General features: G+C 35.0%; 6 protein-coding genes, 3 long non-coding RNA genes and 1 other non-coding gene across 10 annotated transcripts; 5 read left to right on the top strand and 5 right to left on the bottom strand.

The window, feature by feature from the left end:
- Window positions 1-2841: 2841 nt before the first annotated feature.
- On the top strand, window positions 2842-2924 carry TRNAL-UAA (transfer RNA leucine (anticodon UAA)). The gene has a single exon. It is a non-coding gene; the product is annotated as a tRNA-Leu (tRNA).
- Window positions 2925-4741: 1817 nt separating this feature from the next.
- KEA5 (K+ efflux antiporter 5) lies at window positions 4742-17203 on the bottom strand. The gene is made up of 20 exons (XM_085718636.1): window positions 16772-17203; window positions 13819-13862; window positions 13063-13130; window positions 12865-12949; window positions 12709-12770; window positions 11547-11622; window positions 11308-11382; window positions 10674-10745; window positions 10461-10544; window positions 10306-10374; window positions 10127-10204; window positions 9924-10012; window positions 8845-8941; window positions 8715-8768; window positions 8122-8217; window positions 7312-7500; window positions 7140-7217; window positions 5901-5945; window positions 5728-5823; window positions 4742-5256 (listed from the first exon to the last, which is right to left on the bottom strand). The coding sequence occupies exons 1-20, from the start codon at window positions 16995-16997 to the stop codon at window positions 5218-5220; spliced, it is 1722 nt and encodes a 573-aa protein (XP_085574762.1). The 5' UTR covers window positions 16998-17203; the 3' UTR covers window positions 4742-5217.
- A 15478-nt stretch (window positions 17204-32681) lies between these two features.
- Window positions 32682-35323, top strand: NEET (2 iron, 2 sulfur cluster binding protein). The gene is made up of 2 exons (XM_085718635.1): window positions 32682-33069; window positions 35116-35323. Exons 1-2 carry the CDS (start codon window positions 32813-32815, stop codon window positions 35213-35215), a joined length of 357 nt encoding a protein of 118 aa, XP_085574761.1. The 5' UTR covers window positions 32682-32812; the 3' UTR covers window positions 35216-35323.
- Window positions 35324-38731: 3408 nt separating this feature from the next.
- On the bottom strand, window positions 38732-42577 carry LOC146916607 (uncharacterized). The gene is made up of 3 exons (XR_015013954.1): window positions 42132-42577; window positions 41670-41722; window positions 38732-39544 (listed from the first exon to the last, which is right to left on the bottom strand). It is a non-coding gene; the product is annotated as an uncharacterized LOC146916607 (long non-coding RNA).
- A 2193-nt stretch (window positions 42578-44770) lies between these two features.
- Window positions 44771-47291, top strand: LOC146916606 (embryo-specific protein ATS3B-like). Its single transcript, XM_085718634.1, has 3 exons — window positions 44771-44978; window positions 45156-45269; window positions 46724-47291. The coding sequence occupies exons 1-3, from the start codon at window positions 44853-44855 to the stop codon at window positions 47066-47068; spliced, it is 585 nt and encodes a 194-aa protein (XP_085574760.1). The 5' UTR covers window positions 44771-44852; the 3' UTR covers window positions 47069-47291.
- A 3870-nt stretch (window positions 47292-51161) lies between these two features.
- LOC146916605 (DEAD-box ATP-dependent RNA helicase 7-like) lies at window positions 51162-57279 on the top strand. The gene is made up of 14 exons (XM_085718633.1): window positions 51162-51728; window positions 53275-53409; window positions 53497-53637; window positions 53753-53864; window positions 54640-54710; window positions 54812-54966; window positions 55061-55172; window positions 55374-55475; window positions 55565-55625; window positions 55747-55915; window positions 55996-56092; window positions 56212-56306; window positions 56450-56583; window positions 56736-57279. The coding sequence occupies exons 1-14, from the start codon at window positions 51279-51281 to the stop codon at window positions 56936-56938; spliced, it is 2037 nt and encodes a 678-aa protein (XP_085574759.1). The 5' UTR covers window positions 51162-51278; the 3' UTR covers window positions 56939-57279.
- A 3011-nt stretch (window positions 57280-60290) lies between these two features.
- Window positions 60291-61303, bottom strand: LOC146916604 (uncharacterized). The gene is made up of 2 exons (XR_015013953.1): window positions 60783-61303; window positions 60291-60584 (listed from the first exon to the last, which is right to left on the bottom strand). It is a non-coding gene; the product is annotated as an uncharacterized LOC146916604 (long non-coding RNA).
- Window positions 61304-73067: 11764 nt separating this feature from the next.
- On the bottom strand, window positions 73068-112298 carry LOC146916601 (inactive poly [ADP-ribose] polymerase RCD1-like). The gene is made up of 4 exons (XM_085717068.1): window positions 112067-112298; window positions 111698-111877; window positions 73540-73635; window positions 73068-73341 (listed from the first exon to the last, which is right to left on the bottom strand). The coding sequence occupies exons 2-4, from the start codon at window positions 111869-111871 to the stop codon at window positions 73306-73308; spliced, it is 306 nt and encodes a 101-aa protein (XP_085573194.1). The 5' UTR covers window positions 111872-111877; window positions 112067-112298; the 3' UTR covers window positions 73068-73305.
- On the bottom strand, window positions 82708-85575 carry LOC146916603 (S-adenosyl-methionine 4-1-methyl-2-pyrrolidinyl-3-oxobutanic acid methyltransferase-like). The gene is made up of 4 exons (XM_085718632.1): window positions 85308-85575; window positions 84372-84776; window positions 83845-84099; window positions 82708-83131 (listed from the first exon to the last, which is right to left on the bottom strand). Exons 1-4 carry the CDS (start codon window positions 85383-85385, stop codon window positions 82781-82783), a joined length of 1089 nt encoding a protein of 362 aa, XP_085574758.1. The 5' UTR covers window positions 85386-85575; the 3' UTR covers window positions 82708-82780.
- LOC146916602 (uncharacterized) lies at window positions 86086-88868 on the top strand. The gene is made up of 2 exons (XR_015013952.1): window positions 86086-86223; window positions 87998-88868. It is a non-coding gene; the product is annotated as an uncharacterized LOC146916602 (long non-coding RNA).
- Window positions 112299-120177: the final 7879 nt, after the last annotated feature.

Genomic DNA, 120177 nt, shown 5'->3' with positions numbered 1-120177 from the left:
ATGAATTGATGAAATTATTTATTAAGTTGTAGCACATTAGTCAAAATAATTTAGTAACTTATGGTATTAGCTAGTAAAAGGCACACATGGTCTTGACCCAAAAAAAAAAGGCACACATGGTGATCTAGTGGCTTAGAAAAGTTTAAGTACCATATTAAATTCATGTATTTTTTTTTTTTTAGCAAAAACTTCATGTATTTTATGACAAGGTAGAAATGAAATTGCTAAAAAAAAAAAAAATAAGGTAGAAATGAAATCAGAAAAACAACAGGATGAAAATATTTAAACTTATTCATACCACTACATTATCTACCTTTTAGCAAGTGTATTAATTTGTATCGAAGTAATAATTCAATTCGTATCCACATTGACTATTATAATATATTCGTAACAATTTCATTAATATTCAAAATGTATTTAAATGAGAGGTGATTAAGGCAGTTGGTTTGGTTGCAATTTTTAAATAAATAGCAGAAAGTAAATTGTTTTTGTAAGAAATTTAAGATAAAGGATCAGGTCTTTCGAATTATCTGTTCATCACTCATTGGTAATCTACACATAAACCGTATAATTGCTCCTCTAGTTTACGACAATTAACAAAATAGCTCAGGTTAATCCCTTGACTCAGAACCCTCTTTTCCAATTATAATTCCTTAATCCCTTAGGTGAACCTATAATCATCAAAGATTTTAATGTCCTTTAATTTTAGAATTACAACTTAACAACTATTTATCCCTAGATTGTCCGTTAAGTTGAACAACATAAATAGATCAAGTTATAAACTGGTGTCAGCAGTCATATACTCTTTAAGTTCAATTTATATTGGGTCAGAATCATAAAAGCATTAGGCAAAAAATTTACTTAATAAACTAGAATTGAAATATATTGATATAGAGTTGCAAATTACATAGCCAACAAGCTAGAACATAATCATCTATGACCTAATCACAATGGATTTAGTTACTCATAGCTAAAGCATAAACAAATAATATCACTGAAGGATTCATTTCATAAATTGGATTACTGACAATGAGTTTTGATGGTCTCACACTGGTTATCCAGATCTCCAACTCCAAAAATGTCTTTTTCTCTCCAAAAATTCGAACCCTTGTCTCAGAAACACGCATGACTTATATAGGTTTCAATTTTGTATCGCTAAAACTGTGTCACGAGTCTTAAAATTGTGGCCCAATTTCTCAAAGAATTCAAATTCAAATCGGCGCTCCTCCAAAATCTTCTCCCAATTATAGCAAATCATGGCACGACTTTTGTCGAATGAAACTCCTAGATTTGGCAACAAAATTGTACCCCAATGATACAAAATCGTGGCACGATTTCCAATTCCTTGTTTCCTGTTTTTCTATCTTTTTCCAACTTCAGGACCATGCAAATTCATTTATTATACCATACTAAAAATACATGAAAATAACCACTAAACTCATATATGACCTTGTGTCATCACAACCTAAAACTTGCATCGTTATTTGTTCTCAAAGAACAAATTTAAAAATGAAATTTAATAGTAAAATAACACTTACGTCACCAAAGGTCATCTCAAAAGTTCATCTCTGCAGTTAGCAACTAATGAGCTAACTTGCTTGGATACACATTCATTCCACAACTTCTCGCAACATAATTGAGTATTAGAAAGGTTCACACACTCAACATGCAAAAATACTATATTACCACAACTTAAAAAGTCTCTAAGCATCAATCAAAGTCAATATCACAATGTACACTTTTAAGGACTTTTTTTATTATAACGGGGTTTAAGTTAAAGGTGGGATAATCTAGAAAGTAGGTTTAAAAGAAAACACCATGGAGTTAGGAAAATCCTACTGGTCTAAACAAGAAGATTCCCACAACCTATAATGAATTTAAGGTACTAGAGAACTGAATTTACATGACTATGATTGTAACAAAATTTTATTTTATTTTTTGAGCTGGTATTTTTGATAAATTAGCTTCTTTTTTTTTAACTTCTCTTGAGGACAAGCAATGATCTCTCTATTCTCTAGTACCTCTACCCTAAACTTATATTTTTGCTAGTTCCAAGAGCAACCCTAAACTTAAACATTTTACATATTCAAACATACACAAAGCCTAACTCCAAAATAACATTTGGGTTAACAATTCTAAGGTCTCTAGACTTGTAATATGGTTTATCACCGAAACAAGGGGTCTAACTTACAGGCTCAACTTAGCCAAAAAAAAAAAAAGGATAATTCAATAACAACAGGTTTGGCTTCAAAGGTTCAAGGTACAAGCAATTTGTCTCCGTGTGCACATAATAGTTAGCTTATGTTAGAGAATATTTAGCTTTTGTTAGGCTTGGTCCTTTTCTTTTTTGTTCTTGTTTGTTTTTTTATTTGCAGTCTCCTTTTCCTTTGTAACCAAAAAAGGGGTCAAATTGACCAGTTTTAAAGTTATAGATCAAAATGAACTATTACTATAAATTAATGAACCAAATTGACAAATTTTAAAATAATGGGACTAAACTGGACTTTTAAAATAACGTAAGATATCAAAGTGGTATTTAAGTCAATTTTTCTTTTACGAAAACTTATGATTTTCACCTGGTATATCGTATAAATGATATAATAATTTTGTTTATTCAAAAATAAAAGTTATGTTAATCATTTTTAATAAATTTAATAAATATTTTCAGATTTAAAAAAAACAACAAAAAATTAAATAAGTCCACAAAAGTATAAAAATGTATACTTAATCTATTTTGGGTAAATTAAAATGTGTACTCAATTACTTAAACAGAAAAAATGTCGTATAGTTAACCACAAATGGCCGCTAAATAACAAACTACACATGACTATAACAACTCAAGCAGGCTTGCCCGAGTGGTCTAAGGGGGTAGACTTAAGACCTACTGCACTGAGTGCGCGTGGGTTCAAACCCCACAGCCTGCAATAAATTTTTTTTATTTTTTAAGTTTTAAAATTAATTTATGGACTAACTATACATGAATTTATATGTAACTAACCCGTGCATTATTTTTAAAATTGAAATTTGAAGCTCTCTTCCTTTTCATTTTTGTTTCATCTTCTTCACAAATCACTCACTATAGAGAAAGAAAGGTTAGAAAGAGGAAGTTGAAAAACAAAATTGAAGTGGTTAAACTTTGTATAGAAGTAGTTTGTAAAAGCATATAAAAGCATTGAGACGCTTTCTCGATCACTTGCCTTCTCTTCTCACCGGCGCTCTTCTCTGCTGCCTCATCACTTGTTGTCTCCTTCACTCATCCCTCCTCGAAGTTTTCAAACACAATGTGGAAGAGGTCGATAACTCTGTCGATGTAGAATGGATGGCATATTTGTGAGCATTTCGCCATTTGCGTTATTTGAACATTGCTTAGTGTTATCGAATCAATTCTTGTTCTCTTTGGCCTATTTCAGGAATGAATAGCCTTAAAGAGTTGGATCTATCTAGATGCTCCAAAGTTAATGATGCTGGAATTAATCATATCATTTCTAATTCCTAATTTGGGTAAGTTATGCACATTTCCAAAACCAGCGTTACTGCAAAAGGAGTCAAGCTTCTTGTCTCTCTTTAGCACTTTTTTCTTCTTGATTTACCCGTCGATGATGCATCTTTAGCTTCGTTACAGGTACTTGAAAAATTAACACATTGAAATTTAACATCTAAATCTTGATTGGACGAGCATGACAAAATTGCAATGCCTCAACATGAGTAATTGCACTATTCGACTGTCAATGCCTATAGAAATTTCAAAAGTACATTAACAAACCGGAGTCTTTAATCCTAACAATTAAACTAAATTCTTCTTCATATGATCAATGGTCAAAAATAATAAAAGATCCACAATCTTTAATTTTTCATCCATCTTCGGAAAAAAAAAATTGTTGTTATTGTTCGGTCCTTTCGACTATTATTTTTTTTAATGGCATTTCAACTATTGATGTCACTATACTTTATCCAATTCCAAGTATTTATATCCTCCAAGTTCTAAAGCCAAAATATCGGTTTTCAATCTCTTCCATAAAATAAGAGCTTTATTTTATATTTCTCTTCCTTTTTGCTAACTTGTGAGTTGGAGTTTTGATTTAGTGAGGTGGTAAATGATACAATAATTTGCAGCAGTATTATGAAAAGTTTAAACCAAGCAAGCCAAGCAGAAGAAAAACTGTATGTGAATTCGTCAAATTGAACCGATAATATCATTTGTCAAATATTGTTTTTAATTGAAAGTCAATTTTAAATATCAAAAAAGATTACAGCTTCGCTCCTTTTAAATAATAACACTTTCTAAGATTATTTTGTACATACCAAAAAATCAATAAATTATGTTAATTTGAGAAAATTATTTCTCTTTTTCATGAATATCTTAAATTATTTATAATCTCGTTATATAATATGAAGTAGTCAAAGATCACGTAAAAAAAAAAAAAAACAGATAATTTGGATAAAACAAATTTTTTTGTCAAGTAGAAATTCACCTCTCGAGGTAAATAAGTGGGATGTCCGAGGCTCAACCCCAGCCCCAACAACGGAGAGAGTTTCTTCATTTTGCAATAGTGATCTCAAGACTATATATTTGTTGTATTAGGTTAGGAACCATTCGACAATAATCAATCAATCACTTCACTATTTATGGATATAAGATTGATTATTACACATGTTAAGAGTGTTTCAATAAGAACAGATGGAGTAAAATCCCCACATTGATCATTACACATTTACACTTGAATGGTATTGCAAACATCACTAATTTAAAATACTGGTACAGCAGCATATTTATTCATCAAGATCTGTATCCAAATGCTCCATATCTCCATATATGTTACAGTACAATCTAAGGTAAGGTGAATGTTCAAACAAAAGTTAGAGCGAATTCCATTCAAAAATTTCGCAATCATTTCATCCAATAGCAACTTTATAGTAGCAGATACAAGCTAACCAGTGATGTGATTAGATCAGCGTTAGCAACAAGACAGGCGTGTAATATCCTTCCTATATACATTGCTTGCTAAAAGAATACAAAAATCATATGCTTATTATGTACATTCATGAGATCTTCTATTGACTTTCAACGTAAGTGACTATAATGACTGTTTCTTCCGAAACTCATCATTGAACTTGCAACAACAGAAACAATAAAGAAGAAACTTTGATTCCATTGGCCACTGAAATGTATATAATTGCTTGCACTATTCTGTTTGATGTCATAAAAAAGTTGGAAACTCACAACATTCTGTTTGCCTCAATCATCAAAGATTTGCCCTGTTAAGAGTAAAAGGTGGGTAATGTTGTTATACTGTCTATGATTTTGGTACATAGAAATGACATATATCAAGGAGTATTTAACAATTTAGTACCGACACTTCATATTGAATATTGAAGATGTGTCCGGTATCCAACACGTGTCGGTGACACCAACACACATGGTTATCGAATCGTTACCAATGTCATGTTTGGTGTCTGTTGAAGATGTGTCCGGTATACAGAAGATGTGTCCGGTATCCAACATGTGTTGGTGACACCGATACATGTGGTTATTGAATCGTCACCAATGTCGTGTTTGGTGTTTGTGTCCGTGTTTCATAGGTATTTAATGTATGAAACATCATGTATAACAACATATTTCTTGAAATGGAATGTACCAGCCACCAACATAGGAAAAGCAAAGGGGACAAAATCAAGCTGAACATGATAGAAGTTACTTGCAATGACATGTGAGAGAGAGAGAGAGACCTCATTTTGTGTGCCATTTTCTGAAGGGAACCAGTGCATGAGAACACCCAGATTCATGACAGCTGGTATCAATTTAAACAAAAGCGGCGTTGTGACCTGTTGGAAATCATCAAATTTATGGTTAAACAATAGGAATGAAGGAAAGTATGGACACACCTATGATTGAAACTTACCAGACTGAGAGCCGTCGTCCCTAGAAGGAGAAGATACATTTTCCCCTAAAATATTGTAAGTAACGGTTAGCATGAGAAAATGACAATTCATATCACAAAAGAAAGGATAAAGGCAACAAATGTAGAGATAACAGATCATCTATACATCTGTACTAAGGCTTGTGAGTATATTTTACTTGTAATTCTGCCCAGTAAGAAGAAAATTCAGTTACAGGGAATTAATGTAATGTCCCAGAAATATAGTGTGGTCTTCATTTTTTAGGGTCTTTGCAGGACAAAGATCAAACCACTTTCCTACTACTGTCTATATTCAAATAAATACATACACATGACAAATTGCATTAGTTACTCCTTCCCTCTTTCCCTATAGCCTTCATTATTTTCCAAAACGTGTAAACTTTATTCCAGACAGACAAACCCTCTTTCTGCTGATGTACCTTGTACTGCAGATCCATTTGGTAAACAAAAAACCATCATCTACTTTACCATCTACTCTAACTACGGAAGCAGCTTTTGTCTGTGAGGTGTAGTATTCAAGGATGACACTGGAAGAGGTAAGATAAAATCAACTTCCAATATGAAGTTATTGGAAGAGTTCAATACTTTACATTTGCCAGTTTCCTTATTACATCCATCAACCAGCTCTACAGGGAATAAATCTGCTTATTGACAGAATAATTAAAACAGTCTCAGGTTTCTTTAAATACTTGTCGTCCAATGAAATTGATCATATATTTTGGGTATTGTTGACTGTCTCCGATGATCAATGAACATATTTTTTGGTGCAAAACACTGAGGAGGTCTCCTTTCATGGATTTAGCAAGGGATCACCCTTGCCGTTTGCCAATGCCACCAGAGATTGACTTGACTCAACTCTAAAACATTAGATCTATGGTCATCCCACTTCTATGGTCCTCATTCGGGACATTCATTTCCTATGTTAAGTCTTATCCACCCAAATTCTAATAGCTCTTAACTATTGTCAGATCAGATTGCACAAGCCCACAAATCTTTATATACAGGCAAACTAGATGAAAATTAAATGCTTAATTTGAAAGATCGGATGTATCATACTGCATGCACATAAATCATCTACGGAAAGCTATTCAGTAACAATTTACCACATAAGGTCGCCAAACAAAAATAAACAGAAATAACAAAATCTAACTAAGCAGCAGGAAAATCTGTAATGTCAAACTTAATGGAGCAGAGGAAGAGAGGGGGAGAGAGAAAAAAAACCTCAACAAGATGAAGATTTGAAGCACGACTCAGCAGAACAAAAGCAAATTCTCCAATTTGAGCAAGTGAGATACCAACCTAAGTTATCATGGAGACAGGTAGTGTTAACATACGAAAGCCAGTACAGTTAACCGATATAATATACAATCGAACATGTTGGCTATATACTTACAATAAATGCTGTCTTAAGACTGTACCCAAAGGCCTTTGTAACTATAGCAACAACAGCAGTCTTAACAACAACAACCAAAATAACAGATGCAAGCAAGATATCCACATGGTTCCAAAGGAACTGCACATGTATAAGCATTCCAATACTTGAGAGGAAGAGAGCTGCAAAAAGGTTACGAATCGGTTCCACCTGTAGTAGACAAGTACAAATGTATTTTGTTAGGTGGAAATCTTCTAATCTTATTACAAGCAAAATGTAGTTAATAATATTTCAGAAGCACTAAATTATCCAAAAACAAGTCATAAATACTTTTTTCATGGGGCAAAAAACGAATGGAGCAAAAAGGAAGTACAATAACGAGGAGGATGAGGAATCCTTCAAAACAAATCTATGAAAGGGGAAAAAGGTAAATAAAGAATCAATGAATCTGTCTTATCCATCTTCATTTTAAGATACCAACTCCCTTAAAGCTGCTATGAGCAGAATATCGATAATGTCCAATAGAGACATCACAAAACATTTTACAAGCAAATTGCAACAGGTTGCTATAAAATGTGTAACAAAGAATGCATATCATAAACACAAATGGTTAATTGAAAATTAATAGTTAATAATTAATTAATCAATGTCGCATAAATAGAAAACATAAAAGAGTAAATTAAATTTCAGTGAAGTACGTATCTAGGGATTCCAAGATAAACGTGTGTTAAAACAACAGAATATAGAAAAACATTATGAAAGCTGTGTATGCAAGAAAAATATGTTTCATGACTCTGATAAAAGTTGAAAATAATCAACCATGAACAGTACCTGGTCCAAAGTATGTTGAGCAAAGTCTGTTGTAGAAATCATAACACCAGCCATAAATGAACCCAGCTCAAGACTAAGACCAAGCTTGTCACTGCACTGGAAAGCGATTTTAAAACGTTAACAAAAAGTGCATCATCACAAGTAATTAACTCCAATAAACCCATATATTATGACCCGTGTTACACACGACCATTGAGTTCCAAATCACTTTTCTGAAAATACAGAATGGACTTCCCCTGCCATGTTCTATGCATATACTAATAAAGTTCTTTTCAAGTAAAAAAAAGGTAACAAGACCATTGAGTTCTAAATTACTTAGGTAAAAACGCAGGATGGCCACCCCCACCCAAAGTAACAAGACCATTGAGTTCTAAATTATTATACATATACTAAAAATGTTCTTTTCAAATATCATAAGTGCCCTACAAAATAAATTGCAATATGGAATTGCAAACAGATCTTATAACATGAACGCACAACTTCTATGAATAAAAGATGCTGCACTTATTAACATGAACGCACAACTTCTATGAATAAAAGATGCTGCAGAATGATAAGGAGTCACAAACAGCAATGAACATAAGTTTTCTTACCCATGCAGATAACAAGCAGAAAGCAACAGCAGCTAGCTGGTAAAGTTCATTTGTCTGGAGAATGGAAAGAAAAATTAACTCATGAACTGTCAAATTGTTAATATTTCTATCGAATATGCTTTAACCTAACCTGAGATGAGAGCCGCATCATTAGTTTGAGAAAGCGAGGAACAAACGACCAAGACAGTACAGATGTAGCAGTGAGATACAAGGACAATACTAGCAACCTGAGATTAAAAACTGTTAGCATGTAATAAAATATCATATAATATCTTTATATTATATTAGAATATCTCAAAAAGGGATGTTGTTTATTGTTTTGTAGTAATTCAATATCAAGTTATTAATATTATCAATCGTATTTCTTCTTATTCTTCTCCTTCTTTTATCTAAAAACCATAACTTCAATATAGCATCAAACTCTAGTTCAATCTATGGGCCTATCCATGTGCAGTACTCATATAAATATATTGTTAAGAGTCCCACATTAGATGAGATAAGGTCTTAACATGGGTTTATAATCGCCTTAGAAACCGGTTTTGTAAGGATGAGTTAGGCCTAATATAAAACTTAATAGATATTATAGGATATTTTATTATATTCCAACAAAAACAAATTTGATCATATATCAATGACATGTTAAATTTAGGGAAATTATACTTGGAAGTTGGAACTCTCCCCTATTTCCCACAGAAAAGCCTACATTCATTCAAACTAGTCACATAGAGGCCATATGCAAACTTTTGTTCATTTTCTTCTTATAAAATCCAACACGATACATCAAGTTTCCCAGTGCTTTGCTTTCTAATATTAACATGCACATTTGTGCCGGAGCTTACCTACAAACTATGTCTCTCCCGCAAGTATGTTTTTACCTAGTTTAGCAGACAAAACTCAATATTTCTTGTTAAGTTCCATGTATTTTAGGCCAAAGTTAAGTTCAATATTTCTTCATAATGTGCAGTGTTACTAGGATTTTTTATTTAATGTACTGCTAAAGTTAATTTGGACAAAAATATTAGAAAGGTAAAGTGTACCGTTAAATTGTAGTCAAGCTCGGATGAAAGCAGAAAGTTGTAAAAGTATATAACATTACAAGATTCAATTGGCTTATATCAAGTGAACACTTGTTTTATTAATCATTAAGCAAAAGGGAGTTTATCAAATTACGCAAAATTTAAGACATAAAATCCAGATGGACAGACTTACAGTTTTCCCATTGAAATAATCCCTTGTAAAAGACCACTGTTACCACCCAAGACAGGGAGCAAAGCAAATAGTAAACCCACTGCACAGTCCTGATATAAAGGTCATAGAAGAAAGAATGGTATTAAAAATTAGATGAAAACTTCAGAGTACATTACTTCATGATATCTTAACAAGTTTAATATTCAACTCAACAGGAAAGATACCTGAAAAATAAGAGTGCCAATTGTAACTTGAACATGAAGAGCATTATTAGTATTCCGCTCCACCAAAAACTTTACCACCTGTAAAAAGGTGAAAGTAAATAATGAATCAGTTTTGGAATCTGTTGCACTATCAATAACAATATATATTTTAAGTTTCAGGAAATGGGGTGAAGGCATACCACTGCTGTTGATGACATTGACAGAAAGGAACCAACAAAAACACCCTCAGACAATTTTCCTCCACATAACTGTAAAGCAAATTTCCAAAAATTTAGTATCCACTACAACACAATCGTATTGAAGACCATGTCATTAGCCACAGTCAGCCCCATACCATGGCAAGAATTCCGCAGAGGAACATGAATATTACAATTTGAAGCAGCCCTCCAAGAACAGCAACAGGCCCCACAGCTTTTAACTAGATGGATAAAGATTTTAAAACAGATTCATATTAAAAAATGGAAATGGAGAGAAAATAATTTATCAATCTGCCTCCACAAATGTGTGAAATAGTAAAAGAAGTTTTGGCAAGTCAGGAATAGCAAACCTTTGCCAAGGAAAACTCCAGCCCCAGAGCAAACAGAAGAAATACTACCCCAAATTGTGCGACCGTCTCCACCTGTAGAAAAATGATACCAAAAAAATGGTTAACATGATTAACACCACGACAATAATTACAACTCATATTGAACTTCAAAGTTCAAAAACCCAATGGAAATATTATTATTCTTGATTGTTTCTTTAATTGACGAGTAGTTATTCATGGACTACCAGAAGTTATTCTATAGGAAAACTCCAGTTACACGATGCAGTGCTTATTAATGATACCAAAACTCCTAACCTATATACACCTTGCTGGTTAAAAATCTGAGTAAACTAACAGCTCAGTTCCTTAGTAAGAAATATTTAACTCCTAATGGATGGAGAACCATTTAATGCTGGAGGAAACTAGTGATGATCATCATTACAAATGGTACTCATATGGACTATGTAGTATGTAGGAATCTTCAAAGAAAAATATATAATAAAATAAAATTTTAAAAAATAAATAAATTAAACGTAATCTACAAACACAACAGTAAGTGAGGCCACAAAATTGAAGAAATTAGAGTAGGCACTCTTAAAATTGATCAAAGCTTGCTTCAGCCAGAAATGACAGTGAATCACACAAAGCAACATACCTGAACCATTTCACTAATGAATTTCAAACCCCCTGGTCCAATAAGGGAGCCTGCAAGAAGATAGCCCACAATAACCTACATATAATAAAATAAATAAATAGATGTAATCCAACATTCTGCTTAGGTCACTTGACACTAGGATCACCTCAAAAAGATCACATCATATAACTAAAATAGAATTCAAAGACGGAAACCAACTAGGAAATTATATAAAGCAGGAAGGAATAGTAACTACAGACCGGTTGCCCCAAACAGGAAAAGACAATTCCACCGATGGCGGCAGAAACGATGATGACCACCAAATCTGATATTAGCCTGCACGAATGCGAAATTACTAAATTGTTATTAAATCTCTTGAGTAAATTGCACAGACTGCAACGACAGAAATATCAAAAATACAGAACAAGACATTAACATCTAACAATAACAAATGCATTATGCTCATAATAAATTTGGCAAAAAGGAGTTGTTCAAAATATAAATAAATCCATCATCATGTGATACCTAGAAATTAAAGAAAACTATTCTCTCATTTATTCTTCCAACTGAAGAGCAAAAAAGAAAAATAGAGAGAAACACGACTATTTGATGATTCACTCGACTAACAGTCTACACAACATCATGTTAAAATATTCCACAATCCACAAATATAGATTCACAAAACAAAGCATATGCTGTCCAAGTTTACAGCTTGTGGATCGGAGCAGAGGAACTCAAAACTGGGATCATCGGGTGCGGGATGGTCCATATTTGAATTATTTGGGCAAAAAGATAAAAGCACAAACAGGGAACCTGGTGCACAGAACAGGTGAAAAAGAAAAAACGAATAAATGAAAGAACCTTTGTTCTGTGACTCTGTCTGCACAGAACAGAGGAGGAAGAGTGACCAGAAAAAAAATGCAAAAAGAAGAAAGAATACCCTTAACACTGGTGGGTGGGAGGTGGGACGATGGCACAGGCTGTGGTCACTTTGCAACACAAATAAAAAGAGGATAATGTGCAGATAAAGCAAACAACGTGAAGAGAAGAGGGGAAAAAAGGGTTTTTACTGTTCTAAAATGCCTATGTAACAACTCTAATTTAAGGGTATTTCCCTACTTTACGGTTATTTCAGGATTTTCAAACCCTCCACATTGTAGCACCCTTCTAGCAGTGCACAAATGACAAAACATACAAAACCAAAAAGCCACGGCCGCACCTCCATTCTGGTCTGCACCGTCGCATATGGAAGGCAGCTAGCCACTGTTCTACTACACCCTCATCCCCACCACAATCTAGCGCTATTGACAAAGTTTAAAGCAATATGTAAAACAATTTATTATTCATCAATTAGTCAACCAAGTTGATGAACTATTCCCTGAATAGTAATTAAAAAGTTAAAAATCAAAGATAGATATCAACCTCAAATCGACTTGAAGCACGGGATATTTGGATTTCTTGTTTGACATCACAAAGACATTGTCCTGCCAAGCAATAGCATATATAAGTAAGAATGATCAAATATAAAAAGATGTATTTAACATCATAGTAGAGAACAAAAATCACTTTTAAGCACACCTTTTTGTCAATCAAGGTTGTCACATCATCAGAATCCTCGTTTTCCAAAGAGAACACGTCTTGAAGCTGAAATGATCTTGTGCCACTGAGGAAAATAATTATTTAAAAATAATTAAAGTTATGGCACATGAATAAAGTTACATCTGAGTATCCATTATAAGAAGTAACCAAGAAATTACAGCAAACATATGGTCATACTTTCCCTCACGCGTATCATTTCTCTTAGCTTTATCATGAGTAATTTTAGCTACAGTCTCCAATACTCCCTGCAATAGAATACCAGGGTGTCAACTCATCTTTGCCTCTTAAAAAATTATGAGAATAATGTTTACATGCAAACCCGCTTAACTAGGGGAAAATGGTAAGATCTCATAACATACTCAGCATATCTTAGACTAATTTTTTACTACCTTATTTTATTATTTGTCCCTTGTTTTGTTTTATTATACGTGTAGCACTACACTTGTACTGAAGCTAATTATTAGTATAAATAGGACTACTGGGTTACTATCTTTTTTATTTTATCATCATACATCATAACAAGATATTCTTATTCTTTTGTATTGCTTCACTTTCTATTCCTCTTTTCCTACAATAACATTATAATTTCTATAGAAAGAAGCCGAGAAGTTGTAGTTAATCCCACAATAGGCAAAAGTTTGATGGTTATTACTTTAAAAATAAGTAGCTCAAAAAACATTGGAATTGTGCATACACCTAATATACCAGAGGAATAGAAAATAAGATGAAAAGCTCATATTTTAACGCTAATAGATACTAAGAAAGAAAAAGAAAAAAACCAATGATTCTTTAATTGAAGAACAGGAGATAATTAAACGTATCGATTAAGATTTGAGTTTGAGGGGCGGGGAGGCATATCCCAAACACAAATTTGGTTCATTTAAAATATATTATATGAATTTCAAATTGACAGGTATGTAGTATCAGACCTACCTGCTGATCAGCCACAGTGCTATTGAAGCTGTTTTTATCAGGCTCTGTTAAAGAAGAAAACAAGCAATGAGAATAGTTTCCAAACTAAATATAACAAACATATAAGCTAAATGATTCACTTTTTGAATGCTGACAACTGAATGTAAAGTTTTATCTCACATGTCACTCTCAAAAGTAGCTAATATTTTCAACAACAAAAAAGAGAAGAGAGTAACATTAAGACTATGCAATAGTAAAGTACAATAACTATTATATAAAGGGAAATGTTATATAGATAAGGACAGATCACATCCATGCCATGCCAATGTATACAACCATGACATGTACACTTACAAATACATAAAACATCTTTATTTAAAAATAGAAAGGCATGGATTCATAAGCCCTGTGTCATTAAGAGGTAAGGCAACGAGGGAGAAATGCAAATTATGCACATTCTTGGGGCTCTCCAGCGGAAATCGGACCTAATTCCCATGCATTGTATATTCATTGGGGCTACCTTATGCCCAAGAAAGATAAGAAACAAAATGAGGCAGCAAGCTGAAGTGTAGATGCAAACTATCAAGCAATGACATCGGCTACTTGTGGGCTCATCTGACTCAAATAGATACTTCAGGAGCTTGGATTTTGGAAGGTGACACAAATGACACCCATCTATATAAATCGAGCTACATTATGTATTTCCCTTATATCTAGTATTTCATGTGAGGACTAAGCAAACAGTTGTCATTTTGTTATATATAGAATATATATTATATAAAGACATCGTTATTAGTATTGCTAACTCAAATGATTAATTGGACGATGTTTTCACTACTTGGTATTCTCTTTCGCAATAGACTACAAAACTAACTTGGGATCCTAATTAAGCACATACACACCTACAAAGTTGTTAAAATTTTGGCTATTAATTAAAAAAAAAAAAATCATGTTCCTAACCTTGCACTTTAAAACCTCAATTTCAAGAACTCAAACTGCATTTTCTAAATAGCACCAACACTTGGCAGTGTCTGATACAAAACGATGCCAATGACAAGACACCGACACATGTGGTTACATTCAATCACATTTACTCCCTCCAGTCTTAAATATAAACAGAAAGATATTAGACCAAATACATGTACCTTTTTGCTTATACTTAACACAAGATGGAGTATTAAAATATCACCAAAGTTTACATGTGTGTTAGTGTCATTGTCGTGTTTAGTATCTGAGCCAATCCTTCATAGCCCATTTATCATTGCATATTCAATCCAACTAAACACATCTATAGTACTCCAAAACTTCCCAACTAAGCGAAACCACTGCATCAATCCATTTTCTCATTTAAAAATAAAACAATAGAGTCGCAAACTTTACTACCCTATAAAACTATAATCTCAAAAAAAAAAAAAAAAAAAAAACAAAAAACAAAAACTACAACGCAACCATCAATTTGCTAAAACATTAATTATTGATTGAATAATCACGTTCATAATCTTTCAATTTTACACCATTAATTTTAAGAACATGAATCTCGTTTTCTAAGTAGCACCAACATTTCAGTTTGAAGGCATGTCTGCTGTCCGATACGTGTCAGTGTCACTGAAACGACACTGACACGTGTAGCAAAATTCAATCACTTCCATTTTTTCTAGTTTCTTAAACTATTACTGGCATCTACGTGTGGTATCTACTATTACTGGCATCTATGTGTGGTATCTACGTGTCAGAGTTGTGTCTAGTATCCGTGTTTCTGCTTTGTAGCCAGTTTTCAAATGCATATTCAATCCAACAAAACCCACATCTATATCGCCCCAGAACAAAAACGACGCAATAAAGAAGTCGCAAACTATATCTACCCTATGAAATTGTCATATCCAAAACCAAACAAAACAAAAAAAGAAAACTAAAATGCAAAATTAAATATAATAAGTCCCTGAACTACATAAAATTCATCAATTTAGTCTGAAAGTATAAAAGAATCTGTCAATTTAGTCTCTAACATCTTAATAGCAAAGACAAAATTGACAGAATCTATATACTTCATGGACTACAACAACAATTATGAAGCCTTATCCCACTAAGAGGGGTCGGCTACATGGATCGAATTACGCCATAATGTTCTATCATAAACCATATTTTGGTCAAACTCATCAGTCTTAAAGTCTTTCCTAATAGTTTCTCTTATAGTTTTTCTAGGTTTTCTTCTGCCTCTAGGAATATATACTTCATGGACTACCTATTATATTTACATAGTTTAGGGACTAATTTGAAGTGAGAGTGATAGTTTAGGGACAATTGGCCAATTTAGATTAACAGCTTATTTGCAGCTTAGAGCACAAGTGCTTATCAGAATATGCACTTATATGTAAGCTTGCATAAGCTATTTTTACAGCAAAAGAGAAAATAACATGAAATTGTCTTTAATAGTGCTATAAAAAAAAAATTAAAATACTATAAGTTGTTTTATCAGCCATATTGAAGAACTTACGAAAATAAGTTGAAAAAAGCTTATGAAAATTGTCATAAGCTATTTTCATAAATTTTCCCAAACAGTCGCACAAAACTTACGCTACAAGATAAGCTCAAATAGGCTAATCCAAACAGACCCTAAAATGATTGTCTATTCCAGCTAAACCATTGTATCAAACCATTTTCAGAAGTGGCAATAAAAAAGCCGCAAACTCTACCTACCCAATGAAACTATGATCTCAAAAAACCAAACCAAACCAAAACCAAAAATTCAAAATTAGAAAAACGAAGATAATAAGCGATTAAGCTATTAATTATGTGCAATTATGTGTGTCGGTGTCATGTCAGACACTCCTTCAACCAGAAGTCTCGGTGCTACGAAGTTTACAATAAAAAAAAAAGTCGTAAACTTCACCTAACTTATGAAACTATGATCTCAAAAAACCCAAACAAAACCAAAATACAAAATCAAAAAAATGAAAAAGAAAAAAAATCAAACCTTCAGGTTGATCATTTTCAGAAAACTCTTTCTCAAGAACACGATCGAACATTTTAGCCAAAGAACCATCATTAGATTCAGGAGAAGTAGAATTAAGCATGTTACCATAAAACCTATCACGCGTTTCCTTATCGGATCTACCAGAAGAACAAACCCTAGCACAACAGATCACGATCACGCAACAACACCATAATCCAAAGGCACTCCATTTCTTCTTCGGTGCCATTGTTCTGTTGTGTGAGTTTTTAGGGTTTAGGGTTAAATTTGGGAAATTGATTTGGGGAAAAACATGAACGTGAATTGAAATGAAAATTGATATGAATTATGAAATGAAATGGTTTGTTTGGATTTGAGATTTTCTGTTTTGTGCTGGTTATGGTGGTTTTTCTAGTTTCTAGTTAGTTGTTGTGTGTGTAAAGAGACTTTGTAAATAGAAAAATGGGTACTTTTTTCATATATATTTATATTTATATATGAATTTAATTAGAGAAGAAAAATAGTTTTGGGTTTTTTTTGTAAGTTTGTGAACATTATTTTCTTTATTTTTCAATATTTTAATTTTTAAATTTTTTAAAAATAAGATTATTTTTTTAGTTTAATGGTGGTGCCCAAAATAATTTTGCACACACAACCAATTAAAGACATTTCAAATTGCCACGTAAATTAGAAATATTAATTGATGTGGCGATTCTAAATGTTTTGATTGATTGTGTATGCAAAATTATTTTGAACCGTCAACCGACCACCATTTTTTTTTGACAAAAATAAACGATATTCATTCATTCAAATTGATAGAGTACATCGATACAATACAAATCCAAATTCGCTAAAAACAAAAAGGATGAATCTGTGAACAAACTCACAGCATCCATGTTAATAGCAGGCAAAATATCTATGCCTACAAATATGACTATATTTATGTCTCCATAATACTCATGTCTCTGGATCTGCAACGTTGACGCCGCCAAAGTCATTGTCATTGATCGGATCTGCACTTGCTCAAAGTTAATCTTTCAACCTGAATCAAATAAAACACCGCACTAAGACGGGAAATCAAAAACACACCGCACAAAGACGGAAAATCAAAACAAACAGAGTCGTTCAAAGACGACGAAATCACAAAAACAAACGAAAGAAAAAATATGTGAAATCACTTATTCAATTAGGATAGTAGGAAAAACAATTCGGATGAGTGATTTTTGGGTCAAAATTGACCCTAAATCACCCCTCTAAAAAGAAGAAGAAAGGGGTGACGGCTAGGGTTTGAGAAGGAGAGAAGAGAGAGGGTTTTTTTCAATCAACCGACCACCATTAAACACTTAATTTTTTGTGTGGTGAAATAAGATTTAATTGACATGGACGACGGTGTAAAAATATGGTGACAAGGGATTACAACCGTAAGATAAATAGAAATGTTTTAATATAAAAATTAGAAATGTTTGACTTTTTGTTGTGATAATTACCGCACATGGAAATTAAACTCAAAATATTATTATGTGTAATAAATATTTTTCGACGGCTTCGATGATTGAAGTTAAGAATCGGTATGATGAAGAGATGGATCTCTCAAAAAAAAAAGAGATGGATGATACCACAATAGATCGTGAAAAATTCAATTTGATAAATTGGATGATTTAAGTTTGTATTATTTCTTAATAAAATTTGACTTTTTTTCATTCATAAAATGAATTACAATGTTTCAATCGCATTTTCAAATCAAAACTTAAAAGAAAGCAAATAAATGTCATTTATGTCTTTTAATTAATTTCTTTATACAATTATTCTAATTCTAGAATAATGATAAGATAAAAATTAAAATATTCTTCTTTTTTTCCAAAATCAAAATTAAAATATTCTTATCAATATCCCTAGTAAATTTTCATCAAAGCCTCTAATTAATAACAAAAATTCAATAATTAAAACATTATAACTATCATAAGAGATAAGTAAAGTCTGAGTCAAAATTATTTCAGACTTTACTTATTTCCGATTGACCTCTAAATTATCATGGTTTCTTCCCTCTGAGAGTTGGACGGTTAACCATAAAAAAGATAGAACCAAAATTGTTTACGCCTATGACTACCTCAATTTTTTCCCAACTCTACACATCCTCAGCTAGCATTTGGTTGCTCCAATTTCTTACCTTATCCACGACCTTTGAGGGAAGTGTGTTGGCGACATGGTGACAATGACACATTATGCTAAATGTTGATGGTAGTGCCTTAACGAACCCAAGGGTTAATAGGATTTACTCTTTGTTGGAAAATATATTTAAAGAAAGTCATATGTATTTTGATTCCCTCCATGTTGTTCAATTAGTGGTAAAGGAAACACGAAGGTTCCATCATTATGCCAACCTCTAGGAGATCATTTGAAATTATTTGGTTAAGGATTGAGATATATCATGTCACCACATTCTTACAGAAGAAAATTCTTTTGCAAATATTATTGTCAAGTTGAGAGCTAATCATATGGGATCTCTCGTTGAGTAGTTATCTTGTCTATCTTTGGCCCTGTCAGCAGATGTTGTAGGAACATCTTCATAGGATGTAGTTTCTCTTTTGGTTTTTTTTTATTTCTTTTCTTTTATTTGTAACCAAAAAGGGTTTACGTGACTTCCTTACCAATATTTCAATTGTCGGCATTTGAACTACAAAGCCAAAATTGGATTGATATTCGAATGGAAGAAGATTTTTTTTTTTAAGAAGCTAAAATTGAATTATATAACCAAACAACTTTATTTTTCCCGCATAATTAAGGAGTGCTAGAGAGAAGTAAAGAAAAAGTGCAGTTACGTCAACAAATGAAAAAAAAACATTATAAAAGAATGCTAAAAAAATCTTTATTCTTGAAGATTCATTCAAAAAAAAAATCTTTATTCTTGAAGATTCTAACATTTCTTTCTTTCCATGAAATTCAAACAGTGGAACACCAAATCAAATGAAGTATATCAGTTTGTATTTTCAGAAACCCCTCAAAACACTAAACTGAGATAAGTGATTCGGGATACGGTAACGAGCATCCATGTCAATGTCTAGTCAAATCATAAACATCGATCCAAATATGACGAAACCAGTCGGAATGAGGAAAAAGATGAGCCGCGTCCTCCATGTGACCACAACCTCCCACGCAAGACTGAACAATAGCTGAAATCACCGCCCTCTTGAACAAATTGTTTTTCCTTAGAAGGCGATTGCGAAGTAAACAACACCACACAAAAAGATTAACATTAGGAGGAACATCTCAAAGCCAAATTATATGATTGTCATGTGCAATGTTTTTGTTGATTTGTTGATGGTAAAAAGATCATGATTGTAATGGAAGAAGAATTTTAAGATAATATAATGGACCAAAATGAATAAAATGTTCGTTTTTTAATGCATTATTTGTAACTTTATTTCTACATGTTTAGTGAATTGATATGCTCACAACATTTGTTAGACGAAATATGAATTATTTTATCCAATCGCTCTTTGTTGTAATTGTTGTTTTTGTTCTTTACAGAAAATGCATTTAAAAACTATGCAGTAATTGTCTCAAAAGCACAGCTCAAGAGTGATAAAAGGTTGTAGGAGCATTCGATATATTCAAACATGTATTTCCCATTTCCCATCATTTAATTTGTACAAGTTTCACTAGGTTCTATAGAAATAAAAAAAAAAAATTGTGCAATAGCTATGCACTAAATGACTAACTATATACAAAAATTATTAGATGTTAAATTAAACTTTCTCCAGTCACATTTATAAATGAAAACCACCATTTTAGATTTATTGAATAATTAATGTATTTGATCAATATATAGACTAAATATATTAGTTATTCAATAAATCTAAAAAGTTGTATTTTGCTTATAAATGTGACCGGAGGAAGTATTTTTTTTGCAATAGTGTGTAATCTCATAATTTTTTCGAAAATATATGATTACATACATCTAGGTAGGGCTGACAATGAACCAAACAAACTCGATTAAAGTTCGTAATTCGATTTGACAATTGATTTGTCGAACTTGGTTCATGAACCAAATGAGCCGAATTTGAGCTGAAAATTAAGTTCGTCAACTAATTGAGCTGAACTTGAGATATATGTAGTTCGACTCGTTTGGTTCACGAGATGACTCGACATATATATATATATATATATATATATATATATATATATATATATATATATATATATATGTATGTATAACACTTAAAAAAATATTTTAAATTTTATAGATAAATGATCATATATATAATATTTTAAAAACTAAGACAAACACTTAGCAATAATAGGATAAAAATGAGCTACATTAAAATTGATAGACAACGCCATGCACAATGTTGTTGTAGTTTTTAAGGATTTCAAAACTAAAATAGTCCTGCATAGGAACATGCATGAAAAATGGAGGATATGATTATCGATAATAGAGAAACATATGACACAAGAAAGCAAAATTGGATTTGGTGGTTGCATACCGGTGTTAATTTCTATGTGTAATAATAGTCTTGTCCAGTCCATTAAAAACTGGTATAAATTCCAATATAATTTATACGTAAAAAATTTCAATTTTTTTGACTTTTGAGTTACGTGGTTCAAGTGGCTTTACTTATTTTTATATCTAAAATTATGTGCTTTGAACAAACGAATTGAACCTAATGAGCTGAACCAAACTGTTCGTGAACTTTAAACGAGCCAAACTCGAGCTGAAAAAAAATTCGTGTCAAGCTCGAACCGAGGTTCGGACCAAGGCAATTCTTAACGAGTCGAGCTCAGACAAGTTCGATTCGACTCGGCTCATTTCCAGCCCTACATCTAGGTATAAACTTTTTACACTGTGAGTAACTAATATCCCTCTTCCTCTATTCTTTTTTATTTATCAGATTTATAAAAAAAAAATGTGTTCATTAAATTTCAAATATGTTTCTCGATATATATATGATAATATATGAGTAGTTGAAACTTATAAGTTGGATGTCTCATTCCTTCAAACAACTCCTTTGTACAAAAGAGAAATCATCTTTACATTTTGCAAAGCTTATTATATTGGACTCTCAAACCTCACCATTCCCTTTTCCAATTTCTTAAGTTGTGTATGAAGGAAGAAAAGTATGCGGTTTGCCTTTCAATCAAAAATACATTTGGTAGTTGTGTCTAGTTTCTTTCTTACTTTTGGACAGTTATCAATTTCTATGACATTGAATATTATTAGTTAGTTCTGCAACTAACGTGATGCTTTTTTGCTTTTGACAAATTGGATTTACACATATCTTTATCAGGCTTCATAATTCATATATAACTTTCCATTAATTTGATCACACTAACCTTCCCACTTGGTAGTTAAAAAATTCAATCAATGTTTAATGAACAACGGTGTAAAGTTAACTAACAACTAATTTTTTTAGTGTGTATTCTGTTCTCTTTCAACTATGCTTTTGCTAAAAAAATAAACGGAAATGCAAACAAGTATTTTAAAGACATTTGATTAGAAATTTAAAATAAAAATTTTATTTTGAGATTATGTATTACATGAAACATCAAAAAGCAAAACGTTATCGATCCTTTCTATTTTTAAATCTTTAACAAGTATCCTTTGTTAACAAGACTCAAAGATTTTTTTGTTAACAAGTATCCTTTGTTAACAAGACTCAAAGATAAATACATCAAATAAAACAATTAGACAAAGTGTTTCGTAAGTTTGATTTCATCTGATCTTTCTATTCGTTAGCGATCTAAATTCTGTTGTGTAATCTTATGTAGGTTGGAAGAATGCATGCGACTGTTAGGAGAACTTTAGTGCTAAAGTTCAAGTCAATGGTGAAAGATACTGATGTAACATCAAATGTGGTTTATCGAGAAGTGTTTCGTAACATATCATAAATTGTGTTGTTGTATTATTTATCTGAATTAAAATCCTTCACATGGTATGATTAATGTAAAGACTTATTATATGACTTATTTCATTGACATCTTATAAAAGTTTTTAAATTTACTTGCAATATGACCCGTGCTTCAACACAAGTCGGCGTTCTAGTCTTATTTTCTTTCCACATGCCTATTGCTTCTTTAAGGTCTCATAGTTGACAAAAGAAAAGTTCAACTTCCAAGGTATATTGTGACATTATTTTTGCTGACAAGTACATATTAATTGTGTAATGTATGAATATATTCATATTGATAATATTTTTATCTCTAGCATAACATCATACAAATTGGATAGTGCAGTTGGTAAATTCAGTCATAAATAAATATGCCGACCACGTGACCGCATATAGGACCAACACAATAGTTCGACCATCAATGCCCTGGTTTTAGGGTAGACACACACCTAACTCGACTAATACTCCTCTTTATAGTTCATTGTACTTGATCAAGTTCTGGCCAAGGTAGCTTTATGATAGTGGAGCACGACGATACAAGAGTCTTCAACGAGGGTGATATTTGCAAATACTTCAACTCTCAAGTCGGGTTTAGAGAGGCGAGTGAGAGATGATAAAATGAACATGCATCTAAGTTTCTCCAAAAAGGAGAGATCCTTTTATAATAGGGATATAGTTCATTTTTTTTTTGAAACGGCAAAAAATTATTACCAACAAGCCCGTGCAAGGCGCACTAACAAGCTTGGGTGGAGAAAAAAATACAAAGAAGGGAAAATCGGTTGCCATACATAATGCGGCTCGAACAAAAACCCCTATAAAAAACCACCCCTATACAAAGGAACGAACCTTCAAACATAAACACCCTAAAGCAAGAAACCGTAAGTGAGGCCGACATATACATGTGAGATATCAGAAGCATATCCCTGCCTCACCACGAAACCACCAAAACATGCCCATGAGCAACAAAAGGCAGCAACCAACCAAGCTACAAGTCGCACCCGTCGAAATAGATAAGGCTACTACCGGCCAGCAGCACAGAAAACACAAGCAGCCGCTGCACCAGCTTCTGCGAGCAGCAAGCACGGCAGACATGGCAGCAGACAACACCAAGACGGACAGCAAGAAAACCAGAAACCAACCAGTCATGCTGCTGCTAGCCGAAACACCAAAAACCCCCCAGCTTGCAAAATCACACCCGAGTGCAAACCCTCCGAAGACCCCAAAGAGGATTCCAACTCCATTCAAAAAATTGGCACACCGGAATATTCATCCTACTCAACAACCATCTCCAAGCCAAAACTTTAGCATCCTCCACCAACTTATCCACCTTAAAATTTAAATCATTAAAAATTTTATCGTTCCTGGCTTTCCACAAGACCCAAACGGTAGTCAACCAAATCAACCCCAAGCCCTTCCTAACATTCTTATTTGTTTCCCCCACAAACCAACACTCCCAATGGATGAAGAGATTGGGAGGGATGATGAATACGCGTTCTAACCACCACATCAACTTATTCCACACCGCCTAAGCCACATCACAGTGAAGGAAAAGATGGAGAACATTTTCTTCCCTTCTATTACATAACACACATGATAAAGGCACATCCGGGGGTAACACATTTCTCAAAGCAAGATTTGTTTTGGTCGGAACACGATTAAGAAAGACCTTCCAAGCGAAAGCCACCACCTTGGAGGGCGCCGAAACCTTCCACAACAAATCAAAGACCCTCTTCTCTTCCTCCCTCCATAACACCTCACCAAGAACTAACCCCTCCAACCTCATATATGCCGATTTCACCGTAAACACCCCGGTCTCCTCAAGATTCCACCTCCACACATCGGGTAGATTTGACAACCTCACCACTTCCAAATCCTCCTTAAGGCTAACAAGAACCTCCTCTTCCCACATAAAGAGATGCCTTCTCCAAGTGAAATTCCAAATCATACCTATATCCGACACCTCCCCCACCTCCCCCACCAACGCCTCCTTTTGAGTCGAAATCAAATAAAGCCTTGGATATTTTATACGGAAACACCTATCCCCACACCACTTATCATTCCAAAAGCTTGATGATAACCCATTACCCACCTTCCGGTCCACTTTCGAATTAAACCAATTAGCCTCACCAAAATCTCCAAGCTTAAGGATCTCCTTCCACCAATAAGATGCTAATCTCACATCCCCACTTCCGCCTCCCACCAACAAACTCCCCACATTGAGACCATATCTAGCCTTCAAAACATCTTTCCAAAGAGCCATATCCCCATCTAGCAACCTTCATCGCCACTTAGCTAAGAGACTAATATTCATGACCCGAATATCTTTCACCCCCAACCCTCCATTTGATTTGGATTGACACACAGTCTCCCATTTAACCCAACTAATCTTCTTGTCCCCTCCCACTCCACCCCACAAAAATTCCCGTTGAATGCCCACTAACCTCATCCATACTTGTACCGAAAGCTTCAAGAAAGACAAATAGAAGATAGGAATAACATTTAGCACCGCATTCAAAAGAACAATTCTCCCACCAAAACTAATATAGTTATGACCCCACGTATTCAACTTTCCGCTAAGCTTCTCCACCAACGGCTCCCACGTAGACATACTACGCAAATTAGCACCCACCGGAAGGCCCAAATAATTAAAAGGGACACTCCCTTGGCTACAATTCAAAAAATTACACGCCATCTCCATAAATTCATTATCCACATTAACACCTATCAACGAGCTCTTGAAAAAATTAATCTTGAGGCCGGAGACCATCTCAAAGCCTCTAAGAAGAGACTTGATAGCCCAAAGGTTATCAACCGTTGGCTTGCCTATACACAAAGTATCATCGACATATTGCAAATGCGACACCACCAAACCACTATCACCAAAAGTGAAGCCCTCAAATAGATTACGATCCACCGCATTTCTCATCAAACCACTAAAACCTTCCGCCACTAAAAGGAACAAAAAAGGTGCAAGTGGATCCCCTTGTTTAAGGCCACGATGAATACGAATCTCCTCCGTCGGACTACCGTTAACAAGAACGGACATACTCCCACCAAAAACACAAACCTTCATCCACGCCACCCACTTGTCACACATACCCACCCTAAACATCATATACTCTAAAAAGCTCCAATCCACCGAATCATAGGCCTTCTCAAAATCCACCTTAAAAATAAGGCACTCTTTTTTAGCCTTTTTCGCAAAATCAACAATTTCGTTCACCACCAAAACCTCATCCACCAAGTGTCTACCTTTAAGAAATGCCGATTGCGAAGAAGAAATAATAGAGTTCATGATACCCGCAAGTCTTCTCGCCAACACCTTAGCTAGTAATTTATACAAACTTCCTAGCAAGGATATTGGTCTAAAATCTTTCAACTCCAACGGAGAGGAAACTTTAGGAATCAAAGTCACAAAAAACGACAACATACTTTTAGGCAACACTTCATTAGCATGGAATTGGTCAAACATAATTCTCACCTCGTCTTTGATCAAATACCAAAATTCCTTAACAAAGGCGAAATTGTAACCATCCGGGCCCGGACTTTTACCTCCATCACTCTCCCGCACAACCTCCTCAATCTCCATCGAAGAAAAAGGTGCTACCAAAAGCCTATTCTCCCCTTCGGTTAAACTCTTAAATGCAACATCATCCAACCTCGGTCTCTCCCACCTATCCTCCGCAAAATGATTAGTAAAATAAGTTACCACTTTTCGACGGACCTCAAACGGAGTTTCACCCACCCATCATTCTCCTTAAGGGCTTTGATCGAGTTCCTACTTTTTCTCAATTTAATGCACTTATGAAAAAATTTAGAGTTAGCATCACCCTCTTTAAACCACCACGATCTCGACCTTTGCGCAAACAAAGCATCCTTTGCCTTAAGGAGTCTCCAAAGCTCTTCAAACAACTCCTTCCGAAGGCCAACATCCCTCTCCGTCAACGTACCTACCTCCCCTTTTTCGTCAAGCTTCTTGATATCCTCCACTAACCTCAACAACCTATCTTCCATACCACCGTACACCCCTTTACTCCACTCCTTAAGTGTGACTTTAAGACCCTTCAATTTTTCTTTTAAAACAAAACTCATCCAACCGGTGACATTTTGATTCCTCCAAGCCTCCTCAACCACCCCTTTAAAATCCCTATTTTCGAGCCAAAAATTGTTAAAGCGAAAAGGTGTTGGCCCCCAATCCCACCCTCCATTTTTAAGTACCAAAGGGCAATGATCGGAAACATCTCTCGGCAACACCCAAAGAGCATACTCCCCCTACACTTGACCCCACTCCTCCGAAACAAGAATTCTATCAATCCTACTCATAGATCTCCCATTGGGATGGTACCAAGTAAAGCGGCGACCCAAAACATTTAGATCCTCCAACTCCATATCCCCCAAGAAAGAATTATACAAGAACATCTCCAAAACTTGCGTCGAAGTAGCCCTCACATTAACCCCTCTCCTTTCATCTCTTCTCTTCACCACATTGAAATCGCCAAGGATACACCAAACTCCACCTCCCCTATCGTTCCGCTCCCTTATAAGATTCTCCCATAAACGTTTCGTAGCCGGTAAATCACATTTTGAATAAACATTAATAATCATACATTTAACCTTGTCAACCCCCCATTCCAAGATAGCCCCCACATACCCTTCACCTTGAAAGGAGGATACCAAAGTCGCACAAGATTTCCTCCAAATAGAGATAATACCACCACTACTACCTTCCGAAGGTCTAAACAACCAATCACAATCTTCACTTCCCAAAATAGAAAAACATAAAGAAGGAGTTACATCTTCTAGTTTCGTCTCTTGTAACGCCAAAAAATAAATTTTGTTTTGCCTCACAAGTTCTCGAATCTTATTCTTCTTGATTCTACCACCCAACCCCTGCACATTAAACGTTGAAACAATCATAAAACCACCTCTTTAACCTCCCTACTAGTCTTAACCTTCAAAGCCTTATCTTCAAGGTCGACAAGCTTATCAATAATGCCACCTTCCTTCATGGTATAAGAAACCCCCGCCTCCTTTTGAGTAACAAGAACTTTCTTTGCACACTTTGAGTTGCTTCCCTCTACCACACTCCCTCCGCAAATGAGAGTCTTGACTCACCTCACCATTATTACCAAAGACACGCCTAACACCGGAACCATAATAACCTCTAGCATCCCAAGATCGTGCTTGTCCACCTCCTCTACCCACACCATCCTCCTCACTCCAATCCCCCTCCCTTTCTGCCGGATGTCACACCGTCCTTCTATGAGACGAACAAACATTATATCTTCTTTTATCGTCTTTCGACCTTTTAGAACTTCCTCCCAATTGGGCTTCTTGATCCGCCCCCGAATGTTTCTTAGCCAAAGACAAGGACTTTTTCTTATTTCTGTTTCTCAACTTCAACACCCTTTGGTCATCACCCACGAGCTCCTCAATAGAATCACTAAATTCCGAAATATCGGATTCATCCGAAAGAAATCTAATGTGATGGTTAACCGGCGTTCTGTTCCACCCTTGGCACGCTGGGATAAAAGGACCAGCATCGTCACCATGATGTGCCTCCTGCAAAATCACCCTGCTGACTTCAGCTTGATCCCCAGGAAAAAAGGGCGGGGAAGGATCCTCAAAGTGATTCTGCACCCCCTGTTCCACTGTGCGCAGGCTGTACCTCTCCAGAAAAGTGGGCTTTAAAAGCTGAAGGCCCAAAAGAATTTGAAGATCCACAAATCTGTTCCGGCTGGCCCACAGAACCAGAAGGGGGCCCCCTGCTGACTTCACTGGCGCGTTGGAGAGCTCCACCTCCAAGGGAGCTGGCGCGTGGGAGACCCCACCCATGTTGACATTCACTTCAACCGATGTGCCCACCCGCTTGTCCCATTCAGACCTGATGCAAACTTCAATTTCCTCTTTCCTGTAGTCAACTTCCCTACCACAAGCCTCCACATGTACACACAAAATTGGATCTTGCAAAATATGTTTCCCTTTTAAGGATCCACTATAGTGTGAAACCTCAAAAGTGTCACCCTACACTTCTCTTTCTGCATCTGAACCCTGACCAGTCTGCTTCAAGGAGTGACCTGAAGAAGACCGTTGATGAAAAGAAGCCCCTTCCCTAAGAATAGGCTCATCATCTGACTGACACCCTAGCTCCAACCCCACCAACTCTCCCTCACGAGAACCGACAGAGGATGTCTCCTCACCGCCCACCTCAGAATGTTCCGGCAGCCTTCTTCTACCACCACCCTCCTCCACCACCCACAATCCATAATCGACACCCATAACATTCAGATTCACCTGATCATTAATAACCCCTTTCCTCTTGGAAGAGACTTGAATCCTGGCCACATCCAGCCTTCTTCTAGTAATGGTATCATCATCAAAGTCTAAGAGCTCCCCAAACACGGAGCCAACCTTTTTGAACAGTGGTTCATCCCAAACATGAAGAGGAATGCCATGAATGTGCAACCACACCACCCTACAGTCTGCAACCATCTGAGGATTCCATCTACTAACCTTACAGAACATTGAGTCCCACCATTCTAAATGACCATTTCTCAGCGGATCAATATCCTTCAGCCCCTCAAGATGCATCAACACCTTCTTGTCCCCCATCTGAGTAACTTTAACACCTTGAATGCCCTCCATTACCAACGCTTGTTTGACCTCCACCGCATCCATTTGATGAGCCAGGTCTCCCACAACAGCCCAACTGAGATACTCCAGCATCTCCTCAGAAGGGAGGATATCCAAGCAAGGAACCACCCCTTGTAGCGGCGGGAAATCATCCTTCTCCAACGTCAAAGCGTTTTTGAAAGATTTTCCTGGTATGGTAGTAACTCCAAGGTCTTCCTCCACTTCCAAAACTCTCCTTTCCTCCCTTTCCTTCTGCTCCTCCCTACCAAAGCGAGCACGGTTGACCTTCAGCCGGATATCCCTTAACCACACCTCCCTCAGCCGCTCTTCTAGATCCTCCAGCAACCTCACATCTATAAATTTCACAAAACCAAACTTCCTCCCCCACCTGTCCAACTTCTTAGGAACGAATACCTCCACCACATGCCCATAACACGCAAGCAGCTTCCACAGCTCCGAATGTTTCGTATCGTCCGGGAACTTGGTGAAGAAAAACGAGATAAAGTTGTTGTCGAGATACTTGAAGCTGACCCTCCGCCCTGTAGCCACCGTCCCTGAAACTACCGACGCCTTACCATTTGAAACATCCCTCACATTTGTTCCAGTGGACCCATTCCCACCCACAGTTTCTCTCTCTAGTTTCTCACTCATAATTGTTCCCGATAAACGTCTGAAAATAAAAAATAGGGGATATAGTTCATAAGTTTTGGCAGGGAAATCATTTAGACAATTGCATAATCTTTTGATAAAAATCACACGGTCACTATCATTCATTGATCACGGATGTTTTTTATCCGTGATCAACAAGTGATAGTGACGTTGTGATCTTGATCAGAAGATTACGATCACACGAGGAGGGGAAAAGTGTATTTGTGCTGACATAGCAACATATTACACATAAATTCTATTTGCTAAAGTGACAGATAATTGATAAATTAGTTGATAGCATATGAATTTAAAAATAATTGAATTTGTAATGTTTGATAAAATTAACAACTAAATTGTTTCTCAAATAAAAAATGAATAGAACTAGACTCGTGATAAAATTAACAACCGAATTGTTTCTCAAATAAAAAATGAATTATTAGATAAATATGAAATGACATAAAATGATACTTAATTAATAGTAGTTATTTCTTTGATTTAACAAATAAAGGTAAAATTTGCCAAAAATTAATAAACTATAAACTTAGACGTAAAAACTTATCATGAAGGTAATGAGTGTGTTGATTGGTTGGTTAAATTTGATGTAAAGAATGTCAACATCATGAAGTTGTAACATTTTTATCCTATAAAGTTGAATCTTGTCTTATTGGACGCTCCAAAGTGTTTAAGCAACGGGTTGCTTAATTTTTGTTTTTTCACTGTATTTTCTTTCCCCTCATATAAAAACATAATAGCTTATAAAAAACATTTGAAGCTAGTAAAAAACTAGGCAATCTCACAAGAAAAAAGTGTCACCAAACAAATATATTTTCAATATATGATTTATAAGGTATAAACTATCCATTACAAACTCTACAGTTGGTCTTACCAACAAGCTGATATACCCCATTGTAGAACAAAACTTTTTTTTTTTTTACTAATAAGCTAAATTGTAGAATAATACTTAACTATACTCCATGACATTTTGATGGATCCAATCTATCTAATCCCATACAAATTTCGTGACTTGTATCGTTTGACTCAACTTGATGATGGGATGATTAAACCATGAAATGAAGTATCTTTTCTCCATACTACAAAAAAAAATTGTTTTAGTAAATATTCAATTCAATTTTACATTCTATTTTGCTTTTTCTTTGAATATATCAAATAGTAGGTTATGTTTGATTATGTTTTTACAAGAATTGATTTTGTAAAATTGATTATAACTAAAAATGAGTAGCGGTAAAGTGATTTATATTTGAATATTTAAGTAACAATGAGTTGAATTATAAAGTTGAGTGATCTCTCTTAACCTAGAGACAATCAATGACGCACTCCACCATCCAAAATCTCTTATGATGTAGCATCGTAGGTGGTGGTGCACTCACCCTTTGCGGTAGAACCACCTTACTACCACATAATGGGATAGGTTAACTATTAAGGGTTCGTACCAACGCCGCCGCCACGGTTGACAACTGACATTAGCTTCTAGATTCAGGCTCATTTGTCTCGTCTCTGTCTGAAGTTGTTGTTCTGGTATCATCTCTGGGTTCGTCGATCTAGATGTTTTCAAAATCCGTTTTCGAATGGGTCGGTTGCTTTCGCCATTTGGCAGCTAGGATTAAGGCAGAGCGTCGTCGTTTCCGTGGTTCGGTTTGCTTCCTTTGTTTCTGTTCTCTTCAGGATATTTATGGGTGTTGGTTACGACAATATAGCTTTGTAGCGTTGGTTGAAACATTGATTAGCGGTTGCTAGACTTCGTTCTTGTATCCCTATTGCATGGCTCAGTTTTAAGGTTTGTCTCCTGTGAGTCAATGCCGCTTTAATATATGTATCGATTTTCGTGATTGATTTCGAAGTGGTTTGACAAAGGGTTAGAGTCTATAAGGGGGCGTCAACCTCTTTGTGACGTTTTATATTCTATTTGATGTCATTTTACTTTGAATTTAGCAAAATCAAAAATTGGTCTGTTAGAGGGTGCTTTTGTTTATCATAAAAAGAGAGTTTATTTGTTTCAACTTTAAGGAAAAACAATAGATTTTTCGTTAAAAGAATCTAGAGATTTGTAGAGAAAAAAAAGTTGAAGTTTTTTTTGTTTATTTACTATCCATAAAAATCACTTTTAAAAAAAAAAAAGTTTTAACTCGAATATGCGTTGTCTCCTTGTGTTTGAAAAAAAATAGATTTTGTCATCAAAATAGATTTTTTTATAAAATAATTTTTAAAAAATCCTAAATAAACAATTTAAAATAACAAAAGTGATTTTTTTTAAATAAATAAATAATTCTTTTTTAGAAAAAATCTGAAACAATCGTGCCAAAATCAATCATAAAATCTATTTTGTTGATTGTTTTTCTTCATTGTTAATTGTTTATGACATTTGAAAAACAGCATCTTAAAATGAGATCAAACACAGAACAACACACTAATTAGTACTCTCTCCGTCCCACAATAGATGATCCATTTAAAAATGTGCAATTTTGACCGAACTTACTTTAACCATATTTTTCTACTAATATACAATAATAAATAATATCATATAAGATGTCGTTAGATTCATCTCGATAAGTATTTTCAAAATATCAAATTTTCATAATTTTTTCTAATATATTATTCAAGATATTTAAGCTCAAAATTATGCATTGACATGCGTAATAAGGTCAATTGTGTCAAGTATTATGGGACGGTGGGAGTAACGTTTAAGCATGGTCCCCTAATGAATTTTTTCCACAAGAAAAGCTAATGACATGTCAATATTGTCTCCATTCAAAGAGGAGTGTGCTATCCACAAGTTCAGGGACACATGTAACATTTCAATCTTTTATTATCCATCTACCTTATTGCAAAGTTCAAAACTTGTGAAACCAAAGAGAAGATAAACACACAAAATTCATACTCAATGGCATCTGTTTTAAGCCAAGTTGGTGTAGTTTTGTGCCAAAAGCCATGTTTAAGTGAGAGAAAAAAGGGAATTATAGGTACCAATTTCAACACTAGTTCCTTTGGTATTGGTAGGAAAGCAAGAAGTGTGGTGGTGGTGAAAGCAGAGACAGGGGGTGTGGGTAGCATAAATCCAGATATAAGGAAGAGTGAAGAAAAGGTTGTTGATGCTGTTGTGCTCAGTGAAGTCTCCAAGGCTGTTACACCTTATTGCAGGTATGGTTCAGTTTTTTATGTTTTTCATTTATTTATGGTTAAGTGTATCATTGTGGCTCTTAATTTATGTGATTTTAGTATGTTAAATTTTTTAAATCTTGATCCATTATTGAAATTTGATTATTGGTTAATTTATGTGGTTTTAGTGTTAGTGAAGCTATCCTACATAGTTTATTGAATTTAGTTGAAAACAACTTATGTACAAGTCGTAGTTGTTTTCATAAGTTCTCTCAAATAGTTTCACAAGTGGCTATGTCGCAAAAAGAACTAATCAAAAATCAATAGCTAGCGTTGATATTATTAATAGTTGAGATCGAAATTATGAAACTCTAGTTTGTTATATTAGCATTTGCTTGATATTAGATGAATGATTCTGGTTTCTTTCAAGCTTGAAAACTAGTTAAGAATATACATTTCATGTCAAACTATGATTGATTGATTACATCTGTTTCTGGAAGTGGTTCAAAAAAAATGTCATTTGTGATGTTAATTTCGTTTCAGCTATTTTATCACAAATTACCAATGTTTGGTTAAATTGTATTAGTTGAATGCAAATCTCTTGTTCCACATAAAAATCCTGCCTATGCTTTGTTATACATTGTCGGTTCCAAGCTCAAGTAAAAGAAGAGGGTTGTGTTAGGTCTCGACAACCAACATAAGATTTTGTCGAATTTTTATGATGTGGATCAAATACGAGCCGATCCCACTTAGTAGGATAAGGATTGGTTGTTGTTGGTAGATTCCACATAAAGAATTTGGTACTTATTAATGGAAAGTTTCTTTATCATATGCTTCTATAATATATGCTTCTATAATATATGTCAGTGGATGTAGTTCTAAATTGTATCCTTATTATAATTACTCAAGAAACCATGTTCTTCATGTTTTGAAGTTATGATCTAAGCTAGGGGTGTGCATAGAAACTGGATCAGCTGACCCAAACTGAAAATATGGTGAACCAAATTAGAAAAGCCCAGATTAAAACGGGTCGGTTAAAACTGGATCATTTTAAACCAGATTAAAACGGATCGGTTACCCATTAAAACGGGTCGGTTACCCATTTCAGATCTGAAAACACATTTCAGATCTAAACCCTTCTCGCGTGAACCTTTCTCACAGCCATCGTGAACCTTTCTCAGCCACCGTGAACTCTTCTCAACCACCGTGAACCTTCCCTGAATACCCAAATCCGGGAAAATCAAAACGTCACCGTCGGAGAATACATCTTCCTCACTCGCTTCACACACAGTGATTTTCGTCTACAAAATTCAAATCAAACAAAATCAGTTTTAATGTCAGTATCGAAATTGACAGAAAGAGAGAGAGAAAGAAACGAACCTTGAGACGTGTCGGCGACGAGTTTGGGAAGAGGATGGTCGTCGGAAGCTTCGACGCGTGGTGGCCAGGAGAGGTGGTTTTTGTAGTAGAGGAAAACGTGACGGTCGTAGGAGTCGACGGTGCCGGCGAGTTTACCTGTGTCGGTGGAAGAGGTATCAGAATTATACCAAACTGATTTAGCTCTTTTTACCTGAGTGTTGGTGTTACTCTCAGTGTTGTTTTCCCTTTTTGGCTTATCACTGTCCTCATTACTGTAAAAAGAGCTAAAACATCATTGAATAGAAGAGAAGAGAGAGCGGTTGAAATTGTTTTTGGTAAGTTGAAATGAAAATGAAATGAAAGGGTAAAAAAAAAACGGTTCAGGTGAAAAAATCAGGTTCAGGTAAAAAATCCAGTTCAGGACAAAAACTGGTTCAGGACAAAAACCGGTTCAGGTAGCATGAACCGGTTCTGAACTGGACTGAACTGTATCGAACCGGTTTTAAAAAAATCCATTTATTTTGTGAAAGTAGTTTTTTGATCCAAATTGTATCCATAAATCTAGTTTGGTTCAGTTTGGATAAACCATTTGCACACCCCTAAGCAACAGTTAACGATGACATGAAAGGCAACATTTATATTCTTATTGCAATATTCTTGAATTTTAGTTTTCATGTTTAAATTCCAAAACAAATTGTAATCTTTCTGGTTTTGGATGCTTTGATACAGATGCTGGAGATCAGGAACTTTTCCTCTATGTGATGGAAGCCATGTAAAGCACAACAAAGCCACCGGAGATAATGTTGGGCCTCTTCTTTTGAAAAAATAGAGTTCATAATTTTTACTTGTGTTATGAGAGAAATTAAATTTTCAGAGGTTGTTAATGTATCAGACACAACATTTTAATGTTGGAAATAAAATGTGACTTATTTTTCAATTCATCTTAAGTTGGTTTGACTTATTTATGAATTATTGAATTAAGGTTAACTGCTAAGTGAAATATTCATGTGAAATTAAAGTTTGAAATCAAGAGACAAATGATTTCCTTTGGATCTTTAATTTCATACTTTTGAGACTTTTTGACAAAATTTGTGAATTGTATGAGTTAGAGATTGAGTAAGTTAATTAGAGAGAGTGAGTTAGTTATTCAAGCTGTTGATTAGAGATTATATGACTTTCATGCAATGAAAATGATTAAATCAGACTTTTTTTTTTTTCACCAGTTATGGTTATAGTTGTTGTAAAACGTCACATTTTACTTCGATTATACCTTTTCGTAAAGGGACGAGGATTGGAAGGAAATATATTAATTGAGTGAGTTGGGAGAAGGTGTGCTTTCGAAAAGAAGAAAGAAGACTTAATAGTTAAAAATTTGCAGTTATTCAATTTATCGCTATCGAGCAGTTATGGTTATGAAGATGCATTTCGAAGAAAGTTACAATTTGGTATGGCTTGGTAAAATATAGATACGGTCCAATTTCAGAAAATTTGCTTTATACGGATGTTTAGTATACGAAAAGGTTAGACTCACTATGGTTGCGTGATCTATGCTCAATTGGTAAGGTGTGTGAAGTGGAACCAGATTGAGTTAGACACGTGGTTGGAAACGGTGACACCACTATATTCTGAAAAGATTTATGGTTTTGGGGTCAATCAATTTGCGACCAACTTTCGGTTCTTTTAAACCTGGCTGTGGATAAAGACTCAACTGTTACACACAAAATGTCACATCCTTCTATATCGCAGAACTGGAGGGGTGTTGACTTTGAAAATTGTCTTGTAAAGAGGATGCTCGTGTGTCTGCTCTAATTGATGTTGTATCTGTCGTTCATTTGCACACTGGGATGACTAGTGCGATTAAGTGGCTGCTGGACAAGTGCAATGGTTTCAAGGTGAAAATCGTTTATTTTTAAGGAAGAAGAAGTGTTGTTATGATTTGCTATTCAGCCTGCATTTTTCTACAGTAGCAGATGTAAATTTTCAGTCTGAAGTAAGGCGGATATCGGATACTTTTGTGCCGTTGAAAATTGTTTTGTTCGAATGGAAATTATTGCAGGATATACATTCAATCCGGATTGAACTTTGGAGGAGAGACGTCACTAGGGACGTTCATCAACAATGTTTTATCTTATGTTTTGATGAGATAGAATTGGCAAGTCATTTGTTTGTAAATTACAGAAAAACTTGACAAATTTGTGAACTAATTTTTAAATGGCTGGATTGGAGAGCAGATAGTTGGAGTAATGTGTTAGTTCATAATTTTCTATTGTTTAATTCGCTTTGCAAAGGAAAGAAGGGAAGAAAATCGTCTCATTTAATTTGGATTTAATGGCTTTGTGTATTTGGTTCGAACGAAACGATATTCTATTTAATGGAAAATCCCCAAAATTCCAAAGGTGGTATATTTTATTAAGCAGTTGTCATGGTCTGGGTTTATTATCAGATAGGGTAGAAATAAGAATTCTCAAATCCGTGGACGAATCCATTTCCTTGTTTGAACTATGCAGTGTTGAGATAGTGAGGTGCATGAGCTTGGAATTGACAGGAGAAGTGGATACATTATGTTATTGTTTTACAGAGAAAGATCTTTATTGAATTTCAATCTATAACTTAAGGCAGCTTCTGGTAGTTTCTCATGCGTTCTACGAATTCCAGATTTTATAATACGAACAACGTTAAACACCATCCAAAACATGTTTAAACACCTTCACAAACCATCCATGTTCTCGGATTTTATAATATGAATAAGGTGTGCGAGAAGAAAGAAGGATGAGAATAGAGATAACCATAATTTAATAAATGGCAGTCAACTTATTAGTTTCATACTAGTGACTTGTCATCATGATCGATTCTTTCTAGTGAGGTAGTAACTTTGCTTATGTATGGATAGCCGGATCTGATGGAGTTGCTTATGTATGGATACCAGACATTCAAAAGATGGAGTACTCTCACCATTAAAACTCATGTCAAATGAATGATAACCTTTTAGCTGACGCGCTGAAGCTCGTCCTTAGGGATGGTGGATCCGAGGGAGCGGAAGATGTTGTCGAACTCGGTGACAGAGATCTTGCTGTCGCCGTTGGAGTTAGGGATGGCAATGGGCACCCAATGGATAGGGTACTATAGTACCCTTCCCCATACCCGCGTTTGTAAAAAATGTCTGTACCCGAGCCCGTACCCTCGTGGGTAACGACTTTAGTGCCCTTCCCCATACCCTATGGGCACCTAAGTGTCCATACTCGGACCCATTACCCGCACTTTAATTATAAAAAGACAATAAAAAATATCACAATTGAAATAAAACTATGATCTAATTTTTTTAAAGTAATTCATAAAATAGTAGAAGTAAAACAACATCCAAAATATTCATCGAAAATTAAAATAAAAACATCCAAAATACATATAAAAAAGTGCATGCTAAAATAAACATCAAATTGATTTAAATCATAAATTTGTAGCTCGTGAGTTTATGAAGGCAAGAATGAAACGATTACCGTATTAGTTTTTAGGTTTTGGTTTATACTTAAATAACTAAATAAATAAATAACTGTACACATAAAATAAATAAAATATTTATTATATTATATAAATATGTATATGCGGGTTGTGAGGCTGGGTAGTATAGTGCCCTTACCTGCATCCATACCCATCTAAATTTGCGGGTAATTACCCAGACCCAAGCCCATACCCATAAAAGCAAGGTTTTACCCTACCCGTTGCGGGTATTTTTTGCGGGTGTCCATCGGGCCTTGGTACAATTGCCATCCCTAGTTGGAGTCAAAGCGGGTCAAAGACTGTCTTCAATTCGTCCATGTCACCAAGGTAAACAGAGGATTTGGTGGTGGTAGTTTCAGTGTTTGGATTGGTTGCCATTGTTAGCGTTTGAGAGAGAAAAAGGAGGAATTGAATAACATAAAACGAAAAGCGTATGAATGGTGGTGAATAAAGAAATGGTGGTCTTTATGGTTGTTTTGAAGAGAGAAAAAGTGGTTTCTGATGAGGGAAGAAGAGGGAAGAAGGCCAGGGTATTTCATGCATTTCACATGTGTCTTGGGTCATAAAGGACAAAAAAGTCATTTGACTTGTGTTATGCTGATGTGTCCTAAATCATATCCGGTCACCACATGCCAAATAAGCGCCATGTGGCTAATTATCCTCCACCTCACCAAAAAACCGTAATTAGGACTAAATTTTAAATGATTAATAATTGCAGTGGCAAAATGGGAGGATTAATAAGTACAGGGACTAAAATTCAACTAAAGCCTATTTGCAAGGACTATAGACATATCTAAGCCAATAAAAAATTATAGAGATGATGTATATAGTATTAACTTTGAATTCAAAGTAAGTTTGACAATGTAAGTACCCGGTAAAAATTTAACGAGTGGTATAACAATTCCTATTATACCATTCCTATTTGTTACATATCAATATAATTCAATAACTATGTTCGTGTATATCGACATATGTATTTGAACTCTTTAACTATTTGACATCCTTAGACCCATTTTAAAGATCTAATAATAATACAAGAAATCGAAATCAAGAAAGAGAAATTTCTCCATGTTGATTGGAGGTGCAGGATCAAGCTTTGTCTGCGATGGAAGTGTTAATCTTATGTTCTCAATCATAACATGATTAATCTTACAGGTCAGATAATAATGTGTCTCTTATTATAACTATGTTTCTCTCTTTTTGAACACAATGAAAACTTTACAATATTCGTAACTATTAATAATTAAGGTACATGATGAAAAAGACTAATAATCAAGACAATTCAATGCAACTCTGATAGTGTTCACTACTGAAGTAACAATAGATTCATTTTCTACAAAGATGGTTTGGTTTATCCATTTGAGATGTTTTTTTTTAAGTAGGTCACCAAAGAAAATTATTATAGGTCTTCAATTTTTTTTTTTTTGAGAGAATGGTCTTCAAGTTTAAAAACCAAAATTCCTCAAAAAAAAGTTTAAAAACCAAAAGAAAATCGAAAAACACAAGAGTAACAAATTCAAAGTTGAAGGCCAAATTTCAAGGGAAAGTTTTCCGGCTGAAATATTAGCATTTAGTTTTATGATTGATGCACAAGATATGACAGCATGAGTCCCATGATGAAAAGCAACCATAGTATTCAATCAATTCAAATCCTTGCGTTTTTCTGCAGAGAAAAATAAATATAAAATAATTAATTAAATCCTTAAGCTTAATTACTAATTTTTACAAAAAATATATTTCTAAGATTTCTCATATTTGGGATCATATAGTGAATTCATTCTACAGATGAAAAATAAATTTGTATTTAATATAATGAAATTAGGTTTAAATATGTAAATGGTCCTTGTAAGTTCGCGCATTTTTGGTTTTCGTCCCTGTAAGTTTTTTTGTTCTAAAACAAACCCTGTAATTTCATAACCTTTTGGAAAAGGTCCTTGCCGTCAGCTTCCGTCAACAAAAACGCCATGGTGGCTAACGGAGCACACGTGGCAGGTCATGAGTTGGCAAATTTGATGAGATGGCATGAGAGATGATTAGTTGTGTGAAGACAGGGACTAAAATCAAAAAAATAAATGGGCACAGGGATGAAATTAAAAAACGAAAACATCAAAATTTGAATTTAAAACCAAACTTTCAGTCTTCTTCTTCCTCTCAAATATCAGTCTTCTTCTTCCTCTCATACTTTCCCCAATCCCTCCCATACCTTGCGCCCTTGAACCAAAAACCATCTCTTTCAACAATGTCTTCTAATCCCATTACTCAATCATCAACTCCTACCGACACATTACTCGGACCTTCTTCAACATAAGTGCTCCCCCCATTACTTGCTTCAACTCCACAAGCATCAACGGTCTCTACTGTTCTAAACGGTAATTGGTAAAATTTGAAAGCTGATCCAAAAGAAAGCAACTGAATTGACGGTGGTTATATGTAGCTTTCACGTAAAAAAAAATTGCATCTATGGAGTTGTGCAATGAATAATTGTTGGGTAGCGCTCATGCTAGACAATCATAATCGATTACAATTAGCATTATAGATTGAATCAACAAACTCAATCAAATGTGATACTCACGTTATTACTGTCAGTAAGTTCAAACACAAAGTTTCGATACCATCATCAACCTCCCTGACCCTGTCCACTGTGGCTACTTGTTTCTCTTTAATAACCTACTGGAAAGAAGCAGTTAGTTGTGAAATAGTTTAATGTTTACGCTTAAAATCATTATTCAAAATCATAAATGTACTGCAATTTTCAATTATGGATTCTCTTGTTGGATTTTCTTCCTCCTTAACGATGAACTGGTGGTTCTCTTGTTGAGAGTTCTAAGGCAGGATTGATTTGTGGAAATATATCTTATATGGATTGTTCATTCAATTTGGTTTGATAAATTTAAAAGGCAGCACAAGCTAAATATGTATGAAATAATGTAAAAATGTCATAGTTGTTCATTTTTTAAAATAACACAAATAGCATTGTTGTTAAAGATGAAGAAAAAACAGAGGTTGGGGATGAAGAAGAAGAAAATTTTAAATTTTAAATTTTGATATTTACGTTTTTTCAATTTCATCCCTCTGCAATTTTGCGTTTTTGGTTTTGGTCCCTCAAATCTAGTCATTTATCATTTATCAGTACACATAAGCGTGTTTTGCCATGTCAGCGATTGCCACGTGTGACTCTGTTTGCCAGCAACGCGTTTTTGTAACAGAAGTTAATGTTAGGGACTAAAACCAACAGGTTAACAACTTACAGGGTCTGTTTTAGAACAAAAAAACTTACAGGGACGAAAACCAAAAACACGCGAACTTACAGGGACCTTTTACATATTTAAGCCATGAAATTATTATCAAAATGTGACCATGTTTTTATTATTATAAATTTATGATTAAATATCATGACATTACATTGGTTGGCAAGGGTTTTCGTTGTCTTGATGTAGTATGAAGTTGTCTATGTTGCCATAATAATCGGTAAATAAACATGTTAGAAACCGCTTAAAAAAGACTAAGAGTAATGATTTATATTGGTAAGTAACTAAGTAGCATGTTCTATAAAATAAATATAATAACAATTACAAACATGAAACAAGTAATGGAAATATATTCTATGAGGAGAAAAAAATTGTAAATTCAATTGTGAATTATTTTTTTAATTAAATTGATAAGAAAAAGAGACAAATTTAATCTTTTATGATTCAGATCTAAGAAAAAATGTTTATAGTTTATGAATAATGTAAAACATTTTGATACTAAGAAAGGAATATAAATCAAAATGACAATTGATTGCGTACCTTTGGTATTTTGATTTGTTATATGAGGAGAAAAGGAATGAATATAAGAACAACTGCAAAAATGAAACAAGTAATGAAAATATATTATATGAGGAGAAAAAAAATTGTAATTTCAATTGAGAAATTGTTATTTTCTATATTAAATTGAAAGTTAAAATTTGATTTAGTTATATAGTGATAGCTAATGGCAATAAAATTAGGATGGTAAGAAAAAGAGACAAATTTAATCTTTTATGATTCAGATCTAAGAAAAAAATGTGTTTATAGAGTATGAATATTGTAAATCATTTTGATATTAAAGAAGAAATAATATATATATATATATATATATATACATATATATACATATATATATATACATATATATACATATATATATATATATATATACATATATATATATATATATATACACATATATCAAAAAATGAATATCAATCAAAATAACAATCGATTACATACCTTTGGTAATTCGTTGATTTGATTTGTTATTTGTGATTTTTTAATAATAACATCGTCATCTTCATCTTCTCCTTCATCATCGTCCAACTTTATTAAAATCACACGAGATCGGTATGTCATACTTGCTCGATAAAAAATCAAACACATAACATATCTAATCAAGATATTAGATCTAGAATATTTCATGTCTGATGCACCCTTGTGAAATTAAATTTGATTAATATAAGATCTAATTGGTACAACTCGATAACCTAGTTTTAATATGAACTTGTCAGGGAAATTCACAGTCACAATGAGATGTTGCAAAAATTTATAAAGCTCATAGAATAACTAAGATCAAAAGAAAGGATAAATAAATTATGTGAAAAAGAAACAATAAAAGAGAAGGTTAACTAGAGAGAGGGGAAGACCTGGATAGAAGAAGTAATGATGAAGGAGAAGCAACCACTTCTTTAAATAATGAGTAAAAACTAGGGTTAGGAACTACGTGCTTCGACCCATAAAAATTGGGTTGGACTATTATAAAAGTATAAAATATAACTATTACTTTTCCCACATTATGTGTGAGACACACACCCTATTTTTCCCCGTAAAATACCATTTGCTCGAATTATTGAATCTGAGCTCATATAGAGGAATTTTTGGATTATACATTTGATGGGATAAAACCGCAAGTGCACGATTTACCGAAGTAGTAATAAAAGAGTATCGTTCCGACATGAAGTTATGAATTCAATTAACTTTCAATAAGGATTAGAATAGAGTTTTGAGTTATAAAGTTTGGATTTTTAATTAAGAGAGAAATAACAATAATAATAAAAAGTTGCCTTGAGATTATTGGTTCATCATAATAACAAACCCTTCACAACCAAAACCTTAAACCTAGAACTTTATGTTAGACCTAATTTCTAAAGACAAGTTTCTCTTTAGCCTATCACTTCTTCTTTTGGTTTCAGTGAGTGTGTTCCTCTAGCAATCACGCCTATTTCGCTGGTTTGATTGCTATTAGAATCCTTGAAGTTCGAAACTTTATATGTCTCAAGGGTTGCAAAGACTATTTCGCTGCCTTTGCAATCCTTGTAAATTCACTTGTTCCAATATCAAAACTTCCACTTTCGCTTGATGAATTGATATTTGAGATGATGAATTAACAATTACTAACCCTCCACTTTCGCTTCTACAGTTTGGTAATTGTTAATTCATTGTGAAAACGGTGAATTTAGATTAGAAATTAGGGTTACATAAAATTAAGGTTTAAAGCTTGGTTTGATTAGGATTATGTCATTAGACTTATCCAACAATCCCAAGACAAGAAGAGTCTACTCACCCACGTTCATTGTACATAAAAGTAAATAACAATAAAAATAAAGGTGAACTTTTATTCCAAGAACAAAAATGAATTGTTGTGATAGATAACTACTCTATTTATAGTCTATAACGACTTAAAACCTAAGCAATTGCGTTGAATTAAAGTAGGGATTTAATTTAATGATATGTAATGAGTTGTAATGTGTTGTTTAATTATGGACACTATGTAAAGTTTTGATGAATTTCAAACTTTCGTGTACTTTGAACCAAATGTCGGTTTGATTTAATTATGGTCAATTGTAAAAGATAATGTATTTTTGTTGTTTAGGACTGGGTACAAATGTTGTATGACTAATATAGCCTTTGGAAATGCTCTGGATGAATTACAGGTAAAAACTGACCGAAATTGGCTTGGTTGAAGTATGCAGAACCCACTGTCTGCATAATTACCGGCTGCAGTTTACATTTTATTCGGCAGTTAAGTGCCGAGGAAAAACAAAACCGACGGCAGTTAACTGCCGAGAGGCATTGCCGTCTTTTATATGTGTGTTTCAACCTTATGATATGTGTGAACAGCAATGTTTTTTATCTTTCTCATGTGTCCTACAAAACTCTAAAAATATCTTTGGATTTTAAAATTTTATAATTCGAAATGAGATTTTATCTCTATTTATTTCTTCAGCTTTGCTATATATCCCGAAGGATATTATAGCGAGAGATTCCCGAAAAGCAGTCCATCCAATTAAAAGTGCTGCTGGCCCGCAAAACATGGGTGGGTGGGGTTTTTATTTTTTTATTTTTTTATTAAGCAGTCAAGTAAAACTGAAATCCAATGGTGCTTATTTTGCCAACACATTCGGGTCTGTTCACGAATTTGCATATCGGGACGTTTAGCATTTTTGTTATTTCTTTGTTCCATTTAAATTATATCATCTTAGAAAACAAACACTTTAGATCGTATAATCCAAACAACCTCAATGTTAAAATAAAATTTTAATTTTTTGTATGATTTTTTGACACGAGAAAGTCGAAAATGTGTAAGAGGTATTCAAAATACGTCAAATTTTATAACTAGATACAAACGTTCAATTAGGCTTTAAATTTTCCGTCTGATATCAGTAAAGTTCAATTTAATAATCAAACTCGTGTACCACAAGGAAATGTACAGCAAGTAAAAAATAAACCCGTGCACCACACACCTGTGCAATATAGAAATCTAGACAAGGACATGCTACATCATACTAACCCTTATTTCGTTAGTTGGTTGTTTTTTTCTAAACCTACCCTAAATACCTGTGATGCATATAAATACCTTATTCTAGTGACTTTGCTAGTTCCAAAATATTTCAAGTACCTTGACCCTAGTTTCAAACCTACCCCATTTTTAGCTAAGGTTTTTCTATAAGAAAAAAAATGGTGAAAATGGTTCTTCTTTTGTTCTTCTTTGCCACTGCACTTACCTTCTCAGTTTCTGAGTCCAAATCTGATGTTTCTTTGCAACCTCATGCTTTGGAGTCCTTTGATGTTGGTTATATCCAGGTACTTTTCATTTAATTAATTAACTAACTTTTCTTGTGGAAAAAAAAATCATAACCCTTTGTTTGGTTTTTTCTGATTTTTTTTTCAAAGTTTTGTTAATTAATTCATGTTGGAGCTGTTTTTGTGTTGTGATGTGAAGACCAATGTTTTGTTTTTGTTTTTTTGTTTGTTTAATAGATGAAAGGTGCAGAAAACTGCTCTTATTTGGTGATGATAACAACAAGCTGTTCTTCTCCCAAGTTTACTACTGATAAAATCAGTATTGCTTTTGGAGATGCTAGTGGAAACCAGGTTTTGCCTTTACTCTTTTATTTATTTATTTACTTTTTTTATTTAATATATTTTAATAATAAAATTAGTTGAAAATTGAGTTTGGAAATGTTCAAGGGTTTTTTAGGACACCTTTCTTACATTATAAAATGATGATAGTAGTTTTTTAATTTCCAAGACCTATAAATCTAGATAAATAAATGACCTTCAAATTTATGTAAAATATTTTTTATTTTATTTTATTGAATTAGTGATATAGAATGAAACACTATATTTCTTCCTCCGTCCTAAAATATAAGCAAAAAATGGTCACAAAAATTAATATATTTGGTTCAAAATTTGTATCAAATACATCAACTCAACTTATGTTAACTCATTTTTGCTTATATTTTGGGACATAGAAAATAAGTATTTTTTGTTGGATAGATTTTATAAAATAAATGTTATTTTCTTTTGCCGACAAAAAAGGGGACAACCCCAAACAAAGAGATCAGCGAAATAATAAAAGCCTCAAGGAAACATGGTATAGCGTAAATAAATTTGAATACAATTTCTGAACATAAGTTATTTGTGAGAACTCAATGGACTTAAGTTGCTACTAATCAATTTGTCTCCGTGAGCTTAGCTCGGTAAGGACAATGCATAATATATGCAAGGTCCAGGGTTCGAATCCAGGGTTCGAACCCCATACACTACCAAAAAAAAAAAAAAATTTTATTAACGCATCATAAAAAAGTTATAAATTTGTCCCGTGAGCATAGTTCAGTTGGCAGAGTTATATACAAGGGTTGAGGTTCGAACTCAGGCACCCTACTTATTCACCTTAAAATGTGAATTCTATCCGCTAAGCTAGTTGATAAAAAACAAAGTTATAAATTTGTTCACACACTTTATGTAGTAGTATTAGGCAAAAGTCTAAGTTTTGAAAATCAGACTTTATGTAGTATTAGGCAAAAGTCTAAGTTTTGAAAATCAAACCAAACCGGACAGTTCAATCGGTTGAATTGTTGATTAGTGTTGTCTATGATTTGGCTATTTGTGCAGTTCAATCACATTTTCGTCCTAGTTCGAGCGTTTTAAAGTAATTGAATTGAACCATGAATCAAGGTCTTGCAGTTGGATGTCTAGTTGAGTTTTATAAAAAAATTGTTGCTGTATATGTTAATATATCTAATTAAACACGAGAGTCGAGAGTGGTTTGTTGCTCATGCAGTATCTCTCAATCCGAGGGATTAGTCTTTTGCACGAAGATATGCAGGTCATACAAAAAAATATAGCTAATTAAGGAAGCTTAATTTAAAACTTTTTAATGCAGTGTTTAGTTTGACGTCTAGGAGATATGACACGCGTTCTACAGCCCCTCCAACGTGAAAAAACAAAAGCTACTATTTGTAGCCTCTCTTTAGACGCGTGTTTGCTATGCCTCTATCGCCAATACAAACACTCGCTAAGTAATTTTTGTTGTTGTTTATCAGGTATATGCAGCAAGACTAGACGATCCAAAATCAGGAACATTCGGGCAATGTTCATCAGACTCATTTCAAATAGACGGTCCATGTGCATCTCCAATTTGCTATGCCTATCTATATAGATCAGGTTCAACAGATAACAAGGGTTGGAAGCCTGAAAGTGTGAAAATCTATGGATACAATTCAGATGCTGTTACATTTACTTTCAACTCCTCCATCCCTAGTGACACATGGTATGGGTATAATTATTGCGACGCTCCAACTCCTCCTTCATCTTCCATTCAGCTATCTATTCAGAAATGGATTTTGTTTGTAATGGTTTTAGGATCTGTTTTTAGTGTTTGGATGTAAGTTATGTTGTGCTATATGCAGTTGTTGCCACGAAACTTAATTATTAGCAGTACTTTTTTATGCTGAAATAGGGATATGAGAACTTCTATCTGGTGCATGTTCTATATCTCCTTTTATATGAGATATGTCGTGCATAAGTGTCTTTTATTATGTAGTGCATAAACATTATGGTATCCTTTTGTCAAAAATAAAAACATTATGGTATCCTAGAGTTTTATTAGATGATATATCCAACCTAACGTTCAATCTTTTAATGATGTCATTTTATTATATTTAATTATTTTAAAAAATGTTGTAAACAAATTGTTATAAAAAAGTAAATTCCAATTATGAGTAATTTTCCTCTAATTTTTTTTTATAAATAATTTAGCGTACGATACAGGTATGCAACAAAACTATGGAGTACAAAATAAATCTCCTATTTACTTATACTGGCGGTTGGTTCATTATAGTTTTTTTTTTTTTTTTTAGGGATGGTTCATTATAGTTGTAGAAATAAATGTTCAACCACTTAATGAATGAATTTGATAAATCTTTCAACCACAAAATCTTTCAATATCTCCCTTTATTGTGACACGTTAGAAAAAAAAAAATGTCCTAGTGAGTCTAACTTAGGGGGTGTATTGGATTAGGATTCTAAGAGATTTTAAAAGACTTTTTTATCATGAAAAAATCTTGTGGTATTCAATGAAGACTCTTTACAACTTAAAAAAGTCTTCTATTCAATCAAGATTCTTTGTCATTTAAACAAAGTCTTGTGGTATTCAATCAAGACTCTTCATCACTTAAAAAAAATCTTGTGGTATTCAAAATCATTCAAATTTCGAAAGATTGTTTAATAAATTGGATTTTGATGGATTTTGTGGGATTTTTCAGTGAAATTTTAGTATGAAAAAGTCTTTTATGAAAACATGAGATTTCTTAAGATTGATTTTCCTGTTGAGATACAATATCTCTCCTCCCTTGTCTCTCCCTCTCTTCCCTCCTTCCTCTCTCTCTCTCTCTCTCTCTCTCTCTCTCTCTCTCTCTCTCTCTCTCTCCTCCCATCTCTCTCACTCTCGCTTACTCTCTCTTTTCCCTCATCTCTGTCTGTCTCTCTCTCTCTCTCTCTCTCACTTTCTCTTCCCTCTCTCAATCCTCTCTCTCTATCTCTCTCATAAAAAAAGTAAAAAAAAAAAGTTTGTATTGAGAATTGTGTAAAAAAGAGTGTGTTTGATCATTTTTTTAAGGGTAGTGTTAACTTGTGCCCTCAGGGCACATGTTAAGAAACCCAAAATAAGAAATATTCTCTAGACTTTTGTGCATTCAATTCATTAAAAAGTTAAAAATTAAATACAATGCACACATTTCAAAAAATAATTTCTATATTTAAATCATTAACTTGTGCCTTAAGGGCACAAGTTAACATTTCCCTTTTTTTAATGAGTCTTTAAAATTCATAAAATCTTTTATAAAGTATGATTGCACCCTTTCACAAATTGGGGTCATTCTCTCTCTTTTTCGCGTTTTATGACGAGGGTGACCCTACTGTCAACTTCACCCCTTATGTTGGGGGTGACATGAAGGTCTTTCTTCTAGTTTGATAGTGCTACAATATGGAGGGCTGGATAAAGACCTTATTTCATATCTTTCACCCTCGATGGAAAATCCATAAGGGAACTCGTCATCAAAGACTTTTTTCTTTTGTGCAACCTACCATGTTCTTTGATCCTTTTGAGTTCTCTATAGAAAACTTTTGACATCGTTACATGGTGGTTAAGTAGTCTACGACCGCTGCTCGAGAAACCATATGCAAGCATGCTTATGAGGCTGCGATCGGACTTGAGGGTGGCGAGGCTCTAGAGTGTTTGCTTTAAAGATGTGAGGTGCCACAATTTCAATATGGGGTGCACATATTAACTCCCTCACAGGCACATGCTTAAGCATCGAGCCCAATTACTGCTCAAAATCTCAATGAACATGATCGATTATGTTTGAAACATTTGAAATAGTAAAAAAAGTAGATTTTATTTAACCATTAAGTTTTACTAAAAACCAAAACTAACAAATAATATACTGATGTAATGTGCTGTATTTATAAAAAAGTATTAATATTTATATATGTAGTTTGATTTGGTTCGGTTTTGAAAAACTAAACCAAAATCTGATTTAATTAGAGTGGTTGTTAAAAAAAGCATATCCAAGCAATATTGGTTTTGTGCGATTTAGAGTTTTTTGGATTAGTTTGCGGTTTTAGTTCGGATAAGTTTGGATGTGAACATCCATAATCTCAACCATTGTTTCAAGACAAGACAAATTAAATTACACATTCGTTAACTCAATATTAAACAAACTCATTAACTAATCTAGATCAGACAATTGAGATCAGTAACTAATCTGTACACAACCAAAAGAGACGATTAGAATGGGTTCTACGACGCTACTGTGGTGGTTGAAGATGGTTTTTGATCGTGCTTCACTAATGTGGGGTGGTCTACCTGTAAATAGGGCTGGACAAGGACCCGTGGCCCGGCCCAACCCGAAAAAACCGAAAAAAAAACCGAGCTGAGTGGGTTAAATCGGGTCTGCGGGTCAAACGGGTCACAAATACGGGTACACAAGGGTATCAGTGGGCAGTGGTGGGTAAAGGAGCTTCACCCGCGGGTACCCGAACCCGCCCGACATTAGACTACACAGTACTGATAGTAGGTGCCAGCTAGTGACAATAAGTTTCAAGGAAGGCATTGAGAACACGCCAGCCTACAAACAAAAGTCATTTTCAATGTAAACTGTACTTTTTGTCAATTAATTTTCTCTGCTTTATTTATTCCAAGATTTATCTTTTTTGCTAGCTTTTCAATTTCTCTCTCACCCACACCCCCACAAACACATAGCATTGCTAAGTTCATTGTTGAACCTTCAATATTCTTTCTCTTGTTTTACTGTTATTTTCTTTTCCAATTACCAATTTTGTCTTAATTTAATCTTTTTCGTTCAGATCAAAATCTTCACCTTTCTAATTTCTTTCATTATCAATTATCAAATCTTCACCTTTCTAATTTCTGTCATCAAAGGTTGTGTTTCATTCCAGTTTCATTTGAAATAAAAGTTTGAGAATGATATAGATCTGAGGTATTCTGATGCATATATGGGATATACAAAGATCTGAATACAAACTCTTCTCGTCTTTTTAATTTTTCTCTGTTTTCTTTCACTTTTGTTTTGATATTTTTGCTGATGTTTAACAACAGACCCGCATGAATCCGACCACAAACACCCGCAACCCGCAAGACCCGAACCCGTTCTACCCGTATGCTAAAATGGGCATAGATGGGTACCTCTTTACCACCCGCGGGTTGGGACGGATCGTGGGTTTGAGCCCGAACCCGTCCGAACCCGCCCGATGCCCAGCCCTACCTGTAAAGACACTCCAACGTTAAAGGCAACAAGGTTTCAAGATGTTTTGAGGCTTATCTTGGAATGATTAATGTGTACCTATTCTTGCAGTGGATTGCTCTATTTATATATTCCTAGGTGGCACATAAGTTTGAGTGTTTGGACGGTTATACTCTTATTTCGTAAAGGCCTGGCTGAGCGCTTGATTGTTTGGAGGGCTCAAGTTGCCTTTGAATGCCTTATTTGATGTTTCACATTTCTTTGCTAATACAAGTGATTTTCGAATGCATTTAAGCGCCTTATTGAAACTTAGCTACGTCAATGGACTTTAGATCCAAGGATTAGTCCTTCGCCCAATCCAAAACAGCAACCATGTGACACAATTACAACAATATATTTTGTCAAAGATGTGAAACACCATTGTTTCAATGTGGGGTGCAAGTAACAACTCCCTCACAAGCACATGCTTAAATATTGAGCCCAATTCAAGCCCAAAATCTCTTATCAATAAAACCCAATATTTTAACTCTTAAAATAAAATAAAAAACAACTAGAAAAATATCTCTGCCTCGTGTCATAAACAGAACCATAAAAGCGAGACACTAAAACAAATCAAACGGCCATCATCAAAATCAAAATAGGGTTACGCAATCCAACGATCAAAAACAAATCTCAAAAACCTATAAATACCCAAAACCCTTAACTTCATCGTCCTCTTACCTCTCTTTGCTTCAGCTGTGAAATTCACAGCCACCGAAGCAAGAGAAAAAAAAACCCTCAAAACTCCAATACCAAAACGCACCGTTTCGTTCCTTCACTGTTTCATTCTTCTGCCATGCCTTCACTATCTATCACAAACGACACCGTTTCAATGGAAAGCCCTAAATCAAAGTCATCAAAAAAGAAAAAGCTTCTCCAAAACGACGTCGTTTCAGAGGTCGACGCCGTTTCGGCGAAGAAAAAGGAGAGTTCGAAGAAAAGGAAGAAAAGTTCAGATGATGATGAAGAAACAAAGAGTGATATAAGCTCTGAAGAAGGTTCTAGGAAAGTGAAGAAGGAGAAAAAGAAGAAGAAAGCGAAGGTTGAAGAAGATGAAGAAATTGTTGAAGAAGAGGTTGTTGTGAAGAAAGATGATCCGAATGCGGTTTCGAATTTTAGGATTTCGGAACCGTTGAGGATGAAATTGAAGGAAAATAAGATTGAAGCTTTGTTTCCGATTCAAGCTATGACTTTTAATACTATTCTTGATGGGTCTGATTTGGTTGGTCGTGCTCGTACTGGACAGGTTTGTGTTTGTTTTTGGTTTAATTTGTGATTTTTTGGTTTTTGAAGTGATTATGTGATTTAATATGTTTTTAGGGTTTAATGATGTTGTGTGTTGGTTGATTTTGTTAATTGGTTTAATTTGTGATTTTCTTGTTACGTTAAGAAATTTTTCAGTAATGATATGATTTGATATATTTTTAGGGTTTATGGATCTTGGATTATAAGATATTATATATTTTTAGGGTTTATTGATGTTGTGTGTTGGTTGATATTGTTAATGTTATTTGGTTTAATTTGTGATTTTCTGGTTAGGTTAAGAATTTTTATGTAATTAAGTGATTTTGTATGTTTTTAGGGTTTATGGATATTGAATTTAGAGGATTATATGATGTTGAAATGTGGCCATATTATGAGCTTGTTTGGTTTAAGTTGTGATTTTCTGCTTAGAATATGATTTTGTAGAGATTTAATGTGTTAAGGGTCTGATTTATGAGATCAATGGGCATACTCTGACGGTGTAAATTACGCTGTTGCCCAATAAGAATCATCAATTTGACATGTCATATAAATAATTTTAGAATGTCTTTATGATTTGGTGGAATACAAGATGCAGATTGGATTTCGGTGTAAAACTATTTTACACTGTTGGTGCATCTTCTATTTGATTTCTCTCAATATTTTGGTTCTTTTTGGTTTTTGGTTGTATTTGTGATTTTTTGTTAGGTTAAGAGTTTCTATGTAATTAAGTGATTTTGTATGTTTTTAGGGTTTATGGGTGGTGGATTTAGGAGATTATCTGATGTTGAAATCTGGCAATGTTATGAACTTGTTTGTTGTAGATTATTTGTGAGAGAAATCATTTTGTGGTTTTGATTGTGTTCAAGTTTTTTCAATTAATCAGTATCTAAAAAATATGGTTTTGCATTAAAATAAAATGTATCGTAGCTTTTGAAAAAATATGTGATTTTTGTGAGTGTGGTAGATAAGAGCGGAGATTCAATCAAATTGATTTGTTACTATTATAAACAAACATAATGTGTTGTAGCTTTTGAAAAAAAAAAAATGCGATTTTTGCGAGTGTGGTTGATAAGTGCGGAGATTCAATCAAATTGATTTGTTACTATATAAACAAACATAGATAGCCCTTGCTTCAAATTAAATTTTGAAAAATAGTGTCTATATTAATTTGTGATAACTGCTTTTATTTTAGTTTGAATTGTCAACTTAAGAATCCATGGATGACTTGTGAGGGGAACTTTGATATTTGAGGGACTAATTTTGTAGTAATTCTTTTGGAAAACTAATATGGTGGTGACAAGTTAATGTTCAGAAGACAAAAATAACAGCGTATCTAGATTTAAAATATTTTTTAACAAATAAAATGTGATATGTGCACTAAAGTGTATAGTTTAATCTCTAGTAAATGAAAATGTGATTGTGACCTTTAATTTAGTTGGTTTGAAAGTTGTTCAAAACCTGATTTTCAAGTGAAGTAAAATTGTACTGCTATTGACTTATCTGGATTTGTTGATTTATCTCTATATTTTGCTTGTGTGAAAATGCAGGGTAAAACTCTGGCATTTGTGTTGCCCATATTAGAATCATTGACAAATGGTCCAGCTAAATCAGTTAGAAAGATGGGCTATGGGAGAGTCCCAAGTGTTATCGTGCTTCTACCTACAAGGGAATTGGCCAATCAGGTATAGTACATCCAAGCCAATGTGTCAGTTTCTTAGTTTTCCATATCATTCATATATACTTATCTATTGTGGTTTGTTGTGTGTTAGGTGTATGCTGACTTCGAACTTTATGGTTCGTCCTTGGGATTGTCTGCTTGTGCTGTATATGGTGGAGCTCCATATGGCGCTCAGGAGACCAAACTTAGAAGGGGTGTTGATATAGTTATTGGAACACCAGGGCGTATTAAGGTAATTACTATTTATTGTAGTTATAGTGTTTTGTTACATGCGACTAGTTTTTTTATATCATGGACAGAATGTTAACTATAGATAGAAGCTTAACTGTAAGTGATTTGTTTTATAGGATCATATCGAGAGGGGGAATATTGACCTGAGCCACCTAAAGTTCCGTGTCCTTGACGAGGCAGATGAGATGTTGAGGATGGGTTTTGTTGATGATGTTGAACTCATTCTAGGTATTTGATTTGTGTTTGTCAGAATGTAAATTTGGCTTGTTTTATGCTTATTCATGTGATCTAAAATCTAAATAAGGTTATGGTTATCCGACTGTGATGTTGTCTACTGTGCAACTTCAATAATACTCTTGTTTTTTCTTCTTTATTTTGCATTGGATTAACATGTTGCTCATTGTCAGTTGTCCGTCTAGCTCATTCTTATTTCCCACAAATCATGGGAAATACTGCAATTGAATTTAACCAAGGGGAATTTGGATAGAATAAGTTAGCACTTATTACATCATATAAGAGATTTCTAGATAAATTGTGTAAACAAATTAAGCTTTTATAAAATATTATTATATCCTATATGGGGCATTTGTAAGCCCTTTATATAAATGAGTTAAGCTTTTATAAAATATTATTATATCCTATATGGGGCATTTGTAAGCCCTTTATATAAATGAGTAAATGAAATTAAACTCCACATAAGCCATACACGTAGGTTCTTTATATATGCTCTCATCTTGAAGAGCTTATGACATTCGGCTGAAAACAGCTTATCAGAGTATGCTAATATATTTTTACTAGTTATTTCAAATTCTGTTTTATGATAAATCTAAGCAAGCCCTTCCAAGTCCCTTTTCAAACTTAGCTAACATTCCCTTGAAATGATTTCTCATATTTCCTACCGTGTGGAACTGTCTCCTTCACATCACTCCATTTATGTTTGTTCTACTCTTCGGTTTGCACTATATTTTTGGTGTTACAATGGGTTCATATTTGATTTTTGCAGGTAAGGTACAAGATGTTACCAAAGTTCAGACACTTCTTTTCAGTGCTACTTTGCCTAGCTGGGTTAAGCAAGTATGTGTCTATGTGAATCTTGTTCAAAATTGTTTGTGTCTGTCTATTGGTTGTTATTTATTTGAAACCTGTTCCCTTATCTAGAAATTTTCTGTTGCCAGATTTCTACAAAATTTCTGAAAGCAGATAAGAAAACTGCAGATCTTGTTGGAAATGAGAAAATGAAAGCCAGCACCAATGTTAGGCATATTATCCTTCCATGTAATAGTACTGCTAGGGCACAGCTTATCCCTGATATCATTCGCTGTTATAGCAGGTGATTTTTAAATATTCATTTTGTGACATAATACTTTATAAATGATGATTTTAGAAACCTCAAAGTTTATATGTTGGCATGTGGGCTGTTTCAGTGGAGGCCGAACAATTATATTTGCGGAGAAAAAGGAGTCTGCTTCTGAGCTTGCTGGATTGTTGCCTGGAGCAAGAGCTCTCCATGGTGATATACAGCAGTCACAACGTGAGGTGAGCTATGAATTGATATGATTCTTTATTCCGGTTATCTTCATTGTATGAATGTTCAAGGGGAGGTCAGTCTGTAAAATTATTTTTGACTAATGTGTTTGATTATTATAAATTAAAATTGGTAGCCATAGCAATATAGTTTGTGTATGCCTGTCATTATTACTCTATTGTTTTCTCTGAACTGTTTCCTGTGACTTTCAGATTACATTGAAAGGTTTTAGATCTGGGAAATTCATGACATTGGTTGCCACCAATGTTGCGGCCAGAGGTCTTGACATCAATGATGTTCAGTTGATTATCCAGGTACAGTTGTTCATATATTATATATATATTACAATAAACCATTTGTTATATTTCCTTTTATCTGATATTCTGAATCAAATTTGTTTCAGTGTGAGCCTCCACGGGATGTAGAAGCATATATACATCGATCTGGGCGGACAGGAAGAGCTGGTATATCTGATATTCTGAATCAAATTTGTTCTATTTTGATATTCTTGTTAAAGTTTTGGCTTATAGTTTTTTTAAAATGAAATTTTTTGGTTTATATAGTTGCTTTGGTTTTTTTCCTTAGGCAACACCGGAGTTGCTGTGATGCTTTATGATCCCAGAAGGTCGAATATAGCTAAAATAGAAAGAGAAGCAGGTATAAAATTTGAACATGTATCTGCTCCTCAGCCTGATGAAATTGCCAAAGCTATGGGTGGGGATGCTGCTGAAATGATTACCGAAGTGTCTGACAGGTATGCATGTGATATTGTATGTTCATTATCTTACGCTGTTTAACTATATCATCTGCTGTTAACACATGTCACGTATGCAGCGTGATTCCTGCATTCAAATCTGCTGCTGAGGAACTTTTGAACAACTCTGGTTTAACAGCTGTTGAGTTGCTCGCAAAAGCTCTTGCAAAAGCTGTTGTAAGTACAACTCCCTTCCATTTTTTTGTCCTTTTAAAATTGATTTCCTTGATGTTTCAAGACGAATATTATCTTCTTCATCATTATGTTCCTCTGATATGGGAAAATGTTATCTCCAGGGTTATACTGAGGTAAAGAATAGATCCCTACTGACTTCGATGGAGGGTTATGTTACATTAATTCTTGAGGGAGGAAAACCTATGTTCACCCCATCGTAAGAACTTGTCTATATTTAATTAGGCATATGTTTGTTTGTTGGCAACTTTTTTTTAATTCTTCTAAACTATGTTTTCAACATCACAAGTGTGTTTTTCCCATGTTTGGTTGTTTGATTTATGCTTTTGTTGGTTATGTCAGCTTTGCATTTGGAACCCTAAGGAGATTCGTACCTGAGGATAAGGTTGACGCAGTGCAAGGTCTTGCTCTTACTGCAGATGGACAGGGTGCTGTTTTTGATGTACCAGCCAAGGACTTGGATATATTTCTCTCAAGTAAAATTTCACCTCATTGCTGATTAGAATTTTGAATATAATGGAATATTACTAGCATTTACGTTATTTCTGTTTTTCACACCTTTTCCTTCACATGCTAGTATATCTTCAATCTTGGTCATTTTTTAATTTTGATTTTTTTCACTTTCCAGGTCAAAAGAATGCGGTTAATGTAAGCCTAAAGGTTGCTAAAGAATTGCCTAGTTTGCAACAAAGAGAGGAATCAAGTGGGCGCAGATTTGGTGGTGGTCGTGGATTTTCAGGTGGAAGAGGCGGAGGAGGCTATAGGTTTGGCGGAAGAGGTGGTGGAGGAAGAGGTTATGGTGGTGGCAGAGGAGGGGGAAACAGATGGTAAGAAGGAAAATTGCATACACAAAGATGCTGAGCACTGAAGTTTAGTGTTATGTTATTGTAATTCACCTTACCACATGGATGCAAATTACCCTTAGGAATGTTTTTACCATATCCCACCCCCTTACAATTTTGATGACTGTTTGAACATTGAACCCTATATACGAGGGTATATTTTTTCCCTCTATTATTTATCATTTATGTTATGTGTTATCTCATCAATTTGAATTTTTACTGGAAATTGTAAGAATTAGGTTTGCTGTTTTTTTAGAAATGATTTTTGAGTGTATTGCTGACAATGACAATGGAGAAGATATATATTCTATCATTTTATAATTTTCTGAATTTTTATTCTTTACACTGTTGCCATATATAGTTTACAACCATAATACCGTAGGTACCCACTTGTTCAAATCATACAAATGATGCTACCTAAAGAAAATCACATACATTATACATAAATCATCCCTAGACCCTTCTTTCCTCTACGAATGTATAACCTTCGGATGCAACAGCCCCATAAACATATTTACTCTAAACAAATTAAAAAATGTAAGTTGCAAGGATGAAAAGTTGAAAAATACTTTGTAGAACAAAATACTCACTTTGCATGTGATAATAAGGGTAATTTGAGCAAACAGTTGTGCCTATGTGGAATCCAAATCAAAGAAAATCGGTTTTTTGAATCCCATTGAAAAGATTTGATATATCTTCTTTCACTTTTTATTTCATGACCAAATTCAAATGTATACAGGTACGTGCTTCTTTCAATTGTCTAAATCGTGAACCACATAACTACGGATACTCATCACGTGGGAACACATCTATTATCTACAAAAGTACAATTTTGCGTGGCAACACATCATGTTTTAACTCTTTTGTGTGTTTTGTAACAACAAATCATATTTCAGAGAAAGAAAATACTTGTCAAAAGATTGAGATGATTTTGTAACAATTTTTCTCTCTCTCTTTTATACAGTTATATCTAAACAAACTAAATTATTTTTTTTAAAAAAGTATGGTAATCGATTACCACTGCTAAAAACTCGAAAATTAGCTTTTAAATGATGGGAAACGGATGCATACTCTTGGTAGTTGGTAATCGTATACTACTCAATTTTCCATACGAAGACGAGCCTAATAAGCATTGCATTGACACGAGTGTTGGTTTATTACTTCAAACGAATGTTGGGTAAAGTATGATATGAACTATGTTATATTTCAAACAACGATATATTCGAACAATAATATATCCTAAGAATCACGGGTGGCCCTGAGGACGGGAGGGGTGACAGGCCAGGGCACTATTGGTTTAGGGGCATCAAAGTTATTATTTTTATTTAGTAGTTAGTACTACATGGATATGTTTCTTTTGAGCAATGATATTTGAACAACCATTTGCTAACAACTTTTATGACAAACTTTTTTTCTCTCTTTTTATTGGATAAAAACAATGGAGAGAGAAAAAGGAAGAGAGAGTAAGAATATAATGTGAGTATGAGAGAGAAAGTTGTTTTTTTATAAATGATTTTTTAGTGTATTTCTGACAATGACAATGAAGAAGATACATATTCTATCATCTATAATTTTCTGAACTTTCATTCTTTACACTGTTAACATATATAGTTACGACCAAAATACCGTAGGACCCACTTGTTCAAATCATTCAAATGATGCTACCAAAAGAAAATCACATATCATGCATTATACATATGATAGATAAATCATCCCTAGATCCTCTCCTCTACGAGTGTATACCCTTCGGATGCAACAGCCCCATAAACATATTTAAACTAAACAAAATTTAGAATTCAAAATGTAAGTTGCAAGGATGAACAGTTGAAAAATACTTTTGTAGAACAAAATATTCACTTTGCATGTGATAATAAGGGTAGATAAATTTGAGCAAATTTTAACCTTTTTGTAGAATTCCATGTTGATTTTGTTCCTTCACTAAATTCTCTATTGCGTCGTTACAACCACTAAAATCCTTGAGTTTGACCCTCTTGAAACTCTGTCACAGTGTTCAAAATCGATGATGAACTGGACCAATCCATAAAATTGTTATTTGCAGCATTTAAATTTTGAACATTCTGCTTCTCCTCTTGTTGGCGATGACGCGCCGTTCTTAACGAGATGACACGCCGCAATATGAAGCAATAGTCGTCAACTTGTGGAAGTGATTCAAGAACGTCGTCGAGGTGAGATGATGAAGAAGTCGATAAATCGTCGTTGGATTGAGTGTATTCTCTGCTTAAAACGACGTCGTTTGGAATATGTTTTTTGCACTTGAGCTTTTCTTGTAGATATGACTTAGGGTTTTAGTGTTTTTGTTGTTGTTGTTGGCGTTGTTATTCAGCTGAGTTGTTAACACCGCCAGTTGTGCAGTCAAAGCATTGAGGGCCGCTGTTAAAGCCACAATTTTTGTCACCAGTTGATCTCCCATAACTGATCACGCCAGGAAGAGAATAGGAGAAACCTGCTCTGATATCAACTGACGCAGTCGGAAGCGTAGGCTAGTAAGCGCTAAACCTGGATTGAAAAGAAACAAGTTTGCAAGCGACAAACCTGTGAAAATAGGGATCCGAAATCCACCAAAAATTGAGAAAACTCTCTAAAATATTATTGAATGAATAAAAGCTTTTCTCTTAGGCTACAACTGTTAAACTTAAATAGGGAAATAACAAAACCCTAATAAGCCGATCAAAACAAACTAGAAAACAAAATAGAAAAATAATAAAATTTAGCCGAAATAATAAAATACTATGAAAACCCTCCTACATCAAGTTATATAAAAACAATCCATATGATGAGTTACATGTCACATGGATGAAACAAAATTTAAAATAAACAAGTGACAAACAGATTGTAAATTTTTATTTTTCTCAACCAAAAAAAAAAAAACACTAAAGACTAAATTTAACAATAAATGTCATCATGAGGACCAATGTTTAAATTGAGTCTTATAAAGATGATTATATTAGAGGACCACCAATGCTAATGATTTATGATCAAACCGTAGAAATCAAAATAATGACAATGAGAACAATCAATATTCTCAAGGCAATTTTTGTTTTTGAATGAGCAATGTTATCATTAATAAGTGAAGAGTCATAGCAAAAGTTGTGAGAAGGCCCAAGACATCCAAGTACAGTGTTCCATACACATTATGTCGGTGAATTAAGTAACTAGGAAACAACCCAGTATTGACTCAGCCAAAGCTTACCCAATAATTGTACGGAACATCACTCGTGAATGTTTCATCAAGAAATAAAAAATTCAACAATGTTTATCATTGGCTCCAACAAACAAGCGTGAATTGTACAAATCACCATAAAGTGAAAATAAAATAAGAATTATCCAATTAATGTCATTTATTACAAAATATGAAAGTTCATAGTACATCTAATCACCAAACATTTCAAAATAAATCCTTAAGTTCCAATAGCAAGCATGCACTAAAGTTCCAGATCGAAACAATAAATTAGGATGATAAAATGAAATTAAAGAAAAAATGCATTTCCCCTAGGAGCAAACAATATCACAACTTTATGTTGGAAATAGTGTTCCAAGTGAAAGATCTCTGCATCCTCATTTCAAAGTTTCACTTATGCTCAATGTTTGAGTCGTTTGACCGACAATGATGTTCCCTGCAAGAAGCCAGATAAACATTAAAAGGCATAATCAAATTGCAAGAGATAGTTCATATGATTCCACAAAACAAAAGTTAAGCATATGATATGTAACTGCAACTTCAAGTGATTTTGATGGGAGGTATAAACATAACATAGAAAAATGTATCATACTTACAAACCAAATTAAACTTTTAGAATAAATAAATTTGGTACCTTGATTGAATATTATCCTTAGCAAATCTCATTATATCGTCTCCAACAATCAAACTCAACTTCCCAATGAAATCATCACGTGAAATCTTCTTTGACTACGCAAGCACGACATGAAACATTAGAGATGCTTTATTATTTAAGACACATCCATTAATTTGAGCTACTTTACATACCATAAATCTTAATATATAATACGAAGGTTCACAATGCATGCCTAATATGAAAACCCTAATTCAAATCTCACAATTACCTTTGTGTCCCCCACTTTAATTAACCCTAATCCTGCCTTTTTTGAGAGGTTTAAAAAATCTTTCTGAAAAATGTCTGGGAGTTGAACTCGCAACCCATTGCCTCCATCCAAACACTTTGACCACTTGACCAGTAGTTGTTTTAGTGTTATAATATCGCTTCCACTAATGCATATCCTATACCAAACAGACATTTTAAAAGGCAATTAATCTCTTTTCCTCTCCTTCCTGACTTTAATGTTATACGATTCTGAAGTAATGTTCTTCCCTTATTCATGCGATCTCAACCCAGAAATCAGCCATTTCCATCCCTTTCTTCCCCCTTTTCCTTCGATTTCTCCGCAAAAAATGATTCTGATGCATATTTCGTCAATGATAACTTATTAATGGTATGATCACTAAACTAATTTTGATATCAATGCTATTTTATTATTTTATTCATTTTGATTTTCTGGATAGTGATTAGGGTTTCAAAATTTGGGGATTTTATGATTTTTCAATTCAATTAAGATTGTTTCTCAATCCTTGAATTTTCAAATATACAGTCTTCACATTTTCTGATATAGGTTAGGATTGGCAATGGTTATAATTTCTAATAGTGATTTAGTCCTAAAAAATTGGGAAAATTGCCACCTCAACGTATTTTTGTTATTGTATCCTTAAACACTGCTTAGGTAGTTTTTTTCAGCCTGAACACACGTGCAAATGTTATTCCTAGAAAATAGCCACGCCAAGCATGACTGATGTGTAGTGGCCTTTCATAAATCCTTGAAAATATAGTCTTGACCCTGAACACGTACAATGTTGTTGCTTGAAAACCCTTGAAAATAGCCACTCCAACCATGACTGATGTGTAGTGGGTTTAGATAAATCCTTGAAAATAGCCACGACTCCAAGCATCGTGGGTGGTTTTTCATGATAACTTTCAAATTCTCACTCTCTTCTTATAAATAGGTGTCTTTGTTGTTGCCCTTCATGTTCTGTTTTCCATAATCTCATAAATCATTGAAAATAGGTAACGCTCCAAAGCATAACTAATGTGTAGTGGGTGGTTTTACATAACTGACTCCCCCTTTATAATTCACTCATCTGATGAATCCTTGAAAATTGTCACCACTCCAAGCATAATAACTGATATGTAGTGAATCACAATTTATTTATTTGTACTCACTAATATGAAAACCCTAAACCTAATTCAAATCTCACAATTACCATTGTGTCCCCCACTTTAATTTCTTTTTTATTTTCCAAAAATGTTACTTTATCTATGTCATCTCTTTTTTTTCAACTTCAATACACCATTTTTTTTTCATTGTTCCATCTCCCTCTCTCTCACTTCTCTGTTCACTATCACCATTCATTATTCACACCATCAGTGCAGTAACCAAACAATAAGTTTTCATGCCGTATCCATCTGTCATCACTAACCAACCGACAATATATTTAATGTCAGTTTCAACAAATGAAACACCTGTATCTGTTAGTATATGGTGGAGATGGTTCTCATATTTTAGATTGCGGCAAATTTTTGAATCATTCAAATCATCCTAAATACAATGTTGTTTACAAGGAAATTTTTCGTAATGTACCAGCATGATTTGTTCCCTTTTTTTAAGTTGTATTATTATTTTTAACATTGTATTTGCACAAATAGATTATGAATTAACAGTATAATTGAATATTTTGTTTGCCATCAATATGACCCAGCACGGGTGCAAGGTCTAGTTGTTCATAATGGTGAATGATTTGAAACTTATTATTGAGAGGAACATGTTTCTGATGGCAACTAAAATCGTGGTAAAAGGCATCCAAGTGGATCCTGGTGTTCTTTGAGTGTTAGCAGGAACACTATCTGGTGCCAATACTCCAGCCAAAGGTGCAACATATAGGGTAGCCCACATTCACTTCAGATTGACTGTAGCTCCATCCAATGCCTTTGTGAGTTTTGCGTCCATTGATGACCATAAATATACACGTGCTTAGATATAAAAGATAAGGTGCAAGACTTAAATTTAACTTTAGACCATGGACAACAAGAATATTGAACTAGTATAAAGGATCATGCGTTCATCGTGATGATATAATGTTGACATAATAATAAAGATAAATACTTAGTCAATAAGAGAATTCCTTGCAGAGCAAACCAAATAATTTGGAACAATTGCACAAGCGAAACAATGCAATAGTACAAACATAACATAATTGAATACTCCCTCTGTCCCAAGTTACATGTTAAAGATTAACCAATTCACTCATAAAAAAAATTATGTAGAAACAGTTTCAAACTTGCCTATATATGGGCATAATATAAATTAACCTTTGTGAAAAACTAGTATGGATTGTCAAGAAATTCGTCATCAGTGAAATATTCACCATATTTGGCATACATGAGAGGATTAGGCATAACATAGCAACCAAACTAACATTTACTAAAGGTTGAAACTAAAGTATAAAACGAGAAATACCATAACTAAACATGAAGAAACTAAAAAAATTAAACTCAATTAAGAAATGACTCTAAATTGAGAATATTAACATGACAAAATTTATGCCTACCCAACATTGCATAAACATTTTATCCTCTTCCTATAGACAACTTTGCTCTTGATAAATAAATTTAACAATATAAATATATCATAATTTGTTTAGAAAAGGTAAAATTACTTGGATTAATCAAAACTAACATGGAGTGACATTTAAGGGTGGTATTAGTGGCGATTTAACAATTGTCTCAGGTGATATGGTTTGAATCACGTCGCTTGAGGTAACAAAGTCAAGCTCTTACCAGTGAGATGACACCTCTTAGAAAACAAGGCCTAGTAGTAACCAATCTAAACTAAAGAAATTGTATCAACAAGTGATTATTTTTCCCAAATTTATTATTATTTTTTTTTAAAATGACTCCAAAAGGCAAAATCAGAGTAAAAAATGATGAAAAACAAAAACTCAATTAAAATACCAAGAAAAAAATAACTTAATCAATCTATCAAATACAAACCTAATCAAACACAAAAACAAGCAAAAACGAACTAAATTAAAGTAACTCGAACTCAAAATAAAAAAAATAAAAAAATGCTGAAACAAAGAAAAGGCTATGAAATTATACCTGAGTGCAGTAACAAACACAACAAAAGAAAGACCAAACAATTCAAAAGTAATTTGTTTTAATTTTGAATTTGTGTATCTAATTGGAGGAGTAAGGAGACCTATTTATACTAAATTCTTACCCAAAAACAAAAATGCCAAACTAACTCTTTAGGCGATTTGGGTATGTCACCGACACACCTAAAAAGGTAAATGTTAAAATGTACTTTTTCCGTATTTGAAATTCAACAAAATTTTCACTTCCCTTTTACAAAATTCAACAAAATTTTCAATTCACTTTTTGAGCAAGATTCATTCCACAGATTTTAATACTCTTACATATGTGTATATTTTTGTTTGTGCATATCATTTTTCATTGTTCAATGGTTTTTTGCTGATTAAGCATTAGCTAAGTGTTCAATGTATTTGATTTATTTATGAAGAATTCACAGATTGATTTGATCCTTCTAGAACGTACTGGTTTCCTAATTTTAATTTGATAATCAAACCAACCGACAATATATTTAATGTCAGTTTCAACAAATGAAACACCTGTATCTGTTAGTATATGGTGGAGATGGTTCTCATATTTTAGATTGCGGCAAATTTTTGAATCATTCAAATCATCCTAAATACAATGTTGTTTACAAGGAAATTTTTCGTAATGTACCAGCATGATTTGTTCCCTTTTTTTAAGTTGTATTATTATTTTTAACATTGTATTTGCACAAATAGATTATGAATTAACAGTATAATTGAATATTTTGTTTGCCATCAATATGACCCAGCACGGGTGCAAGGTCTAGTTGTTCATAATGGTGAATGATTTGAAACTTATTATTGAGAGGAACATGTTTCTGATGGCAACTAAAATCGTGGTAAAAGGCATCCAAGTGGATCCTGGTGTTCTTTGAGTGTTAGCAGGAACACTATCTGGTGCCAATACTCCAGCCAAAGGTGCAACATATAGGGTAGCCCACATTCACTTCAGATTGACTGTAGCTCCATCCAATGCCTTTGTGAGTTTTGCGTCCATTGATGACCATAAATATACACGTGCTTAGATATAAAAGATAAGGTGCAAGACTTAAATTTAACTTTAGACCATGGACAACAAGAATATTGAACTAGTATAAAGGATCATGCGTTCATCGTGATGATATAATGTTGACATAATAATAAAGATAAATACTTAGTCAATAAGAGAATTCCTTGCAGAGCAAACCAAATAATTTGGAACAATTGCACAAGCGAAACAATGCAATAGTACAAACATAACATAATTGAATACTCCCTCTGTCCCAAGTTACATGTTAAAGATTAACCAATTCACTCATAAAAAAAATTATGTAGAAACAGTTTCAAACTTGCCTATATATGGGCATAATATAAATTAACCTTTGTGAAAAACTAGTATGGATTGTCAAGAAATTCGTCATCAGTGAAATATTCACCATATTTGGCATACATGAGAGGATTAGGCATAACATAGCAACCAAACTAACATTTACTAAAGGTTGAAACTAAAGTATAAAACGAGAAATACCATAACTAAACATGAAGAAACTAAAAAAATTAAACTCAATTAAGAAATGACTCTAAATTGAGAATATTAACATGACAAAATTTATGCCTACCCAACATTGCATAAACATTTTATCCTCTTCCTATAGACAACTTTGCTCTTGATAAATAAATTTAACAATATAAATATATCATAATTTGTTTAGAAAAGGTAAAATTACTTGGATTAATCAAAACTAACATGGAGTGACATTTAAGGGTGGTATTAGTGGCGATTTAACAATTGTCTCAGGTGATATGGTTTGAATCACGTCGCTTGAGGTAACAAAGTCAAGCTCTTACCAGTGAGATGACACCTCTTAGAAAACAAGGCCTAGTAGTAACCAATCTAAACTAAAGAAATTGTATCAACAAGTGATTATTTTTCCCAAATTTATTATTATTTTTTTTTTAAAATGACTCCAAAAGGCAAAATCAGAGTAAAAAATGATGAAAAACAAAAACTCAATTAAAATACCAAGAAAAAAATAACTTAATCAATCTATCAAATACAAACCTAATCAAACACAAAAACAAGCAAAAACGAACTAAATTAAAGTAACTCGAACTCAAAATAAAAAAAATAAAAAAATGCTGAAACAAAGAAAAGGCTATGAAATTATACCTGAGTGCAGTAACAAACACAACAAAAGAAAGACCAAACAATTCAAAAGTAATTTGTTTTAATTTTGAATTTGTGTATCTAATTGGAGGAGTAAGGAGACCTATTTATACTAAATTCTTACCCAAAAACAAAAATGCCAAACTAACTCTTTAGGCGATTTGGGTATGTCACCGACACACCTAAAAAGGTAAATGTTAAAATGTACTTTTTCCGTATTTGAAATTCAACAAAATTTTCACTTCCCTTTTACAAAATTCAACAAAATTTTCACTTCACTTTTTGAGCAAGATTCATTCCACAGATTTTAATACTCTTACATATGTGTATATTTTTGTTTGTGCATATCATTTTTCATTGTTCAATGGTTTTTTGCTGATTAAGCATTAGCTAAGTGTTCAATGTATTTGATTTATTTATGAAGAATTCACAGATTGATTTGATCCTTCTAGAACGTACTGGTTTCCTAATTTTAATTTGATAATCAAATATTTGTTAAATCATAAACTATTTTCTATTAAATTTGTTAAATCATAAACTATTTTCTATTAATATCATTTGTTACTTAAATGTAATATTGACTATAATGGTAGTAAAATTTTCAATATTATTAAAATATAAAGGTGACATCGGCAATCATTGTAACACATTATCCCCAAAATTATTTTTCTATATTAAAAATACAAATAACATATAATCATGCATGAGTGTCACACATTCTCGTAATTCAACACACTTCAATTCATTTGAAAACAGTACAACATAATAAATTCAAAGTTTATACAAATCATCTCCATAAATAAACTTATTTCAAAAACAAGAATCTCGACATCAAAGTCTTAAAAATAAAATAAACCCCAATTCCTAGTGTTGCAGACCATAACATTGACCCAAAATACACTCCTAAGAAAGAAAGAGTGACGATAAATGTAATTTCCCGCTCGTCAGCTAATGAAAATTTTATCTGCTAAATGTATCAGAGGACTAAGATTCATGGAAAGCAAATATGACGAAAATGTTAAGTACGAGGGAAGTTAATGTTATGTGGTATCAGTTAAATATGGACTTGTGTATCAGTGTCAGGTAAACACGACTGAGACGAAGGGCATTTAAGTATTTGCGCGCAAGGGAGTATATAAGTGGTTTTGGCTCCAAAATATTCATTTTCCCATTTCACTTCTCTCTCTAGGTTTTGGAAAACCTTTTCTCTCCTCCTTCTCTCTAAGAATTGCGCCTCCCTCTCCTCTCTAAGTCATCCAAACTTCTTCAATACATGATCAAGCATGGCTTAGCAAGCAAGAAACAAGTGAAAGAAGGGATTTAAGCATGGTTTGGGTTGAAAGTCAAGAATCAAGAATGAAGAGGAATCTAGGGTTTGAGCTTGGAACTTGAAGGAAAGCAAGCAAACATGATTAGGTGAGTTCCATAGATAGTTTACCTACCTTTGGTTGTGTAAATTCATGTTAGAAAGGAATGATTTATGTTTATGAGGGATTTAGGACCCTAATGTTCTTTTGATCAATTCTTGTTGATTCCTTGTTAATTTGCCATGAAATATGTTATTTAAAGTCAATATATGTTGCTGGATGATTATGGTGCATTGCAGGATCAAACTGAACAAGTTTTGGATCAAAACTGGAAATTTTGTACCACAGACCCGAAGAACTACGCTATTAGCGAAATCCACGCTAATAGCGAAATTCTTCAGGCAGGCCACGCCCCAGGTGCGCTATTAGCGTAGGTCTCTGGATGGGCCAGCATGATTTTGGCCTGTTGGTCCATTCTAGGGTCCGTGGTGCGTTCCGATGCTTTTCTTTCAACGTTTTACAACTTTATAACCTAAAAACAACATCTAGGCAATGCACATAACATCAAACGATTCTCGAAATGAAAATCATGGCAAACTTAATAAGAATGGCAAGAGTGAATCAAGAGAGTTAGGTATGGCAAGTATAGGATATGACTCCCTAGAATGATAAGACGCGAAGTGTATGTTCTTCGCATATGATCAAGTATGAATTAGCAAGTATGTAAGCCGTGGATTGACTAGTTAATCTCTCCACCATGATAAGTATGTTTATGAACAAGTATAAGTTACCACTAATCGGATCGATCAAGGTTCCGAGGTAAACAAGCAAGTATGTATATGTTTGACTTATATGCACGACAAGACCATGACATAATATGTGTAGGTGACATGTCTCTTGATATCCACATCAGGGGGATACAAGGGGTTCTCGTAATGAGAACGATTCAAGCCGTAAGGGACCCGCATGTCACTGAGTAAACAAGACGTAGGTGTTCGTGTCTCTTGTTATCCACGCCAGGGGGATACGGGAGGTTCTCGACCTAAGGGGAACGGTTCAAGCCGCAAGGGACCCGCACGACACCGAGGGAGTCCGATGTACGTACATCGGTCATGTATGAGATTGATCTCGGGGTTACTCCACCCGGGACTATCCGTAAAATGAATCAAGATAATAACTGTTTCTTCAACGCTAACCTAATGAATGAACTTAGATACGTTTATGCAATATATGAATATGATTATGTTTCTCATGTTTATGCAAGAATGAATCCATGCACATTATGTTTAAGAATATGAGCACTAGATGCTACATGATAAGTACAAGGCATGGAATAGAGCAAGTAAAGAACATGATACCGATGACGATCTTAGGTTTCCCCTAATCGTCCGGTTTAGATTAGTGTCATGATATGTTATGTTTAGGCCTCGATACGTAGTGTATTCCTGGCAATGCGGTCTTAGGTTCCCCCTCGACCGCCATGACACATATAGGAAGTGAAGCCTATAACAAGTTAAGATAAGATTATGACGGCTCTAGTATGCACTACCGTCTAAGCATGCAAGTCCCCACACACGTATAATCAACCGTCAGGTTGTAATGTAGACACGTGGTGACCGTAGGTTTCCCCTTGAGGTTGCCTATAGCCTAGGATTTAGGGGAACTCACTGAGACATTATGTCTCATCCCAATCCTTATTTGTTTCAGATAAGCAGGATGTTTATGCATGTTCGGAGCCGGATGGATATTACTTCATGGGTTCGTTCGTAAAGCTGCAGGACGATATGGACATCAAGGATGTATTTTTATGTATGGATGAGTTGTATTGTATTATAATTTATACGAACGTGACTTGATGTAAATATTATTCATTTGTAAAAAAATTTATGTTGTATATTTTAATGTATCCAGTACTAATATTAACGTACGTGCCAGACTTTCTAGATACGTCTGGTATGGGTGTTACAATAAAGACTCCTCGTCATGCTCCAAGCTCGTGGCGTCTAAAGTTCATCGTCCTGTGTATCTGTACCACATAAGGGCACATGCGTCCAACTCACAACTAGAGGGTAAGCACATATCCAAAATAGAGATTGCATAAACATAGTGAATAACTTCAGGGATTAAACACAGAAGACATCATCAACCATATATTCATATTATACATGCTCATCATTACGGTCATTACATCATTTAGTAAATACAAATGAACCTTTATCATTGCAACCTAAATCAATTATGCATTTAGAAATTCACATCATTAAATAACATATATAAAGCATGAGTGCAGATCTGCTCCAGTACAAAATTGCTCCAGTTCCCAGTTAATGTAACCGATGTGTGACATGTGGCAGGGTCAGATTTCAACGGATCAGATTTTAAAAACAAAATCAGTTTTTGCTTTGACAAAAAAAAAGAGCTCTGAGAGAGTAACAGCACGCTTCCGCCCTTCTCCGTCACTCCTCTCCGCCGCTCTCCTTCCTCTTCTTCGTTAGTATGCCGCCGTTATTCTCTCTCTTCTGCATTTCAATAGCGTTTCACCATGATTTCCAGTTTCCCTCTCTGACTCGCCGTAATCTTCTCTATTTACTCCTTTTTACAGTGTCAAGACCGAATTGAAGATTCATGGAGACGATTGAAATCGACGAGAGTGTGTTTGGTGGTGATTAAATTAAAGATTGTTTGTTTGGTGGTGTTTGAAGATTCTGTTGTTACAATGTAATGTCAAATGCTATAAAAGATATGTTATATCAGTAACAGCATGACGTTGTTATTGCAAATAAAAGATATCGTTGTTGTTATTGATTGAAAGCTTGTAACAGTGTGACGGCGGCATCGGCGGGCAGTTACGGCAGCGCGACAGCGGAGTAGGGCTGAGTAGTTGTGAATTAAGTTTGAGCGTGTTTTGTTTCAACGGAGAAGAGAAGAGAAATCGTTTCTATTTTTTTAATTAAAACTAACTTAATTTGCAAATTTAAAATCTGAGCCATTGATGTTGTTTTTGCCACGCGTTATCAATCCGTTCAAAGTACAGGACAGTAAATGGATTTTAATACCTGGAGCTGATCTGCACTCGTAAAGCATAGACAATCATACACATTATCATTTAACACATCAATACATGTCAATACACATCATCAGTTTACACGTCAATACACATCATCAGTTTACATATAATCACAAATTATCAAGTTCAAACATCATCAGTTATATGCAAAGAATGCAACTCACTCCTAACACCTATATGCATGTGGTACCATGCCTACTCATCGTTTATTGTATGTCAGAGTTGTATTACTGAACATACACTCATCGTTTCCTAAATATGATTCAATATGCATGCACGAAGACAGACTCACTAAGCAATACACATTAACACATCATCGATAACTCACACCATAATAGAATTTATCTCATCATGTTGAAAGGAAAAGAAACTTTTTAGTTTCCCCAAAACGGATTAGATTTGCCTTTGATAACTTTCTTCACCCGACTGCGTCCCTCCTCCCATACAGTAAACGGTGAATCTAGACATGCGCCTAGACTTGGGGGTAACAGACGGTGGACGTCCATGATAAAAAGGAGGGGAGTTCGAAGTTCAAATGAACTAGAAAGGAAAAGAAAAGGCAGATACCTTTAAACTTCAAATTTTTAAATAAACGTTCTTGACAGTTGGTAAAAGCGGAACGAAGTGGTAGTTCCCATGGAGTAGAACGTGGCCCACTAAGTGGGAATTAATGACGTCGCGAAGAGGTTTCTTGAACTTCCTTTGAGTTCTGACAAAAGTGATGTCATTTATCTCGACAAGAAGACACGTTCGAAAAGATTCAAAAACGCCTCTTTCTTCTTCTATCTAAAGATACAAACGAAATAGATGTTTTTGGGGGGCAATTTGTTAGCTCGTATTTTCGATAGGCTACAATAAATACAGTCAACTAAGTTTGACTCAAGTGCTGAAGAAGTCTAAATCAGTTCGACGCTCAAGTTGGATCGAGTTCGTGGACTTAAAGAGATAATAACATTCGATGGAGAGGCTTCGACGAGCAAGCAAGATATCGAAGAGGAGTTGGTACCAGATCGACGAGCCAAAAATAGTTACTCTCGAAGAAGATATCAATTGAAATTCAAAAGATGTCTAGGGTAGTTTTTAGCGATTATGCTCGATAGTTTCTGTATAGGTAGTTACTTAGTATAAATAAGAGTTTTGCATAGGGAAAAAGTGTCACAATTCACATACACACAAAACTTACACACTCAAACTATCCGCACTATAGGAGAAAGGAATAAACAAGTTGCAAATGTATGAATCTGTGTACCACTTTACATTTATTTATGCAATTTAACCTTTTCTATTAAATTCCTTCCAATTTACTCTTTTTCTTAGAAATTTGTTTCTTGGATTCGACGCGTGTTCGGTCCCAACTTTTATACTTTTTTGGTTCATTTCCAGAACATTCATACTTTCTGTCAAACATAAACACAATATGCCCAGAGATTTACTGGTTGATCTCTCAAGTTAACCGTTTTCGGAAACCAGCGTTTGTTTACTAAGAACCAAAGTAAACAGAAATACTATTAGGATTGAGTCTCTTGGTCACGGAAAGAGATTGGGACCTTGGGTAGAATTAGGTTAGACTAATTCTTGTAACCCTTTTGATATCTCTTTGTAAAGTTCCTCATCATTATAGTGGAACGGAGGACTGCTCTCTCCCCCAAACTAGGTCTGTATTGGACCGAACTGGATAAACAAATTTCGTGTGTTCTCTCTTTATTTCTCACAGGACAGATCAAAATTGGAAAGAAAAAAATGTTTCGTATTTTAATCTTCTTTATTTTTATTTTCATATTTTGTATTTTTTTTGTTAGTCGTAATGAATTGTGTACTTTAATTTATTTGTATCATATAAAGTTTTTGTGTAAGGATATTTATTTCATTTTTTTGTCATCTATTGGTGTCATTAAACTTATCATGATTAATTTTTCTTAGGGAACTAAAAGTTGTTTTATTTCTCAAGGACTAAACTGAGTCTTAAAATATGATCATATTAGATAACCACAAATGCTAGATAATTTATGATCAAACCGTAGAAATCAAAACAACGACAAAGATAACAAGCTACACTCTCAAGGAAACTTTTGGTTTTGAATGAGCGAAGTTGTTAATAATAATTGAAGAGTCAGAGCACAAGTTGTGTCCAGGGCCAAGACATCCAATCACACTGTTCCATACATATTATGTCGGCGAATTATGTCACTAGGGAACAACCAAGTGTTTACTCAACCAAAGCCTACCCAATAATATTAGGGAACACCACTCGTGAATGTTTCATCACGACATCAAAAAATTCAACAATGTTTGTCATTAACACCAACAAACAAGTTGCAGTTCAATTCATCATTCTGCGACGTGAATTATGCAAATCACCTTAAAGTGAAAATAACATAAGAAATATCCAACTAATGACATTTATTAAAAAACAATCAACCATTAAAGTATATAATACATCAAATCACTGAACATTCCAATACAAATCATGCACTAAAGTTCCAGATCGAAATTGTAAATTAGGACGATAAAATGAAATTAAAGAAAAAAAATACATTTCTCCTTGGAGAAAACAATATCACAACTTCATGTTGGCAATAGTTAAATCCAATGGAAAGATCCCCGCTTCCTCATTTGAAAGCTTCAATTCTGCTTAATGTTTGAGTCGTTTTACCGACAAGGATGGTCCCTGCAAGAAGTCAGATAAACATTAGAAGACATAATCAATTTTAAAGAGATAGTTCATATGATTCCACAAAGCAAAAGTTAAGCATATGATATGTAACTACAACTTCAAGTGATTTTGATGGGAGGTATAAACACAACAAAAGAAAACAAAACATGCTTCAAAACTAAATTAAACTTTTGCAATAAATAAATTCGGTACCTTGAATTGAACGCTAGTCATTGCAGCTTCCATTGTATCGTCTCCAACAATCAAACTCAACTTCCCAATGAAATCATCACGTGAAATCGTATTTGACTACACAAGTACGACATGATACATTAGATATATTTTATCTTTTAAGACATACACATATATTTAAGCTACTTTACATACCACAAATTGGGCATAATGATGAATGGTTTCAAGCTTATCATGGGGAGGAACCATGTTTCTTATGGCAGCTAAAGGAGCATCATATAGGGTAGCCCACTTTCGCTTCATATTGAATGTAGCTTCATCCAATTCCTTTGTGGGTTTTGCGTCCATTGATGACTATAAATATACACATGCTCAGATATAAAATAAAAAGTGCAAGACTTAAATTAAATTTAGACCGTGAGCAACAAGAGTATTCGGCAGTCCCTGAATGTTTAATACATTTGAGAATATTGAACTAATATACAAGATCATGTGTTCACCATGATGATATAATGTTGACATAATAATATAGATTAATAATTAGTTATTAAGAGCATTCCTTACAGAGAAAACCAAATAACTTGAAACATTTGCACATGTAAAACAATGCAATAGTACAAACAAAACATAACTAAATACTCCCTTTGTCCCAAATTATATGTCACTTTGAAAATTTCACATGAGTTAAGAAATTTAACTGATGTTGTATGGAGAGAAGAAAAATGAGTCAATTTACAAAAATATCCTTCATTAATTGTATGAGAAAGCAAAATTAAATAATTGGAAATATATAGGGTAATAAATAATATGAGCGTAATAGGAAATAAAAGTATTAATGTTTCATTGATATTGTAAAATGACATATAATTTAGAACAAGCATATTTAGCTAGAATAACATATCTGGGATGGAGGGAGTAAAATTATATTTTTGCATGTACTAAAAATTTGAAAGTTGCTTTAAAATTATATTGTTGCATGTACTACAAATTTGCCAATATACCGAATGTGGACATTTATGCTCTACAATTCTGCAAAAGAAGTCCAAGTAAACTCATAGTCATAAAGTATTGAGTAGTGGCCTTTGATGGCACCAACTTTCCAACAAAACAAGTCTATCTCTACAAATGTTCATATGCTCCAAAAAGCCTTCAAAATAAACACTAATGACTGATCTGATTTTCATAAAACTGTCAAAGCTTAACCCATTTAATCATAAAAAAATTGTGTAGAAAAAGTTTCAAACTTGCCTATAAATGAGTATAATATAAAGCAACCTTTGAGAAAAACTAGTCTAAATTCTCAAGAATTTCGCCATCAGTGCAATTTTCACCATCTACGACATACATGAGAGGATTAGGCATAGCATAGCAACCAAGCTAACATTTACTAAGGGTTGAAACTAAAGTATAAAAGCAGAATCACCATAAATGATCATGAAGAAATTAAAAAAACAATAAACTCAATTAAGATATGACTCTAAATTGACATTATTAACATGACAAAAGTTATGCCTAAGCAACATTGCATAAACAGTCCATGCTCTTCGCATAGACAACATTTCTCCTAATAAATAAATGTAACAATATAAAAATATCATATGGATGGTATTAGTGGCGATTTAACATTTGTTTCAAGTGAGAAGGTTTGAACCATGTCTCTTGAGGTTACAAAGTCAAGCTCTAATCAGCTAGCTAACACCTCTTGAACAACAAGGCCTAGTATTAACCAATCTCAACTAAAGAAACAGTATCACGAAATCACAACATTTTATCCAAAATGATTTTTTTAAAACGACTTCAATAGGGAATATCAGAGTAAAAAAATGATGAAAAACAAAAACACAATTCAAATACCAATAAAAAAATTAACTTAATCAATTCATCAAACACAAACTTAATCAAACACAGAAACAAGCAAAAACGAACTAATTACAGTAACTCGAACTCAATAAAAAACAATAAAAAAATCTATGAAACAAAGAAAAGGATATGCAATTATACCTGAGTGCAGTAACACACAACAAATGAAAGACTAAACAATTCAATAGTAATTTGTTTTAACTTTGAAATTATGCATCTAATTGGAGGAGTAAGGGGTCCTATTTAAACTAAACCCACACAAGATTCATTTTACGGATATTAATACTCTCACATACGTGTATCATACGTGTATATTTTTGTTTGTCCCTATCGTTTTATCCTTCAATAATGAATGGGTTTCCTAATTTGAATTTGATTTTCGAATGTTTGTTAAATCTTAAAATATTTTCTATTAAATTTTGGATTTGTTACAAAAATATTATATTAACTATTTTGCTATTAAATTTTCCATAATATTAAAATATGAACATGACATTGGCAACCATTGTTTTGACGATTTTATTATACTACTTGTTTTGACAATGTATACTTGCACACATATTTTTTTTTTTTTACACAATAGGGTAAATTAGTTTCACTAACATCCATTAAATTATAATGTCACTTTCAATATTGATTAAAAAATAGCTTATTTTAAATTTCTTTAAAATTTATCACCCTAACAATTTGTCATTATTGCAAGCTAGACTCTGGAAACCAGACTTTGTATAGCTGAAGGCCAAAGGTGCAGAAGTCTCTGTTTTGGTTAGAGATTTACAATTTTTATCAGTTTGCAGCAGTGAAAGTTACTTGTTTTGGTTGTGTTTACCAGTGTTTTTTTTATTAAACTACAAGTCTAGCTTTGATTATTACAAGCAGGCTCAAATTAGAAATCTTAAGACATGTTGTGCAAAGTTTACCCAGAAAATGTATGAATGCTCACCAAATATGTTGCTTTATGAACGAGATGGAGTTTTGTAAGAAAATAGTTGTCTCTCGACAGGAAAAAACCAGGTAAATGCAAGTAAAAAAGATTTAAAAGTTTAAAACACAAAAACATAATGAAGAGGTAAATTGCATTTCATTAATGTAAAGGTGGTTCGACAAATCAGATTACATCATTTTGTATGACTTTTTTCTCTAGACGCCGGTACTTCGAGTGGTATAAGTGATTTGCGACCTATTTTTCATATGAAATACTATTATTTATACATAATGAAAATAACTACAAAAAGCTAACTGCCACGAACAACAATTCTTCCATCGAAAACCACTTGTCCCCCACGCCTTCACTAAGGAAACCGCTGCTTTTGAATTTGAATTCCTTCTCCTTCGACATCAACAACTTGACTTCGACCAAACTCCTATCTGGCTCACGTCTTGTCGAACTTCAAGGCTTATTCAACTCTTTCAGATGCGTACCTGCAATGAGTACAATATTAGAAACAAGGGTTTAGTTTGTTTTCATCATGCCTTGAGAATGCTACCAAGAGTAGTATTTATAGCCTCAGATGGGCTTCTGTTTCTGTGACTTAGGCTCTAAGTAACTTGGGCCCTAAGTCGGTTTCAAGAGTTTCTAGATGTTTCTAGAAGCACTAGAGGCGGCGCCCATGGGAGGGCACGTCCTAGGGCCCTTAGGCCCTTCTAGAGGGTGTTGGGGCCCTTTTGGAGGGTCACTGGTCCTTAGAAGTATATTTGGCGGTCCACAGCCCCCAAGCACGAGTCTTGGGAGAAGACGAAGTGATGATATGGCTAAATGGTGGTTCACATTTGTGGTCGGTGCCCCTTAGGGGTGCAATCTAGGGCACATAGGCCCTTCTGTAAGGTGTCGGGGCCTTTTCAGAGGGGCCCCAGTCCTTAGAAGTGTACTTGGCAGTCCATAGCCCCCCAAGCACGAGTCTCGGGAGAAGACGGAGTGATGATATTGAGTGACTAGGCCGTGATGCTTTTTTAGGGCAATGTGACCGTTTAATGTCTTTTGGGCGAGCTAATACGTAGTATTTGGAGGGCGAGTAGTTTTTCAGTGCAGAAGAAAATCTAAAGCGGGTTTCTTAGACGAGTAATTTTATGTGACTTATTCGAAATATTTGGAGTTTCTGACGTGGCGGGATCCTTTACTTAAGTCTTGTTTTTGTGAACTTTTTGAGATTCCAGATGCGGGGAGTGTTCTCAGGGCGATTTCTATCAATCGCCTGTATTTAAATTTTTTGGTAGAATACAATGATGATTTATTTTTATGTGGTGGTATCCTTTGGAGGTTGAAGCTGTGTAGTGCGTTCAGAGCTCATATAAGAGCTGTCGTTTTTTATTTCATTCAGAGCCCTCATAGGGGTTGACGTTTCTTGATTCTTCCCGCCCATTGCTATTTAGACGACCTCTGCTTGAGAGGATTTTTATTCTTCCCGCCCTTTGTTATTTTGACGATCTCTGCTTGAGAGGATTTTTATTCTTCCCGCCCTTTGTTATTTAGACGACCTCTGCTTGAGAGGATTTTTATTCTTCCCGCCCATTGTTATTTAGACGACTTCTGCTTGAAAGGATTTTTATTCTTTGCGTCAATATGTTTATTTATTTGTATTATGCTGAAATAAAGTAAAACATGCTTTGAAATCATTGTGAGAAAGTAGGATGCCTCTTTAGAAATAAAACAAATCTCAAAAATCGAAAAAGGATAGAATATAACTCCACGTTTCATCTTAATGTTCTTAATGGCGGGACTGTTGCTTCCATGCATTTCACTTTTCACATTTAAATTATGGCGTGCTACTTTGGTGAGTTCTTTTCCTACTTCGCCCTTTGGCGAGCTTGTCTGCATCCTGTTTATCATTCATCTGAAACATAACAATACTTCCATACTTCCAAAGTAAATAAATAAAGGAGTTTTAATCATACTCAATCATATTCAATGAGAACTAATTACTCGTTGTCTTCTTTTACTAACTCGCCCATATTTTCCACTCTTCTTCCTATTCTTTCTCATTCTCTTACTAGATTTGAAATAACTTTCTTACTTGATTATTTTGTGCTTCTAGTCATTTTCTTTCTTCTACTAGAATGAAACTAATTCTTCCATTCCATCCTACTACTTCTCTTAAATCGATATTCGCTACTTCCCTATTAAATATGAACTAACTCGCCCACTTAATGCTAACCCATATTTTCAATTTATTTTGGATAATCCCTTTAATGCCTCACAGAATAACCTTCTCGCTCGTATCACCTAATTGTCCTATGTTTAACAAATGCTTATAGTGCCACTTTGTTGGAGTATCATTGCACTCAACACTCCCTGAAGTAAAGATGACTTACTACAACCAACCGTACAAATAAAAGCAATCGCTCCTACATTAGGTCTTACATTATATTAAGACCCGGAACTATTTTTTCAGGAATTTGTAAAAAAAAATATTATAAGCTTGTATTCATATTTTCTCCCCCCTTCTCACTCTTTGAAGAGAGTAATTATTTTGGTAGAACTTGTACTCACACATATACGCCATAGCAAATTTCAGTGCCAACTTTTTTACTTTTACTTCACTAATAGGAAGATAACCTTTGCAAAGACAAATTCCAGCCCGATATGGATTCCAATATTCACATAATTATTGATTGCCAATTTAGAATGGAAATAAAAGACAAACATGGAAATTCATGAATAACGCTACATACGGTTGTTAATGTCTTTTGACAGCAGCCTTGATATGGTTTCTCGGCAGCACCACCGACAAGATCGTCTCAACATGTATTAAACGGGTGGCATTACTTCTGGTATCCGCCATGCTTATCAATGAAACGCAGCTGGAAGTGTTCTCTGGTATTTTATCAAAACACAGAAGAAATACATCGTGTGACCTCAAAGAGTTGGAGCTGTACAAGACGCCCTTGGACCATCTCATCGAAAGCATGATTCTATCAACTTCAAAAATCATAGATTTGCAAGTGTGAATGTCACATGTTGAATAAGTAAGATTAACGACACAAAACGATTTAAATTGTTTTGTAAGTTTATATGTTGCCGATCAAAATTGAAACAAATCACGTCAAAGTGTAGCAAAATAAGAGAGATATGCAAGGTAAAACTATTCTTTCCTGGTGTTGTTGGAATTGAGAGAAACAACGATGAATCCGTCTTTGTTTATTCATAATGACAACGATGGCGGTGTGGGATTGAGCTCGTCGGTTGGTTTGGACATACCATTCCAATAATGTCTTTTTTATGGTAATCCTTTCTTTTACCTTTGGTTATTCTTCGTTTCTTTCTCGGTCCTTTCCTTGATGGATCGCTGAAGGCTGAAACCAACGGACGGAATGTGTTTTTATTTTTAATGGTGGTTTCATGACCGAATAACTTGCAATTAGCTTCATGCTTAAGATGATATGATAGAATAAGAATGAATCAGTGATGATTGGGTGCTTGATGTAATGATTGACATGATGTAGTTAGATGTCCGTCTTTTATGTGAAATGTGACTTTGAAATATTATTGTTTCTTTGAAGTGATAGTTGTTGATGATGATTCTGGGTGATTTTAATTTGATGATTTGGTGATGACTCTTGTCGAATATTACTTGTGAATTATGAAGTAAAGGTGTTTCTTTTTGATGATGACTATTTGATGAATGTTTGGTAATAAATATGATTATGTTTGATGATGAATATGATGATGATTTTAACAGCGGTGGTTTATTTTTTGTGGTGAATTCTTACATGCAAAGATGCGATGATATTGGTGATGAACGCATGTACGAAAAATGTTGATGTTAAAGACGATGATTTGCTGAATGAACGTATGCATTATTGAGTCATATGTTCATGCATTCAAAAGTGTCGAGAGGCGATGTTTATGATACTATTTTGCATCCAGATGCGATGTTTATGATACAATTTTTTATCCAGAGGCGATGTTTATGATATGATTTCGTATCCAGAGGCGATGTTTATGATACAACTGTATCTTGAGGTGACGACCTTGACGATGACCAGTACCACATGCATATAGAGTCGTGTCTAGGCGCATTGCATACATTTGGTGAAGTTGTTAAATGTGTCATAATTGATTAGTAGATTTGTGAATTTTTATTTGTGGAAAAGTTTTTATTTGAGACTTTTTCATGAGAATTAGGGCCTGTTTGGATTAGCTTATTTTAGAGCTTATACAAAACAACTTATGCAAATAAATAAGTTTTTATGTATTATTTGTAAGTTTGTTAAGGTTTTTTTATGAAAAAACAATTTACGAAGATACAATTTTCGTTTGTGAGAGCTTATAAATTAAAATAAAAACTTATTTATTTACATAAGATATTTTTCTTAAGCTTAAAATAAACTCAATCCGAACAGAGCCTTAATCTGAATTCCATTGTTATAGGTTAATCTGGTTTGTTTCCTCTTGATCTGTGATTTTCTGTTAAGCTTTCAACCATATTTTATTGTTTTTTAATTAGAGCAATCCAACTTCTGCATTGCTTAAATAAGCAACTGACAGAAAAATTTAAGCAATGAAACTGCCACCTGTATTTGCTCCAACGCTGAAAATGTTAAGAGACAGAACTTATACATCCACATGCACAGTAAGCAACTAGCGTTGGAAACGGAACTTATTGGTGTTGAATCTGACTAGGTAAATTTAAATCCACTGCGTGAACAAATCTGATATTTTTAACATAAACTAGTTGTTGCAGTATAGTATCTATATTATTATGTATAAAGAAAACTATCGCTTTCAGCATTTTTGGGTTGAATTTTTTCTTTCCAAAGATACTTTTAATTTTGGGTTAATTATGTTTCTAGTCCCTATAAAATAGCGACCTTGTAAGTTTAGTCCCTACTTAATTTTAATAGCATTTTTAGTCCCTATAAAAAAAAATTTACTTATAATTTTAGTCCCTGCTAAAACAAAGTTTGATTAATTATCCTTAAACTCTTAAATTTTTGAACGATTTTTTCGAGACAAGATTAGAACACTATGAAAGGTTCGTTTACTAAAATTTAGAATTTTCTGACATGAAATGAATTAAATATGAATTTTTTAAAACGACAAAAGTTAAAGATAAAAAGTAATAAAATCTGGATGCAGAAATCAAATTTTGCGATAATTTTTTGCGGACGAACTTTTAGTAATGTTCTAAACATGTCTGCAAAAAATTGTTCAAAAATTTAAGAGTTTAAGCATAAATTAAACAAATTTGAATTGAGTAGGGACTAATACTCAGTGCAGAAAAACAAAATTAGGGACTAAAAATGCTATTAAAATTAAGTAGGGACTAAACTTACAAGGTCGCTATTTTATAGGGACTAGAAACATAATTAACCCTTTAATTTTCAATACAAATAACACATGTAACAAATAGATAAGAATAAATTTAAATATTAAAACAAATGTAACAAACACGATATGAATATATATTTTTTTGTTTTTCTTCCTTTATCATTTAAAAAGTGTAACAAACTAGATGAGTATATTTATACTTACTTTTTCATCATTCCAATTATACCCCTAAACAACTTTTTCTATAATAAAATTGTTGTTGGTGTCATTAAAAAAAGAATTTAGATTATATATTTTAGGGTTAAATATGTTTTTGGTCCCTATAAATATACCAACTTTTCGTTTTAGTCCCTCTAAAATTTTCCTTCAACTTTTAGTCCCTATAAATTTTTCAATCACTACTTTTGGTCCCTATTTTTAAGTTAATTTTAGTATTTTTTAATGAACTTGTGCAGAAATGTGTAGAATATTGTAAAAAGCTTTCCCAAAAAAATTTAGAATTTTTTAACAAAACATAAATTTAATATGAATTTTTAACCATAAAAAATATAAAAAATCATATTAAAATCATGTTTTGTTAAAAAATTCTAATTTTTTTTGGGAAAGATTCTTATAATATTATGAATTTTTCTGCAAAATTTTATTCAAAAATATGAATTCTACGTATAAGTTTACATTAAAGAAGGGACCAAAAGTGAAGATGGAAAATTTTTTAGGGACTAAAAGTTGAAGGAAAATTTTAGAGGGACTAAAACGAAAAATTGGTATATATATATAGGTACCAAAAACATATTTAACCCTATATTTTTTGTTATATTGTATTATTATCGGTGTCGTTGAAATAAATAATCATGGTTAGTTTGATTTTTTATAACTTGAAAACAACAAACATTTATATTTTTTTAGTTTTAATCAAAATCAAAATTTCATAAAAAAACACCGTTCATAATTTTCAAACGTCAACGCAATAAAAAGAGCGAAAAAACGGGCACGTGAGTGCCCGTCTTTTCGCTAGTCCACATAAATGACTTTTTCATATAACCAAAAGCATAAATAATATATAAATTAACCATCAACATGACTTTAAAAATTATTTCAAATTACAAATATAAAACCCAAACAAAAATATTTAGCTCATGGTTTTCTAGTCAATGTTATGGTAAGATTGGTCGTGCTAGTTCTCTCTTTAGATATTCTGTCGCTTAGAATTTTTTTATAGCGGTTAAATATCTCTTCGATCACATTTTCACCAAAATGGCTAGTTAGCAAAGGTTCAATTCCAGCCCTTATATGTTGTAGGCGTGACATTTCAAAATCAATGTCTAAACCATCACAATTATCACTAGCATTCTTATTTGCTTCGAAAATCTCCAATTGATTGATGACAAATGACCCTTCGGTTAGAACTTCCAATTTCACTTCAGATGGAGATGGATAATAGTTAGGGAGATTGAAAGTATCAAGGGTCTCTTCTTCTATGATTCCCTGTGAAACATAGTGAGTAATTCCATATCAATATTGTCAAACTAATGTTTTTAATGTTAAAAAATGGGCCACACACTTTTTTTTTGTTCGGATACATAGAAATATAAAGTGAACGAGGAAACTTGTGTTTCAAAATTGAAACGAAAATTAATTATGGGACAAAACGTGAAATTTCATAATTAGTTAAGAGACTTGTTATGTAAATTGTTTGATAAAATATGAGGAATGTTTCAGGCACTCTCTTTTCAACATATTCTTCAACACTCATTCTTTTATTTGATGAAATCATTGTATGACCCACCACTTTGAGTGAAATCCATTTATAAAGTGTGAGACACACCATGATTTTAGCTAATAAGAAAATGAGTGATGGAGGTAGTGTTGAAAAGAGAGTGTTGTTAGCATTACTAATAATATATTGAGTCATGAGGGAAAATCTCACTGGGTTGAATCAACACATTGAGTTAAGAGCCACCAAACAAATGAGATCACATATTCACCAAAAACTTAAGATATTGAGTTTATGGCTACTCTCACTTATATGTTGTTCAAAACTCAACTCTTCAATCTAATGTGAAACTTTAACTCATGCTTGAATCATCACAATAGTTCGGATAAACTTAACCTTTTTAGTTAAATAGGCTATTAGTTTTTTTTAGTTATTTATTTAATCAATAATTCAAGAAAGTCCTATATTAACCCTTATCAACTACCTGATCAACCATATCATTGAGAGCTGTAGCCAAAAGTTCCCAAAGGTAACAAAACCCATTGCTTAATGGATCATCGCTTTCTCTTCCAATAAATGTCAGAATCATGCAACCTCCTTCAACCAATTCTTTGGCACGACACTTGAGAAAAAGAGAGAAATCTATACGAAATTGTTCATAATATGCCTTGAAGACATTTGATGGGCTTGTGTTTGCTATGTAAATATTGCCCTTGTTGTTGTCCACACCCTTGGGAACCTAATCAATCACCAATCGACAAAAAATAAACCTATTATGGTTGAAAATTTGATTGAAGCACGTAGAATAATCACTACTAGGAAAAGCAAAATTAGGAAGGGAAATTAGTGACGGAAAAAATAAAATCCCTCACAAATTCCTTGGTCGCAAAATTTAGTGACGAAATTGGAGAGGGATTTCACGTTTCCCTTTCTAAATTCCCTCACTAATTTTTGCTTTTTTAGTATTATAATAACTCCATATAGAATACAAAAAGAGAGTCATAAACAAACCCTAGATAACCAATGAATGCTATAAGAGGAATGAACTAAATGTAAACTCTCATTAGGGAAAATCCTGCCATAAAAGGAACCGGGAACACCAGAGAAGTAGCAAGGACCCATTTTAGTTTCCAATTCATCATAAAGCTTTTCTTTGAAGGTGTCAAGGGACTTAAATATGCTGTTGAAGTCATTTCCGGATAGATCGTTCAAAGAGACATCATATTCAGGAGATTCTTGATTCAATTCCATACAAAGCTTTTCCACAACCATGATAACTTCTGAGATCACCAACAAGGTGTTTGGTCCTGAAGAGCAACCCAAGTCTGCAATTGCGAATCTTCTTGGATATAGACTGCAGTAGAGGTTGGTTATGGCCTTGTCTCTCGAAGATTTTGCCCCAGAAATTACCTTTCGCTGCGTATATGCAACCATTGGAGAAAATTTAGTGTCAACTAGTAAGAGGTCGTGTGCAAAAAACAACCAACTCAAAATTCGATATTTAGGTTGAGATTTCCATTGTATTATTTTGAAAGTCATATTTTAACATCTAAACGTGTCTGCGAAAAATCATGAAAAAATTCAACTTCTATATCACTTTTTTCGACTTTATATATACTGAAAACAATAGAAGGTCAAAAATATAAAGAATGACAAATTACATAGTTAGAATATGTATTTTTTTTTTTTAAAGATCATTTTTTAGACTTTGTTTACATTACAAAGTCAATTTGAACGATTAACCCTATACTTTATTTTAAATTTAGTTGTGAATCTCAGACACACAAAACATTGAGCAGTGGGAAAATATATAAGAAATATTTCTAATACAATTTTGGTGGTTCTACAAATGATTGATGCATTGGCTAAAAGGAACATAACTTGTTTTTATTGGTATAGAAAACAACATATACACATATAATTCAACATAAAATAAAAAACATACACCTGAATCAAGGAGTTTTTTGCATAGCTTGCTTCTTCGACGTCACCTCCATTCATGTGCAGTATGTGTGCTAGATCCATTCTTGTTTCTGTTATCCTTCTTAATTAATTTCAGGGTACTTTTCCTTTTATGATTATGTGTTTAAGTACAACTCATAGCACACATATTATATAGATGAATCATGTATGAAAGTTCCTATAAAATACTTTGTTTTTCATTTATAAAGTTTTTTCTAGGGGATTTTTAAAACAAAATATGTTCACCGAAATTGCAAATGCTGCATATTATGTCCTCCATCTCAAGTGGGGTCTTTGAAAAGCTAGAAATATATATATATATATATATATATATATATATATATATATATATATATATATATATATATATATATATATATATATATATATATATATATATAGTAAAAAATAAGAGCCGGCAATGTTTTTCTTTGGTGGTGATAGCCGGCAGTGTTTACATTGATGGGAAATATATTAATTTCAATTACTAATCTTAAAAAACCAAAACTTTTTTTTTATTATATTCTTGTGTTGGAAAAAACAGATATGATATAGATAAAATAAAATAAAAAATACAACATGACACAAGAGTATAATGTTAAAATTTTATAACTAGAGAAAAAAACATGACCGTTGTTTAATGACAACCAGACGATAACACTACGTGAAAAAAAGTTACAACACATGTACTACCCTCAACCACTCCACAACCCCAATACACCTACACACTTCATAGAAATTTTTAACATGTCCGTAAAAACACTCTAACACAAGAATATATAGAAGAAAGAGAAAGTGGGAAGATAGAGAGAAGAATAGAAGAATAGAAGAGGAAGAACTTGGAGAAGAGGAAAGCTAGAGGGGAGAGGGAAGCCTAAACTAGTGAATTTGAAGGTTTAAGGTAAGGGGAATAGTTCTATTTCATCAAATAAGCTATACTATTCTTTTTCTACTTATGGGTCATAATTGCTTTTGTGTGAATTATGATTTTGAATGTGATTTTCGTGCTCCTAGTTAAGTGATGATTTTGAATATGTGAAATTTGTTAGAAACTTGTTGTGGGTACTTAAAATCTCATTGTTGAATTATGTTGAAATGGTTATTTTGAAGTTTTGGCTTAAATTAATGAAAAATGATGTTGTTGTTGATTGTTGGTGAAATCATGATTATATGATATGAACGTTGTTGGGATGTGTTGGTGATGGTGTTGGTAATTGTGTCGTTGTGGTTAAGTTGTTGTGTTTTTTTATCACTTTTATGAAAATGAGTTAAAATTGGAGAAGTTTGATTTTGATGAATTTGAATGAAGTGATGAAGTTGATAGGATGAATTAGAATGACTAGAATTTCTGTTTTCAATCATAAGCTTTGGGTGTGGGATTGTTTGGGAGAAAATGGGGGTTTTTGAGTAAAAAGTCGTTTTAAGTGTTTTTGAGAAATACATGATTTTGGAAGAATTGGATTAAGTGGTTTTGAGATAGGAAAACATTATTTTATAGTAGAATATGATAGGTTTAAGTGATTAGAACGCGTAGGAGAAAACAAAATCGAAAACGGATCGATGATCATAATTTTATGCACGAAATGAGGAAAAAACGAAAATCGGAAAATCATGTGCTGTCATAGAGGCACGACCGTGCGCCCTGGAGGCACGGACCGTGCGGCTGATTCACACTTGCTCAGCAGGACCGTGCGTCCAGCAGGCACGACCGTGCGTGTTCTGCAGGTGCCCGAAAACCCGATTTCTCGCATTTTTCGGGACTTTTAAGTATCCCCCTATGAGTTCCAAACACATAAACATACCTAGTTGAAGTGTAATTGAACTTTTATGAGTAGTTTATCACGGCTTTTCCTTGAAAATGAATTGATTGTGAAATGTGATTAAAAATAGACGAACTTTTAGATTTTGGGAAAAACAAGGAACTTTGTGAAATAAATATGCAATGATTGATTAACATAAATGATATGTAGGGATATTTTCATGATATGTAGGAACATGGAATTATAATATTGTTGAGTAAACTGCAAATAGAGGATTTTGTGAAAATATACGAACTTGGTCAAAATGAAGTTTTATGATCGGATAACTTGCAAATGGCTTTAGAAACATTATAATATGATGAAATGATGATTGTTGGGTGTTTGATATGTTTATTATCATGATGTAGTTATATGTCATCTTTTATGCAAATTGTGTTTTGTGAGACGCTTGTGTTTTACTTATGGTGATAAATGTTGATGTTGAATATGATGATGACTCTTTGTTGATTATGACTTGTTGATTGTGTGGATGTAAATATTTGATAATGCAAATGGTGGTGTTTGGTGAAGATATGATATGATGGTGTAAATTATATAATATAGTTTTGGTGAATTATGCATTGTTGAGTCTTTGCTTATAAATCCATGCATTCATAGTCATATCCAGTCTATTGTGAAGAACGCTTTCCGTAAGGAATGGCATTGGTTATGGTGAAGAACGTAATTTGTCGGTGTTTATTACATTGGTGGATTCACACGATAAAATTATCTCCGGAATCCAATTGGTACAACATGCTTGTAGAAGTGTCTAGAATGTTAGAACAAAATGTGTTTAACATTACCCTTTGAGTTTTGATGATAACAAGGTATTAAAAATTGTCAGTTGGATATGCTAATATTTGTTCAAGTGTGCAGGACCATAGACAAAAATTTAGTGTCTTTAATTCAAGCATAGGTTCTGAAGAACAAATGAGAGCAATGGAATCTACAAAAAGGAAGCATCTGAAGAAAAGAGGTTCTGAAGACAAGAGGTTCTGAAGATCATCAGAAGCTGACATCATCAGAAGCACACCCATCAGAAGCTGTTCACCAGAAGCTGACATCATCAGAGGTTCTGAAGATCATCAGAAGCTGAAAGACTGGAAGCTTCGGAATTTTGTCAAATGTTGTCATCATCAGAAGGAATGGAAGCCTAGAGCAACAACAAATTCAGTGGATTTTAAAGGCATTGTAGGCTTATTCTTTGGAGAACGCCAGAAAAGGACAATAATACAATTGTACAACCACTATCTCCACTACTCTGTTTTGTGTCTGCAATAGTACAAGACTACAACTGTGACTACGCTGGTATTCCTCTATACTTGGAATGGATTTGAAATTGTTCCCTCATAGGACAATAACCAAATCAAGCAATAAATCATTGGTGATTTGATCAAGCTTCTACAACGACTCTAATTTGATGTGTTGGCAGATTTCCAACGTCTCTTTCACACCTCTATATAAAGGAGTGAAGAACTGAAGAATGGCAAGACTCTTACAACAATTTTACAAGTGCCAAACCTCTGCTGAAATTGTTTTCACATCAAAGTTCACTTAGAATTTCTTTTCAACTTTCATATCTTAGAAATTCTAGAGTCTTAAGAGTCTGTATCTGATTTGTATTGTGAACACCACTGATTGTATATCAAGTGTTTAACCTCAAACATTTTCTTTGTAATTTTGTTTGAATAGAAGTCTCTTGCAGTTGTGCTTGAGCAATGGAAATCTCTTGATTGTGTTCTTGAGCATAGGAAATCTCTTGCAGTTGTGCTTGAGTAGTTTGAAGTCTCTTGCTATTTTGAGCACTGAGCAGTTGTAATCAGATATTAATTTTAGTGAACTCTCCTTGGAAGTGCAAGGGGGACAGGACTACTTCCGATTTTTGGAAGGAACCTATATAATTGCTATGTGTCTTTCTTCTCTCTCTTTCTCTCTCTCTCTCTCTCTCTCTCTCTCTCTCTCTCTACTTATCTGATGTAACTAGACTCTGATAACTATTTCAGAAGCTGAACTCTATCAGGTACTGAACAGTGAATTCAGTTTTAGGAGAAAAAGAAGAAACCACAATTCAACCCCCCTTCTTGTGTTTTTCTCACCTTCAATTGGTATCTAAAGCCTTGGTCTGTTGTCTTAACACTTAACAGTGTAACAGAGAAAGATCTGAGAAAAACATGTCTGGTGAAGTTCCCATTCCTGAAAGGAACAATGCTGTTCAGTATGATGATAAGAAATATGACTTAGGCAAAGCTCCAAAGTTCAATGGAGATCCTGAAGAATTTTCTTGGTGGAAAACCAATATGTACAGTTACATCATGGGATTAGATGATGAACTGTGGCATATTCTTGAAGATGGTGTTGGTGACTTGGATCTTGATGAAGAAGGAGCAACTATTGATAGAAAGAAACACACTCCTGCTCAGAAGAAACTTTACAAGAAGCATCACAAGATGAGAGGAATCCTTGTTGCATCTATACCTCGCACATAGTACATGAAGATGAGTGCCAAATCTATTGCAAAGGCAATGTTTGCTTCACTTTGTGCAAACTATGAAGGTAGTAAGAAGGTTAGAGAGGCAAAGGCTCTCATGCTTGTTCACCAGTATGAGTTGTTCAAGATGAAGGATGATGAAAGTATTGAGGAAATGTACTCAAGATTTCAGACCCTAGTCTCTGGACTTCAAATACTGAAGAAAGGCTATGTAGCTTCTGATCATGTGAGCAAGATTCTGAGAAGCTTACCCTCTAGATGGAGACCTAAGGTGACTGCTATTGAGGAAGCTAAAGATTTAAACATTTTAAGTGTTGAAGATCTTGTGAGTTCTCTCAAGGTTCATGAAATGAGTCTCAATGAGCATGAGTCTTCTAAGCAGACAAAATCTAATGCTCTTCCATCTAAAGGAAAGTCATCTAAAGCTCTCAAAGTCATTGAATCTGAAGAAGAATCACCTGATGGAGATTCTGATGAAGACCCTGCTGAGAAGATGGCTATGCTTTCCAATAAGCTTCAGTATTTGGCTAAGAAGAACAAGAAGTTCTTGAGCAGAAGAGGTAGTTACAAAGGCTCCAAGAAGGAAGATCAAAAGGGTTGCTTCAATTGTAAGAAGCCAGGACATTTCATTGCTGATTGCCCTGATCTTCAGAAGGAGAAATCAAAATAGAAGTCCAAGAAACCAACTTTCAAGTCAAACAAGTTCAGAAAGCAGATTAAGCAGAGTTTAATGATAACATAGGAAGATTTAGATAGTGGGAAGATTTACATAGTGAATCTGGGTCTGAAAAGGAAGAAGCTGGAGATGAAGCAAATGTAGCTAAGGGGTTAGTGGCTATAATGACTTCAGACGTTGAACCCAACTGAGGTATATTCTAAAATTCCCAGAGAAGAACTTATTGAGTCTCTTAAAGAGCTTCTTACACACTTTGAACTTAGAACCAATGAGTTGAAAGATTTAAAATAAAAATATGTTGATTTAATGAAACAACAAGAATCAACTCTTTTGGATCTAAAAGCTTCTGAAGAAGGACTTAGAGGCTTTGACTTCATTTGTAAAACTTATGAAGAAAAACTCAAGTATCTTTGTCAGAAGCTACAAGAAAAGTATAATGGAAAACCTTTAAGTAAACATGAAATTGCTCTTGAAGATTTTATTATATCTGGCATTGACAGAAGTAAAGTAGCTTCTATGTTTTATAGCATTTACAAGAACATGAAGTAGATAAAATAGTCACAAGGAAGGGGGGTTTGAATTGTGACCCTTTAAAAATTATCCTGAAACTTAAAAATGATTCTCAAGTAGTTTACTTGGAATAGTTAAGTTAACTTTCTGACTTCAGAACGTTCTGAAGTTCATACACAAAAACTGTTTAATAAGTTAAGTGTGCAAGTATGTGTTGTGTATACTGTAATTAAAGAGTATAGGGAAGAGAGAAAGAACACACAGAGATTTATAGTGGTTCACCCATTGTGGGCTAGTCCACTCCTCACAATCTTGTGAGAGTTTCCACTATGATGCTTGAGATAACCTCTCAAGTCCTGCACCTTACAATCTTTGTTCACCTGAACAATTACAACTCTGTATTCTCTAAGCCTTAGCAGGCTTGCACCTTCTTGCTAAGTTAACCACTTAGACTTTTATAACCCTTGCTCAAACTAACACTTTAGTACCCCTAAAGCTAGATGAAACTTTGTTACAATTTGTATGGAGGTTGAATGTTTGTTAATCAAACAGAAGAGGAAGAAGAAGAAGTTATCTATAAAAGAGATAACAAAGAGAATTGATTTACACTACAAAGAAGGTAAAAAGAGCCTTTAGTGATGATTAATTGAATTGCAAGAGCTTCAAACAAATTCAAGTTGTTTTCTTGTATGCTTTGCAATGGTGCAAGTAATGCTGAGCCTTTGATCTGTATTTATAGAGTCTTTAAGCTCAAATAGATGTTGTAGGGTGTCCAATGGTGTTATGCCATGTGTCCTGGGTCCCACAAGCTTTTACTTGAAATTCTGGGCAAACATTATGATCTCTGATGAACATCAGAATGTTGTTGCGTTCATGATGATCTTCATCTGGGTTCATCATGTATGAATGAACACATGAATTTCTGGGCATATCATATGCTTTTCATATGAATTTCTGGGCAATAACCAAAGTATGGGCTTTTCCACATACATCAGAATGTTACTTTCCCATATTTGCCTAGGGACTGGTGCATGAAAGATATAGTGGGATTCTGCATCTTCAAGCACATGCTTTGAGGGATTGTGTGGTCCTTGTACTGTACCAACTCCCATGCGTGTCTGTCTTTGATTGAGCAAGACAGATTTGCTTTGCTTTGCCTTTTTGTTTTTCACCTACTGTACTGTTCATAAAGTAAGCATGTGCATAGCTGAACATTCTGACCATCAGAATGTTCCATTTGTTTCACTTAGGATGATTTGTAAGACTACCATTTGATGTAATCAAATCCTAATAGTGAAACACAATGAAGAGCAGTGTTATTAACATATAGGATGATATTCCCTTGTGGAATATTCCTAGTACATCAATGTTCATAGTCTTAAATGAACATTGAGTATCCTTTTTGACATAATCCTTGTATATGCCTTTATTGCTTGATTGTTCCATGCAAATGTACTTTCCTGGACATATATCCATGTCACATGTGCCTTGCATGACCTTGATCAATGTTCTTGAGATTCTTGGCTTGTGTAAGAACAACCTTCTGATCTCTGCTTGAACATTCTGATCTTCGAGCAACATTCTGATCTAACTTTCTGACCTTAGTTTTAGATCATGAATTCAAATGTCCTTTGATTTCTTGATTCTTGGTATCAATTAAACCTTGTTCCTGTCTTAGTTAAAACACTCAAGAGCACAAGTTAAATACCAAGGAATTAATCAAAGTCAATTAATTCTTTAATCATATTGGTTTATTATCTTTAAAAATAATTAGGGATTTTGCCTCAACAGAACAATGGTAAAGGGATTGGATTCTTAGAAGGGAAACCTAATGGAATCAGTCAGAACCTGAAGCTTCTAGTTCTAAGACTAAGAATATTTCAAAGTCAAAGAACTCTAAGCCTAAGGCAATGACAAATTCTGATTCTAAGACTCCAAAGATCAAGATTTTGAAGAGATCAGAACCTGTACCTCAGAGTCTGTTGAACTCAGAGTCTGTTATCTTAAAGCCTAAGTTTAAGAGGAATAAAACAATTGTTGCTTCTTGGGAATCAAAACCAAAAGGTGTTAAACCTAATGTATTGAGTGATCACAAGCTATCAAACTTCCAGCACAAGGAACAAAAGAAGGAGAGTAATACTTCTGGTACTAACCTCAAAGGACCCATAAAGATATGGGTACCTAAATATGAAATTGTCAATGTTGCAGATATGCCTAAGAGCAAAGGAAAAACAAAGGTCATGGTACCTAGACAGCGGTTGCTCAAGACATATGATAGGAAAGAAGTCTATGTTCCTTACCCTCATAATGAAAGAAGGAGGAAATGTGAAATTTGGAGGCAACCAAGCTGGCAAGATTATTGGTACATGAACTATTGGTAACTCTTCTATCTCTATTAATAATGTATGGTTGGTAGATGGTCTTAGACATAACCTACTTAGTATCAGTCAATTTTCTGATAATGAATGTCTATAAAATTAACTTCTCTGAACTGGTTGATCAGAAGGTAGTTTACCTTCTATCAGTGAATGAAAGAAATGGGTGTGGCACAGAAGGTTGGGACATGCTAACTGGAGATTAATCTTTAAGCTTAGTAAGTTACAACTGGTTAAAGGCCTACCAAACATTGACTATCATTCTGATGCACTCTGTGGTGCATGTCAGAAAGGGAAGATTGTAAAATCATCTTTTAAAACTAAAGACATTGTCTCAACTTCCAGACCCTTAGAATTACTACATATTGATTTATTTGGACCAGTTAGCACTGCATCTTTATATGGAAGTAAATATGGATTAGTCATTGTTGATGATTACAGCAGATGGACTTGGGTTAAATTCCTAAGAAGTAAGGATAATGCATATGATGTATTCAGTAACTTCTGCACTCAAATACAGTCTGAAAAAGAAATGAAAATTTTAAAAGTCAGAAGTGATCATGGTGGAGAATTTGAAAATGAGCCATTTGAAACTTTTTGTGAAAAACATGGAATTATCCATGAATTCTCTTCTCCTAGAACTCCACAGCAAAATGGGGTTGTAGAAAGAAAGAATAGAACTTTACAAGAAATGGCTAGAACCATGATTCATGAAAATAATTTGGGTAAACATTTCTGGCCAGAAGCAGTGAATACAACATGTTATGTCCAAAATAGAATCTATATTAGACCTATCTTGGAGAAAACAACATATGAACTCTTTAAAGGAAGAAGACCCAATATCTCTTACTTTCATCAATTTGGATGTACCTGTTACATTCTAAATAATAAATTCTACCTAAAGAAATTTGATGTCAAGGCACAAGAGAAATCTTTTTAGGTTACTCTGAAAGGTCAAAGGCATACAGAGTGTATAATTCAGAAACACTATGATTGTACCTAATCAAAAGGTGACTACCGGTGCTTTGAATGCAGTGGTTGGAATGGTGGTAGAATACATCAAGAATGCTTCTTGGAACGACGGGGGGGGGGGGGGGGGGGGGGTGTACCTGCAGGCACTCTGACGCTCAAGTCAGTAGAGATCAGAGAGTGAGGGTTAAGAGGGAGAGATCGATTCTACCTTGGGGACTGCTAATAGTCCCCTATATATTGAGGTGGAGGGCTGCAAAGCCGTTATAATGGCACACCTGGGTCTGGCGGTTACGAAATCGTGGGAAGTGTAACCGCCAGAGAAATAATTGCGGGAACGTGCAAATAGACGTTGTGGCTTGTTTGAACCGGTCCTGCTTGCTCCGTGCACCCCTTCGCGGAGAAGGGGTATGTCGCAAGTAAGTTTGCCAAGCGTGGTGTTTGAGCTAGGGATTGTATTGGGCCTAAGTAAATGGGCCTAAAGTCCTTTTGGCTGGTCCAGAACAGTAGCCCCCTAAGGCGTTGCTCTTGATGAAGAGTGATGACTTAAGGGCTGGCAGGATTTACTGATCGTAGATGGCACAGTAGGGGATTAACTTCGTTATTCAGCGGGTAAATAGAAAGGGGATTTGTGCTTGCCTATAAGTCTCGAAGCTTTTTTGGCTTTCCTGGATAGAGACCGTTTATCCTGTCGGAATTGCCTTGCAAGCTTTTTTTGGCTTTCCTGGATATAGACCGTCTTCGCCTCCATTGGGTCGTCCGGGAGCTTCCCTTCCTCGATGTATTCTTTGATCGGTATCATCCACGTTCTTGGGGCAGGTTCGACCACGGCTATCGTCGTCGCGCTTGTCCTGTAGCTGGGTTTCTCCAGCGCTTTTTGTAAAAAGGAATGGTTTATTCTGCTTACCCTTGTGCTAGCTAGTTTAGATAGTACGTCCGCCCTCGTGTTTTCCTCCCTTGGGATGAGTGGTATTTCCACTGAGTCGAAGTTACCAATTCTCTCCTTGACTGTGGCTAAGTATTTCTGCAAAAGGGCGTCCTTCATTTATGCCTCGCCCTACACTTGAGATACTACTAGTTGAGAATCTGTCTTCACATGAACTTCTGGGGCGCCTAGGTTTCGAGCCTGGTTGAGCTCCGCTATCACAACTTTGTACTCTGCCTGCTTTTTGGGCACCGAAAATCCAAACCAGAGGGATAATTTGACCGCCAGTCCTTCTGTGCTTTCGAGGATAACAACAGCTCCCCTGCCTCTAGTGTTGGAGGATCCGTCAGTGAATACTGTCCATTTCGAACATGGTTTGGCCGTGGGTGGAGTGAACTCTGCTAGGAAATCTACGAACATTTGTGCCTTCAATGCTTTTCATTCCTCGGAGGTTATGTAGAACTCAGAAAACTATATTGACCATTTGGTCATCCTTCCGGCCAAATCTTATCAAAACAGTACATTCTTGTGCGGCCGGTTGGTTCGGACTATGATGGAGTGGGCCAGAAAATACCTCATCAATTTCCTGACGGCCACCATGAGAGCGAGCGCTACCTTCTTGATTTTTTGGTAGCGGATCTCTGGTCCCACCAGGGCTTTCGAGCAGAAGTAGACGAGGTTCTGATTGGTTCCTAACTCTCTGTACGTGCAAAAGTACAATAATCGTATTAGGGTTTGTTTCGTATTGGTCATGCTGTTATACCCTAATTTTGGACCTAAAAATACTAACTCAATTCTTCTTTTCTTGCATTTCAAGTCATTTGATATGTCTCTGATCAATTGCATCTTTCTCTGCTTCCTATTTCAATATTACTTGCAAAATTCACATAAAAGGGCATTTTAGTCCTTTCCTATGTTAAAATTTCTTTCAATCTTTTAAAAATTGTTTGAGTCCTTTCAAATAGTCTGAATAAGTCTTCATTTCAATTCTATGTCAAAATCCATCTTAAAATTGCATTTGAAGTCGTTCTGAGTCAGTTTAGCCCCTAGGGGCATTTTAGTCTTTTCATGTCTTGAAACTCTGTTTAAATTCTAAAAATTGTGTCTGAGTCTTTTCATTTGGTTTAAATAAACTCTTGCTTCAATTCCCTTGTTAAAAATCCATTTTTAAATTGCATCTGAGTCGTTTTAAGTCAGTTTAGCCCCAGGGGCATTTTGGTCTTTTCACACGAAATTTCGGCAGAGAGAGGTTACTTTAAAGTACCTCATTTAAGTAGTTGGTTCATTTTAGTCCATTTTGTGTTTTTTATTAGTTTCACTTTACGTTTTGTTCATTTTACCAATTTTATTCCAATTTTATTATTACTTTTTCATTTTGTCCTTTTATTTTCAGAAATTGCATTTTAGTCCTTTTGGGCCAAAGTTTGTTTTCTGTTTTTTTATTATTATTGCGGAATGGTCCCTATTAGTGTCAAGTATTTTTTTAGTCCATTTGTCTCAATTGCAGCTTGGTCCCTTAATTTCAAAGAATTGCAGATTGGTCCCTCAAGGCAAAAAGTCCAGTTTCGAATCAAAGCAAGTCCAGGGACACATGTCAACAAGCCATTGGCCACCAAGGCCACATGGCAGCCTATAAAAGGAGCCAGTTCACCAATGCAGGGCCAGAAGCAATCATTACGAGCCACATCACACAAACACATTTTCACCCATTCTCTCTCCTCTAACAGAATCAAAACCGTTTCACCAAAACAAAGATGAAGATTCATCTTCATCACACATAAACCCTAATTTTCCAGCAACCAAAATTCAACAAATTCAATGAATTTAAAGTGGTTCTCAGTGATCCATTGAGGAATCATCATCATCGAACCTCCATCTTCCACAATTCAAGCATAAACTCGTCACCGAAGCAACGAATCTATACGATCATGGAGTTTGAGCGAGAGAAGAAAAGAGATTGAAGCTAGGGTTCAACCAGAGAAGAAGGAGGAACTCACCTATTCATTTTCGGTTTCCAGGAACAACAAATCAAATTCCAGAAAAGTCAGAAGCAGTCACGAAGTTTTCCTGAGAAAACCTTTGTTCAAATCTCCGATAAAACTCAGGTAACATCACAAACCTTCTCATTTTTCTTTCGAAAGCATCAACGAAGGCGCGTGAGTGCCTCTAGCTGATGAAACAATGTAGATCGGTGAATCTTGATGAGGTTTTTAAAAAAGAGTTTGAGATCTAAAAAAAATCTTTAGAAACCGTAAAAAGTTTCTCCGATCTACGTTGATTCGAGGATCTTTTCTGAAAACTGGCCTTGGAATCGAAAAGAGGAGAGAAAGAGCTATAAAAACATGTAATAAGTTTGTAAGACGGCGTAGTTAGAAGCTCCGACGCGGTGGCGCCACCACCGGCCGCCGCGCCGGAGAAAAGAAGAAGATGATCAGAATTAGGTCGGAGAGGAGTGTCACTTGCAGACTCTCTCTCTCTAGGAACCTTAAAGAGAGAAAGATTAGGAGAAGTGAGGGTTAGACCATGTTCCTTTGGTCTTATACCAACTCCAAACCGGTTCAACCCGTTTGTCCAGCTGCTTTGGTCCTTATCTAGGCCCAGTTTCCATGTCTGCAGGCTGTTTGCTATGCACACCCCCTTGCTTGTGCGTTTTTGATGTTTTCTTGCTCACTGCACCCCCTGCCTTGCCTATAACTTCTTAAAAAATTCCAAGAAAATTCCTATGTGCTTCTAATGTGTTTTTCGATATTCATGTGATTGTTTTACATATTAAAATTGATAAAAAAGTATATGTGATGTCTCTTGTGATTAGTTTGTTTTCTTATTAAATTCTTGCAAGTTTTTTGCTACGTTTTGGCATGATTTTTTTTGTCCAATTGATGCATGTGCTTGTTGTGTAACCTTGTGATGTGCTTGCCATTAACTTGTATCTTTGTGTTTACTGTTTGTGAATGGGATTTGTCAATTTCTTGTTTTCCAAGTAATGTGAGTATTCTTGTGAAAATAAAGTGTAAAATATGCCTAAAGTGTGCTATAAGGCTTGGCTTGATATTTCCTCATAATTCTTGTGTTGGAAACTGAACTAAAACACTTTGTAAAGTGGTCATGATATGAGAATTATAGGTCATGTGTTTGCCTTGTTATTGTGGTGAACTTTTAGGCATAGTTTGCTACTTGTTTTGCTAAGTTTTGTCACTTTGTTAGTGCTATTTTACTTACCTATGTCCCTATCTCTTTATGCCTCATATTACTAACAATTTCCTCTATTTTGTTTCATACATCATGAGCTTTTCATCTTCCATCTCACATTTTCATCCATTTATTTTCCTACACTTTAAAATTCATGCAATACTTAGAATGTAAAGACTTAGGAATTTTGTAATATTTTTCCTATGCTTTTTTAGTTTCTTGCAAGACCATAGAATGTATTTAGGCCAATGATGTAAAGGACTATGGACTCTAATGATGTACACCGACACAAGCACCGACACATGCACACACATCACATAGATATTTTTAGATGTATGCTTAGGTTATGCATGTTTAGATGTATGTTTAGGATTGCATGTTTAGATGAATGCTTAGGATTTACACTTAGAAAAATCAATTTTCCAAAAAACTTGAACAACATCACTTGAAAACCTTTTCCAAAAAATATAGGAGTCAAAACTCCTTTGCATTTTCTCTTCATTTTCTTAATCAAATTTCAATGAAAATTAATCATACTTTGACTTTCTTTTGCAAAATAACTAATTCAACCTCACAATTTCACAATCTTATGCCCTTGAGGCCTCTCTCTCTCTCTCTCTCTCTCTCTCTCTCTCTCTCATTCTTCAAAATTCCATTTTCAAACTTAAAATCAACCAACAAAAAAACAAAAACATTTTTTGGAAGAGAACTACGGTGGATTTGATCCCTTAAACGGGTACGTAGGCAAGGAATCAAAATTCCTTCAATTCAAATAAAATAAAAATCCAAACACATTCTTCTCCCTCCAATTCTTCACTTAGAAAACTCTTAGGCTTAATATCATCTTTCAAAATAGCATTTAAAAATAAAGCGCGCGCGTAGAAAGTAAAGACGGTTCCTATAGGTTACTATAGTCATTATGGATGCCTAACACCTTCCCGTAGCGAAAACAACTCCCGGATCTCGATTCTCAAGGGTTTTGCTTACTTTTTCCCTTCCCAAGAAAAAATAAGATATCACCGGTTAAAAGGTCCAAGCGTAATCAATGTTTGACACCCGAAAACCAAGATAAAACAGCTGGCGACTTCACTGGGGAGATTCGAGAGTTACGCCTAGTCATTATTTTCACGCTTGCGCTCTTTTTACTTGTTTCTTTTACTTGCTTTCCTATGTGAATAAATGTTTAAATTCTTGCAAACGTGTGGGGTGAGAATATCAAAAGTCCTACACCCGGGCTGAGTGAACTTAGGATTTAGGAGGGATATAATCGACAATTCATTCCGGGGGTTGCCTCGTGTTTTGGATTATGCGATCAATCCCACATAGCTGAGGCATTTTGGGGGTGACGTTGTCGGCGCGTGTTGTCGCGTTTAGGCACTTTACTTCTAATTGTTCTATGACACTATGAACCGTAGATAACCAAACCCATCCATGGCCATTTTCTAGGACGTAGTGCAGAGGCTAAACCGAGTGTTGTCTCGAGCTTTAGTCGTCACGCGATACTACACTCAAGTTAGACCTTCCTACGGATAATCATGGAGCGAGTGTTGTCTCGTGACACCGTGATATACGTCAGAGAGGTTGCAACTTGGGGACCCTTTTTAGAACCCGGTTACTATCTCCTAAAGCCTTAGTTTCACCGGACACCGTATCCACCCATGACTCCTCGACTTTGAACTTCAACCCACCATGTTTTCTCCGAACTTGAACATAATCATGCATTCATGCATACATACATGCATAAACTTTTTCCATGCATTGTTATCGAAGGGTTTAGACAAATTGAATTTGTAAACATTGTAGGAATGGGGAAGACTAAGTCCTACAAGTTCAGGGAAATGGATTTGGCTAGTTTGAGAGATTTGGCACTCAAGATTGAGGATCCGACTGGTTTCCGACATCGTTACGGGGCTTTACTTACTATTCTCCAGACTAATGTGGATGAGAAGCTTGTGCACACTCTAGTGCAATTCTATGATCGGGAGTATCGGTGCTTTACTTTTCCCGACTTTCAGTTGGTGCCTACCCTAGAGGCTTATTCTTCCTTGATGGGTCTATCTATTGCTAAGGGGGTACCCTTCGCGGGACTTGAGAATCCTCCTACTCCATTGGTTATTGCTAAAGATCTCTATCTCAAGACCACCGATGTCTCCAAGAATCTTGTCACTAAAGCTCGCATCCGAGGGTTCACTTCAAAGTATCTACTTGAGAAAGCCAACCTCAAGACCACTTGTCAGGACACTCTTGAAGCTATTCTCGCACTCCTCATCTATGGGCTTATTCTCTTTCCAAATCTTGATGACTTCGTGGACATGAATGCTATTATGATCTTCCACTCCAAGAATCCGGTTCCTACTTTGCTAGCTGACACATATCATGCTATTCACGATCGATCCGGCAAGGGTCGTGGATACATTCTTTGTTGCGTGCCTCTCCTCTATAGGTGGTTTATTTCGCACCTTCCGGAGTCTTTCCACGACAATCCGGAGAATTGGTCTATTTCACAGAGGATTATGGCTCTCACTCCTAATGAAGTGGTTTGGCTCACTCCCGCTTCTAGAGTCAAGGAAATTATCTTTGGTGGTGGAAAGTTTCTTAATGTACCTCTTCTTGGTACCCGGGGTGGAATCAACTATAACCCGGAGCTCGCCTTGCGACAATTTGGTTTCCCGATGAAAGAAAAGCCCATCAATCTTGCTACATCTCCCTATTTCTTCCACTACTCCAATGCTCCCACGGGAATAAGAGAGGATTTCATGGAAGCTTGGTCCAAACTTCGGAAGAAAGAGGTGAAACATATGGGTGTAAGGTCCGGTGTTGCTCATGAGGCCTATACACAGTGGGTGATAAACCAAGCTGAGGAGATTGGTATGCCTTACCCCTCTATAAGATATGTGTCTGCATCTATTCCTACCATGCCTTTGCCTCTATTTCCACCTACTCAGGAGATGTATCAGGAGCATCTAGCTATGGAGAGTCGGGAGAAGCATCAGTGGAAGACTAGATACTATGAGGCTGAGAACTTGATCATGACTTTGGATGGAAAGGAAGAGCAGAAGACTCATGAGGTGATGACACTGAAGAAAGAGTTAGCTAAGGCTAAGAGAGAGATTGAAGAGAAAGATAGGTTGCTTATGAGAGACTCTAAGAGGGCTAGGGGTGCCCGTGACTTCTATGCACGATACTGCAGCTATGAGTCTGAGTTTGAGGATGACACTTCCACTTCCTATACTTGAGGATTTCCATTTCCTGTTGTTATTTCCATTTGTTTATGTTGTTTTACATTTCAAAGTCTATCCCTTGGCTTAGCATTTCAAAGGGAATCGTCCTGTAAAACTATATGTTGGTTGTTTGTTTCCCGTTTATGTTAATTGTTGTTTAGTAATGTTTACAAATTTCTAATTTGTCTAAAACCCTTCGATAACATAAAAAGAGTCTTTTTGCATATGCATTTATACATCTCATGCATCATATGCATTCATTGGTCACAAAAGACTTCTCTCGTGCTCATTGCCTCCTGGTTTTTTCCGCCGCAGTTTGAAAAGTGGCTCGTGTTCGCAAGGTTTACCAACCAGATAGAGTTCATCAAACAAGATTTCACAAGAGAAGAATCATGGCTAACTTTGAAGAAGAAAATGCTCAGCTCCGTGCCGAATTGGCTGCTATAAAAGAAGACTTGGCTAAGGCTCATGACGCTATGTCTACTATGATGGCTGCACAAGAACAACCAGCCACATCTGTTCCAGTTTCTACTGAAGCAATTCCGTCTATCCCACTATCTACTGTGGTGTCTGATGCTCGTTTTGTTATGCCCAATGGACGTCCTTATGGGCTCTCAGCTTTCTATTCTCCTAATACTGCTGCTGGTGTCTCTGGTTTCGCTGGTCAAGGACAGATTCCTGTATCCACCTCTATGCTTCAAGTGACTACTGTTGTTACCGATCCTATTGTCCACGCTGTGCAACAGGTGATTGATGTCGATACTCCGCGTGGACGAGACCCTGTAATGGAGGCTATGAAACAACTGTTAAGAGAATTGGCTGGAGAACTCCGTGAGGTCAAAGCTAGCCGTGGGAACAATGTCTCTGCTAAGGCTCGTGATCTATGCTTGGTATCCCGATTTGAGGTTCCTAAGAAATTCAAAATACCAGATTTTGACAAATACAATGGATCTTCTTGTCCACATAGCCATGTCATTCGGTACGTCCGAAAGATGGCCAATTATGCAGATAATGATGCACTGATGATACATTGCTTCCAAGACAGCCTAGTAGAAGATGCGGCAGATTGGTACACTGGTTTAAGCAAAGATAACATCCATACTTTTGAGGATCTTGCAGATGCTTTTGAGAGTCATTATGAGTTCAACACCCGTCTGAAGCCGAATAGAGATTCTCTTAAATCTTTGTCTCAGAAGTCAGATGAAACTTTCCGTGAATATGCTCAGAGATGGAGAGGGGCAGCTGCCCGTGTTTCTCCTCGACTCGATGAGGAAGAATTAACACAGACATTCCTGAAGACTCTGAAGAAGGAATATAAGGAAAGGATGATAGTCTCTGCTCCAAACAACTTCTCTGACATGGTTACCATGGGAACTCGTCTAGAAGAGGCTGTCAGAGAGGGTATCATCGTTCTTGAAAAGGGTGAATCTTCAGCCAGTGCACCAAAGAAGTATGGTAATGGCCACCATAAGAGGAAAGAATCCGAAGTAGGGATGGTATCTGGTAATCAGTCTACACCTGTTAATGCTACTCAGTTACCTTTGTCCTACCAATACATGCAGTACTCTCAACATCCTTTCTTCCCGCCATTCTACCAGCAATATCCTCTGCCACCGGGTCAACCACCAGTGCTCGTTAATGCCATTGCTCAGCAAGTACAACAACAACCTCCTGCTCAACAACAACAGCAGCAACAACAGGGTCCTCGGCCCAAGACTTATTTTCCACCAATACCTATGCGGTATGCTGAGCTGCTCCCAACTTTACTTGCTAAGGGACACTATGTCACTAGACCAGGCAAGCCTCCGCCTAACCCTTTGCCTCCTAGGTTCCGACAGGATCTTACATGTGAATTCCATCAGGGCGCTCAAGGCCATGATGTTGAAGGTTGATATGCTCTGAAATATATTGTGAAAGACCTGACAGAAAAAGGACGGTTGACTTTTGAAAATAGTGTTCCTCATGTTCTTGACAATCCACTTCCAAACCATGCTGCTGTTAACATGATCGAGGCTTTCGAAAGAATTCCTGTTCCTCAAGAGGATCCCATGTTGGATGTCCGCAATGTTGTTACTCCCTTGGTACCGCTACATGTCAAACTCTGCCAGGCTTCTTTGTTCAAACACAATCATGCTGCTTGTTCAGAATGTCTTCAAAATCCTATGGGTTGTTGTGCGGTACAAGATGATATACAAAGCTTGATGGATGACAAACACTTGATTGTCAGTGATGTATGTGTGATTGTGCCAGTGTTTCATGATTCTCCGATTGAAGGTGTATCCCAGACAAGGAATGTTGAACCTTTGGTGATCAGGTTACCTGGTCCGGTATCTTATGCCTCTACAAAAGCAATCCCTTACAAGTACAATGCAACCATGATTGAGAATGGAGTGGAAGTGCCTCTGGTATCTCCGGCTACAGTTGATAATGTTGCTAGTGAAATTACAGCTCTGAGAAGCGGGAAAGTCCGTCCACCCTTGTTCCAAAAGAAGGTGGTTACACCTATTACCGCAATAACTCCACCAGTTGCTCCTCCCGTTGACAAGAGCTCCGGCCCATCAGGCCAATCTATTGAAGAGTCTAATCTGGACGAAATTCTGAGGCTTATTAAGAAGAGTGACTATAAAATCGTTGACCAGCTGCTACAAACTCCGTCAAAGATATCCATCTTGTCTCTGCTCCTAAGCTCAGAGGCTCACAGGAAAGTGTTGATGAAAGTACTGGAACAGACTTATGTTGATCATGAAGTCTCTGTGGATCAGTTCGATGGAATAATGGGTAACATTACCGCTTGCAACAACTTGGGGTTTGGGGATGATGAGCTCCCCGAAGCAGGGAAACACCACAACTTAGCTTTGCACATCTCAGTACACTGTAAGTCTGACATGATATCCAAAGTGCTGGTGGACACTGGATCATCTTTAAATGTAATGCCTAAGTCTACACTAAGACAGTTGAGTCATCACGGAATTTCCCAAAGGGGAAGCAGCTATTTGGTTAAGGCTTTCGACGGATCTCGCAAAGATGTTCTTGGGGAAGTAGACTTGCCAATTACCATTGGTCCCGAGACATTTTAGATCACTTTCCAGGTCATGGACGTCAATGCTTCTTACAGTTGTCTCCTCGGAAGACCGTGGATTCACGACGCTGGAGCAGTAACTTCTACTTTGCATCAAAAGCTCAAGTTCGTGAGGAATGGTAAGCTTGTCACTGTGCATGGTGAAGAAGCATATCTGGTTAGCCAAGTGTCATCTTTCTCTTGTGTTGAAGCAGGGTCCGCTGAAGGGACGTCATTTCAAGGCTTGATTGTTGAGGGTGCAGAACCCCGCAGAGCTAGTGCTAGTATGGCTTCATTGAAAGACACCCAGAGAGCTGTTCAAGAAGGGCAAGCTGCTGGCTGGGGCAAAGTGATACAGATTCTGGAAAACAAGCGCAAAGAGGGCCTTGGATTTTCCCCGACTTCGGGCGTTTCAACAGGAACTTTCTACAGTGCTGGGTTTATCAATGCTATTGCTGAAGATGCTGCTGAGAGTAGTTATGTGCCTACATTTGTTGTACCTGGAGGCACTGTGAGGAATTGGGAGGCCATTGATGTTCCTTTAGTCATGCATGCTTCCATGTAATGTGTCTTGTTGCTCATGTTTTTCTTTGTTTTCAAAATAACAATCCTTCCGCTCTGCCCAAGGCGAAAGTGATATCATTGTAAGGGCATGATTGTTTCGGCATTGCCGTTATCAATAAAAGTTGTCGTCTTTTCCGCGACTCTTTGTTTTTTACTTTTAGTGCCTTTTTCTTGGAAATAATGGTAATGCCAGAAAAAACCAAAACATCTGTATTTTCTTATTAATTTCAAAAATCTGCATGAAAAACTTTTTCTAAAAATCATCCCAATCATATCATGCAGATTGAACCATAATAAACCCGTTGAACACAGTGACCCTATGGTTCCTCCAAATTTTGAATTCCCTGTATATGAAGCTAAAGATGAGGAGGATGATGAAGAGATACCGTATGAGATCACTCGACTGCTTGAGCAAGAAAGAAGAGCCATTCAGCCTCACCAGGAAGAAATTGAGCTCATCAACCTGGGTACTGAAGAGAATAAGCGAGAGATTAAGATCGATGCTGCACTAGAGCCAGAAGTGAAAAAGAAGATTATTCAGCTTCTCCATGATTATCCAGATGTCTTTGCATGGTCCTATGAAGATATGCCGGGTCTAGATCCCAAGATTGTGGAACATCGGATACCGACAAGACCTGAATGTCCTCCTGTCAAACAGAAATTGAGAAGGTCTCGTCCAGACATGGCTCTTAAGATCAAGGCTGAGGTGCAGAAGCAAATTGACGCGGGTTTCCTCATGACAGCTGAATACCCTGAGTGGATTGCCAATATCGTACCAGTACCAAAGAAAGATGGGAAAGTTCGAATGTGTGTTGATTACAGAGATCTGAACAAAGCCAGTCCAAAAGATAACTTCCCATTGCCTCATATTGATGTGCTTGTTGACAGTACTGCTCAATCCAAAGTGTTCTCCTTCATGGATGGTTTCTCTGGTTATAACCAGATACGGATGTCACCTGAAGATAGAGAAAAGACGTCCTTCATCACTCCATGGGGAACGTTCTGTTATAAAGTGATGCCGTTTGGCTTGATAAATGCTGGTGCGACCTATCAAAGGGGTATGACAACTCTGTTTCATGATATGATTCACAAAGAGATTGAAGTATATGTTGATGACATGATTGTGAAGTCAGGTGATGAAGAGCAACATGTTGTGTATTTGAAAAAGATGTTTGAAAGATTGAGAAAGTACAAGCTGCGGTTGAATCCTAACAAGTGCACATTCGGTGTACGATCTGGAAAGTTGCCAGGCTTCATTGTCAGCCAAAGAGGCATTGAAGTTGACCCTGATAAAGTCCGAGCCATCAGAGAGATGCCAGCTCCTCAAACTGAAAAGCAAGTCAGAGGTTTCCTCGGACGTCTGAACTATATTTCAAGATTCATATCTCACATGACTACTACCTATGGACCAATTTTCAAATTGCTCAGAAAGAATCAGCCTGTTGTACGGAATGATGAATGTCAGGAAGCTTTTGATAGCATTAAAGAATACCTGTTAGAGCCACCTATCCTTGTCCCACCAGTGGAAGGAAGGCCTTTGATTATGTATCTATCAGTGTTAGATGATTCAGTGGGTTGTGTTCTCGGTCAGCAAGATGAGACTGGTAAGAAAGAGCATGCTGTCTACTATCTGAGCAAGAAGTTCACCGACTGTGAGACTCGGTATACGATGCTTGAAAAGACTTGTTGTGCTTTAGCGTGGGCTGCCAAACGCCTGCGTCATTATATGGTGAATCATACAACTTGGTTGATATCCCGAATGGATCCAATCAAGTACATCTTTGAGAAGCCTGCTGTTACTGGAAAGATTGCACGTTGGCAAATGTTGTTGTCTGAATATGATATTGTGTACAAAGCTCAGAAAGCAATCATGGGAAGCATCCTTGCTGAGCATCTTGCTTGTCAACCTCTTGATGATTACCAGCCGATTAAGTTTGATTTCCCTGATGAAGAGATTATGTATCTGAAAGCAAAAGACTGTGAAGAACCACTGATCAATGATGGGACGGACCCCAATAGCAAATGGGGATTGGTGTTTGATGGTGCTGTTAATGCTTATGGTAACGGAATTGGAGCCATCATTGTAACTCCGCAGGGGCACCACATTCCTTTCACCGCTCGAATAACTTTTGAATGCACAAACAATATAGCTGAATATGAAGCATGCATCTTGGGCATTGAAGAAGCTATGGACCTGAGAATTAAGCACCTTGACATCTATGGAGATTCCGAACTTGTCATTAATCAGATAAAGGGTGAATGGGAGACCCATCATGAGAAGCTGATCCCTTACCGTGACTATACAAGACGTCTGTTGACATACTTTACCAAGGTCGAGCTGCACCACATCCCTCGGGATGAGAACCAGATGGCTGATGCTCTTGCTACTTTGTCTTCCATGTTTCGTGTGAACCATTGGAATGACGTGCCCGTAATCAAAGTGCAGCGTCTTGATAGACCCGCTCATGTGTTTACTATTGAAAATGTACCAGATCGGGCTGATGAAGATGTGAATGATAAAAGGCCTTGGTATTACAACATCAAACAATTCTTGCAGAATCATGAATATCCACCTGGTGCTTCCAACAGGGATAAAAAGACCTTGAGAAGATGGGCTAGCAAATTCCTTCTGGACGGAGAAATCCTATACAAAAGGAACTATGACATGGTCTTGTTGAGGTGTGTTGATAAGCAAGAAGCTGAGAAATTGATGCATGATGTACATGACGGTACCTTTGGGACCCATGCTTCGGGTCACACCATGTCAAGAAAACTGTTAAGAGCCGGCTATTACTGGATAACTATGGAGCGTCATTGCCACAAACATGCTAAGAGATGCCACAAGTGTCAAATTTATGCTGATAAGATTCATGTGCCTCCACACGCTCTCAATGTTATATCTTCCCCATGGCCTTTCTCTATGTGGGGCATCGACATGATCGGAAGATTTGAACCAAAAGCTTCTAATGGACATCGTTTCATTCTAGTGGCAATTGACTATTTCACCAAGTGGGTTGAGGCTGCTTCATATGCAAATGTGACCAAGCAAGTGGTTGTCAAGTTTATCAAGAATAACCTCATCTGTCGATATGGTGTTCCCAACAAGATCATCACTGACAATGGTTCCAATCTGAACAATAGCATGGTGCAAGCTTTATGTGAAGAATTCAAGATCGAACATCACAACTATTCTCCTTATAGACCTCAGATGAATGGTGCAGTTGAGGCCGCTAACAAGAACATCAAGAAGATTGTCCAGAAGATGGTCACTACTTACAAAGACTGGCATGAAATGCTACCTTTTGCCTTGCATGGTTACCGTACTACAGTGCGCAGTTCAACCGGGGCAACTCCCTTTTCTCTGGTATATGGTATGGAAGCAGTTCTCCCCTTGGAAGTGGAGATTCCCTCTCTTCGAGTGATCATGGAAGCAAAATTAACTGAGGCTGAATGGTGTCAAAGTCGGTACGATCAATTGAATCTGATTGAAGAGAAACGTATGGATGCTATGGCTCATGGACAGTTGTATCAAGTGCGAATGAAGAATGCTTTTGACAAGAAAGTCCGGCCTCGAGAATTCAAGGAAGGCGAACTTGTATTGAAAAGAAGGATAAGCCAACAACCCGACCCAAGGGGCAAGTGGACACCTAACTATGAAGGTCCTTATGTTGTCAAGAAGGCTTTCTCTGGTGGTGCTTTGATTCTTACACACATGGATGGTGTTGAACTCCCAAATCCTGTTAATGCCGATATAGTCAAGAAATACTTTGTCTAAAAAGAAAAGAACAGCGTGGTAGGTCGAAAACCCGAAAGGGCGATCCAGGCAAAAGTTAGGGACAAAAAAATGAATATGAAAAAGCTCGCTGAGATTGTACGCAACTCAGGCAAGAATGAGCGCCTCGATGAGCCGAACACCCGAAAGGGCGGTCCATGCAAAAATGAGTTTAACAATAAAAGACAAGTAACTATATCTGGCAAATCACCATCACCCCTTGGGGCATCTGCAACTGTCAACGATCGTCTTCATCAGAAGCTTCTGTACTTGTGAATTCAAAATTTCTATGAAATGTAGTGGTCATCGTGTTCAATGTACCACCAACCAATAAAATTACCATTTTCCAAGCTTTGTAAATCCGTGAAGTCATGCCTTTGGCTGACTCTCACTCTTCTACATCAATTTGAGCCTGTGCTATTGTTTGAAATTCTATTTCCTTTCTATTTTCAATACTATATACAAAATATTTTCTTTCTATTTGATGATGTCAATGTCTGAAACAAATATCTTTTAAAATTGAAAAAAAAAATCTTTTTGTCTATTTTGAAAGCAAACCTGAGCAATAGGGTACATTTCAATGAAACATGCATGAATAAATGAATGTCAATGTCTATTTCAATACATGCTACGAGCAGGTTACTCCCCAGGATGATCTGTGGTCAATGGCAAGAATGAAAAAAACAGAATGAAATTTGAAAAAATGAAAATAAAAAGCTCGCTAAGTTGAAAACCCAAAAGGGCAGCTTAGGCAAAAATGAGCACCCCGCTGATTGACAACCTATGAAGGCAATTCAGGCAAAAATGGGGCAATGAAAAGAATTTTATTCCCCGGTGAATCGAAAACCCGAAAGGGCGGTTCAGGCAAAAATGGGATTGAAGAATGAAAGAATGAAAATGATATGAAAAACATTGACCACAGATGCGAACATCCAATGTTTTCCCAGCACTGACACGCCTAACAACGGCGACCTGTATCCAAGAATCTTCCAAGGGTCCCTCCTCTACAAGTTTATATTGCCCTCAGCCGTGGTTTTGATACGTATTTCAACGACGGTCTCTCCAAAGAGGATTTCTATGTGAATATGTTGTAGCACGAGCCACTACGTGCCCAATCTTCCAATGTTTCGTCTGCCTTTGTGAAACTTCTCTGTCGAATTACAAACCAATCATGCATTTCAAGCATTCATACATGCATAATCATGCATTTTATGTGCTCATACATTCAATAATCTTGTTATACCATACATACATGTTACATTTCCAATTTCAACTTCCAATCCAACTCAGTGTCCACTTTCAATTCAGTTCAAACTCCCTTTTCAATTCAACCCAATTTCAATTTCCAATTCAACCCAATCTTCAATCTCAATTTCAATTCAATTCAATTTCAAATGTCAAATTCAACTCACTTCCAAATTTCAATCCAATCTCAATTTCAACTCAATCCAATTTCAACTGTCGAACTCAATTTCAATCTCCGATTTCAATCCAATCACAATTTCAATTCCAACTGTCAAATTCAATTCAATTTCAACCTTCAATCCAATTTCAATGTCAATTTGACTCAATTCAATTTCAATCTCCAATTCAATTCAATTTCAACTATCAATTCAATGTCTATGTCTATGTCTCTGACTAATCTCAATTTTCAATCTCTCTTTCAATCTCAAACTTTCAATTCAATGTCTTTGTCAATATTAATCAACTCTCAATTTGCTTTTGGGCCCACAATAATGGTCATGACTATCCTCAAATCAAGTCAATATCAATTCACTCTCAATTTGCATCTTTCTAAATCCAACTTCCAATTTGTATCTTGTCACTGGTCAAGTGGCTAGTTCGATCCAAAGAACAACTTGTACCTGCTTATATACCTATACTTCCGGACAAACAACAAGTTCGATCCAAAGAACAGTTTGTACCCAACTTATGCTTTGTTATCAGTCAAACGACAAGCTCGATCCAAAGAACAGTTTGCACCAACCTACATGATGTGGTGATGATCCAGCGGCAAGTTAGATCCAAAGAACAGTTTGTATCTACCCTTTTGTCTATATCTCCAGCCAAACAGCCAGTTCGATCCAAAGAACAGTTTGTACCTGTCTATCTGTTTGTATCTTCAATCAAGTGTCAAGTTCGATCCAAAGAACAGCTTGTATTTACCTATATGTCTATGTTTTCGATCAAGTGCCAAGTTCGATCCCAAGAACAGCTTGCACCTATCTCTTGTTTTGTATTTCTTGGTCAAGTGGCTAGTTCGATCCAAAGAACAGCTTGTACCCTATTTTCTATCCCCTGGTTTGTCTACACTGTCCGTGTCCACCGGAATTCCCAGTGACATGACATGCTCCATAGACTCCAGTCGTTTGTCTTTCATTCATAATCAAAATATTGCATGGCATTCATGATTTTGAAAATCTAAGAACATATTTTTATGTCCAAAAACAGTGCAAATGTTAATATTTAAGTATCTTCGTCCCGTCAAATCAAAGACTTCGTCTCTTGACTCTCCGGACAAAGAAACTTAAATAGGGGCAGCTGTTATACCCTAATTTTGGACCTAAAAATACTAACTCAATTCTTCTTTTCTTGCATTTCAAGTCATTTGATATGTCTCTGATCAATTGCATCTTTCTCTGCTTCCTATTTCAATATTACTTGCAAAATTCACATAAAAGGGCATTTTAGTCCTTTCCTATGTTAAAATTTCTTTCAATCTTTTAAAAATTGTTTGAGTCCTTTCAAATAGTCTGAATAAGTCTTCATTTCAATTCTATATATTTTATCATTTAAGACATACACATAAATTTGATCTACTTTACATACCACAAATTGGGCATAATGATGAACGATTTCAAGCTTATTATGTGGAGGAACCATGTTTCTTATGGCATCTAAAGGCATAGTAAAAGGCATCCAAGGGGCATCATATAGGGTAGCGTGCTTTCGCTTCAGATTGACTGTAGCTCCATCCAATTCCTTTGTGGGTTTTGCGTCCATTGATGACTGTAAATATACACGTGCTCAGATATAAAATAAAAGGTGCAAGACTTAAATTTAACTTTAGACCGTGAGCAACAAGAACTAAACAATTCCTTGTTCTCAAGCAAAAACGAACTAATTACAGTAACTTGAACTCAAAATAAAAAACAATAAAAAAATCTATGAAACAAAGAAAAGGCTATGGAATTATACCTGAGTGCAGTAACACGCAACAAAAGAAAGAATAAACAATTCAAAAATAATTTGTTTTAACTTTGAAACTGTGTATCTAATTGGAGTAAGGGGTCCTATTTACACTAAACCCACACAAGATTAATTTTACAGATATTAATACTCTCACATACGTGTATCATACGTGTATATTTTTGTTTATCCTTATCAATTTTCCTTGTTCAACGGTTTTTTGCTGAGTAAGCATTAACTAAATATTCACTGTATATGTTTGCTTTCTCAACAATTCACGTCGATTTTTATCCTTTTATATTGAACGGTTTTCCTAATTTTAATTTGATTTTTTAATGTTTGTTAAATCTTAAAATATTTTCTATAAAATTACGGATTTATTACAAAAATATTATATTAACTATTTTGGTATTAACTTTTCCATAATATTAAAATATGAACTCGACATTGGCAACCATTCTTTTGACGATTTTATTATACTAGTTGTTTTGACAATGTATACTTGCACACTTACTTTTTTTTTTTTACACAATAGGGTAAATTAGTTTCACTAACATCCATTAAAATATAATATCACTTTCAGTATTGTTTAAAAAATAACTTATTTTCAATTTCTTTAAAAAAATTACCCTAACAATTTATCATTATTTTAAGCAACATGATCTGAAAATTCTAACAAATAACCATATATGATTTTTTTTATTAAAAAAGAAATAATTATGAATTATTAAACAATTCAAATATCAAATTAAAATTTGAAAAAGTGTATTCTAAAACGATAAAAGAGATATGAAAACTGGGGAAGTAATAATCCAAATAATCATAATTGTTCGATCATTATAAATGTTTGACTTTAATTATAATTAGGCTAAATTGCATTTTGGTCCCTTAATTATTTAGGTAGTATCACTTTGGTCCCTTAATTAAAATTCGATTTATTTTGGTCCCTTAACCTCTCTCCATTACACGTTTTGGTCCTTTCCGTTAGTGTTAATTTAAAAACGTTAGGTTTTCTTCATTTTCTTTTGGAATTTTTCTGGGATTCTTGTTGTTGAAGGTTGATAAAGATGATATGAAGATGAAAAAGAGGAGAAGAAGATGAAGAAAACCTAACGTTTTTGAATTAAAACTAACAGAAATGACCAAAATGTGTAACATAGAGAAGTTAAGGGACCAAAATAAATCGAATTTTAATTAAGGAACCAAAGCGATACTATCTAAATAGTTAAGGGACCAAAAATGCAATTTAGCCTTATAATTACTTCTAAAGTCACACGTACAATTATTTGTGATTTGCTAAAAGTTTAACATTTTTTGCATGACTCATTAAACTATTGCTAACTGACGTTTTATATTTAGAGGTGCTAGCTGAAGTTATGACATCCATTTGTTGGAACAAAATAAGTTTTTTCAGAAATATATTTTCCAAAATATCTTTTGAAAATATATTTCACAAATAAAAATATCCATCTGAAAAATATATTTCTTCTGGAAACACAAGTCTCTTGGACCACAAGTCACGTGAATAAAATCTTCATGGAATCTCACGTAACAAATCAGAAAAAAAATATGGTAACCCCTAAAAAGTAGGAACATCTTTAGGAACCGCTAAACAGACCACCAAGGAATCCTAAAATATTGTCTATATTTTAGAAACAAATCACCCAGCTGATTCTGGTGAACAATAAATATAGACAATATGGATCTTGAAGGTTTAGTTACATATCACCCTGTACGATAAAAGGTATTTGCTTGTCAAAGAATCCTGATAAAAGGTTTAGTTACAGCTCATTAAACAAATCACCCTGTTATTTGCTTGTCAAAGAATCCAATCTTACCTTCAAGATCCAAGCATATTGAGATCAAGCATCATTTTATAAGGGATATGTTCAAAAAGGTATTTTGAATATACAATTCATTGATACTGAACATCAATGGGATGATATATTCACTAAACCTTTAACTGTTGAAAGGTTTGATTTTATTAAGAAAAATTTGAACATGCACTTTGTATCTGATTAATGCTTGCCTCTGAATGGGAATTCAGAATCTGAAGTTGTTTAGATGATAAGGTCCTTCGAACTCTCTTAACTGATACTCTGAGGAAATTCAGCTTCTGATGACGTCAGGATCTGAACTCTAGAGTCTGGACTCTTTTCCTCTGATAGCTATGTTAGTGCAAAAGGTGGGAGTTACTTTTTTTGACACTTGTCCCACTAATGTAACAGTTACTCTGAGACACTCTGACATGATTTGTTTATATTGGGTTATAACTAAAAGGGCAATGATGAATTTATGCTTTGAATGTTGTATCTCGCGCCCCCTAGTCATTAATGTTTGTGTTTATTTGTCTGTTGTTTCTGAATTTCGAACGTTTTACTCAAAACACTTAGACAAAACTCACACACGTCACTTTCACTACCTACACTTTCTTCTTTCAAGCTATTCTCTGAAAAAACTCTCCTTTTTCAAATGAAAACATAAGAACCCTAAACCTTCTACATTCATCAATGGCGGAATCTATTTCGAATCAAACAACAGCCATGCAAATCTATTCTGGAGAATCATATGTAGTCAAGCCCAAGACTATGCCTTTTGGTATAGAAGAATATGTTGTTGAAGTTGAAATTTCGGTGGATTTACAAGCTTTGAAGAGACATGGTGTTGATATCATAAACTACATGATGACGCAAGAGCTGGATGGCTACTTTAGTATGTTAAATGGTCCAAGCTATGAGGAACTGATTAAGGATTTCTGGGTGAGAGAAAAAATATACGACAAAGAAGCTGCAAAGATGGAAGAGTTTGAGAAAATAGCTGGAGACGAGAATCTGAAAGGGAAAACAAGGTTGAGATGGGATTACAAGAGTTTACAAGGACTGAAATGGGCATCAGAGTCATCATTACATAAGACATAATTGCTAAAGCTGTAAGATGTTCAAACACTGGGAAGTTTTCGTGGAATAAGTTTTTCACAAGGATAGACCAACAAACAAATTTTGTGATATGCTAGATGAGTACAGGGTACTTCAGAAGCTGGTTCTTGAATGCTTCTTACCAAGGGGTGGTGGCACTGACACAATGTCAGTGGACCATAGTGTGTTCCTGTTCTTCCTAATCAATCATGAAAAGGTCAATATACCAAGATACATTTTCAATCATATGTGCTGGACAATCAAGGAACGTCAAGGTGTAGAGAAAAGAAGACAAATACCTTATGGAAGACTCTTATCATAGATCTTTCATCAAAGTAAACTGCTCCAGATTCTCATAAGCACTGGTTCAGTTTGTGATAAAGACCTTGGAACCTGCATAGGAAAAATCATCAATGGCAGAACATTGAAGTACATGCATATAGTATCTAAGGTGACTGTGTTAGAGTCTGATCTGAAAGAATCTGATGTTTTATCAGACCTTATGGTGGATTTTCCTCCCATTTCGAAGGAAGATAATCCAGAGGTTCGGGCTGCATATGTTCTTCAACATTACGAAGACACTGGTGATATTATTGCATACACCTCAATCCCTCCCACTCAAGGCAATGTTCCTCTAAAGATTGCAAAGAAGACGAAATAAAAGAAAAATGAATCTGATGATGATGAACATGAGGTAAAGCCTAAGAAGGCTCCAAAGATTATAGTGTCTGAAAAAACCTTACCAGACATCCAAGAAGAAGTGGCAGATCTAGAACCTGCTAAGGTTCTGGAGAAGAGAACTAGAGGTGGTGCATCAGAAGCTACTTCTCAGTCAAAGCCAAAGGTTTAGAAGAAGGCCAAGAAGAATACAAGACAGATGGTGGTTTCTAGGTACACTGAAGAAAAAGATGCAGCAGTAGAAGCTTCTTCTTTAGTTACAAGAAAGAGAAGCAAGAAGGTTGTAGCTGAGACACCTTCAGACCCTCAGACAGATGGTTAATTTGTTGTTGCTGAGAGTCTACAAGAGCATGGGAATCAAGAAGCTTTTATGATTGCACAAGCTAAGAACATAGAAAGATAGTTGGAAACCTCTGCGACCTATATTGTGAAGAAGAAAGCTGTTGAAGATGCGAAAAAGGTTTTGGACTTCACTAAAGCTATTCAAAGCTCATCTGCTGTAGAAGTTGGTGAGATGCTGAAGAGTATAATGCAAGTGAATAGGGAGCAAGGATGCTCAGAAGCTGCTGCTTCAGAAGCTGGTTCTGAAAAAGGTAATGTTTTTAACAACTCTCTCAGACCCTATCAACCTTGACCCAACTTCACCCACACACAACACAACTAATCTAGATGATGTACCTTTAAGTAGAGTCTATACTAATCTAGAAAAAGCTTTACCCCCGTCACCTCCATCTAACCTCTACCTAAGTCTAATAATTTCAAAGATAAAAAGTCTTACTCATTCTTTGTTAAACCAATTCAAGTTGTACATCCTGATGGAGGCACTGTAGCTTATCCTCCTTATTTAGGTGTAGATGCTAGGATAGAGAATCTATCTAGGCAGAAAGAGAGGGTTCTCTCAAGCGTAACACATACTCAAGCATATCAGTTAGTCTTCCCTTCTCAATCTCCAACAAGTACTTCACCTGTAATTGATGAACTATCTAATCATTTAGAGGGTGAATTACCATCATATCAACCAAACTCAGAAATAACTTATGAGACATCACCTGATTTTGTTGTTTCAGAAATCCAACAACAACATGACACCCAATGACAAATGGCCTCTGAAACTTGTACTACCTTGATTATTCATCCAGATTTCAAGCCAGACTTTCCCCTAGAATCTCAATTTGGCACAACATCATCCGAACAGGTTGAATCATCCGAACAATAAGCCTCTGATAGTAACATTTTAGTATCAGAAGACCAAACCCACAATGTTCAACCTCTAAATGTTGCCAAACCTGAGAATACCCTTCAAATTGCCTTTGATATTCTACTCAATAAACCTTCTATCCTAGAGCTTGTCCTTCAATCTACTGTCAACCTAGACTCTGTCAATATCTCATCTGATAACATACTTCAATCTGATTCTGATGAAGAAGATGAAAATGTTTTACATATTGACATATACACACCCTTAACCTCCACATCACAGATAACCAAGAGATACCTACACCTTCTGTACCTCAACCCATCAATGTTTCACCACCTCCTACCCTGTTACTTGATTCCTTAGTTTTGAGAGAGGTATGTGAAAATATCTTTGAGGATCTGAATCAGCAAGTCAAATCAAGAAATGATCCAATTCATACTGAGAACTATGAAGATAAGTGGATTGTACTCAAATAAGTAGTAGATAGAGTCTTCTGTTACTTGCAGAGACTTTCAGTGGAAGCTCAAAATCAAGAACTCAACAACTGGTTTAAAGATGTTATCAGAAGCATGGAAGTTGTTGAAGTCAGAAGGAAAAAAATGTATATCTTAGACTCTCCATTCTTCCTGGATCTATCTTCACTGATAACTCATTCTATCAAAGAAGATCTTGACACTTCCTGGTTAACTCAAGTGTATGTCAAGCCTCAAATACTAGTTCTTGAAAAGTTGAACAAGAAAGATTCTGAAGAAGACAAGAGGGTTGAGAAACCTCAGTAAAAACTGTTTGATCAAAAGATGGTTTCTGAAGGGTTAAGAAAACAACTAGTTGAATTGAAGGAAGAGCAGAGAGCATATCAAGAAGCACAAGCTAAGAGATCAGAGGATCTGGAAAAGCACAGTAAAGAAACAGTTAGAATATCTCAAGGCTATGATGGCATACATGATGGCCATGATGAAACAACAACAACAGCAGAAACCTTAGATTTCACACCTTAATTTCTGTTGTTAAATGTTATTTTTTATGCTTCTGATGTTTATGTTTCTATAATACTCTATTAGTATGCTTCTGATACCATTTGGTTATGCTTTGATCATATTTTGGTTGCAATACTCTGATGCTTAATGTCTATTAATTGTTATTTAACGATGCTAAAATCTTTTGCTTAGAAATAATTCATGTTTTTCTTACTTCTCTTTTTATTTTATACTTTTGGTAGATGACAAAAGGGGGAGTACATATAATACATTTAGGCTCTGAGCCCACTAAATTAAGATTAAAATTAATTTATGAGAACTTGTTTCTCATCTCTTAGTCTCTGATTTCATGTGAAGTTATTTCTGAGTGCAGCTTTTAAGATTAAAATGAAGGCTTAATAGTAGTTTTCGCTCCCTAACTTTCAGGAAGTTACAATTTTGGCCCCTTAGATAAAAAACTACAAAACCGCCCCCTAAGATTTGCAACTGTAGCAGTTTTGGCCCCCGAAGGCCAATTTTTGGTAAAAAAAAAAAATAACACGTGGCACCTCACTTAGGGTGCCACGTCAGCATAGACTGAGTCAAAATTGGTCTTGGGGGCCAAAACAACCATAGGTGCAAAATTTAGGGGGCAGTTTTGTAGTTTTTTTTCTTAGGGGGCCAAAATCGCAACTTCGTGAAAGTTAGGGGGCTAAAACTGCTGTTAAGCCTAAAATGAATTTAATTAACATGGATAAAACTCAGGGAGAGCTTACAAATCCCACCTTAAGAACTATCAGACTCAAGGGGAGCTTACAAACCTCAGACCCTAAAGTCAACTTGTTAATTAGATTAACAACAATTGACCATTAATACTAATGTTTTAACAAAATGTGTTTAACAATACCACCTTAAGATTTGATGATAACAAAGTATTAAAATGTCAATTGGATACGCTAATATTTGTTCAAGTGTGTAGGACCATAGACAAAAATTTATAAATGATATATAAAGAGTGGGTTTTTATGTTATTGAGTATGGAGATGTTCTTATTGAATGCTTGATTTTTATTTAATGTAGGATTATAGATAGGAGTATCTGAATGTGAAGATATTTTCGCTGAATGTTTGATTTTCACGGCATGATTAACATTTGAAATGTTTGAAACTAACATGTAGGGAATGATGAATCTCTTCACATTCAATTGCATTCATACGTTTGACTAACACCCTTAAAATATGATACTCAATTATTTTAATTACTCTCCATCAATTGTCTTCATATAATTTGAATTTGAATGTAATTAGTCTAGCATTCAGTGTGATATCGTTCTACCATAGAAAAGAAAATGTGATACTATGAATGGACGCACAAGGTATAATCTGTTTGGCACCTAGTATTAATGATCATTTAAGCCACATGTACTATTGAATAGAAAGGGATTCAAATGTTTATACTATAGACGTAGATTGTAGATGTAGATGTGGACCAATACAATATATGAATCCTCTAAAGATATTTAAAAATAAACAATTAAAATTTAAAACATTAAATAACGCATTAATTAGTCGGAATCCCCTCCAAGAAATCGACATTTGATTAACAAATACATAATTATACTTTGGTGTCATTTGATTGTGAAGACCAACGAAGAACAACCAATGAAAAAAATAAAACACAAACAAAACAGAAAAAATGTGATTGGAGTGAACGTGTGATTTGAAATTAAGTTACTTCGGATGTCTAATTTATTGTAACACCCATACTAGACGTATCTAGAAAGTCTAGTACGTGCGTTAGGTTTAGTACTGGATATATTAAAATATACAACATAAAAAGCTTCGAATGAATTTATATACAACAAAACGCGTTAGTATAATATCACTACATCATATCTTGCCTAATTTAAAATAAATACATCCTTGAGATCCATATTCTTCATGCTTCGGGTACGAACGAGCTCTTGCTGAAAAATCCATCCGGCTACTACCTTGACGTCCAACCTGATATCTGAAACAAATAAGGATTGGGATGAGACATAATGTCTCAGTGAGTTCCCCTAAATCCTAGGCTATAGGTAACCTCAGGGGAAACCTACGGTCACCACGTGTCTACATTACAACCTGACGGTTGATTATACGTGTGTGGTCATGCTTTCCTAAACGGTAGTGCATACTAGACTTGTCATAGGTTCATCTTACTTGTTATAGGCTTCACTTCCTATACGTGTCATGGCGGCCAAGGGGAATCTAAGACCGCATTGCCAAGAATACGCTCTTCATATCAAGGCTTAAACATAACATATCATGACACGATTCTAAACCGGACGAATAGGGGAAACCTAAGATCGTCACGGGTATCATAATCTTTACT

This window comes from Medicago sativa, chromosome 6 (genome assembly GCF_051527215.1).
Source record: "Medicago sativa cultivar Bolivia chromosome 6, Bolivia_mono, whole genome shotgun sequence".
Lineage (NCBI taxonomy): Eukaryota > Viridiplantae > Streptophyta > Magnoliopsida > Fabales > Fabaceae > Medicago > Medicago sativa.
This window is presented reverse-complemented; position numbering and strand designations above follow the sequence as displayed.

Bases quoted from the DNA above. Each gene is read 5' to 3' on its own strand.
- KEA5 (XM_085718636.1), bottom strand. From the start codon at position 16,997: ATGGCACCGAAGAAGAAATGGAGTGCCTTTGGATTATGGTGTTGTTGC. The intron at 11,623-12,708 runs GTTGATATCTAT...GCATTCGTGCAG, and splicing joins GTGCTTCAAGTCGATTTGAG to GCTAATATCAGATTTGGTGG. The intron at 10,375-10,460 runs GTATGGGGCTGA...TTTGCTTTACAG, and splicing joins TCTGCGGAATTCTTGCCATG to TTATGTGGAGGAAAATTGTC.
- NEET (XM_085718635.1), top strand. From the start codon at position 32,813: ATGGCATCTGTTTTAAGCCAAGTTGGTGTAGTTTTGTGCCAAAAGCCA. The intron at 33,070-35,115 runs GTATGGTTCAGT...GCTTTGATACAG, and splicing joins GCTGTTACACCTTATTGCAG to ATGCTGGAGATCAGGAACTT.
- LOC146916606 (XM_085718634.1), top strand. From the start codon at position 44,853: ATGGTGAAAATGGTTCTTCTTTTGTTCTTCTTTGCCACTGCACTTACC. The intron at 44,979-45,155 runs GTACTTTTCATT...TTTGTTTAATAG, and splicing joins TTGATGTTGGTTATATCCAG to ATGAAAGGTGCAGAAAACTG. The intron at 45,270-46,723 runs GTTTTGCCTTTA...GTTGTTTATCAG, and splicing joins GAGATGCTAGTGGAAACCAG to GTATATGCAGCAAGACTAGA.
- LOC146916605 (XM_085718633.1), top strand. From the start codon at position 51,279: ATGCCTTCACTATCTATCACAAACGACACCGTTTCAATGGAAAGCCCT. The intron at 53,638-53,752 runs GTAATTACTATT...TTTGTTTTATAG, and splicing joins GAACACCAGGGCGTATTAAG to GATCATATCGAGAGGGGGAA. The intron at 56,584-56,735 runs GTAAAATTTCAC...TTCACTTTCCAG, and splicing joins CTTGGATATATTTCTCTCAA to GTCAAAAGAATGCGGTTAAT.
- LOC146916603 (XM_085718632.1), bottom strand. From the start codon at position 85,385: ATGGATCTAGCACACATACTGCACATGAATGGAGGTGACGTCGAAGAA. The intron at 84,777-85,307 runs GTGTATGTTTTT...GCATATACGCAG, and splicing joins CAAAAAACTCCTTGATTCAG to CGAAAGGTAATTTCTGGGGC. The intron at 83,132-83,844 runs GTAGTTGATAAG...TATGTTTCACAG, and splicing joins TCAATGATATGGTTGATCAG to GGAATCATAGAAGAAGAGAC.
- LOC146916601 (XM_085717068.1), bottom strand. From the start codon at position 111,871: ATGGACGCAAAACCCACAAAGGAATTGGATGGAGCTACAGTCAATCTG. The intron at 73,636-111,697 runs GTATGTAAAGTA...GTACTTGTGTAG, and splicing joins ATCATTATGCCCAATTTGTG to TCAAATACGATTTCACGTGA. The intron at 73,342-73,539 runs GTACCGAATTTA...GACTTCTTGCAG, and splicing joins TGACTAGCGTTCAATTCAAG to GGACCATCCTTGTCGGTAAA.